This window comes from Barbatula barbatula (genome assembly GCF_947034865.1).
Source record: "Barbatula barbatula genome assembly, chromosome: 3".
NCBI lineage: Eukaryota > Metazoa > Chordata > Actinopteri > Cypriniformes > Nemacheilidae > Barbatula > Barbatula barbatula.
In genome coordinates, this window is record NC_136764.1 from 17250838 (window position 1) to 17395016 (window position 144179).

The 144179-nt window shown below is 38.2% G+C and overlaps 10 protein-coding genes across 14 annotated transcripts; 6 read left to right on the top strand and 4 right to left on the bottom strand.

Annotated features, from left to right (window-relative positions):
* Nucleotides 1-5739: 5739 nt before the first annotated feature.
* olfm3b (olfactomedin 3b) lies at nt 5740-10817 on the top strand (the record flags this gene model as incomplete). The annotated part of the gene is made up of 6 exons (XM_079451624.1): nt 5740-5808; nt 7755-7904; nt 8498-8647; nt 8879-9098; nt 9258-9364; nt 10140-10817. The coding sequence occupies 6 exons, from the start codon at nt 5740-5742 to the stop codon at nt 10815-10817; spliced, it is 1374 nt and encodes a 457-aa protein (XP_079307750.1).
* Nucleotides 10818-17590: 6773 nt separating this feature from the next.
* Nucleotides 17591-20800, top strand: tecrl2b (trans-2,3-enoyl-CoA reductase-like 2b; the record flags this gene model as incomplete). Its single annotated transcript, XM_079452660.1, has 12 exons — nt 17591-17746; nt 17925-17976; nt 18065-18109; nt 18361-18464; nt 18563-18678; nt 18818-18923; nt 19602-19674; nt 19745-19788; nt 19894-19951; nt 20234-20322; nt 20523-20568; nt 20673-20800. The coding sequence occupies 12 exons, from the start codon at nt 17591-17593 to the stop codon at nt 20798-20800; spliced, it is 1017 nt and encodes a 338-aa protein (XP_079308786.1).
* A 688-nt stretch (nt 20801-21488) lies between these two features.
* abca4b (ATP-binding cassette, sub-family A (ABC1), member 4b) lies at nt 21489-52637 on the bottom strand. Of its 2 annotated transcripts, none has more exons than XM_079452662.1 (51): nt 52247-52637; nt 51386-51497; nt 50915-51008; nt 50267-50408; nt 49892-50031; nt 48800-48927; nt 48076-48273; nt 46406-46495; nt 44520-44760; nt 44103-44242; nt 43588-43704; nt 42344-42541; nt 39999-40204; nt 38505-38681; nt 38092-38314; nt 37559-37780; nt 37210-37414; nt 36988-37080; nt 36667-36879; nt 35428-35605; nt 35196-35327; nt 34913-35052; nt 34620-34757; nt 34269-34450; nt 34026-34125; nt 33733-33938; nt 33145-33199; nt 32686-32763; nt 32100-32257; nt 31499-31623; nt 31308-31406; nt 30754-30946; nt 30575-30669; nt 30455-30487; nt 30268-30373; nt 30090-30164; nt 29590-29759; nt 29306-29483; nt 29060-29175; nt 28806-28953; nt 28530-28653; nt 26990-27119; nt 26687-26807; nt 26504-26566; nt 26308-26414; nt 24595-24736; nt 24197-24331; nt 23997-24100; nt 23796-23888; nt 23453-23702; nt 21489-22932 (listed from the first exon to the last, which is right to left on the bottom strand). In XM_079452662.1, the coding sequence occupies exons 2-51, from the start codon at nt 51449-51451 to the stop codon at nt 22801-22803; spliced, it is 6999 nt and encodes a 2332-aa protein (XP_079308788.1). In that variant the 5' UTR covers nt 51452-51497; nt 52247-52637; the 3' UTR covers nt 21489-22800. The 2 variants fall into 2 exon arrangements, with proteins under 2 accessions (XP_079308788.1, XP_079308787.1); XM_079452661.1 differs by having other exon boundaries at nt 51386-51486; nt 52247-52367.
* Nucleotides 52638-53302: 665 nt separating this feature from the next.
* Nucleotides 53303-80078, bottom strand: arhgap29b (Rho GTPase activating protein 29b). Of its 2 annotated transcripts, XM_079453274.1 has the most exons (23): nt 79857-80078; nt 78651-78998; nt 70679-70822; nt 68188-68284; nt 66940-67009; nt 66120-66180; nt 65175-65333; nt 65027-65091; nt 64806-64916; nt 64343-64423; nt 64089-64256; nt 63183-63320; nt 62869-63059; nt 62215-62384; nt 58660-58788; nt 57668-57766; nt 57187-57350; nt 56915-57103; nt 56678-56815; nt 56328-56560; nt 55916-56204; nt 55701-55800; nt 53303-55444 (listed from the first exon to the last, which is right to left on the bottom strand). In XM_079453274.1, the coding sequence occupies exons 2-23, from the start codon at nt 78916-78918 to the stop codon at nt 54468-54470; spliced, it is 4041 nt and encodes a 1346-aa protein (XP_079309400.1). In that variant the 5' UTR covers nt 78919-78998; nt 79857-80078; the 3' UTR covers nt 53303-54467. The 2 variants fall into 2 exon arrangements, with proteins under 2 accessions (XP_079309400.1, XP_079309401.1); XM_079453275.1 differs by lacking the exons at nt 70679-70822; nt 78651-78998; nt 79857-80078 and adding an exon at nt 68935-69302.
* Nucleotides 80079-81247: 1169 nt separating this feature from the next.
* Nucleotides 81248-89695, top strand: abcd3b (ATP-binding cassette, sub-family D (ALD), member 3b). 3 transcript variants are annotated; one of them, XM_079453807.1, is made up of 24 exons: nt 81248-81317; nt 81487-81544; nt 81753-81789; nt 81865-81963; nt 82083-82171; nt 82536-82605; nt 84282-84379; nt 84495-84618; nt 84749-84805; nt 84895-85037; nt 85130-85199; nt 85275-85344; nt 85761-85858; nt 86167-86258; nt 86389-86480; nt 86609-86678; nt 86996-87059; nt 87167-87244; nt 87332-87397; nt 87492-87581; nt 88057-88176; nt 88266-88370; nt 88608-88664; nt 88756-89695. In XM_079453807.1, exons 1-24 carry the CDS (start codon nt 81254-81256, stop codon nt 88831-88833), a joined length of 1989 nt encoding a protein of 662 aa, XP_079309933.1. In that variant the 5' UTR covers nt 81248-81253; the 3' UTR covers nt 88834-89695. The 3 variants fall into 3 exon arrangements, with proteins under 3 accessions (XP_079309933.1, XP_079309934.1, XP_079309935.1); XM_079453808.1 differs by having other exon boundaries at nt 81868-81963; XM_079453809.1 differs by having other exon boundaries at nt 81308-81544.
* Nucleotides 89681-92289, bottom strand: f3b (coagulation factor III, tissue factor b). Its single transcript, XM_079453811.1, has 6 exons — nt 92041-92289; nt 91674-91791; nt 91364-91560; nt 91074-91252; nt 90822-90990; nt 89681-90129 (listed from the first exon to the last, which is right to left on the bottom strand). The coding sequence occupies exons 1-6, from the start codon at nt 92108-92110 to the stop codon at nt 89999-90001; spliced, it is 864 nt and encodes a 287-aa protein (XP_079309937.1). The 5' UTR covers nt 92111-92289; the 3' UTR covers nt 89681-89998.
* A 6766-nt stretch (nt 92290-99055) lies between these two features.
* Nucleotides 99056-109406, bottom strand: cnn3b (calponin 3, acidic b). The gene is made up of 7 exons (XM_079453097.1): nt 109097-109406; nt 103929-104050; nt 103270-103336; nt 103041-103178; nt 102796-102912; nt 102530-102676; nt 99056-102407 (listed from the first exon to the last, which is right to left on the bottom strand). The coding sequence occupies exons 1-7, from the start codon at nt 109151-109153 to the stop codon at nt 102060-102062; spliced, it is 996 nt and encodes a 331-aa protein (XP_079309223.1). The 5' UTR covers nt 109154-109406; the 3' UTR covers nt 99056-102059.
* Nucleotides 109407-114331: 4925 nt separating this feature from the next.
* LOC306891460 (TLC domain-containing protein 4-B) lies at nt 114332-116825 on the top strand (the record flags this gene model as incomplete). The annotated part of the gene is made up of 6 exons (XM_079451720.1): nt 114332-114486; nt 114605-114694; nt 115017-115075; nt 115169-115263; nt 115361-115434; nt 115586-116825. The coding sequence occupies 6 exons, from the start codon at nt 114332-114334 to the stop codon at nt 115902-115904; spliced, it is 792 nt and encodes a 263-aa protein (XP_079307846.1). The 3' UTR covers nt 115905-116825.
* Nucleotides 116826-117072: 247 nt separating this feature from the next.
* hccsa.1 (holocytochrome c synthase a) lies at nt 117073-119829 on the top strand. The gene is made up of 7 exons (XM_079452538.1): nt 117073-117183; nt 117618-117741; nt 117861-118036; nt 118234-118382; nt 118491-118610; nt 118693-118779; nt 118957-119829. The coding sequence occupies exons 1-7, from the start codon at nt 117181-117183 to the stop codon at nt 119147-119149; spliced, it is 852 nt and encodes a 283-aa protein (XP_079308664.1). The 5' UTR covers nt 117073-117180; the 3' UTR covers nt 119150-119829.
* A 50-nt stretch (nt 119830-119879) lies between these two features.
* Nucleotides 119880-122635, top strand: rwdd3 (RWD domain containing 3). The gene is made up of 4 exons (XM_079453736.1): nt 119880-120112; nt 120374-120837; nt 121220-121335; nt 121435-122635. The coding sequence occupies exons 1-4, from the start codon at nt 120028-120030 to the stop codon at nt 121544-121546; spliced, it is 777 nt and encodes a 258-aa protein (XP_079309862.1). The 5' UTR covers nt 119880-120027; the 3' UTR covers nt 121547-122635.
* Nucleotides 122636-144179: the final 21544 nt, after the last annotated feature.

The following is a 144179-nucleotide window of genomic DNA, read 5'->3' on the forward strand; positions in this document are numbered from 1 at the left end:
TTTTAGAAAAAATTCTACTCATGACAACTGTGGTTACTATCAGTATAAAGTCAACATTATGAGGGGAAAAGCAAGAACGTCTTCGTTGATAACGTTAGAATAGGTAATTCTTGCCTGTTGTTTAGGCGGTCCTTGTGAGGCTTGTCATTGTCGCCTTCAGGTAGCATATGGCACAGAGACTTAACGAATCAAGGAAGCAAATCGGACAACCGTGCCTGCGTATTCTAAAGTCTCCGTTTTCGTCCGAAACACAACCCACTGAGTTTTCAAACTAAAACAGAGTAGTGTGAACGCCAGGCATAACCGTAGCTAGAGTTAATGCACTAGTATAATCGTCACCTTAGATGACTTATTTTTGACGGCTTGGGTGGAGCATCTATTAACCCTTTAACTGTCAGTCTGACAGACTTTAACTGGAAATAAAAACTATCGAAACTTCTTGTTCACAGAGACTTTAAATAACTCCATAACAAAACATCATGTCTTCCCTAATCATTTATACAGTGAAACTGGTCAAATGTTCAAGAATTGTGAATTGTGTATAGCAAATGGTTAACCTATTTTAACCATGGGCTACCACAAAGGGAAAATCCTTTAGTCCAAAAAGAAAATGTATTTGAAGTGATCAGTAGCCGACGAATGCCATTCACAGAAAATGGCACCTCTGGCATGATAAGTCTACTGTCCCTGTCATCATTTGTAGTTCTGTAATCACAATACTTAAATGTATACAGGATGATGTGACATCAAAGGTCCTGACAGCTACTTGTGAAAGATTTCCTCCAAATAATGCTAAATACCTTTGTTGCATTATTCATTCCTTTCTTAAACTTCAAAGGTACTTGATCACTTTATAAAAAGCAATCACATTTCAGTCTCCTCAAAGATTTGACTTTAAGAAGTCTCCTTGAGCTTTGAGACACATCTATAAGAGGCATATGTTCTCTGCATACTGTTTTCCAACAACTGCTTCGTAAAACATTATTAAATAATTCAACAAAATTCTGCACCTGGCTTTTTTATACCAAATTCCAATATATAGTAAGAGCTGTGATGCAAAACACCTGTTCAACATTTTGCTTGCAACACCCACAGTGGATTGCTTTAATGTGTGGATTACAAAGCATTACAACTCTAAAGTATTTTGTTGGATGCCAAGGTCGTCAGTTTGGTTCTCCAAGCCCAGCTGTTTTTTATTATTATTTGTTGTTAAAGTAGACGTAACACTCGCAGCTTCTGCCAATCTCATATTAATCTTGAATACCTATACAGTAGTATTGCACAGTTCTCGTAACAAATGATGGACATCTGAAATACATCTTCAGTAATCCTTAAGAATTTACTGTAAGATTGGACTTTGATGTGAAAATATGCCTGTAAATGTGTGCTGCAGATACAGTGCAGATAATTGGAAGGAAGTGGCCATTAAACAGCACATACATTGAATTCAGTAGGTCTACTAAATTTATCAGAGTGAGAGGGCTTATGCCCAGATATTCAAGATATTCAATAATATCTTCAAAGAGTCTTTAGTTTGATCACATTTATAAAAATATAGATTCAGCTGTATGATTATATCCGAAAAAAGGCGAGCCCTGAATGCTTTCGGAGTGGCGAGACTGCAAAAGTAGCACACTATACATCGTCACATTATCCCTGCATAATTATTGATTCACTATAAGTGTGACTTATGTGTCACGATCGTGGAGGAAGAACCCAATTGCAGGCAGCGGTGAAGTGGTTAACAACCGCAAGGCAAGGCAAGGCAAGGCAAGGCAAGGCAAGGCAAGGCAAGGCAAGGCAAGGCAAGGCAAGGCAAGGCAAGGCAAGGCAAGGCAAGGCAAGGCAAGGCAAGGCAAGGGTACAAGGAACCTAACCACGAGCAAGGCAATAAGTACAACAAACTAGGGCTCTTTGAACAACGATCGAGCACAAGACCATAGACATGAGGGCATTAAGTAGGGAAACTAACAAAGGATAATTTACAAGGTACAGGTGTGGGTAATGAAACACACGAGAGGGGCGTGTTTTGTGTGGAGAGACCAGTTAAACTTGGCCTGGCTTCACAGTTCTTTCCTAATGCATTAAATATGAAAGTTCAATGCAAACCAGAATGAAAACAGAAAACAGAAATGAACTGATCAAATATGTGAAGTTAGACGACAGATTTGGCGGAGGAGAATAAAGTAAATGATGAGCAACTGCACATGACAACAAGTGTGTTTATCTGTCCTATGTGAGTCACTTCTCATATTCAGGTCTGGAACTTGTTTAATCATCCTAACACTTCGCTTTTAGTCATGGCTGATATATTTTACAGTAAACTCATTTCACAGGACACAAACTTCTGGCAGAGGACTAATTCCTGTTTGAGCTCCTCCTTCCCCATATCTTAATTTTTGGAGAAAGAAAATCTATTCTGTAGCCCTGTTCAACATTTTTTCATCCTTGAGTCTGCATATTGGTGCAATGGAAAATACTGAAAACAACAAACAGTATGCTAAGCTTTAGCAGCAGTTGTAAAAACGTCTGAAAATGGATTTATAGCTACATATTCCATGAGCACAAAGTCCATTATCTTTGGCTTTCTTGCTGCCTCCATGGTTGATGTGCCAAAGTGTCTAAAATAAATCAGCGAAGCTTATTTGCCTTTATTGAGACAGCTCCTCTCTGCGCAGTGATTGGTGAGATGGTCCAACTCTATAACCTATGTTCATAAAACGTGTGAGTGGGAATGTCTTGAGTCTGCATGTGTATGCTGGGAACACCTTTCATTCTAGCATGAAGGTGCAGTTAAAGGGACAGTTCACCCAAGAGGTAAAATTCTGTCTTCATTTTTTCACCCTCGAGTTTTTTTCAAATCTGTATGAATTTCTTTGTTCTGGCGAACACAGAGAAAGATATCTGGAAGAATGCTTCTTGGCCATAATGGTAGTCAAAAGTGCCCCACACCTGTTTCCTGTTCTACATTTTTCAAAATATCTTCTTTTGAATTCACCACATTTGTTATATCTTCTCATTAAAGTGAAATATATTTCATCTCTTCAGTGATCTAAGATAGGCTGGCGGGCTGCTTTGAGGTTTGACACATAGTGATGTGTGCACGGGGTGGGCACCCTCCCGGCAAGACCAAGGTGACTCTTGCAGTTCTCGTAACAAATGATGGACATCTGAAATACATCTTCAGTAATCCTTAAGAACTTACTGTAAGATTGGACTTTGATAAGAAAATATGCCTGTAAATGTGTGCTGCAGATACAGTGCAGATAATTGGAAGGAAGTGGCCATTAAACAGCACATAAATTGAATTCATTGGTACAAACGCATACCTAACATGACAGACTAACACTGAAGGGATACCCTGCTTATTCAGACATCTGTTTCTGTTCCCAGCTGGTACCATTAGATTTAAATGGAGCGTTTAAAACGAACATAGACATTAAGTTCAAACCCCACTTGTTTTTAATTGTTCAGTCATATCTCTGAATGAGGATTCTAAATAAGTGTCTACTGTACAGAGAAGTAAAAATGGATTTCTCTTTCACAAGAGAACAGATAAGGAGAGGAGCTTACCTCTAAAAGAAGAGCAGACTAACTATGCATGTTGCCAAGCAACTAATTGAGAGTGTGAGCTAGGTGCAATGAAGTTTATGCTCTTTAGATGTGGCTGTTTTAGCAGATGCAGGGATGCTTGTTTATCCGCGGGCCATTTAGATTTTAGGTACATTTTTAAATACAGTACTACCTATAAGGTGGATGTACAGTGTAAGAGAAAGTATCTACACTCACTTAAAGGATTATTAAGAACACCTGTTCAATTTCTCATCAATGCAATTATCTAATCAACCAATCCCATGGGAGTTGCTTCAATGCATTTAGGGGTGTGGTCCTGGTCAAGACAATCTCCTGAACTCCAAACTGAATGTCAGAATGGGAAAGAACGGTGATTTAAGCAATTTTGAGCGTGGCATGGTTGTTGGTGCCAGACGGGCTGGTTTGAGTATTTCACAATCTGTTCAGTTACTGGGATTTTCACGCACAACGATTTCTAGGGTTTACAAAGAATGGTGTGAAAAGGGAAAAACATCCAGTATGCGGCAGTCCTGTGGGCGAAAATGCCTTGTTGATGCTAGAGGTCAGAGGAGAATGGGCAGACTGATTCAAGCTGATAGTAGAGCAACTTTGACTGAAATATCCACTCGTTACAACCGAGGTATGCAGCAAAGCATTTGTGAAGTCACAACACGCACAACCTTGAGACGGATGGGCTACAACAGCAGAAGACCCCACCGGGTACCACTCTTCTCCACTACAAATAGGAAAAAGAGGCTACAATTTGCACAAGCTCAACAAAATTGGACAGTTGAAGACTCGAAAAATGTTGCCTGCTCTGATGAGTCTCGATTTCTGTTGAGACATTCAGATGGTAGAGTCAGAATTTGCCGAAAACAGAATGAGAACATGGATCCATCATGCCTTGTTACCACTGTGCAGGCTGGTGGTGGTGTAATGTGGGGGATGTTTTCTTGGCACACTTTAGGCCCCTTAGTCCCAATTGGGCATCGTTTAAATGCCACGGCCTACCTGAGCATTATTTCTGACCATGTCCATCCCTTTATGATCACCATGTACCCATCCTCTGATTGCTACTTCCAGCAGGATAATGTACCAAGTCACAAAGCTCGAATCATTTCAAATTGGTTTCTTGAACATGACAATGAGTACACTGTACCAAAATGGCCCCCACAGTCACCAGATCTCAACCCAATAGAGCATCTGGGATGTGGTTATTCTTAATACTTTTTAAATCATATTTTTCTACACTGGCTGGCATAATACTACATGTAATTAATCAAGTAAAATTGCTATAGAGTGTTTCAGTGGTTAGACCTCTGCAAGGAATCAGTAACGGTTGAGTATTTTAAGTTAATACAATTAATATACAATAAAGTATAAATGCAAATTAACATTAATATAAATAAAATAAATAAAAACCCTACACCGACCGGAAGTTAACTTTAGGCGTGCGTCAGATACCCTCTAAACTTTTTGCATAGAATTTTATAGTTTTATTTAACACTGCATATAGGAATTTATATGATATTGACATGTGTTTTGACTTGTATAACCTAATACGTTTTGCTTATAGTAAATATGTTTTCTTGTACAGCCGCTTTGTTACAATTTAAGTTAGATAGATAATGATGACTTGACTTGACTTACATAGCACCATGTCAACTTTTCACAAGGCACTTCATATCAATGTGAAAATAATACATTGACCATATAAGAACATCATGCAGTTTGCAATGATATATTTGCGATTATCATTATATAACAGCCTAAACTCTTTCTAGAATCTCGTTAATTAAGTTATAAGGTGTTATCTAAGTGGTTTTGTGAGCATGTACAGTATGGCTGCATTACAATGAGGTTATGCTTCGTCTTTCTCCTTTATATGTTTGAGATATTCTGGTGTTTCTAACCCGGAGTTGTTTTTTATATCAATCTTGAAAGACCCTTTGCAGAATCCGATGCAACTGATGTAATATCCGCTCAGCGCGAGTCGCCGCAGACCTCCCTGCTCGAGCTCAAACTTTTGTGCGCCCGGAGCGGAGATGACAGCGCTCGCACTTCTGGCGTCTGTATCGCTGGTGTATGATCGCAGGATTTTGTCGGGAAGTTGAATGTGAAGAAGAAAAACTGTGATAGAGACGCAGAGGGAGACTTGGAGGCAGAATGCGGCTGCTGCTCGTGGTGCTGAAACCGCTGTGTTTACTCGCGCTCTTCGGCTCGTGCCCGTCCGCGGTGAGTGCTGCTGGACCCTTCACGGATTTTACATTCAAACTCCGGTGATGCGGCTGATGAAAACTGTATGCACTGTGATTATCATTTATCTTACAGCCTGTGCTTGATATATTTTAGTGACAACGTAGTGAGAAAAATGAGGTGAGGAATAGAAAAGGTAATGACAATTGTATTTAGATCTGAAGAAATGTAGACCATGGACAGACTGTCTTCTTAGATGCTTGCAAAGTGATAAAACATCTTTTTATTTCAGGATTTCAGCATTTTTAGCACAGATAACACTGGTTCTGTTATAGTGTACCATCAATTGCAGAAAAGCTACTGTATATAAGATTCTGAAAAAGATTTTCCGTCATCTCTCATGACTGTGTTGACATGAATTGTGAAACCAATGTTTGTTTTATTTTGATAGCCGATTAACTAGGCAACTGTATGTTCGAAGTCAGTGAAGGATTTTGAGAGGTAAAAGATAAATTACTACGATAGTTGTAGTGAAACTATGGTTATAGAATTGTAATCTGCCAAACAATGGTTAAATAGACTTAAATAATAAAGCAATTTTTCTGCTAGTTTGTACAGAAAATGATGGAAGCTGCATGGCTATGGTCAGGTCATGTGTAATCTGTAACTGAAAATTAAAAAGGTCTCTCGTGCAGTGATAATAAACCCAGCTGCAGGTCTTATTCGAGGAGCAGGATCCCTCTGCTCATATCTCATAATGAAAGTGAATAGCTGGAAGAGCCCATCCAACTTGGATATGTTACAATTTGCTGAAATTGCAGTTGGTTGCAGCAGCATCAGGAAATGTGTCAGAGTGTGTGTAAAAGGACTTTTTCCAGCCTGCCTGCAAAAGGCAAGTCCTCTGTCTACCTTTCATAGACCACTGGGAGAGAAATGTGGGTGTTTACAAAGTTCTGTCATTGTTGCAGAGAATGGGGGGGGGTGAATGCGTAGCATTCTCACAAATGTGTATATTTGTCATAGTCACTTTTGGTTGCTGGTGAGTAAAAGTATGCTTAAATTGGTTTCAGTATATGATTCAACTGATTAACTAAAGATCACGTGAACTACACAGAAGCTGCATTTGTTATCTTTCCCCATGTAGTCGTTTTTTCAAGATCAGTATCTTCACTGACCTTAAAGGAACAGTTCCCCCAAAAATTAAGATTCTGTCTTCATTTACTCACCCTCAAGTTATTCCAAATCTGTATACATGTCTTTGTTCTGGTGAACCCAGAGAAAGATATTCGGAAGAATGCTTTTAACTGATCAGTTCTTGGCCACCGTTGACTACAATAGTAGGAAAATGTTTAAATAAATGTCTTTGTTCTGTAGAACAAAAAAGAAGATATTTTTGTATTGTAGTTCAGAGGCACTTTTGACTACCATTGTAATTTTTGTTTGGTTTTAAGCATTCTTTCAAATATCTTTCTCTGTGTTCATCAAAACCAAGAATGTATACAGATTTGGAAGAACTCAAGGGTTGAGTAAATGATGATAGAGGGTTTCTTTTTTTGAGGTGAACTGTCCTTTTAAGGTCAGTGGTTGAGATGACCTCAATAAAATGCCAGGATATGAGAATTAATTTACACAACAATATTGTTTCTGTTGAGGTAAAGTAAACGGATATTTATATTCTTTGCTCTGCACAATAAAAAATGTGTTTTTGGAAATCCATTAAAAAAAAGAACGAAGAAAAATCTCTCTCATTGCAATGATAATACTGGCAGTGAAAAGAATTTCTTTCCTGCCGTGTAAGGTTATATTTATTGTAGACCGTGTTGCTTGCAGCATGCTTGCAGCATTAAAATCTGATTATGTCACATTATGTGGGCCATTAAAAGTCATCGCCTTATGTCATTTAGAGTTTTCTTATTTATTCTGTTTGTAAAGAGAAAAATAACACTGATAAACCTCACATGTGCATGTGCTCTGTTTGTGTACAGACCATCCGGCCAAAGGAAGGCTGGCAGGTGTACAGTTCAGCACAGGATCCTGATGGTCGCTGCATCTGTACGGTGGTGGCACCAGAACAGAGCCTGTGTTCCAGAGATGCCAAAAGCAGACAGCTCCGCCAGTTATTGGAGAAGGTGCATGTGCACCACGCTCACACATGCACACTGTGTCTATAAACACCCAAAAGCCGATTTATTCTGAGATCTCGTTCGGATGACAAAAACGATAGTGTGTTGAAAGCATTATGCTAGAACGTCACAATTTTCATCTGTTAAGAATGTCACTGGCTTTTCTGCGGCTGACTGATGAGAAGCATAAAGATGATGATAATGCAAAAAGCCCAGGAGGGTGTCTTTGGTTCCTGTGCTTTATGACTAACACTCAGTGATCATTATTGGCCCATGAGACAGCTCTGTGTCCTTTGTTTGGTGGATGACAGTGAATTGTTGTAAGAGGTAATTGGGATATTTAATGCATATGAAGATGAAAGACCTGTAAGCTGTCACATTTTGTGTTACAATTTTCAGACGTTTCAGCTGTGGTACTTTCTGCCTTCAAAGTTGTCTTCATTGGAATTATGGAAATGTAGAAATCCTCCGAGACGTTCTGCCAAGGCTGATTTACACCAGTTAGAAATATAATTCAAATATATTGCAACTCCCCTTTGCAGTTCAAGGAATGATTCATGGAACCTAACTTAATTTTGGCCCCTCTTCCTCTTTCTAAGATTCAGAACATGTCGCAATCAATAGAAGTTCTGAACCTGCGGACCCAAAGGGACTTCCAGTATGTCATGAAAATGGAGAGCCAGATAAAAGGACTCCGATCAAAGATCAGACAAATCGAGTCAAACCGAAGAGCATTATTGACTAAAAACTTTCAGGTGAGCTACCATTAAAATCATTCCTCCGAGAAAATCATTCTTCTTCTCTTATGTGAACAGCACGGCTTGAGAAGCCACATTCCTGTCCATACTATGAAAAAATCAAGAATGAAATCTGGCTTGAAAGATTTCTATCATTAGCCATCAGTTTTAATGATCACAAATCACAATTTCAACATTCCAGGAAGTGTAAAACTACTTCATAAGATTTAGCTTTCTCTGTTTTGCCAGGAGCTGCAGGGTCGGATGAATGACCTTCAACCTCTGATTCCAGTATTGGATCAGTATAAGACCGACACCACACTGATTTCCCAGCTCAAAGAGGAGATCAGGAATCTGTCTCTGGTGCTGACTGCCATTCAGGAGGAGATAGGAGCATATGATTATGAAGAACTTCATCAGCAGGTTCTGGGCTTAGAGGGAAGACTAAGGAACTGTATGAACAAACTCAGTGAGTTTCAATGTTTTTTACCACTCAGACAGTAATGATGGTAAATCCCCTGAGGTTGATAATGTTTTATATACTTTATATATATGAATATTTAAATACCAGTTATGTGAGAATTTGCATTTGGTTTTATCAACATTATTAATTTTTCTGTTGTGTCAGCCTGTGGTAAGCTGATGAAAATCACAGGGCCTATTACAGTAAAGACATCAGGTACAAGGTTTGGAGCGTGGATGACAGACCCTCAGGCTTTACCTAACAACAACAAAGTAAGCTGTCTTTATGCATGTGAAATCTACATGTATAGTCTTATATAAAGTATATAAGTATATAAATCTCCATATGCATTTCAACGGAGTCTTTAAAAAAAGAGGTATTTATGAGCTAAACAAACCAGATTTATTCAAATACAAACATAAAAATAAACAAATCGCCAGCTACAAGACTTTTTATATTGGAACTGTGAATGACACAAACAACATTAACAGTTCAGTACAAAGAAACTCATTTTAAGTTTAAAGATACATTTGATTATTATGTTTATTGCAAAATTTTAAGCGGTGCTGCAATTTTCTCTGATTGGTTGATCTCTTCAAAATGTAAATGTGATAAAAACTGACTTGGCTTCTACTAAGCATATACCATCACTTAAAAATCTAGGTTGGTCAATCTGTTAACAGGATAGTTCAAACAAAACATTTATTAATTCTTTAATCATTTCCTCACCCACATGTCATTTCAAACCTCTTTGACTTTCTCTCTTCTGCAGAACACAAAAGAAGATATTTTGTAAACAAACAACACTGGCCCGAGTTGACTTCCATTGTATGAACACAAAACCACTGAGCCATTTCTCGAAACATTTTCTTTTGTGTGTCACAGAAGAAAGAGTTATATACAGGTTTTGAATGAGATGCGGGTGAATGTATAATGGCAGGCTTTTTAGGAGTGTGAACTTACCGCTTATGGCTCACACAGTGGCAGAAAACGTTTTTTGTTCTAAAACGTTCACACATTTTAAATGTTATGCATCTTGTTTTACAGGTTTGGTATATGGACAGCTATACAAACAATAAGATTGTCCGTGAGTACAAATCGATTAGTGACTTCGTATCTGGGGTTGAGTCCAGAACCTACAATCTTCCTTTTCACTGGGCGGGCACAAACCACGTGGTTTACAATGGTTCCCTTTACTACAACAAATACCAGAGCAACATTATTGTCAGGTACAGCTTTGAAAGTGGTCGGGTCATGACCCAGCGAGCGCTAGAGTTTGCCGGCTTCCACAATGTCTACCCATACACCTGGGGTGGATTCTCTGACATTGACCTGATGGCTGATGAGCTTGGCTTATGGGCTATTTATGCCACCAATCAGAACGCAGGAAACATAGTGATCGGCCAAATAGATCCTTTGACCATCCAAATCCTGAACTCTTGGAACACTGAATATTCCAAACGCAATGCGGGTGAATCCTTCATGATCTGTGGAACGCTGTACATCACCAATTCCCATCTGACCGGGGCTAAAGTATACTACTCGTATTCCACCAAAACCTCCACTTATGAGTATGTGGACATCCCCATCCATAACCAGTACTTTCATATGTCCATGCTGGATTACAATGCCAGGGATCGGGCACTTTATGGCTGGAATAATGGCCACCAGGTGCTGTTCAATGTCACGCTGTTTCACATTATTAAAACTGATGATGAATCCTGAAGGATGTGCCCTTAGGTGAATAACACTGTTCTGTTTCTGTGTTGCTGCTGTGTAATGAGATTTATACTGTATGTTTTTATCGAAAACTGAGTATCATATTCCGGAGATGCTTTAAGGTTAGTTTTTATTGTTTTACTTGAGTTCAAAGCATTGCTCCATTTGTGATCTAACCAGGGACTCAAAACAAGGACGATATGGAATCTTTCTTGTGCTATTTAAATGTCTTGTGAGTTGAGTGTGTAATGTTCCGTGCTTGACAATGATGTACAGCTGTAATACTTGATCATCAAAGAATGTAACACTGGAAACATAACATTAAGAACAGTCTGCATTGATCTATGAGACTGTGTCGTTTAGTTTTAACATGCTTGTTTTGAGTAATTAATAACATATTTTTTCTGATATACAGTATTTTTTGAATTATGTTTGAAGCATATTAAATATCTGAATTAGGGCTGTCAAATGATTAATCACTTTTCTAAATCGAGAAAAAAGTTTGTGTTTGCATACAATAATTTATGTCTGTGTACTGTGTTTGTAAACATATACACATACAAAATATATAGGTAATATTTACATGTATTGATTTATTAATATTTACCAAAAATAATTTAAATTATATATAAATGTCAATGTTTTATATAAATACAATATTAACATACACAGTACACAGACATATAATGTATGTAAACAACACAACCCTTGATTCTGGATGCGATTTATCACGATTAATAGTTTGACAGCTATGAATGCTACAAACAAATCAGTTATAACTGATTTTGCAATATGTATATAAATTTGATCTAAATGAATTTTATGAAATATAAATAATATAAATAAAATTGTAATTATATTAAGTAATTTAAATGAATGAAAATTATTAATTCACGAATAAACTTTCTCTGTTATATTAGAATGCCCAGTTATGCAGTCCAATCTGTGGTCTCTCTGATCAAAAATGCCACCCAGTTATATTCGCTTTACCACATTTTCTGGTTTTGTTCATGTTTTATAGTTTCTGCTTTTGAAAAAAAATCTTTCTATAATTTTCTGAAGCTTTCGAGTCAATACTTTTTTCCATTATTTCCAGATAAACACATTCATATTTTCCTGCATTAATGAATTACCTCCGAGCATGCGAATAGAAGACTATTAATTCAGTGACAAAAAAATGTAACAAAGGCTGACTGCGGTCTGTTTTTCCTCATCTATCCCTTTTCAATGGTAGTGTTAATGAATAGTCGCACATTTACACAAGACAGCTAATTATGCTGCAGTTTTCCAAACACTTCATATTCAAAGTCAGTTGTTTGTCAGTCAATGGTCTATTAATATTTCTAATTGTTAATATAACAAGGTTTGTTAAAGTCATTATTCTGTCTTTAGCACGTCACATTTCACATCATTTTTGCTGATTCAGAAACGACCAAAATGAAAAAGCTGAAGTCAACAACAATAATAATTTACAATATGCTACTTTAAAGTGTTACATCATCATCCTCTTTTATCAGAATCGTTAATAGCGGTTTTCATATGTGAATAACATTTAATCCAGATGTACTCTTAAAATATCCCAAAAATGTATGAAGCACAGCGAGAGAAAAAATATTCAGCATTTGTTTAGAAATACATTAAAATGTATAGCAATAGTACTGTATCACTGCGTTAATGGGATGTTTATGTATTCATATTCACGTTTGCTTCTTACTTTTTAAAATATTCTTTAATTCTTTAATAATTTTACTTTTTTCATTTTATTTAATCAGGGACAATGCACATTAATAACACATACAATATGTAAAATGCACCATATTTAGTCAACACTAGCTTATGTTCATCCGTAGTACTTTATATAAAGCAAATGTCCTGGCAATCATTTGCGTATTCTGATCTTTTCACACGTCAAATTTAAGTGTCTGTGACAGACATTCCAATCATTTAAGAAAAGAATGAAGGAGGATGGTCTCCTTGTAATTTGTCATCTGTGACCTGGCTATGGTTAGCCTGATGCTCTGGGGTGTCACACTGTTGACTGGGATGCCCACGGCTGCACGTTTGACTGACAGATCCTGGGCAGATGAGTTGGACACACTGTCACCCCTTATCAAGGCTAAGGCAGGTGCTGACTGAGACAGGCCAAGCACAGCATCTGAGGCCAACAGTAAAATTAACTTTTCACCACCCTTCTCAGCAGGCAGCCAAATATTCAGACTTTGAAAAAAAGAACCGAGCCAAAACGATAAAGAGAAATGGAGTCAAAATGTGAATAAATGGATTTTCTGTGACCCAGCGTCAGGACTGTTGGTGTTTCATGCATCTCAGTCTGCTTTGGTTGTCTGGTGTCAGTTTGAATGGGTTTGAATACATTGGACATGCTGAATGATACCGTCACATCGCTCAAGATGTGCACTTGTTAGCTTTGACCTGCATTTGAATTAATATCACTGAAGTCTGAAACACAATGAGATTTGTTTTACTGTCTCTTGATGGTTAATGGTTTATTACAGGTTTTGAGTTTTCACTGCATGATTTTTATGAGCCCTTTGAAACCTTTTATACATCACTCTGAAATACTTGATTCTGATTGGTCAAACAATCTGTGGTACTACAGATGCTCTAGTGAGATCGTTGTGCTAATGTCATGTATAATTTTAAAATAAAATAATATTAATTTGTTTATTTACTTCGTGACTTTACTTTAGTGATATCGGTCAGTTTTTATGTGTAATGTATACAGCTCCAAAATCCAGCGTTATTTTTAACACAGCGTTGGGTCAAACAGGGGACAAACCCAACTGTTGGGTTATACTTAATGCTGAGTTGTTTTAACCCATTGTTGAGTCAAATATAGTCATTTTCTGGTTTTAGTTCGATGTCTGGGTTTGTTCCTTGTGACCCAATGCTGAGCTAAAAATAACATAACATAAGCATTACATGATAATTTAAAGAACCCTTAATTTAGCTTTTTCTGTGCACATATCAATATATTTCTAGGCAATATAGACATGTTGATATTTGTTGTAGTTTCATATTCTGAGGATGGTGTGACTTCTATGACTTTTTTTAAACAAAATAATTAAACTGTCAGATACAATTTGCTAAATTTGCTAAATTTAGATTTTTACATTACCGTAAAGCGGAATCAATAAACTTTCCCTTTGATGTATGGTTTGTTAAGATAAATAATATTTGGCTGAGATACAACTATCTTTAAAGTTGTCCTTTAGAGATGCTTTAGCAGGCCGTTGCTGAGATGAAATTGATTTAATTTAACACTCTCTGTTGGCTTACCTCTGTAATGATGTTGTGCACAGTTGATGAACCCAAAAGCAGAAATTCTAAGCTTTACATACCAAACTTTCCCAAAGAGTCAGCAGCGAGCAATGTTTTGAGTCACACTTAAATAAGGGTCAATTCTCTCTATTAACAAACCATTAAATTTGACTTTTCCCCAATAAACTCTTAATTTGTTGCTTATTAATAGTTATTAAGGTAGTTGTTAGGTTATGGTATTGGGGTAAGATTAGATATGTAGAGTATGGTCATAATAAACAGCCAATAATAGGCATGCTAATTACAACTTGTTAATTTGTGAGAATTGCCCCCTATACTGAAGTATTACAAAAAATGTATAATTCTGACCTATACAATGTTTTGTTGGCTATTGCCAAAAATCTTCCTTTGCTACTTAGGACTGGTTTTCGGGTCACAAATACATAAATTCAGTATTATTGTAAATGTTTTTCTATCCAAAATTCCATTTGACTAATTGAACCTTTCCCTTCTGGCTACACCAATATGAAGCTGACCAAAATCATTCTAAGCATATCTGACTGTTTTCATTCCCTTTGGCCATGGAAATGAGGGTCAGTGAAAAGAAACGCTGTTTAAATCTCGTATATCAGCTTTCAGAAGCATCTGCAATTTGTCTGCACTCTAAATGCAAAATAGCTGGACAAAGATCTCCAGAGGGAAAAAAATGTCTGATGGGTGCTTTTGACAATGACCCTGAGGCAGGTCCAGTTAGATTAGGATATCAAAATAATATCCGTTTGTTTCCTTTGTAGCCTGTAATTTATTTATTTACTTTCATTAAAATCTTAGGTGGTAAGCTAAGATGTTTTAAAACAGATTTTTGACAGACTTTTGGATGTGATCATCATGTAAATTAAACATGTAATTACTGAAATGCTGTTTATAAACCCAAATAACAACTTTATAAAGTCTATCCTTCTGTACGTTAATGCTACTGTTAATATGAATCATGTAAACAAATTATATTGTGAATTATCACTGTGTGCCACATCAGAGAAACATAATGGCATTGTTATGTAAAGAAGTGGATCTCAACTTTTGACTCTAAGGAGCCCTGACGCAACAATATTCGAAGGCTTGGACCACTCACAAATTTTTCCCGATAAAATATATTGAAACTTGGTATAGTTGAAAACAGGCACATTCGTTGTAAAAAAACATTACGAATCTTGTTTCAAAATTCTTTAAGCTTATTAAATGGTTGTTTTTGTTGTTTTTGTTTAATAATTTGAGAAAATGTTGTAAAAAGAGAGGGTCTGCTGCCTCCTAGTGGCTGAAGACTGCATTACATGATTAGTTCAAAGCTGCACAAGGGTCATCATCAGAATTCTCTCTCTCTCTTTTCTTTGTAAGGCACAAAACTATGACTGTCTAAAAGAAAGACAAAAACTAAATTTACAAATAATTTAGGAAAGTATCATGACGTTGCCCTTGAACTGAACCCATTACTCAGCGTAATTGAGCCAAGACATCCAATTCCTACAGCATGATTATATCTCTGCTTCCAGAAACTTTGGTTAGCGGGTCCCCTTTAATTACCAGTTTTCCATCCTCAGCACCTTTTGATGTATGTCTGATTCCCTGGCTAATTATCCATCTTATTGATCGCAGGAGGAAACTGCCTATTTATTCCCAATAGAGAAGAGCAGTTACTTTCCCATTCGACATATTTTGTGGTCTGATAACATCTCATTCTACAAAGACGAGGACAGATATGAACAGTTATGGTCAGTGCAGATAATATGGACGGACTGAATGAAAACATTGATTCTTTCAGTGGCTGGGACACCATTGAGTGGCATTATCTTTACCTGGAGGACTTGAGAAGACATAGATCCATTAATAGAGTTGCCTATTTTGAGGTAAATCATTTCATACAGTTTTTTATGTAAACTATCACATTTATTTATTTTGGTTGTATTTGTAAACTAGAAGATATACTTGGAATACTTTATTACTTCACTTTGAAGTATATCTTTAGAAAAAGAAGTATATAAAAAGTAGACTGAAAGTATTATTTTGTGTAGTGGTATCACACAAACTTCTTTATTTGTAAGGGTGTGTTAGGTAGGATGTTAAGTAGCGATTGTTTTTATGACAGGAATGTTGTCCCGGGATCCGCAAGGATGTTGATTGATTGGAACACATTGTACATGGCTTAAACACGCACGCATCGACCTTGAGATATACAGTACAGTATCTTCTACAGCTAGATCTGAGAAAAAACAATTAGCATAAAGCTATACACAATCCTATACACTTAAATGTTTAAGTTTACATATAATAATCTATAAACGGTAAACTGTAAGCTCATATAAAGATGACTTTCAGTATAGAAACTACTAACCAAGTAGTTTACTATCATAATATTTCAAAGTATTAAACAGGATCAGCATACATGCACTGTACCTCTTTTGTCGCTGGGCTGGTATACCCTATTCTGTACCTTTACAGGAATACAAAACATGATGGAATGTTGGGTACGTTATTGAAAGTTGGAAACTCGATGTGTACTTTAAAGGTATACTTTAATAAACCAAAAAGTGGGCCAATTTAGTTCAAATTGGAAATAGTACATTTGAAAATTTAGTACAAGTATACTAGTACATTGACATTCAAATATTTCACTAAATTTCTCACTTGAGGTGTACTTTTTAAAAATGGTGGCCCAATTCCTAACCTATAGGAAACCTTTAAAATCAGTGCGAAGTTATACTTCGAAAAAGATTATGATGAACCCAGCCCAAAGCCTAACAATAACAAAACCTTTATCATGACATTCGGTTGATAGAATGTTGTTTCAGGATCATCAAGTATGTTGATCTGGGAACATGACCAACTTAGCAAGGTCGCCCACTGTGTTTTGTTTCGCCTGTTGATGCACATGAATCACACACACTTCTCTTTTAAAGCTGATAATCAAGACTTGAATGTGAATGAAATGATAGTTGACAGTGTTAAGGAGTTTCAGAAGTCTGTGCAGCAGGGTGCAGAGGAGCTGATGAAGTGCCCATCAGTGTCAGATATAAATTTAGACCAGCATACAACTCAGAATCCAAGACATGCCCCTCATGTCTTTTCAAGGGTGTGTGCCCATGTCAATGTCAGCTATATTTTCCCTGTGCAGAAGCAGCTTATCATCTACCAGGGCCTGTTGTTCTGGAAATATTAAATTAGTGCATCCTGAATGTTTGACAGTGTTTTACACATACAGTATAAATCTAGACTGACCTGGTCTGAAAGCCAAAAATGTTGGAACCTGAGAGAGATTATGTAACTATGTCAACAAGATCCTCTGGCTGTGATACTAAACTGGATATGCTCATGAGGTCATCATGAACATGCCATCTCTTACCACGTGGGTGAGAGGGTCTGATCGCCTTACTGCCCCCTGGCATCAGCGCACCAGCCACCACAATCAGGGCTATACACCTATAGCCCACAGAAGGCATCATGCAATGGATTTAAGAGATCTTTTCACCGTAGCCCAGTTCATAAAGGCCAGATGTCAACATGGCCTGAAAGCAAGTACCACGAAGGATAAGAATTATGTTTTTTTCGAGGTGGAGATTGTGGATCCCAAGAGCAAAGTGCAGCTCTGCTACCTGGATAAGGTGCGTAAGTCTGCCAAATGCAGAAAATGTGTTTGCACTGGGCCACAAATGTTTAAAGTCTGTAAAGATTATATTTGCATATACTTTTACACTGAGCGGACGGGGGATTTTGGAAGACTATCGTATCCGGATGATTAAGTGATTTTAATCTGAGTACAATTCTCAAACTCTGTCCCAGGTAGAACCCAATGCCACCATTGCAGATATTAAGACGCTGTTGCACAAAATTTGTAAGTGATTTTCATTGTACATCAGGATTTTTAAATTGCATGCCACTATTCAACCTGTTCACATTTTGTCATTGTTAAATATCTGCAGACCCCAAGTTTTATCCATCAAGGCAAGCACTGAAGCTGCACCCTGGTAAACAAGTTTTGCTGCAATCTTATGTATTTACAACAGTGTAGCCAGTAAATGTATTGATTTAATCTTTAAGGGTCAAAGGGTAAAATACTAATTACTTCTTAAAATACTGAAGTCTAATACAGTAGTCAGATGTTGTTACAAACTTAGATCTACAACAGCTGTTGGCCATATGTGTGTGCAACTGCCAACACTAGACAAAGCAATAATGCAGCATTTATGTAATTCTTTTATGTTTAAAACGTTTTTAGAGGGAAAAGCCCTCAGCGATGATGACGTGCTGGAAGACCTACCAGTCGGTACAACTACAACAATGTTCTTTCAGGATCTTGGCCCACAGTTAGGGTGGACTATGGTAAAGCAAGTCATCTGATACACAAGCTTAGTTTATACAGATATACATTCAAATAGTGTGACATAATACAATTAACAACATTATTTTTTTAACTGTAGGTTTTTCTGGCAGAGTGTCTTGGGCCACTTTTTGTTTATCTGTTGTTCTACTTTCGGCTTCCGTACATCTACGGCCCCGAGGACGACTACACACGAAGTCCATTCAAAGTTGTCAAGTGAGTATAAAGTGAATATGAGCTGAATGTGTCGAAGAGAATATTTAACACATTTATCAAATAAATCACGTTTGGAAGCATGTTGCAAAGCTTTGGCAAGCTATTGACCGGCGGTGTATATTTGACTCTGCTGATACAGACTAGCGTGCTGGTGCCACACTCTTCATTACATTAAGAAACTTGTGGAAACTATTTTCATCCATCGGTTTTCAGGCGGGACTTTACCTTTACGCACTATCATGCAGGTATGTTTATCTCATGTTTCTAACATTTCTCAATCTGAATTGATGGATTTGTTCAGTATATTGTATGTCTAAACTGAGACCACAATAACATGCCCTAGGGGTTTCTTGTCAAGATATTTCCTTTCTTGGCACATTAAAAAGGTGTTTATGACCTTAGCACAAATTCCATGATGTCACTATGTGAAGAGAGGTGTGGTGGGAGGGGTTGTGGTATTTGGCTGCTTGCCATAAAGCTTGGTATTGGTATAATATTTCCTAGTATATCATTTAACAATCCAGAAAGCATACGGTTTGGCCATATGGAGCAGTCATACAAAATACTGCCCGCACATGTGAACGTGATAATGATTTACATTACACATGCAAAAGACTTAAAGACATAATTCACTCAAAAATCTGTCGTCATTCACTCTTTTGTCACAAACTTTGTCATTTAATTTGGAAAATGAGACGAAATATTTACTAGAAGACTCTGTCCTATAGCCGCAAATACAAAAAGTCGTATAAACCTTAATGTCCTTGTTTGATCACAGAGAAAGCGCAGAAAGCTGGCTCAAAGACAGACAATTTCGCCTGACAGCTAAATTGTTCGTTTTTGGATGAACATTCCTTTAAGAAAAGGGAAGAATTACTCTAGGCATGTAACATTAGCTTACAGTATGCTTTATCACACTTTAGATTTGTCTATACTACTGGGGGTTTGCAGCATGGCAGGCCTATTATATCAACCATCCGCTTTACACCCCAGCAAGTAAGTGTTCATTATCCTTTTACAGAAAATATGATGGTTTGTGTTCCACTTTTAACAATTGTTTTGTCAGCCTACGGAAAACTTCAAATCTACTCTGCACTGGCAATGTTTCTGGTAGGTTTACTGTAATTCTGCATCTTCTAAGTAATAAGATGTAAAACCATGTAATTCGGGCCAGTTTTTGTGTCATCTATTTGTTTGCATTCTCGTGTCATACAGGTCTGTGAGTGTGGAAACTTCTCTGTTCACCTGGTTCTGAGTCAAATCTGCTGTATTGGTGAGTTTTAATCTGATTCTGTCTGCGCGAGGGCGTATTAGTGTGATTATTTGTATGAAAAAGGTTTGATTTTTGGATGCTTTGTTTCTTTGATAAAGCACTGTGGGGTGGGGTGTGGCTGGCTTGTGATGGCAAATGATCTTTATTCAATTAAAACCTGGCTCAGAGAACGAGAAATCGCCTGACAGCTAAATTATTATTTTTGTAGTTTTGGGAGCAGTATTTAACCGTATTACTATTTTCATTCATGCGTAACTTCACATTATTCTCACACACTGACAGGGTCCAGGCCTACAGAAATCCCTTATCCCACGAGGAATCCTCTCACTTGCCTATTTTTCTTCGTATCCTGCCCAAATTACACATATGAGGTTTGTCAAGTTTACAAAATAACCTGTTTCTTGTCAAAAACAACAGTATTGTTAACATTTAGACAGCTGGGGTTGTGTTCACACCTCTAGAGTGCTTCTCCCAGCATGGGAAAGTTTTTGGAAGACGCTGCTAGTAATAGTCCTGTGGAATGTTTTGGCTGTTGTGTCTTCAATAACAGACAACCTGCATTTATTTCCAGGTGGGATCGTGGCTTAGCTTCACAGTCATGACACAATGTGTTCCAGGTACACAGTGTTCCATCACACGCAGTAATCTCTGAAAATACATTTATTTTTGTAAGAGTATTCCCCAGCCTGATAACAATAATCAATCTTTTGCATCTGCACAGTTGGAGTTTTCGCATTTTTGGGTTTTGTTCAGATGACTATGTGGGCTCGAGCGAAGCATAAAACCTACATCCAAGAGTTTGAAGACTATCCTGTACTGAGATCAGCCATCATTCCACTGTTCCTCTAGAACGCTTTGACGGAGGATTAACACATATGCACTTTGAAACAAGGCATAAAACAAATTTTCTCTAACAAGCCCGGGGGATTTTTATAGAAACTCTTCATTTCGTGTACCTACTGATCTGTCAAATGGTTCTAACTAGTACATTACAGATTTTCTCAATCCATTTTTTTATATTTCGTACAGGACATGCTTTCAAAATACTTAACTATTCCATCTTAGCACTGTTATATTTTTAATCAAACCTTTTTTGTCTTCATATATACATTTCTGAAATCACTACAAACATTTTGAGCAACCCACCGCTGTGAAAGTGAGGGGTTACTTGTAACATTTTGATTACATTTGGTTTTCACGTGTGTTAGCTCAAAGGAATTCAGCACTTCATTATTAAGTCAAATAAAATATTGTTGAGAATGATAACTTAGTTCTAGGATATGTGTAAAATGGATTGAGAAAAACTATCTGAGAGGATACTGAGAAAAGACTAAAGTTGTAAGGCAAGATTGGGGAAGACAGAGAGTTGTTACTTAGTAACTTGTTAATATACAGGTTAGTAAGTTAGTTTTTGATAAGTCTTAATGAAATACATAGCTTGCAATCTTCAGCAACAGAGAATCTTAACATGAAAGTCTGGAGTCTAAGCTGTAACACGATACTGAACATTATAAGACCATTAAAATGAACAATACATGCCATACAGCAAATCATTGTTTTATTTAAGCTAATTTTTGTATTACAGTACATTTTTAACATGTGTGCTTGTAGTATGTAAAATGTAATTTTTACTTATATCTTGCTTTGAATTTTTCGAAAATGTCAGTGTTTTCAAAACCATTAAAACACCTTTAAACATTTGTGGTAAAACCATTTAAATACATTTTTATTTACATGGTGTTTTTAGTTATTAAAATTAATTTGTTGCGTTACAGCATGTTATTGCTCTGAAAGTGACTTTATGATTGTTATGCTTCAGTTACTCATAAAGTCTGACTTTAAGACACTAACTGTGTCTGCTTTGAAAGTGATGGATCAATGGTTTAATGGTCGGGGGGGATGAAAAACTACTTCAACCACACGCTGCCCTTCTGGAGAAAAGTGTATCAGTCAACTGATCTCGACAAAAAGTAACATAAGAAATTATGATGTAATTTAAGCATAAGCACAGATACTTTTCTGAGACATTCTGACTTTTCTGTCATTTGATGCATTACTTATTACAAAAAAATACTATGAAAATAATATTTACTGAGTTAGAAATATTAATATTAGAGATGCACCGATAGAAGATTTTCAGAGTGATATCTGCCAATGCACAGAGTTTGGTGGTTATTTTAACTTGCATTAACAAAATTATGATGATGAAATTTATATTTCTTAAGTTTTTGAATTAATATTGAACATCGTGATGTTTCTTAAAAGTTTGTAAATGCAGTGCACAAATTCACTGGATTTTTCAGTCGTCTTAAATTTAACAGGATATGTCGGCCCTGATCATCAGTTTTTGATTCCATCAGTTTTATTGACCGATACCGATTATCGGAGCATCTCTTTGTACTGAACTGGAAATTCTATTGTACCGAGTTTCAGCAAGTGTACATACAATGGTAAATATGTAAATACTCAGGCACGTAGACAAACTTTGATTAAATTTTTACAATGAAAAATGTGTACAACAAAAACGGTAATGCTGATATTTACAGAAGTATAAACACATTTCTTAGGTCGGGGAAATCTCAAAGCAAATCTGTATGGAAATCTTATACATAAAAAATTGCACCTAAAGTGTAACATTTTTACAAGCTGTTTCAAGAAAACCAAAGATCAATTGAAACGAACTGCATAAATTCCCCAATATCCTTTAATGTTGTGTTAATGAGCAATTTATTTTAGCAGATTAAGAATTTTGCTTTGTAAACAACTTTAAAAACATAAGCTTTTCAAACAAAACAGTAAAATACGATGTCAGCATCACTTTATTTCAGTCTTTTATTCATCGTCTGGTCTTATTTTATGTTTCGGCTCACAACTTTTCTTAGGGGTGAGATCTTTTTATCGCGTTTTGACCCTGTTGGTCGGTGGTGAGGGGGGGAAATATCTTCCTCGCCTGACTGCTGCTTGGCAAAATTCACAAACACCTGTAAGGCAGCACAAACAGATCAGCAGTTAATATCTCTCTTTCGGTAATAAATGCAACCACAAATATTAAAATTGTTTCTTGATTAGGACAAATAGTTTAAATAGTTTCATGTTACACGACATCCTTGGGACCCATCATATGGGCACACGGCTACTCATATCACTGTGATGCTGACGCAGATCTACATCTTGTTTCACCCAGACGATACCATTGTAGCAGCTCGCATAACAGCCTGCCCAGAAGACATATCAGCTTGGATGAAAGAGCATCACCTCCAGCTGAACTCTGCCAAGACAGAACTACTCGTGTTTCCGGCACATCCCACGGTGCAACACAATCTCACCATCCAACTTGGCAATACCACAATCACTCCTTCCAAAACAGCCAGGAACCTCGGAGTCATATTTGATGAACAGCTGTCCTTCAATGATCACATTGCTTATTGCTCCCTGATCTCTTTGTAAGTCGCTTTGGATAAAAGCTTCTGCTAAATGACTAAATGTAAAATGTAAATGTACCTGGTCTAATGTAGTCTGAGAGACAGAATAATCTTCAATATTCAGCTTCTCTTTGTTGGCCATAACTAGCTGGAAGACTCGTGCCAGCGAGGAAGTGGCGATTTCGTATTGTAAAGTGTTGTAGTGTTTCTCCCGCTGTACACATCCTGGGAAGCTGCTTTCCATGAAGGACTCGGCAGGGAGCAAGTCAGGAGACACACCTGCTTTTGCAGCCTTGATCTTCATGGTGACCACATAGCCACCACCAAACCTGTCCACAGGCACAGCAAAATATGTCAGTAATAGTGTTAGCAAGAACAGGCTGGTATGGGATTAAAACTACCGGAGAACATACTGTACTCACTTGTATTTAAGGTGCTGGATTGTGCCCAGACATTTAAATGTGCCATTGACCATGATGGCCAATCGAGTGCAAAGAGCCTCGCACTCTTCCATGCTGGGAATGAGAAGAAAGTGACGAAAACCGGTTTTGAATCATAAATATGTTTGAGGTCACTGACTACACTAGAATGGTTATATAATCAAACATCAGGGCTTCTCTTGCCTGTGAGATGTCAAAACGACTGCTCTCCCATCACGGATGATACTCAGAATGGCAGTCCACAGAAACCGACGAGAGTGAGGGTCCATTCCTGTAGTGGGCTCATCCTGTATATGACGGTATACGTTGGTGAATTAGACCCATGTATTTAAATCTTTTCTTAATTTTAACGCCTATGAGGAAAATAATGAGATGACACATACCAGGAGCACTATAGGAGGACAGCCAATCATGGCAATAGCGGCCGAGAGTTTTCTCTTGTTTCCACCACTGTAAGTTCCAGCACATTGGCCTGCATATTCAGACAAACCCAGCTTCTGAATACCCCACTCTGCCACCTACAGAAAACATGCAATCATACATTCATACATAGGGAAAATAACACTTGTGCCATTTTAGACCTGATTTTCCTCCATGAAACAAAAGACAGTGAGAATACTTACACTGCTTTGTTCAATTCGATGAAATTGTATGGTGACCAGAACCTCAATATAGTATCACTAAAGTACAGTATATAACACTATATAAAGTTCATTTTGGTTTGTTACTCACAAAAAAACTTTAGCACACGAGTTATATGGACTAATGAAATGAGACTCACTCTGCCGATCTCAGACTCTGGGATCCCACGGAGGCGAGCGTAGAGGTACAGGTGCTCACTCCCCGTCAGCAGCTCATCTATGGCATCAAACTGAGGGCAGTAACCCATGTTCTGATGCACATCCAGGATGCTACTGAGAATACTGGGGAGAAGCACAGCTCATTTTGTGTTTATACCCAACATAAAGGATGGTGCGAAGGGTTAAAGGTGCCGTTTAACATATTTAACATATTTCAAGTCTATTGTTCAACGCTGTCCCTCTTCTCACAAAACAACAAGTCCCTCCTTCCGAAACGCTCTGATTGGTAAAGCTGACCCAGTCTGTCGTAATTGGCTTTCGTTTAGAGTGTGTGTCGGAAGATGTCCCACCCATAATATATCAGCGAGCTTCCACTTCTCGGGTGGTTGTGATTGGTCCGTCCCACTTTCAGTGCACGTGTATTCATAAGCTTTGACTTTAAGAAATAAACAGTAACAATGGCATCAACTTCACTTCATCAGTTAAAAACATGGGGATCGATCAAAGTGTAACAGAGGTCTGCTAGTGCAAGTGTAAACGTCAATCTTTTTAGAGATCGCAATCTGTTTCCTACTATGGCGAGGGAAATGACACTAATAACAGAAACATTAGTTTTCAATATCAGGGCATTACACAGAACAGCTTTCACAGCTGATGTTAAAGTCATGGAAGCTGCTATTTGACCGTTGGCTATCCGAATGTGTGTAGCTGAATAATTTTTACCAGCTGTAGGATTGTGATGAAAGTAGTTTAGCACGTAGCTCAGTCAAGTGTTTTGAGTTTGAGCTTTATCATTTATGCTCTTACAGCAACATTATACACTAACTAAAGTTTGAAAATTGGCAAAGCGGAGAACGGCACCTTTAAGAATAATTTGAGCCAGTGCTGTTTATTTGCACATATCTGTGTTGCACAGTATTAACACCATATTCAATAAAACATCATGTTTTAAAGGTGATAATAGCACAGTGTTAATAGTAGCTATAGACAAATATAGCTTCGTCTAGAGTTTTCTAAATAACAGGGCTGTGCAATATATAAAAATTATCAGAATATCCCACATGTGCATATTGCAATATGCATATCGCGATGGTTTGCGAAAAATGAGCTATTTAATTCTTCGAAAAATGATATACAGTATCTATCTGGCACGCGGATGTTAGTTGGGATATGCGTGCGTGCGCATTATAGCGTGCACGTGCTCTGATGCAAGTCAATCAACAATCGCCGTCGCAAGGCGAAATTTGTTTAATTTATTTTTGTTTGTTTACAAAATGTCAGATTTGTTTAATGCAACAGTAAAACATGGCTGTTCAATTTCAAAAGTCATTGAGGTGATGCTTTCCTTTTCCTAAAATAATGTGAAATATATGTTGGTTATATAATCTATTTTAATACAATTTAAATTGATTTTAGAAAAAGAAATATCGTATCCCGTATTAAATATCGCATTATTTAACATGCTATCGCATATCGCATTTTTCCTCAATATCGCACAGCCCTACTAAATCACATGCTCTAATATAAGATGGCATGTAACTAACATAATATCTATAATGACAACATTTTAGCACGGTTATCACAGGGTTAAACTGTAGTGTGAGTGTTTAGTAAATAAGATTTTTGCATTGAAAATGCTGAAGTGTAAAAAAATTATAATGATGCAACTCTTAAAAAAAATTCCATAACTTTACCTGAAACCAGCTACAGATGCCTCCCCTGAGGTCACATCTGTGTCTCCGGTCAGCATTTTAAAGGTTGTGGTTTTACCTGCACCGTTTACACCAAGAAGCCCAAAGCACTACAAGAAACATTTGCTAATTGTCAAAATTAGTGATTCATTTAAAGTTTGACAAAATGTTTCACAAAGGACTACAAAATAGAACAGACCTCTCCAGAAGGAACTCCCACACAGATTCGGTTCACCGCTGGTCTTTTTCTGCCCCTGTATGTCTAGGAAAAAGCAATAAACTTTAGAATGTTTATAACTTTTTATAATTTAAATCTGAATTACTTTACAACACATTCCCCAAAGAGATTTTGATCTTGATGCGGTTTTGCTCAGTGACTTACTTTTGACAAGTCTCGGATCAGAAGAATGTCATTTTTGTTTCCGCCTTTGTAAATGCGCTCTCTCTCCTGAGCTACATCATCATCTTCATCTTTAACAGGAGCCCTCACAGAATCAGACGGCCTTCACAAATAATGCAGAATGTCACATGTAGTTTTATGTAGTGAACACAAAGTAATATTAAAGCAGGTACTAACTCTTTGTTCAACATTTCATTTGAAAATGTCCGAGTACAAATATTAAAAAGGTAAGCAAACCCTATAAATGTTTTTTTAGAATATTAGTCATGTTTTTTTTCTCCTTACCAGTAATCAAGGAAAAATTTGTACTGGATGAGCAGATTAATGATGGAATACACAAAACCTTCCGCAGCCATGCAGACCAGGTTCTTTCCTACAAAGTCCCATCTGAATGGATCCATTGAAAACTCCTCACCTGTGACACAAAAGAGAAAAGTCTGAACACCATCTTACTGTACTTTTTACCCCTACAGTAGCCATGCATCATGAGAAAGCATCTGTTCTTTGAAAGACACATTTTAAACCTTATCACTTCACCTCATGAATATTAAAAAAGGGGTTACCTCGACCTAGTAGTGTTATACGTGGTGATACTGAAAAACAGTACTGAAACTTTTATGCTAATAAAGGCACACTAGAAGAAAGCCTCTTAAAGTTCCCCTTGACTCTCAGACTGCATCAAACCCCACATGGCTCATGGATTACTACAGATTAATGCGAATAAAATGTAATACATTTAAAGAAATTTTGTCTTTGTACAAGACTTTTAAAATGATGTACTGTAATCGGTTGTCAGTGACGCAAGCATCAGACTTTAAAGTCCCAGAGAAATACAAATTACAATGCATATTTTTACCTGAAATATTGCAGCATTTATTGTAAATAGTTTATCAATGTGGGTCATTCTCTTTTTAAAATGTGTGCCCTTATAATCTTTAGTTGAAATCTGAAAATGCACTTCCTTCCTGTAATAACTATCCATCTTAAATGGCGTGTGTTAGACGGCTTGGGTATCCGTTAACTCCTTGTCTTAAACTGTCAAGTCTGCTGCCAGTATAGGTCTGCATTCCTGCGGGACCCGATACGGATTCTTGTGGCGCGGGATACATTTTTTCCGATAAAGACGGTAGCGGTTGGAAACTCTGGTACTATGGCCGGGAGCAGGTCTTCGAATGGGTGCCCACTCCCGACATCCTTCTAACTGACCACATCCTTCTGATTTGAGGACTGTGTTATGCATGTGCTGCACGCGTGAACCAGTTCTAACTCCGTTTTAAGTTTATTTTGCACGCATCAGACCCCAGACAGAGCAGGCAGGTTGCCGAGTGCCCCTCAGAGAAGAGGGAGAAAGTGTTCATGTGTAGTGGTGACGGTCATCAGGGCATTTCTTGCATGGATGTTAAATAGTTTGGGTTAAGAAAAGTGATTTCATTTTGCTCAAGCTAGCTATAAGCCAACAGGTTTTGTTTATTCATTTTTGCTTATAGTTTGAGTGAAAGAATTTCTATGTGAGATATGGAAACGTGATCTGAAATAAGGAAAATCATTGTAAGCAGATAGCGGGTGAACACAGAGTGAATTTTCAGTGGGAGCGGGTGGGTGCAGAAGAAGATTTAGCAGGAATGGGACGAAAAAAGTCCCGCGCAGACCTCAAGCTGCATGTTCCATTTCGAAATGCAACGGGTGTTTTTATACATCAAATCGCAGAGAAAGACAAAAGCCACGGCCACAATTTTTCTCATTAGAAATTCCATTTCACTCGAAAATGCATCAAAATACAGAAGTAAAAACGATCGCAACTTCTGGACTTTAAAGACAGACTCACCAAAACGGGCGTAGACATCAGTCACAGCCTGATTCATGGCCATATCAATGAGACCTCGGCCGAGACAGAAGTGAGGAAAGACCAGCAACACCTTCTTCAGCACCGCATTAAACATCAGCAAAGACTGAATTTAAAGGACAAAAAGCCAATTTTAACACAAGGAACATGGATTTTAAATAAAACAATGTATCTTCTGTATGTACTTTTAAAGGCATCATTAAGCAAAACAATCATTTTGTGTGAGAATTATGAAAAGAGGAGTGATTGTGACTTTACCCTATTGTTCTCAAAGAGTTCTAAGATGAAGGTGATGGCACTGCTGTTGATACCGATAAACAGGTTAATGCAGGAGAGCGACACGTATGCTGTGCTGGGGATACTGAAGATGTAAGACATGGGGTACATCATAGGCGTCACCGACCACCTACATACAACATAAACAGAAATCACTATTTGGCCGGCCTTTTTAATGTAGTCCAATATAGCACATAATATGTAGCTCATAAAGAGTATATAATCCATAGACTTACCCATAGAGACCTAGTAAAGCAATCAGTGCTGGGAGATTGGTGGGCGATGTGTAGCATTTTTTGTCAAAAGCCAGAAAAATACCCACAACCAGCGCCGTGCTGACAGAGTAGTTTATCTGACACAAATAAATGCAATATGAGAGATATGAGCTTTCAAGCAGCAATCCAAAAATTATTTCCACAATTGACTAATCAGAGACATAAAACAGAACCAATGCTGTAACACACAATGTTGATCAATCTCACCATGTCCCAGAAAAAGTTGGCAAGCCAGTAGACCAGAGGACTGACTCCGCTGACAAACTGCAGATGTTTGGCCTTGGTGACGCGTTCCTGAATGAGGTAGAGAACAAAGCTGGCTGGAATGAAGGACATGGCAAAGATGACGCAGATGGCCACCACTGCATCCACTGATGTGGTCAGACTGTGGAAAAGTCAAAGCTTTACCATCCAAAACAGATTCTTAAACTCTCTCAAAGTTTTGAATGAGGCTGATTGACTGAAACAGTCCGTAAAGTGATATCACTTACACAGTGACCTCTGAGAGCTGCTCTTTCGTGAGGTTGAGCGGGTGGTTGATGGTAGTAATGCCGTACTCTGACGGATTGACGTGAGGTGGCAAATTTGCTCGCAGAATAGCATTGTTAGCCACATTTAGGAACGAGACCATGGCGTGCCAACCTTTGTTGTTATACCACACCTGTACCATGTTGAAAAAGAGAACATAATCAAGTCTTCACCAGATAGAGACAAACAACTTAACCTACATACAGTTTATTTCAAACAATACTCAAACAATAAATGTATTTCAATAGTTTTGAAATACAACAATTTATATATCGATCAACACTTTAAAAAGTATTTGGATTACCAATATCATTTCTGTCATCATTTCAGATCATTTCTAATCAAATTTGTAAAAATTCATATATATGCAATAGAATTTTAACTGTGACTGAGTTCAGTTCAAAAAGTATGTCGACACTGTATTTTTACATACACGTAGAGTAGTTGGATTAGCATACAGTACCTTAACATTGTACTCGCTCTCCATGTAGCGCAGGAAAGTTCCTATTTCTTGCATGGCTAACTTCGAATTGCGACCCTAAACATAAGAAATCACTCATACTCAATGCTTTGTGTGTTTAATGTTGTAAAATGCCTCATAATTTGATACATATTCTAATTGAGCAAACAGAATAACTTACCCCTGAAATATTCAGCATACGTCCAAGCTGGGAAAGAACGTTCTGGATCTCCTCAGGGTCCACATCAAGAATCGGCAGTTGCCCCCCAACTGAGAGTCCACCATACCTGCGAAAGATAAATTGAATACAGAACTACTTCAAAATCCTGCAGCAAGATTGTGATGTGTGGGTATTTGACTAACTTTACCTTTGTTCATTCACCCAATATTTGCTCTTCAAGCTGCATATGATGAAAAACAGCAGTCACTATCAAACGTTACATGAACATAACATTTTCCAACGCATTTTAACTTCTTTATCGCCTCACCTGGTCTTGATGAGACTGGGGTAAGTCTTCACCAAGTAGTCAGAGATGTTTCTATATGTCAGGTCAAGCAAGATACCTCCTGTCGGCTCTTTTCTCTATGACACAAACATACATATTACATTTCAAGGTTTCACAGCATAAATACCTTTTAATAATCACTATTTCAAAATCCAGATGACCTGGCGTGGTGGCAGTCCACCAGCTCCAGCCGGACACACTGGCAGCATGGTGAGCTTTGAATCTGTGCTACACTGACAGGATGGGGAGGGGTTTCTCACGTTCCACACGGGACTCAATAAGATGTTGCTGACCTCAGGAGATACTGGAGGCGCTTCCCAATCTGAGCTTGTGTTCAGACAGGTAAAGAGGTCCCTGTGCACATAGTACATTATATAAATATATACAGTACATATGAAATACGCAGGTAGTGTGACAGTGTAGACAGAATGCGTCACCGAGCAGTGATTTTTGTTTGTATATCAACAGCCACTTCTCAGAATGCTGAGTCTCTCTTTGGGATTACAGGTGTTGCAGTTACTTGATTCGTTTTGAAGTTAATGACATTATGTGCATGTTATTTGTCATTGCTTAACATTTTCTATGAAGCAAACAAATGGGATTTATTCCCAGATCTTGCGCCCCTTCAAAGTGGACAATGATAAAAGTATAAATTTGTGTTCATTGGCTAGAAATATAACATTTATTTTCCTTTCTAAGAATAAAACTAACTCACCCCAATGGCTGATTCACCATACAGCGTGTTCCCATGCCAGGGTCTTTCAACAACGTCTGTACAAAGTACTTCATCTTTGGATGAGATGGCTGCTCATTACTGAGATGCAGAAGAACAGAAAAAAAAAATGCATGACATCTCCAAAAAGACTGATTGTTTTATAAGGGGCTCGTTTGTGTGTGAGTTTTCACCTGATGAATGTAAACTGGGCTCCATACATCCATGGAGAGACAGTCAAGCTTGGATATTCTCCAAATGGTGGAACAATCATGGTGAAGATTAAAGCGATCAGCACAAAGCTGGCTGGCAAAACAATCTACAAACAACAGCAACAAAAAAACATTGTATTAAAGCCTCCAACAGAATTTCGAGCATTAAGACCCACAATTTATCCTATCCTAACAAACCATACAGCAATAGAAAATGTATTCAGCTTTCAGGTGATGTACAGTATACATCTCAGTTTCGAAAAATTTACCCATAAGACTGTTTTGGTGGTCCATGGTCACATATTTGTTAGTGTTAGTTAATGCCAATACAATCCTTCATGTGACTTCACTGTGTAGCTAATGTTTTCAACTCTTATTTTTTTTTAATGTGCAAGTAAATGCTGAGATTAACATGAACTAATATTAATAAATTCTAAAGTATAGTTTATTGTTAGTTACTAAACACAACCTTACTGTAAAGTGGAACCAATATAAGTAGCACAACCTGTTAAAAGTCCATGTTTTAAAGACACTCAAAGTACTACTTGCTACAGAAGATAACAGAAGTGACTCAGACACCTACCTGTGCAAGGAAATCTTTGTGGCTACGTGTGGCGTGATGAAATCTCTTGACCAGCAGGGCTTGAAACTGCTGTAGAACCAAACTAAATCCTTTAACCTGCCTGGATGCTTTACCGCCACAGTTGTCCGACTCTGCAGGGTTTCCCATATCATTCGCTTCTGCAAACCAGGGTGCATAAGGAGGGTACATTTTAATAACTTCAAGAATAGCAAAAGTATATCAAAACTGTTATTTTGGATCCCAGACTGCAGTTTTGATAGATAAACCATTGATAACTGGCCAGCTCGAAATGCAAAACCAGCAAGCCTGCATTAGTTGAGGAACTTCACCACTATTTTAACCAGGAACCAGTTGCAACCTATCAGGCTAGTCCTTTAACAATCTAGAACTAACCAGCAAACATTAGGCTGGATCAGGTAGGTGTTTCATCGGGATGCAAAGCCGCTGCTGTGAAGAGTGATCTTGAAATGCTTTATCTCTGCTTAAAGCAAAGCACCTCATCTTAATTTGAGCCTGAAAGCGGGACTTTCCAATAATGTCGTAGAATGAGCCTTAAGCAAAGCTGAGCTCTGAAATCTTAATTCACCTTCTGGGCCATTATTAGTGGCTGCACTGTGCCCCAAGACACCATTGCCATTTTTCCTCTGTTGTAGCATCCATTGCTCTGAGGGGGCAGGGGATAACACAATCAAACAAGAAGTCACAGACCTCAGAAAAGTGCGTCTGCTTTAAGAATGATAAAGGGTGCGTTTTAAGATCATTTACAGTAGCATCATTCGGGATTCCTTCAAATGTAGGTTTAATAAAACACTTGACAGAAAACATTTAGCATTAAAATCATTCATTGGATCTTATTGTAGACTGTGTGTGGTTATCTGTTAAATTTAACTTGTTATTCCAAGTTTCCTATGTGAACTGTAAACATGTTTTATGAATATTATATTTTACATATGTAGATATTTTTTTCAATTCTGGCCCAGTGTTGAAAAACATTGTTGTTGTGCCGATGATGGTATATCAGAGTTATAATGGCTTTTTTATTTACCTGGTGTGACAGAACTGTTAGCTGCCTCTCCATCTGCTGTAACCTTCAGAAAAATCTAGATATAGAATTTCATATATCATTAGAGAGCACAGATTTCTACATACAGCATACGCATAACATTGTCACTGTCAGGTGAAAACCTTGATTTTTCTTTTTTTTTCCAGGATTTTAATCTTCTTTCATAAATCATAACAATCGGTCATCCTTCATGTTTGTTTGTGGGATTTGCAAATGTTCAACCATTTGAAGAGTGTGTTAAAAAGAGTGTGTTAAAGTTCAAGTGTGTATTTTTTTCAATTGAAAGAAATGCGATATAATATACTGTACATAACTATGTCTTCAGAGGTGTATAAATACCTTACATAATGAATAGTTATGTTTTTATTACCTTCAAATGTGTTATTTTTATCGGCATACAAATTCGTATTACGCAAAGAAGCGAAAACGTGACGACTGCTTAGTTCTGTGTCAGAGTCAGTGTTTTAAAGACACATTTTACACCTAACAGGATCTATATGCTTAGAACAAATATCTACAAAAAACAATATCACGGTAACAAGCAAAATACAGCTTCAAATGTCATCCAACCTCCTCTAGTGAGGTGTCAGATATTCCAAAGCTACTGAGGCCCATGTCACCCAGTGTTTCCTCCAGTTCTCGGAACAGGCTGGCGTAAGCACGATGTTTAAAACCTTTATTTGGCAGCAGGTAGGTCATCTCTTGACCAATCATTTCTATTAGCTTCGCCTCGGGTACATGGTGATGAATCAGGGTAGTGATGCTATCCACGTTCCCTTTGCAGAGAGATGGAAAAAAACAGGGATCAACTGAGAGACTATTACAGTACATTACTGATTATATAAGTGTTTGAGTAGACTGACCGTCCAGAACTCTCTCAGGCTGCGTTGTCTGACTCTCCCCTTTATATTTAGTGCAGGTGGAGCATGTGCAGGAACACTCGGATGCACAGTCACACTCATTCTGATGAGCACAGTCAAAAAAACTCATCATGAACATAATCAAGGGTATTGATATGAGATTGCTAAGGACACAAGTGTGCCAAAGTTTAATACCTAGGTTTAGAGTAACTAGCCTACTGTGAGAGATCTTGACCAGAGCATCACCTCTTTCTTGCGCTTGTCGTTCATACGACGCACCACTGTGAGGTAGAAACCCACTCCAAAGCAGTTCTTCAGGAAGAGAGGAGAGCCACTGCAGTGCAGTTTACCTTTAGAGATGATAGCGATTCTGTCACTCAGCAGGTCTGCCTCGTCCATGTGATGAGTGGACAGTATTACAGTGCGTCCTGTAAAATGTAAGAGTGTGTGTAAGAGATCATAGAGACTTTCATGTTTTTAGAATAAGGAGAGTTCAACAGTTTGGGTTGTTGTCAAGACAAATTGAATTATGAAAAGCTATGTTGTGAGCATTAATGTAAGCCTGTAATGTGCACTTTAGCCAGAAGGTGGCGGCACCTGTACGGTACTTGAGCAGCAGGTCCCATATCGAGCGTCTAGAATAGGGGTCCACTCCTGAAGTAGGCTCATCCAAGATGACGACTTTAGAGCTGCCCACAAAAGCCATAGCCACTGAAAGCTTCCTCTGCATACCCCCTAAACAGAGAGTCAAAGCTCAAATATCATTGTTTTTGTGCTATACCTTTTTTGCTGGAAGAAACTACTTTTTACCTATGAGAAGTTTAATGTATACCCTTAACCCAGATCAGCTATCAATAAGGCCTTTGTTCTACGTTCACATTCAGACCCACCGGAAAGATTCTGTGCCTCCTCATCTCTTTTATGAGGCAATCCCAGATCCACCAACATGTCCTCGACCTCCCGTTCCGCTTCCCTGCGACTCCGACCCTTCAGCATAGAGTAGAAGAGAATATGCTCCTCTACGGTCAGACTGATGTGGGTGTTGGATCCAATACATCAATTAGGAATAGAACATACATGTTTGATCAACGTGAATTCTTACAGCAATCGTATTGAGTAACGAATCATTATACAGTGTGTCATTATGTCGGTTTGTGCAGAAAACAGACTCACTGGTTAAAAAGAATGTTGTACTGGGGGCACATGCCCAGCGATTGTCTAATGGCGTCCATTTCTGTGCGAATGTCTCTGCCATATATGTAAGCAGTTCCAGAGGTGGGCGGGAACAATCCAGTCATTATGGACCTGATGTGAGATATGTTAAAAAGCATCTATTATGTTAGAGATTTAATGGCAGTTTTGTTTGCATGTCATTGACATCTATGTAGAAAACCAAAGGACGCACAAGGTTGTGGTCTTCCCTGCCCCATTGTGACCCAGGAAAGAAGTAATCTGGCTCTCATAGAAGTTCATGTTGAGACAATCCACTGCAGGCCTTGAAGATTTAGAATAGACTTTTACCAAGTCCTGCACTGACACTCCTGCTAACAACCCGTCTGGCTCTGACTCAAAGAATGGATTCCCTGTGGGGACAAGACCCATACAGACACTCAATCAAACAAGCCTGAATGTCAGTATTCATAACAGGTCAGATGCACAGCAATGGTTTGTAAATTGAAACAATTTGAAAAATCAGCAATGCATTCCTTTCCAAGGTTGTGTCTTAAAGCGATAGGTCACCCAAAAATGAAGATTCTTCAGTCTTCAATTACTCCCCCTTAAGTTTTTCCAAACCTGTAAAAATGTATTTGTTCTGTTGAACACGGAGAAAGATAGAGATAAGTGTTAGCAATTTTCAGTTCTGGGACATCATTTACCACCATAGTATGAAAAATGTAAATGGTACCATAAAACTGTTTGCTTTCCTAAAGTCTTCAAAATATCGTTTTTTGTTTTCAACAGAACAAAAATATATACAATATTCTTTTCTAATATGGTAGTCGATGTCCTGGAAATTTCAGTTACTAACATTGTTCCAAATATCTTTCAACAGAACAAATAACTTTATACAGGTTTGGAACAACTTGAGGAAGGGTGGGGCAGAAAGAAGTGGTTCCTGATAAATTCATACATTTGAAATACGGCTGGAATGACAAAACTTTACTTTAGAATTGACTGAACTTTACTTAAGAATTTACCGAAAGCAGTCACATAAACAACAAAGAAATTACCTAACATACGACAAAGCATACATAAGTATTAATAATTTAAGGTAATTGTGCTAATTTAAGCCCTGATTCGCAGAATTCGTTTTTCCCTAAATATGCATAGCTAAACTAGGTTAAAAGGATTGTTTACCCAGAAACTGAAATTATTATCATTTCCTGCCTCCCGTTTAATTACAATGACATTTCTTTCTTCTACAGAACACTAAAGAAGATTTTTTGAAGAATGTTGGTAAACAAACAACAACGGACTCCATTGACTTCCATTGTATGGACACAAAACCACTGACAGATTTCCTAAAATATCTTATTTTGTGTTCCACAGAAGAAAGAGTCATAAATGACATGAGAGTGAAGAAGCAACTACAGAATTAGTTTTTTATGGGTGAGCTGTCAAAACAATTAACACAGATTCTTACCAGTCTGCACAGGCTGTGTCTCCTCCTGCTCAATCTCTCCCTCATCCTGCATCTTTAACTGCTCCTCGCGCTCCCTCTCCTTCCTCTCTCTTTTCTCCCTGTGCTTGCATTGCTTACTGGTGGAACCGTTGCATTCTCTCGGCTCTGGTGAACTACCAACATACTCCATGTGTTCCTGCTTCTCCATGTAATCTACAAGAGGTTCCTCAGGCCCTACAGAGAAACATTGTGAAAAGGTGTGTTCTCAAAATGAATGTAACGTACCATGTAGTAAACCCAGAAATAAAGACAGATGCCTATAGAATGTAAGGTTACGCAAACCTGGATCAGGCTTCTCTGATGGTGGGGGTGTCAGCTTTAGCCAGTACGAGGGCTGCAGCGGGAAGTAAAATGGCCGACCAATGCCATACTGGCCTGAAATGCAAGTAATATGATATGAATAAATAATATTATACTTTTGCATTCAAACGTATGTTCTCTATTAGTTATTAAACACTTAAAACATATTTAACACACAAATACAGTATAATGAAAGAACCTGACCTGGAAAAACATTGTCGAGATACCAAGCCAAGACACCATAGAGAACTGAATCTAACAGCATCATGCGTATAGAGGTAAAAAAGGAGTACTCGTCGCCATCGAGTGGGCTTGTGCCAATATTGTCCCACTGCAGACCCAGGCCTTGCTCCTCATAGCGGGACAGATACTCTGTGCCAAAGCCAAAAGCCACTGGAGACAGCAAGCTCTAGAACGCAATATGCAGACATGTAAGATTCTAAGGACTTTTATATTCTGACAACTTAAAGACATTGACTGAACTCTGAGGGTTTATACTGCCTTTTGACAAAAAACAGGTTTGGTGAGTTCAAAAACCAAAGGTAGAACTCACCACGGCTAACTTCATGTCTTTGGTAATGCGGTCCTGCCAGGCAAAGCAGAAAATGTGAGGCAGGTAAAGAGTAAAGTAAATGATGCCACTGCAAGCCGCAGCCAGGTTGGCTTTGTTGAAGAACACGCTCATGAGAAAACACTGCATGATAGTGGCCACAGTGAATGTGAGGAGGAACAGGAAGAGGATGATGGGATTGCTGTAATTCAGCACTTTTCCAGCCTGAGGAGAATAACCAACATTACTGACCTATCTGGATAGATACAGCTGTTCTTTGGTGTTATGAAAAGTCATGATGTTGTTGTAGTCATGTTGTAGCAACTTAGGAAAATGTTTCTATCGATTTCCTTTTAAGCTGGTTTAGCTCTATTAGCAAGAACTACAATATTGGGTCAAAGTAAGCATTGGACTTAGTCAGAAAAAGCAAGACAGAATAGTAACAACATACACCCAGGTGTCACAATAAAACAATCCTGATAAAGACTGACATCAATAATAAACAAGTTTTCAAAGTAAGCACATTTTCTCCTCACCATGATAATTCCAGTGAGCAGAACAGTGCTGATGGCCATCATGAGGAAACTGTCAATGAACCAGGTGTACCAGATGACTCCATTAGATACGCCCATAGCTTTTAAAGTCTCCTTCAGTCTCATCTCCTTCTCCAGCACAATACTCTTCACCACCATAGACACAGAATAGATCCAGGCCAGCACCATGAAGATGGGGAAACAGCGGTTTAGGGTGAGCATAAACCTTGATCAAACAAACCAAACATGTTCCATTAAACACTGGGATAGTTTTTTCATTGCATTCACACACAAAATCAGAATATAGCGTAATTGTGAAACTGAACTGAATAAGGAAGGATTTTTGTCTTTAGCAGGTGCCGTTATCGGAGGTAATTTTAGTTCTTATTTGCCGTTTAAATTTCATCATCACTCACATGTCATCCACATAGCAGGGGTAGGGCATCTGCTGCAGGTAAACACCTGATGGCCAGTCATGACCTGTCTGTAACTTGAGGATACCATGTTCAATCATATCCTGCAGGTAAGCAAAACCTCCCCAGATGTAGCGAAGGTCCTCCACAGGGTCTGCCCTGGGACCAGGGTCCCAGTATCTGAGAGGAAAACAAAGGCAAGCTTATTACAAGTTCGTAGGTTTAATCAATGACTTGTTTAATAGCTTAGCCGAGGAATCATTTGCAGACACCACTTGTTTTAACTGTGAACAAAGTTAAGACACCACTCAAGTTTTGAGTATTTTTACATGTATTGTGGTCATTCCATTTAGGTGTCTGCTGAATTTGAACATCAGAACATCAGAAATGATAAAGTTATCCAACAGCAATGTGAGAGACAATGAAAGAGGTTTATTCCGTGTTCATTTTTTAACTGATCCCAAAATACATGTAAAATAGGCCTATTCGTTTTATTTTGTTTATGAACTTTATTTGAGAATAAATACTGAATATTTTAGTTATTTTCACTAATGTTTTGTAATAAAGGCAAATAAACTATATTTTCATAGAACTTGTGAGAAATGTTGTCTCTAGTTCACAGAATGAAACAAAATTGACCATTTTACTTAAACCCATGGCTATAAATTGTAAAATCAGAAAACTCTCTCTTAATTTTTTCCGCAACTTTATTTTGTAACCAAATGAAATTTTCACCTACAAAAGTGGGATTTAAGGGTTCATATATTTTTGGGCTCCACTGCACTTTATTTACTCTGCTTTGGTAAAATTTTCATAGTGTTACACTTAAATGATATACATCAACATTGATCCATAAATCACGATTTGTACTTTAATTAACACTGTTTGTTTAGGCTGGCTGCGCATTGTATTATGCCCACATAATGACAACACAATGAACCCACAGGCCCACAGTGTCATTCAATCTCTGACTTTTTGTCTCAATACACTGAGATCTGACCTGTCTTACACCTGCAGGCATGTTTAGTGTTCACCATAGTGCAAATGACCGGTGTCACTTTTCACACAAATGAAGAACTCTGTCTCGTATGGCACAATAACAATAGTTAGTTGGGTCACAACAAACAATTATAAGAACTTATTTCAGTCTCGTCTTACACAATCAAATGTGATATGAAATATGTATCTCAACATGTACTGTAAAAGGCTGAGATGAAAGCCTAAATCTAATGTTTCTTTAAAGTTCCTCGGCCCTGAGCACAATGGAGAAGAAATCAGATTAAACATAATAAATAGTTTTCAACTGTCCCTCTATTCCATTGAGATACTTTTTAAATTATGCTGCACCATGATCCAGCATAAATGTCTGATGGGCGAGAGGTTAATTCAGCTCTATATTCAACCTTACATTATTACATTATTTAAGACTTCATGAACTTATTAGTTGAGGTAAACAATGACTCAGCAATGATGCCACTCATGGATGCTGTGATTCACCTGTCTTTGATTTTATTGGTACGTTCCACTGCATCAATGTCCATTCGGATCTTGAACTTGACGTGACGCGGCAGGTCTGTGGTCCAGGGGTACATGTCCATGAAGACCAGGCCCGCCCAGAACTTATTCTCCCCCAGCAGGTGGAGAGCTTGATGTGTCATCAGGTTTTCATCCATGTGACCCACAAACTTATCCAGGCTTATACACTGATGAGATAAAGGGATAGTGTCAGTGTGAGGAAATAAGACACAATATAGAACATGTATGTGTATACAGGTAAGGCTTGTGAGAGTCAAATTCAAAGGTGCTGTGTGATTTTTTGGAGGATCTATTGACAGAAACGCAATATAATAAACATAACTATGTTTACAGAGGTGTATAAAACCATTATGTAGATAATGAAGCGTTATGTTTTTATTAGATTTAGAATGAGTTATTTCTATCTACATACACAGCGGTCCACTTGCATGAAATTCGTCATGTTGTTTCTACAGTAGCACAAAACTGACAAAATGCTCTATAGAAGCCTGTTTCATAAATATCTTTTATCCTTTGGCAAAGAAGTGAAAACGTGACGACATCTTTGTCCTGTGAGAGCCACCATAGTGCTTTGAAAGGGATGGGGGGATGGAGCTGAATGCAATTCGAACCTCACCGCTTCATGCTAAAATCTCCACATTATTATATTAACTTATTATTATTACTGTGTTATATGATTTTATTCAAATCTTTAAACTATTAATATGCATAATAGAAACAGTGATACATGCCTTGGCAAACCCCCATTGGTATGTGCATTTGTGCCACTGTCTCCATACAGTGGGCCTCTCATTCTCGAAGCTCTCCACTTACATGGGAAAATAACAGAGCCTATGTTGGCCCTTCACTAGAGATCGTCCGGACAATAGCTGAGTGAACACGCCACCACACTACAGCTGAGAGGCCTCCATGTGGACCATATCTAAGTCATTCACAATACTGTATAATGCCACCAGAGGTCTGAATACACAAGTGAATTGAAAGACTCAATGGGACCCCCCATAGAACTAATATGTTCTCTTGGGGCACTACTACACATGTTCTTCACAGGCAATACATTTGAGATCATCTCAACAAAACCACCAAAATAAGCAAAGTCTTTAACCGACAGAAATATTTCTTTATAAGGGTGCAGCACTTCACAATAACATCTAAAGTTTCAGTCAGTCTTAGTGGTGACAACTATAGCTAATAGGCTCTGATCCAGACAAAGGGGGGGCTGCGCCGCTCTATGATAGCCCTCTCCCACCATCACCATTCCACTCTAATCAATTTGCGGGAAGAGGCCTCCGGCTTTCGAAAAGGTCCAGGCGGTGAGGTAAAACCGTACCAGAGAGAAGCTAAGCGATTTGCCCCCTCATTCGTCAATGAACACCCCTGCCGCAAAAACAACACAGCGCTGGCAAAGGGTGTCTCTCCCACCCACTCCCCTCTTAATCACAATCATACAAAAGAGGGGCCTGCATGCTGTTGACAGCTTGCTTTTTCTTTTCCCTTTCACCCAACTGGCCCAGTGGGCTCTGTATAGCCGTGCTAAGTGGTCATTCTCGTGGTGATGTGCTGAGAGCCATCAGCACTCTGCAGAATTAAAACTGTAGTGCTCAGAGCTAAAGAGTCTCTTTCTGTGGAGTGTGGAACAGACCAGTGCTGGTTTGAGGAGATACTTTATACTAGTGGTGGAGTGGCCATCTGGTCCAGGCGTTTTCCCAGTGGGCCGCTAACGTATGTGGCCGGAACGAAGGGTTGGGCCGCTCATACGCATGTATTATAAATGCGAATGCAGAAGACACGTATGCATGCCTCCCGGTCCATACTGGAACAAAACTTAAACAGGAAATTTAGCATAGCAGAATCATGTACACTGATGTGTCATTAAAACATTATGATGTTCATCAGACGTAAACACAAGCGGCATCCAAAATCGCATACTGTGACACTGCGTATACTGATTTAAATGAAGTACCTACCTATCAACCTTAAAAACAGTACATTCTATATGGTATGAGTGGGAGTAGTATTTCTGACATACTGCATCCACCATGCTTTATTGTCATGTGACCCATATGCTCTTTGACCTATTAACAACACCCTGTACATAGGAAGTGTTAAAAACCTAATTAAGTCAGGAGAAATACATTTGATGGGACATTTATAAGAACACTTACTTTGCTATTTTTATTGACATTTACATTAATACACCATCCGGGATTTCTGGTTTTTGCATTCTGAGGTTCTGGACATAATATTGATTTTCATCCAATATATAGTATGGACGGAGGCAGTTTCGGAAGCAGGGATGGTCTCACCTCACTGTACTGGTTGATCGTTCGAATGGTTTCGTCAATGAGCCTGAAGACATCTCTCCAGTCAAAGTTATTCATGTTTATATATCTGTGCTCCTCTGGCCCATTGTGGAGGAAAGAAAGGATGTCCTTTGTCGTGAAATCTGTGTCTTTGAGACGCCTGTCCAGGAAGTCCATCACTGTGGGGTTTCTGAATGTGTCCTGCAGTGGGGATGAAAAGGAGCATGCGCATTTTGGTAATAAAAATGAACCCCATATTTTGCTGCACTGGAAAATATTAACAGAATCTTGCAAAATTTGTGAAAACTTTCTTCTAAATAACTAGTTTGGTGATTGCAGTAACTCTAGTGAAGTCACATAATAATGCTACAGCATACAGTAGTTATGTTTACATTATAATTATTACATTGCCTGTACAGTAAAGGAAGAGAACTCTGCAGAAAAATGAAATATCAAAAAATGACTTTCCTTCAAGTCATATGACAAGCTAGGACATGCGTTTTGATGAGGTTTGGGAACTTTTTGACTCCTGCCATAGACAGCAACGCAACTGAATTTAAAAGCGCAGAATGGCAGTTGCGTTGCTGTCTATGGGCGGGAGTCAGAAAGTTCCCAAACCTCATCAAAACTATCTTCATTTGCATTGAGAAAGTGAACGGATGTGCTAGGCTTGTCCAACGACTTGAGGGTGAGAAATTCATGGCAGAATTTTGCAGCTGAGTTCCCTTCTAAAAGACATTTTCTGTTCCAGCATGAGATCCTCACAGAAATGTTCTTGGGTTTGGTGACGAAGAATATAGCTCTGCATAAAACCCAATCCTGACCCCGTTAAGCCCCTTTAGAATGAATTGGAACTCCGGGCCTCATTACCCATCATGAGTGTTTGACCTCATTGATGTTGATACTGTTGAATTAAACTGTTAAACAAAAACATACGGGTGTGGTGTTTGTTGTCATGCCATACAATACATTCTAATAGTACACAATTGTATAATCACGTAACTAAATACAAAAAACTTTCATCATATTTTGCTAATCTAACATCTGACAAAGACGATTTGCAGAATAATCTCGGATAAATTCCATATCGTGTGAATATATAATCCCACGCAATCACAAGGTAAACTAAAGAGAACAATAAACAATGTATTCAGGAGATTGTTGAACTTGTAACAAAAGTAACAAAAAAAAGTCAGGAGGTGTGTGTATGCGCGTGTGTGTCTGAGACATAAAGAAACCGGTTTTACCCGTATCATGTTCATCTGGACGCTGTTCTGAAAGAAATCCCAGAGCTGGGGTCCTACTTCTTCCCAGGCCCTCCCCATCTTCAGCAATCTTTCCAGCTCCTCAAACGTAGTGTTGGCCTAGAGAACACAAAAACAAGCACAATGCATGTGTTACTGAATGCAAAATATTTTGTTAAACAAGAATTGGGGCCATAGGTCCGTCCATGCAATAATATTTAAATAAGAGATCATAAGAGTTATTGGTAAGACTTTACAATAAAGTCCCATTTGTTACCATTAGCTAACATGAACTAACAATGCTATCTCTTTATGCCGGATGATTTAACATTTGAAATAATTTGAAACAAGAAATACAGAAACGTCATTGCTGAAGGTCACAGCTATTTCAAGCATTTGTGTTATTTATTTTCTTAAACTGTAACTGGAATGTCCGCACATGGACTGGCTGTATTATTACATTATCAAAGGTTACATTTACTGTGCATGTGTTTAAGTGATAGGATATTTTTTCTTACACTCTTCATTATTTTTCTGACAGCAGGGGAGTCTGGCGTGTATAAGATCTTTCCCATCAGGAGAGGTTTCACTGAATTCCACACGATTTTCGTAATAGGGTTTGACTCCAGGTTCTGCATCAGTGCATTACAGAATGGGGCTGTGGTTGACAGAGTGACAAGTTAGAGAATGTGTGTGTACATGACCAAGAAGGGATATGTTTGCTTCACCAAGTTTTCTTGTGGACGTAACATAATATCACATTCTTAGAAGTAGATATGTCCAATACACGACAAAACCATGTAAACTGAACATATGCCTTCTGGTCTCTGTAATTACAACATATTTCAAATGCGCACCTCACATGCCAGATATTACAAATAACAGGTCACCTAATACTGTATGACTCAGGAGAGATGGATTGAAAGCGCTCTTACTTGCAGTCTTGTCATAGTTGTAGCTGCCGTGTCCCCTGGAGCTGTTGATGCCTAAGAAAGCTTTGTAGTTGTTGTCCTCATACCAGTTAAAAGAGAAGACCCGGGTGCCTTCACCCTCAGGGTAACCACAGAACAGATCTGACACAGTGGACATCAACTGGCTGAAGGAAGAGGGGCCTCCTGGTTGGAGGATGGAGGACATCACCTGCATCAAGTCTTTGGAACTCTGCCTCTCTGCAAGCTGTGAAAGTGGTTTTAGTAAGAATTTATGGCGTATGAATAAGAAAGACCAAAAGCACACAAACCATTCATTTAATTTAAATTCATGCCACAATTTATGTCAAATTTCATTTGGCTTTGGTAGAGTACTGATACTTCTATGATGAGTTTTAGCAAGGTAGTGAGTTATATTTGCTACAGGAATGCTTAGCATAAAGATAACATTTTGGGAACCTGAAACTTTATTTAAGTTCAGTTGAGTTTAATTTCATTATATTTATACAGTGCTTTTTACAATGTTGCATTGTTTCAAAGCAGCTTTACAGGAAAAACACAGAAAATGTAGAATACAATATAGTCATGCTATTGTAGAAAGAGTAATACCATTCTAATAGAGCAATGTTAATGGATTTTACAGAACCCTAAACTAATCTAATATCAGCAGTCTCACATTGAGCAAGCCAACACGCCACAATGGCGAAGAACCAAAACTCCAATGACGAACAAATGGAGAAAAAACCTTGGAAGAAACCAGTCTCAGCCGGGAGGGCCAGTTCTCCTCTGATGCATTACAGCTGCACTCAGGAATTTATGATTAAAACATTTAGAGTTTTAAATCAACAAGGAGACCTTACTTGTAGTGAAACTTAGTCACAATTGTTCTGCAGCAGTCAACTAAAAATAAAACCTATACATTATTTATAGAGCAAAACTAATTCAATACAAATATCTTCCCTCCAGTAAATGTGTGTTTGATCCACTGCTGTGTACAGGATTGGAGAGTGAAATCATATATTCAGCATACGTTTCTCAAGAGAGAGCTTAACCACGAAAACAATATAAAGTAGAGTATTTAAAAACATATTCTCATCTGACGTTATCTTTAATGTTTACACTGGGTTGAGGGACATTAATCACACAGAATTCCTGGGTGGTGCAGATATCCTCTCACAGATGAAGAGATAGATTTTTCCAGATGTTACACTTATATTCATCTCTGGAGGCTAGCACTACTCTTTATCAATACATGAGGCCAGCAGGCTATCACACGAACATGAGATCCAGCACTTTTTAACAGATCATGAACTCCAATGCACACCGCAAATACCACAGTACGTAAAACCAGGTCAAGATAACTAGGAGAAAACATTATGATTTCCACGGAGGCTTTTAGTATGAAGAATGAGTCATTGCTCGACTGCGGAGGGCTTAACAAATAATTTCCTCCCGAATTCCCCATTGATACATACACACATACAGACCCACACACACTCAGGGGAGATGGATGTAGTGACGGTTGATAGCAATTGTTGGCCAGGATTTCTGTCACCCAATCAGGGAAAGAATTCGGTTCCACCTACAGGATGTAGGCTCAGTGGAATGTCCTTTCAACAGAGATGTGATCGCATGCATGCATTTATTTACATTTATTGCGGAGTTGGTCATATAAGCACTTTTCACCTCATACGCATACACAAAATGAGATATTTGTGACTTGTTCAACCTCAAATGTACAATTATAATCACACTAGGATGTAACACACGCTTTCCGGGAATCTCTCCTTGAGATTAAGCTGAAGAGTGAAAGGGAAGCGAAAAGTTTCCTGGATGCTAAAATAAGGCTCTAGAATGAAGGAGAAGAACTGAACGCTGTCAGGCATTATTACCTCCTGAAGCTTGTCAGATACTGCTGAAAGAACTCGTCCCCAGAAGTGCAGGTCTATCCCAGCTGAGTGTCTATCCAGCACCATGGGCAACTAAACCAAAATGAAGACAAATAGACAGATACACTTACTAACAATAACAAATGTATATCTAATTTATCGTACATTTTAATTATATTATCTAACAATTTCCCTACGGGAATTTTTAAAATATTTAAAAATGTTCTTGCATTTTAATTGTTTTAAGGTCAATGATTCTTTGCAGAGGTCTACTGGAAGTTAAGTTTGGGCCACATAACGCTCATGTTGTTGCCGCTGAAACCGTCTAATCAATGCACTGAGTCAGAAACTTGTGTTTAAAAACCAACATCATCATGAGAGAAAGCAAATCTGCTGTTTGCAAGTGCATTGCAGTTTAAACCACATGAGAGTGTATCCCATTTAATCTGATTAGTTAAAAAGGCCACGTAGTGTGTCATCAGGTTAACACTACAGTACCATCTGCTTCTACCTAACCCAGAGTGAAGCACTCAAAGCAGAAGACAAAAGAAACAGACAGGTGAACAATATATAGAGTCATATTGTTGTCCTCCTGACATCTAACAACAGATAAGTAGGCCTGGCTCAATATTCTGATTCCTAGTACAGTGTGCACGACCTGCTAACATGTGCTGTGTGTCAATAACACATATTACTCTGTGACCCACTGCGCTGGGTTATTTATAGAGCCCAGGTTTAAGTCACTTTTAACCATGGGTAAAGCAATGTTCTATATTTGGATGTTATTTCCAATATTAGGAACTGTGAGAAATCATGAAAAGAAGTGTCTGCTAAATGCCTAAATGTAAACGTTTGAGTTATTTTATATATTAGCAATTGCTAACCCTAAGTATAGGATCTATTAACAGAAACCCAATATAACTCAATATAATATACATAACTATGTGTTCAGAGGTGTTTTAAGACATATGAAGTGTTATGTTTTTACTACCTTAGAATGAGCTATTTCTATCTACATACAGTACACCGCACGTTTCATAAATCTCCTTCGACAAAGAAGCAAAAATGTGACGACATCTTAGTCATGTGTTATCCACCATAGTGCTTTGAAAGGGAGTGAGCCACAAACTTACCACTAGATCATATAAACTTCATACATTGGACCTTTTAACCAGTCCAGTTCTCAATTATCAATAGAGGGTATGGATGTGTCGTCACTTTACCACGTAAACACAACGCTAGCACGCCAGAGTGCGCGCCCCTGAGGGGGCAAAACACTCAGCAAAATGACTCTTGCAATATCAGGAAACACAATTCTGCGCAACATTTCAGAGTTCAGGAAGACCTGATTTATTTTTAAGTCGTGGAGAGGTCGTAAAGATCACTATTGAGTCCAGCGGCTTGTAATTTCAGCAAATAATGGCATGTTTTAGTCCCGGTTTCTTTGTTTCTCCTATTCTCCTCAGCCATTTTGCTGGGTGTTTTGCCACCCAGGGGGACGTGTCCTGACATGTTCACGTGGAAACTGATTATTAAGACCAGTTGAACCTGAATGTGACAACATAAAGTCATGTTCCATTACTTTCAACAGGGAGGGATTTGTGAAATCCCAAATCAAATCAGTTGTCAAACATGGTCAGATTGTATCATCATCACACAGTGTTATGACTGACCAGCTTAAAGAGCTTAAAGAAGTCTATGTTGGCGTAAAGCACGTCCTCAATGTCCTGTAGCCTTTGCTGGGAAAGAGCACACATGGCGTTCCGGACCCCGTACAGCCCTCTGCGGCTGGGGAAGATGATGAATCGCTCTAGAAGAGCCTGGCTGCAGGCGATGTCCTTTAGAGTCAGATCTGGGACTCCATATGCAAACTGGACACACAGCAGAAAGAGCCAAATCAGAATAAAACCACAACCTTCTGAATATGTGCATGCATGAACATCCTTAAATGTATAGATTCCTGACTCTTCAGACCTTGAAATTACTAAAAGGAATGTTGTACTATTGTATTCAAGAGCCAGGATTATGGATCTGTATACATTATAATAAATGGTGTTGCAGAAACTCAGATATCGGATCAAAGCAGCCCACTTAAGAGCCTCAGATTGATGATTCTGTTGAGGCAATGTCTATAAATTACATATGTGAAGGAGGCCAACATGAAAACAAAAGACTTGCGTCACTAAGACAGTGACATAAAACCTCAGGAAGGGTTTTTAGAGCCAGTGAGTGCCAAGACAATACCCCGTAAATCCACTACATTTTGCTGTATCTTTGAAAACATCAAGTTTGCACACTTTTGGCTAGAAAAAAAAAATCACATTTCTAAAAACAAATTCCTCAAAACAGAAGCAGGTTATCTGTTTTTAGTAAAGCAGAAGTATTACTCGGGCTTACTTGCTCCACCCGCACTTCTGCATTCGTAAGATCATCTACAACAGCCTGTGAAAGTCCAGCGTCCCTCAGCAGGAATGATGTCAGAAGCTCATCGTCCTTGAGGATGTGCTCAACCTTTAGCCCTTTACCTAAAGGAGAAGAGGGAAAGAAATTGAATGATTTGAGATTTGGAGAATTATTCTTGGATGTATTTATTCTTAAACTATACAAACCATATCTCCGAAAGGTTTGAAAAAATACAATCGTCCCTATGACCTATATACACAGGATATAAAACAAATACATTCCACAACTTCTTGAATGAAGCGCTCTTAACAGCAGGCATCTGCTGAACAACATGTGTAGGGCTTTGACATGTATTCACGGTAAGAATGACAAAGTGGCTCACAGGAACACTTGAGTACTGAATTCCTTTCTGACAGGACGTGTCAATCAACAGAAAATACTGAAAGGTCACAGCGTGCAAGTCATGTGTACAGAAAGTGCTGACATTTTCATCTCTAATTTGCTCAAGCTGCTACTGGTACAAATCAAATATTTTATTAAACTAAAATCATAAAACTAAATAGTATAAGGCAATAAAAGATGACAGTGATTATTTAGAGTAAAGCATTTTTCTGTAGTCTTTGTTTGTCTTGGAACAACATTTTTCAAGATTTGGCCTATGGCTGAAGTTAAAGAGAAATGAAAGAATTTTATTCCAAATTGAACTGGTTCCCCGATCGCAAGATTCCATACTATTCTTCTGCAGAAGAATGAAAATCAAATCAGTTTTTACCAGCCTATCCCATAATTTTCATAAAAGATGTTATTACAGTACCAACAAAATATGTCGATCAAGGAAAACGCATCCTGTTTGGCAAAATAACCAGATAAAAAACCCCTCACAGGAACTCTGGATTGCACTCACTTTCCGAGTCAGTCGTCGACCCATTTAAAGGAACAGGAAATGGAAACAGGTATGGAAGTATAAGAGAGGAAATGCCCACTCTCTCCATCCATCATTCAGATCCATTAAAAGAGATCTCATCAAGTTATTCTGAGGGAAGGGTTAGTGGGTCAGAGAGCAGAAAAATATTCCGCCGTACACACCTGCCACCAGTTCAGGATTGGTGCGCAGTGTCTCCATGAAGTTGCTCATGATAGAGACTTCTTGCCATAGACGACCTAGCTGATGGAACTCTGTGTCATTGAACAGGAGCTCCTGAGAGTCTGCGTAGAAGCGTGCCAGTCTGAGAATGCAGATAAGGGACATGCAGCTTTATGTATGATTAACAACTTCACCTCATTTTTGGATGTAGCACTCCAAAGTAATACCAAATAAAATAACAATTTGAGTGGAGAGATATTAAACCTCTTGAAAAACAGCAATGATCTAAACATTATTCTTCATAATTGAAATGTGTCAGAGCTAAATCTTTCAGATATTACGATTCTATAGGCTTTTCTGAATAGCGTTTGACTCACATAGAGTTATGGTAGTTGGAAACAACCCCAGCCGACTCTCCTCGAGTTTGGTGACGAAAACAAGGGTTATTGGCATTGCAGAAAATACCTTGGATCCAAGGGAGGATTCCTGTAGAGGGCATAGCCTTGCTCGGAAAATGACCTGCATTTACAAACAAGATGAGCAAGTTCTTCAACAGAAAGAAAGACGTTAATAGATTATTTACAACTGGTGAAATGACTGGAACTGTCAAATTGTTTTAACATTCTCATTTAAAGTAGATCTGTTAGCCAAGAATTATATCACACGAGCAAGAGTTATATTATAATGAAATGTAATTCTGACACTATATGGACACAAAAATATTCTCCTATGAGAACATTCTGACAATGTTGCAAACTTTACATTAAAACATGCTGGGTTGTTTGAACTTATAATTATATAAAATGTGGAAAAACGCAAAACTATTGGTTTAAATCAATCAAGAAACTGTCCATATTTGACCCAACCATGGGCTGGAACAACCCATCATTACCTTATAGGGGAAGAATCAAGGTAGGACAAGTGAACAGATACAAAACTGTACCAAATATAAGCACTCTAGAGACACGGCTTGTGGACCGGAAATGCTATATTATTACACTAAACTAAAAATATCAAATTCTTACATTCATGTTGGCGATACAAGGGATTGGCTCCACGTAGCCACACTAGTCCAATGAATAAAATGATAGGCCACAGAATCTCTACCAGGAAGCGAACCTGTTCACGTACGAAAAGAGAAACAAAGAAAAAGTCAGACCTAATGTTTTTTTTTGACAATGGGTATATCAGCAATGGCTTTGCTGTTCGGATGTTAAACAAATAATATTAGTAAAATGTATTGTTACTTATAATCATATTTTAAAGAATTAATTTAAAAAAACGTATTGTAACAAACAGGCCTACTCTGGAATTTCACAAGACCTTTTATTATGGTGTTGTGTGCCATGTGAGTGTTGTGCCTGAGCTTGAACTGAATTTCTGAGGTTTGTGTCACGTGATATAAACAGGGCACTCAAAATAGATGCTGCGTTGAGGCTTTGGAAAGTACAGCTTATGATGATTGTTTTGTATCTCAGTGAATGGGCTAATTGTACCTTTTGTCTCTTGCGGAGTGTCCAGTTCTTCCAGAGGAGCAGACGGATCTGGCTGCTTGTGTTCATCGCTCCAGAACTTCACCCTTTGTTGGATCACCAAACTGTGATGAACCTGAAACCGCACACACCAAAACTAACAACCACATACTGTCAAAGGCAAAACTGCTTTACTGTATTTTTAGTGATTAGACATGGGCTGGAACGATGTGATCATGCGTTTCTAGCACTATTAGAGCTTTACATATGAGCCCATGTCTATTTAATCATATAGCCTATGCTTTAAAAAGGAACTCTGATATAAAAAAGTCAATTTCAAACGTAGAAACTTTGAGTTCGTCATGTATAATTAAGTCACACATGTTTAAAGGAAAATTTAGGCCTAGCACTAAACCACTGAGCTATTTCCAGTCTACTGGAGGGACACAAAGCTCCAAGGTACAGACGTGAGCTGTTATTATGTCTGTAAGGCATCTAATTTTCCGCCATAATCTTTTTACACAAATACTAATTAAAGCTCTTTGAATTCAGGTTGACATACAAATGTTAAATCTTACAAAACCTAACACAGACAGACAGACATAAACACTATATTGTGTACAGTGTGTTCATTAAGGTTAGACACAATACATAAGTGGTATAATAGAATGACTAACAACCACATTATATGCTATATCTACAATCACAGCTGTTTTAATTTACTAGTAGTACAGCTTCAAAACTTTACTGAAACAATCTGAGAGCTATAAACTGTACTTTTGACAGCAAACGTGCATTACTGTATGAACAAAGACAAATTTAAACTAAGTCATGACTAAAAGAGAAGAATATCAGTATATCAGTTATAACTTAGTTATGACTTACCTCAGTGCTGAAAAGGTTCGAATTCCTCAACATTTACATGAAAAACTAAATATATTGCAGTCCATGATATTCATGGAAACACAACAGCCAAACTTGCTGCTTCAGACAAACTCGAGCGATTGAACTAATCTGATTGTGTTAATCCGCAGGGTTTACATAGCCCTTAGCGAAGCCTTTCATTTTAAAGACTGTTACTGACCTCCTCATGCACATGTGCAGGACTGACAAGGCATTGTGGTATATTGATGGCATGTTGTGTTTAAGTTAAACTTAAACGTTAAAGGTTTGTGTTGCATCTTACATTTATATCTTATTTGTGCATCCGTGTGCAGGATGAGTCAGAGCTGAGAAGTTCAGCGTTGAGGCTCAGGTGACGTGACTAATAAGGGATGAGGAGAGACAGTCTGTCATTGAAGCAAACAGAGACATACATGTAGGGCGTGAGGACAAGCCAGAACAGCCTCTGCGACAGCGACAAGAAATATATTGTAGACTTTCCTACAATACAACAGCACATCAACCTTGACATGAGTCATTGTATTTACATTCAGCAATTATAATTATTACTATAACTATTGCTAACACAAAGTTACAGATGTTTGGAAACAACTGAATCTTAAAGTGATCGAGCAAATTTACTCACCCTCTTGTCTTTTCAAAGTTCAAACCTGTATGACTTTCTTCCGTAGACACAAAAGATATTTTGAAGAATGTTGGTAACCAAAAGGTGCCGACACCCATTTACTTCTATTGTATGGACACAAAACCAATGCAAGTGAGTGCCGGTTAACAATATTCTTCAAAATATCTTCTTTTGTGTTCTGTCGAAGAAAGTCAAACAGGTTTGAAATTACACAAGGATGAGAAAATAATAGCAGAACCTTTGGGTGAACAATTCATTTGATGACACACGAATTACATCAACATGTAAAAAAACATTAAAGAACCGTAGCGTAAATGCTTAATAATATCCTGCCAATGACCCTCATAGTGACAACATTCTCTTCACAAAACCTGTGAAATATCTGTGAAATGTAAACTGACAGACAAAAATCTGACAATAATAGTTTTAACTAAATATTTAATTTGCAAACATGTTGCATGTATTCAGGATTTGTTTGTGTTGACAGATGTGTATGGCAGCTGGTGTAGAAAATGTAAACATTAGCAGATGCAGTTGCTCCGCCTAAAACATGCACGAGCATCACTGCGTTTCCAGGAACCAAACTATACAACAGATAATATACCTGGCAGCAACTATTACATCAACAGTGGCATAGCATTCGAAGTATGTTAAAAATTCAGGTCACAAATTTGACTTTTAGGCTTCGCAAGTACATCACAATAAGCATGATGGCATGACATTACAGACAAAACTACACATATTTCATTTCAAACAAAGAATATTTTACCTGTAACTTTATGAATAACACATTAATATAACTTTTTATGTTTTGATATAGCAGTGTCTCTCTTGATAACCTCTGAATGGTTCATAAAATGTTATCACAGTGAAAAGGACAAAAGTAATGGCCGTAATACCCCAAATAAATCACAAAACAGAACACTATGAATAAGTGAATGTCACAAATGTTTCGGACCTCTGCTGCTTTTGCTGGCTCACACAGTAGCATAAAGTGATGGTTCACCCAAAAATAAAAATTCTGAAATTATTTATTCGCCCTCATGTAATTCCAAACCTGTTTGACCGTCGTTCTTCCCCAGAACACAAAAGATATTTTGAATAATGTTGTTAACCGGAACCCATTCACTTGCATTCACTTGTCTTTTGTGTTCTGCAGGAGAAAGAAATTCATACAGGTTTAAAATGACAAGAGGGCAAGTAAATAATGACACAATGAAAATTGGGTGAACTATCACTTTGACAGGACAAGAGACAACTATTTATCCAGAAAACACCCACAAAGACATTTTGCGTGCATTTCATCTCTCTCTTAATATTTTGCCCTTTCTCAAAGGGATAAAAAACAATTACATATATACATTATGGCACAACGAAGACAGTTTACATACAAATACATACATATTATAAAATAAGGTGTTGATAGGTCCGCTAGTCTTAACAATGCTATTAAAATGACCGAAATGACCATAAAAAGTATCAATTCAGTCATTTAATAAGCATAATATATTGTACCAAGCATGACAAAGACTGACCCACAGGCCAAAAGGCCAGATAAGAGATATGTCCAGCTCTGATTTAAACAAAGTGAGCCTCTCTAAGCTCCATCTCCTGCACACGGCGGCTGCGTCTCTGATAGAGGGGTTTGGCCTCCGTGGGACTGAGCTCTTCTGCGCTGGAGCTTGGAGACTGAGCGGGAGAGTGCGTGGTGGGGCTTAGCGATTCACTTTCTGACAGTCCTTCCTCCGGTCCTTTTGATACAGAACCTACTGACATTGTCAGTGTTGTAATGCTCGGCTTGGCAGCTTTTGTAGCTGTGGTGATCAATGATGTGGGTGTGGTAGGGGGTGTGGACAGTGTCGTGGCAATCGTCGCCACAGTTGCGGTGACCGCTGTTGTTACTATGGTAATGGCTGTTGTATATATTACTCCTGCGGTAGTGGTCGATGCATTCATATCAGTTTTCGCCACAGATTCGAAAGACCTGAATTGGCTTCCTGGTTTATAGAACGTTCCAGGGGGGGGTTTTAAAGTCCGTGGTGCTCTGAAAGATATTGGAGCTGTGCTGGACTGGCCAGCACCAGATATATAAGTACTGCTGTGGGGTGTCACACTCACGCTGCCCGCTGTTCCCAAAACAGTCTCAGAGGATGACTTTGCTGAGTCCGTCACATCAGAGGACGGAAGGTTGGCCACAATCATTGCAGTTCTGGGCGTCACATCATAATGCTTGTATTGTTTGTCCCAGGTCCTTCTTAGCATCTGAGTGTCTATGAAGGTGTTCCTGTAATAGCTCGAAAGTCGTGGTGTTGAAGGCTTTTCTGGTTCGGTGGTCTCCTGAATGGAAGCGGGAGGATGTTCTTGCTCAGCTGTGTTGCGGCTGTTACGCTCATTAAGCAGTCGGTCCACGGGCATGCTGATGGGTCGGGACACCTGCTTAGACCTTGCGGGACGCATCTGCACGGCTCGGGTGCTGGCACTGGGTCGGCTAAAGACAGATGTGGTCTTCTGTGCCTCCACTGGACCAACCCCGTTGATGTCTGAACCGACACATGCTGGAGATAAAAAACACTATTTATACAAGTATCTATTATTGCCATAATTAGTATTACTTTAATTTGAATCTGAATGACTAGTTACGATTACATATTAGCAGGATTTAAGAAAATTAAAGCAAGCAATTACATTTTAAGATAATATTACAAAGGCAAACATTCTTTTTCTGGAGTGTCTGCACAGCCTCATGTTTAAATACCTAATGTACATACGGTCAATTTTGATTTCACAGTGCCCAGACACACTCATACTAACCAGACGTCTGTGCTCTATCTGCCCCTGTCTTCATTTCCTTCACTTCCGCCAACAACTGTGAGGTAATGACAGATGAGTGTCTCTTGAAGACTTTAGCGCTCTAAATAAAAAATACAAAGAAAGCACATTTTGAAAAAGTTTGTACCACAAAAAGGCCAAAAAAAGCCAGATGATGCTCAATGTGTCACAGCTTCCATCTTCTATTCCCCTCTCACCTCTTTGATATCCATGAGAGAACGTGAGTTGCGACTGAGTTTCGGTTCTTTGTCAAAAGGAACATTTGGGGCTGTTGGGTTGGTGGGAGACATGGGGCAGAGGGGAACATCAAAGATCATACGTTGATGACTGATGAGCAGTTCTACCATGCGGGCCTGATGGGGGTAGTCAACCAGAGAGGACAGGGACACTTCTGCCTCTAGCTGTCTAGGCTTGATGAGCGTGGGACCGAAAATGATACCGAGGTTACTAGCAGTCATCTTGTTCTCCTCGGCTTGCTCGGATACTCTGTAGAACAATGTACAGCAAAGAAAATGAAATTCTCAGACACTGAACAGATTGAAGGTTTATTTTGTATTCTGTGCATGACACCGCCTTTTTGTTTATGTAAATGTTGGAGTGGTTATGTACCTGTTCAGGTGGGCGATTAGGAACTGCAGGGTTCTGTAGTGGGCTGCAGGAAGCTGGCGAAGGAGGTCTCGGATTTTAAAGATGACTCTTTTGAGCTCAACGCTGAGGCACAACTGCTCTCCTGATGATTTACTTTTAGCTGAACCAGGCTCGTCCGCCAAGACATTTTGAGTCTCTTTCGCTAGCCCGATGACTTCATTATAATACCGATACAGAATCAACGGCTCAGGCAACTGAAAGACAAAGAAAAACTTTGATGATTGCTGATTTGCAAAGTAGGAAGTTTCATAACTAAAAAAATGTTTCATATCCCATACAAAACTGGGAAAGGTTATTTTGTCCAACCACACCTGTCTCAGGTAAAGCTTGAGCACATTGCTTATGTCATGCGGGTGGAGATCAGAAAGCTCCACCAAATCCTTTCCATTCTCGAAGGCCTGGCACAGCTTTTCCACACGAGACTTCGCCCCATTCACACGATAAATGCCCTTGAAATGCATCGAAAGTAGGTGTTACGCAAAAGATGACTCAGAAAATGAAACCTTTTCATTTCTTCTTCCAGAAACATTTCAATTATGCCTGTTTACCTTAACATTCAGGGCACGACTCTCGATTTCCGAGGTGCATTTTTTGATGATGAAAGGTATGCCATCAGCACTGTTCTTAGCTACCTGAGCGAAGTCAATCCCAAACAAGTGCAGTCGTCCCTGGAGCTTTTTATGACCACACTGAATAGCGAGAGTCTCCAGGCATTTCTTATGACAGGCCAAGGAACACTATGTAATAAGAAATCATGACAATGACAAGCTATTCTACTTAACATTAAAGTGAACAGAATCAAAGTGGGTGTTGAAGATACCTCCTCGCATTCAGCCCCGTGAAACACCACCAGGCTGTCACACTCTCTGCATTTGGAGGGTGCCCGCAGTTTCCTCAACTTGTGGGTGTGAGCGGCTTTTGACATCTGAGCGTTTCGGAAAGGTCCAGGAGAACTGGCTGTTACCATCACCATCTCAGCTAGTCCTGGGAGGGGCAAACGTCATTAGTTTCCAAACTTCAATTTAACTAATCTCCAAAACACAGTGGGTTCTTTTAAGTAGGTAGTGAACTATAATTGAAGCCGTTGCTATTATTGTTATAAAACGTTTCATTGTGAGGTAAACAGTGAAACAGGAACTGTTGACTGTGGCCAGTATCAACACTCTGCCTATCTGTGCATAACAAGCAAAAACATGGATGTGAAGAAACTCAGCACTTATGTATTACAGTAAAACTGTAACTACAAACTTTTGTGAACACACCAACCCAAACAAACACACGCTTCATAGTGTACTACCAACCATTATCTAATGAGGAAGGTGGTTCTCTCTCATCCAGGTCATCCGCAGAAGACATGGTACCAGTTGAGGGAGTTCTGGGAAGCCTGCGTTTGAAATCCCCTGCAAGAACAAACACAGTCTCATTTCTGTTCTGCACAGGACTTCTCTTATTCTCTACTTCTCCACCCAGCGCCAATGACAACTAGATCAAACTACAGCTTACAAACTTTACTCTTTAAAGAGTCATTTTTTCAGTGTATAAAAAAAATGGTAACTTAAACAGGGTTCAACAGTTCAGGGTCGGATTATGAAAGGGGCACATTTTAACATTTCAATCATTTGTTGATTGATGTTTTTACGAGGTGAGGTTTTGCATGTTGTTTTGTAGATCCTGATATTAAATATATGAACAAGCATTTATACATTTATACTCTTAACCACCGGTAAACAAACGTTTCACACTTGCCGAAGCAGGGTTTGCATCGCTTTTGCAGGGTTAACCCTGCATTGCGGTGTTAAACGTGTGCAGTCTGAAACGAAGCGGGAGCAGAATTATATGACCAGACGCTTATCAACGGACACCCAATCAAATCTGTACAGCTTTTTTTTTATCTGAGTAAGTAACGTCTTAGGAGGCTTAAAACAGCCAAAAATGGATGCGGAACAACAAGCTATTTGGTTATTTAAAGGGACCACTATTTTTATTCAGTCAGTTTGATGCTGCAGTTTTTATCCAATTATTAATGTTGATTCCGCAAATATGCAAATAAGAATGTTAACCCCTGGTAAATTATAAGCAGCGTGAAACACATAACCCAGGATTCTGTTTACTTGGGGTTAAGAATAACCTGGGGTAAACGATTTCAAGTATGAAAAGCCCAATGAGTACAGTGTTAAAAAAGAAAGAGTAACTGACTTTGACACAAAATATATTGCTAAAATATAGCTTATTACTTTTGGTATCCAACATGCATAAGCAGCACACTGTTATAAAATGAAGTTGGAGAATGTACCTGGACTGGCAGTGGGGGAGTCCATTGAGCGTGACTCACTGCTTCCTCCAGCGCTTTCTGAGTCACTGCACATCCCTCCACCAGCACTGCTTGAGCTCCAGACCCGCTGAGAGCCCTGCATCCTTACCGCTGCAACACATAAAGCATTCACAATCACTATTGGTGTATGACAGCAGCAATGCTTAAACAGTCTACCCGAAAATGTAAATTCTTTAATCTTATATTCACCCTTATATTGTTCAGAAACATATGACCAACACAAAAGAAGACACTTTGAAAAACCACTTCAGATGTTTCGGAATTTGCATTTCACTAAATGAGTTATACAAAGATTTTTGAAAATAAAGAGTGAAGGATGACAGAATGAATATTATTGGGTGAACTTTCCCTTTATGAATATACTACATGGAGTGTCTGTGACTCGAGAAACCAGACCATATATATGGTTTTACACTACATATGACTTGACAAAACAAAACAAACTAAATGTCCACACACGGATATATAGATTGTTTCATTGGACGCGCGCCTGACCCCCAGTAAACTACCAATTTGTGTTTGGCTAGTGTCTATAATATAACTATTTATGTATTATTTAATTTATGTTAATATATTATTATTTTACTCTATCATAATTGTATTATGGTACAATGACGTCTAAAGGTTGAGCTTGGTATCAGAGTCTAAATTCTAAATATTGGAGAGACAAGTTTAGCCAAGAAACGGTTCTTCTTGGTTTCTTTTGATTGTTATCAGAAATAACCTAGAGGCATTCATTTGTTTGTGAATGTGTACCAGAAGTTAAGTTGGGGGGGTCACAAAAGTGCACATGTGTTATGATGAAACAGTCTATAACTGCTTCAATTTTATTCAACAAAATATCTCTTCACAGCATTTCTTAAACCTAAAAAAGGGCGTTGAGTATTGTCTTCAACACTGCTCTCATAACTGAATTTGTAACTGAATTCAAAAGAGTCAAATTTAAAAGCAATTACATTCAGGCGTACCATTTATTTAAAAGCGTCTAAGTATACAACCCGATTTCCGGAAAAGTTGGGACGATTTTTAAATTTTAATAAAACTAAAACTAAACGGAATTTTAAATTACATGAGCCAATATTTTATTCACAATAGAACATAGATAACATAGAAAATGTTTAAACACTTTTATCCACTAAATTAGCTCATTTAAAATATAATGCCTGCTACAGGTCTCAAAAAAGTTGGGACGGGGGCATGTTTACCATGGTGTAGCATCTACTTTTCTATTCAAAACAGTTTGAAGACGTCTGGGCATTGAGGCTATGAGTTGCTGGAGTTTTGGTGTTGGTATTTGGTCCCATTCTTGCCTTATATAGGCTTCCAACTGCTGAAGAGTTCATGGTCGTCTTTGACGTATTTATTGTTTAATGATGCGGCAAATGTTCTGGTGAAAGGCAGGCAAAATTCAGTACCCGGATACTTCGACAACGAAGCCATGCTGTTGTAATAGCTGCAGTATGTGGTTTTGCATTGTCCTGCTGAAGGCCTTCCCTGCAATAGATGTCGTTTGGAGGGAAGCATATGTTGCTCTAAAACTTTTATATACCTTTCAGCATTCACAGAGCCTTCCAAAACATGCATGCTGCCCATACCGTATGCACTTATGCACCCCCATACCATCAGAGATGCTGGCTTTTGAACTGAACGCTGATAACACACTGGAAGGTCTCCCTCCTCTTTAGCCCGGAGGACACATGGCGTCCGTGATTTCCAACAAGAATGTCAAATTTGGACTCGTCTGATCATAGAACACTCTTCCACTTTAAAATGGTCCATTTTAAATGAGCCTTGGCCCACAGGACACGACGGTGCTTCTGGACCATGTTCACAGATGGCTTCCTTTTGCGTGATAGAGCTTTAGTTGGCATCTGCTGATGGCACGGCAGATTGTGTTTACCGACAGTGGTTTCTGGGGGTATTCCTGGGCCCATTTAGTAATGTAATTGACACAATCATGCCGATGAGTGATGCAGTGTCGTCTGAGGGCCCGAAGACCATGGGCATCCTATAAAGGTCTCCGGCCTTGTCCCTTACCACAGAGATTTTTCCAGATTCTCTGAATCTTTTGTTGGTCTTATTCACTGTAGATGATGAGATTTGCAAAGCCTTTGCAATTTGACGTTGAGGAACATTGTTTTTAAAGTATTCCACAATCTTTTTACGCACGCAGTCTATCACAGATTGGAGAGCCTCTGCCAATCTCTACTTTTGAGAGACTCTCTAAGACATCCCTTTATAGCTAATCATGCTACAAAACTGATATCAATAAACTTAATTAGTCCCTAGATGTTCTCCCAGCTGAATCTTCCCAAAACTGCTTGCTTTTTTAGCCATTTGTTGCCCACGTCCCAACATTTTTGAGACCTGTAACAGGCATTACATTTTAAATTAGCTAATTTAGTGTGTAAAAGTGTAAAATGTCTCAGTTTAAACATTCGCTATGTTATCTATGTTCTATTGTGAATAACATATTTGCTGATGTGATTTGAAATTCCTTTAATTTTAATTTTATTAAAATGTAAAGAACGTCCCAACTTTTCTGGAATTCGGGTTGAAAAAGGCATAAAATCAAATGTCTATGAGTTCACAGTTCATATCTAGGCCATGATTTTAATTGAGTCTGGATGCTGATGTTAATATGAGCGGGGGATATGATCCAGCAGACTAATCACATCAATTTATCAGGGGTTTTTGTGGTCGCTGAGGGCCGATCTGGGTTTTGGGCATGAATCCTGACTGCTGGAAGTCTTTGTCCAGATACTCCACAGCCAGCCCTGGCCAGATGTTGAAAACCTACAGCAGATGCATCAGGCCTAAAACTAAAAGGATGCCAGAGCTTGCCAAAACAAAATGTGCCTTGAAATGCAAAACATCTCAATATCCTGTTTTTATTTGAGCAAAGAAAAAGTTTGGAATTTTAGAGCCTAAGAAATGCTAATAAAGTTTCTTTCTCAGCTTAATGTCCAAGGACAACTGGAAGTGTGCCAGTTGTATGCTGGCTTCCCAAAGAATGTAAACACTGACACTGTCAACAATGCTTCTAATCTCAGTGACAGCAGGTCATGACTGAAGGGCCCTTGAGCAAGGCACCTTACCCCTGATTGCTCTGCAGTAATGTGCAACTGTATAAAAAAACTACTTGTAAGTCGCTTTGGATAAAAGCGTCTTCCAAATGAATAACTGTAAATGTAAATGGCAGGCATTTTTGCCAGTCCATTTGAAGCCGCTAGTGGTTAACTTGGCTACTTAACACATCACACAGAATCAATAAGAAAGTATGATTAGTCAGTGAAGCTCAAAGAACTAAGAATACTACAGAATCTTTATCGCCGGTGGAACCTGTTTTCACAGACAGTCACATAACGCAGGTAAAATTACAGCTTTCATTTCTCTGGAGCTAGTATGATGTTATGTGTGTTGCTCAATGGGCATTATGCCAGAGAACCACCCATTCCGTTGCAGGGTTCAAATGTATAAACTTTTAGTTCGATCACAAATCTTGGGTATACCTACCTATGTCTACACTGCTATTAGAGCGCCTTTCTCCGATCTTGGTCTTGGAGGGCGGTGCAGTCCCCTCAACCTCATCAGCGCTGTGATTATCTCCAGAAGTGACTGAGCCTTGTGACAGGTTCCCGTGGGAAGAGTGGGTGCTGCTAGCAGACCTCTTATGAAGGAACATTCTGAAAAAGATAAACACAAAAATACCAGGGCTGTCAATCAATCCAAATAATGAAACAATGTGTTGAAACATCTGAATACTATTCACATAGTGAAATAAGAAAATTGTTTTCAAAATTTGAAATGCTCTAGATAAACATGGCTGGCTGTTTTTAGGATTTTGTGAAATATGTTTCTTGTTTTCTGAAATGCACTTAAGTTTAATACAATTCAGTTTTGAACAGATGTGACATTGGTAAGCCTGTGTTTAATGCACAACAGGACTGGATAGAACTTGCCAATATCTGTACAGGTGCATGTGCATGCAGTCGGTGTGATTCAGAGGTCAAGCTTTAAGCGAAGTTTACACAAGACAGCGATTACAGAAACTCCTGGATAAACAATGGCATCGTTTCATTCAACATTCTTCCTGAGGAAGATGCAAACAATACACGCCCCACTCAGGCCCGCACGGAAACCAGAGCTCTGCGGCGAGTGCAGACTAACCCAGTTTTGGAGGGAGCGGTGATGTCCTGAGACAGAGACTCCAGCCACACACGCTCTTTGGGCAGACTGCACACAAACTCGGAATAACGCTGGCCTGGCTCATACATTTTGGCTTGTTCGCACAGAGCTTGATAGTTAACCGGCAGAGGCACAGTCTGAGTCTGCTGCATCTGGAACCAGTTCACCGTCACCTACAGTCAGTTCAGAAGAGAAGTCAGTGTACTACAATAAAAACATTTGCTTTTAAAGAGAGGTTGTGGCATACTAATACTAATAGTAAATATATTACTGCTGTCAGGGGGAGTGATACACACCGCTTTAAGGGTCAGATCACATTGGAAGACCAGCTTCCGGATCTGAGCGAGAATCTCACTCTTGGCGTTGGAGAGTCCGACCTTTTTTGCCTCGAGATCGGCCACACTGGCTTTATACTGCTCATGTGCTTCCTCTGCCTGGAGTCACCACAAAAACATAGATTGTGAGCCAAACATAACAATAAAACAGAACCAGTGCTTTCATCGGATGTTCTAGTTAGTGTGTAATTTATGTGCACCAAAAATAATGACCAAATAGGTTTCCAAATTGACATGTCAAACTATGTTTAAAAAATGTTTAGATAGTTCACCAAAAAATGAACTCGTCATTTGAAACCTGTATGAATCTTCTGCAGAACACAAAAGAAGATATTTTGAAGAATGTTGCAGGTACTGTTCGGTAACCAACTTCAGGTTTGAAATGACAAAATTATCATTTTTGGGCAAACTATCATTTTAACGGAGACTGCGATGATTAAAACTGGACAGCATTGGAACTTTAAACCAATTATATACAGCAGCTTTTAAAGACTAAAAGTAATCCTCACAACGGTGTTAAACATCAGGTACCTTCACAATTAGAGTTATGTAATGTAGTTATATATCACGACAACCATACCATTTGTATGCTTTATGATAGTAGATACAGCATCAGACTGTTAGAGCAGAATTATTATTCAAAATGTAGGTGTAAATGAATGAACCAGATGTTAAGTATGTTGTACAGAGGTTGTACTGTAAACTAATTCCCAGAAACCATTTCTGTGTTTCTCGTCACAACTTAGATGCCCAGTAAATCAGTTCAATAAACACAAGGGCGTGTGTGTTCGTGCAGTCTGTGATGGTGGTGGAATTAAACGTAGACAGTAAAATTCTTTATAGTGTGGTTCTACATTTGTGTAGTACCCTCTGTAGGGCCTCTTCCTCCACCCTTCGTTTCTTCTCCAGAGTTCTGCCTCCTGTGGCCAGCTGCTCCTCCTCAGTGCGGCTGGTGGAGCTGCGGGCTTTCTCGTACTCCTCCCTCTTCTGCAGCTTCAGCAGACAGGCTTTCTTAACAGCGTTCTCAGCCTCACACTGAACACACATACGCATTATTCAATGTTAACATTCTGAAGAAACGCAAACAATGAAATTAAGAGAATTTAAATTATCATTAGTACCATCTTCTTCAGCTCTCTTTGCCATTGTTCTTTAATCTCTTTCCTCTGCTTGTCCAGGTCATTTTTACGGGCCAGCAGTGGCTGTGGGAATTATGGGAGGCACGATTATTTTATAAGGAGTTGATTGTGCTTGAGGTCTTTACACAAAGTCCATAACTAACACTCATGAAGCGCCAAATAAAAGTAAAAACTGGATGTGGAAAGTAAATAATTATATAATAACTTACCTAGTTGGAATGTATCAATATTATGAACTGCACAATATTACAAAATAATAATAAATTAATTGAATAAATAAACAATAGTCTGGCCCATGCAGATATAAATTACATGCATAATTAAAAAAACAAATCACTAAAAGTTATATTTACATTTATTTTATTGTAATTTTAGGTCAAGTTAACGTGGATGGAAATAGATAATTGTATTTATGATTTTGACCTGAATCTCTTTATAATGTTACCTGAATGAATTTGTTAGTTTGTAGAGCCGCAGCTGTTTGCAGCAGAAGCTGATTGTACTCAAACTCATTTTTGAAGGCAGATACATAAATATCCTGGAAGGGCATGTAGTCCTTTACAATAAATACAAATCATTTCATTAGAATGTTGATTAGAGCACCGACCGAACAAGAAAAACAAAGTAAATACCATGTTTAAATCAAACTAATGTACTTAAAAGTACCTGTTGACTTGCAACTGCCTTTGCGGAATCTGCCATCTTGGCAAAGCTTTTGGCACATTCCATGTCTGTAAAACACCAAAGTAATGTTCAATATAAAGCGGAGTAGCAATTCAGAGCAAGAAGGAATAAGCATTATGAACAGACTAACCCAGGCTGAGGCGTTTCTCTACCCAGGCCAGGACATCTTTGGTGTATTTGGACCAGGCCTTAGCATAGAGTAAAGCAGACTCTACTCCTCGGTCATTTCTGAGCAGAAGCAGGTCCACCTGTTCCACAGGGGACAATTCTGGAGAGGACAAAGCCGGATCTGGACACACAAACACAAACCCCCTTGATACACAAATACAAAAACATACACAGACCTTCCACATCTCTTAAAAAGAGCTGTTCAAAATGAGGTACCCTTTGAACAAGATGACGTTTATGGTTCTGTCATTTAAACTCACTATAAAATCCACTATACAATTTTGCACTTTATAGGCCAAAAGTTACAAGGCAAATTTAGCATGTCAGCTTTATTAAAGGCAGTGAGACTGGTGGAAGACTGCTTGTAATATTACTATGCTCCATCGCCATGGCACAAATGACAAACAAAAATACCTTTCTAAAAGTGACACTAACGGCACTAATGTGAGATCATCTCATAAAAGCTGTGCTAAACCTTCACCAAATGCACTGAGACGCACCCTTTTGATTCCCCCCACACACACACATATATAAACAACGCCCAGCTGCGCTCCATCTGAATCCAGGCACCCCGCCTAAAAAGCCACATGTGGTTCCTATTCCAAACACAAACGTAAAAAAAGCTAAAGAATGTCAACCATTTGGCAAAAAAGAAGAATGTGAGGCTATATGAAAAATATCACGAATGTAAAACAGGGTGTATTGAGCCCAGCATTGGAGCATGACCTATGTCAGAACTGTTTATCTGTGTATCTGGTAGAATAACTAATTTCATGTGTGGTCCATTAAAACTAGGACAACTTTTGTTGATATTTGTATTTCAGGGGGAGCGTGCAAACCTTCAACGGCACGAGTCTGAATTCTGAGTTTTACAATGAAAACTAGATGAAAGAAAAAAGAGGTTTACCTGCCAGATAATTTCTCTCCTGATGGCATCCTCCCAAATCATCAGAGAGGTTTTCAGAAGACTAGAGGAGATAAAGAGAAATGCTTCATTTGATAAGTTTGACTACAGAGGCCAGGAATAAGATCTGTGGTTGTTTTCATTTGACAACAGTCGACAAAAGCCTTAAACACCTTCCTCTTTTAATAAGAGAGGCAGGTTTCATCTTTTACAAAACAATCATCTGAGCCTTAAAGGTACAGTTTCTTGCAAAATTTTAAAATCTTTTATTATTATCATGTTGTTCCAGACACATGAAGGAATTTATCTGTGGATCACAAATAGAGTATTTTGAAAATCCATTATTGTTTCAAATGGTGGGTTTAATTTACACAAAAATTAGTTTAGCCCAATAAATGATTAGAAAAAAACATTGTTTTGATATCTAACCATAAGATGTTTGGGTATTGCGGTTAAACGAAGATTTAATTTGTAAAATGACAAATAAAACTGCTGTACTAAAAAAGAACAAATGTGAATATTCCCCCCATATTTTGCTGGATGTTGAGACAGATTATACATGTTCAGGTTTGGGAACCCTGGTTTAAAGGAGTAGTTCACTTAAAAATTTGCCCCATTTCACTTTTTAAAGTGAACTACTTCTTTAAACCACATCTGTACAACCACTTTAAGATCACCGCACAGTCATTTAGTATATAACGGCAAAAAATTTTGGGTACATTGATTCTTTAAAGAATGTTTAAATATAGGTATTTAATTATAAGCTCCCTATCGCTTTATTCACTCCATAGACACTAAAAAAATGGAGGTGATGATGACTTACATGACTTATGGTCTGGGGAAACCCCAACCTGCAGCCGCTGTCCACATCTCCCATAAGGAAGTCAGACACTCTGAAATGGGAATGATAGACACATTAGTCAATGCACTGCATACAAATATTTTGGCCTTTACTTTTCTCTATGAAGGTAAATCGTTAGCAAAACTTGAGAGCATGTAGATTTTAATTGGTAACTTTGAAGTAAGTATTTGTACTTGTTTAAACTTGAAGTTGAATGTTGAAATACTGTTTTCAATTTAAGCGAAACCATCACACTTATGTATACTATCATGTATAACTATTCCATGAATTGTACTATCTTGCATAGATAACATTTCTTAATGTATTTGAATAACATCACTCTGTATACAATCGACATTCCGTTGTGTACTATGGTTTGTTTTAAAATATAATGCCAGGCTGACTACAATGCCATCATAAACAGTATTGGGGTTGTGGGTTTAACTGGAAGTTATTTTCTCATGGACGCTTTGGATTTTTTACAGATGATCTTAAAATATTGAATCAATATTTAGTGTACATGCCTATTTGTAGTTGCAATTCAAATCCGAATCTAGGAAAACGTGTAAATATGTGCAATGCATTTGTATCTGACAATGTATTTTGTAAATGCCAGTTTACACATTTGTGACTATTTTTTGCAAACTTCAAATTCAGAAGACAGATTTGTGAGTTTTGTCCAAGAGTGCAAATCTCAACATTCAACTTCAGTTTTTTGAAGTTTTCACAACTTTACAAGTTCACCAATTAAAATCTACATACTCTCAAGTTTTGCTACTGATTTATTTAATATTTCTTATTTCTCTTAGTTTTCATGATTATTTTATGAAAGAAAAATAAAGATAAGTCAACCAAAAAATGAAAATTAAGACAAAGTAAATTACAGTACATTAATTTTTAATGTTACATCGTGGCACAAGGGGTAAGACAGTCAGTAAGGACAGAGATAGTTTACCCAAAAATACAATATGTTTTTCTACTTTGGTAGTGAATGATGAATCAGAACAGAAAAATGCTAACATTCTTCCAAATATCTTTGTGTTCAACAAAGAAATTTATATAGGTTTGGAAAAACTTGAGGGTGACTCTTGTAAATTATGTCAATTTTCATTTTTCGGTAAACTAACCTTTTAAAACACATGGCTGATGTGTAACAGAAACAAAAAGTGCCTAATCTGAGCGTAAATATACCGATAGAGAGGGCTCCAAAAAAAGATAAAAAGTACTCACACATTGCCGAACGTGAACGCCAAATTGTCAATGGTTGTGTATATCTCGCCAAAAATGATATCTTTGTTGTCTTTATTGACTTCTTTGACTTTCAAGCCTGTGAAAAGTAATAAACCCCAAAATTACAATTTGTCCACTGATTTGATTTGGAAAATAACAATTATTAGACGATGAGCCACAATTCTTCTGCCCACTATTTATTGGCAATATGGCTTTGAAAACTACTACAAACACCATAGCCGTCAAGGGCCGCTTTGAAGTGAGCTTTTAAATCAAACTATTTCAGATTGTTTTCAAAGTTTAACGCAACATCAATGAATTCACTTATTTGCAGGAGATTAGAGACCTGAACCTGTTTAAAGAAAAGGAACTAGGTATTCTTCCTTATTTCACATCTAATGCTGGCGTGTGCCAAGTTTATGATTCCCCAGAAACAACATATCGCAAATACTAAAACATTCAAATATCTTCATTATTTACATTGTTTCAAGCAGTATGCCAATGCTATTTTAGCTTCTTGCGTTTTGAACACTTAGACAAGAAGTTGACAGCTTTTTGACCTTAAATCTTCAAGCAAAATACAAATCTTTTCAATAGGAAATGGAGAAAAGATATGACAGGCAGCAAGTAAAGGCTCAGAGAGGCTACGAAACTTGCATTAACCAAGCACTTCCTGTCTGCTAGCTGTGCCTCCCCTTTACAGGAAACCCTCAGAAAAATTCAGAGGACAACTTTCGCCCAACTTACCAGCAGTTTTAACTCGCACCTTAGTTTAGGTCCCATCATATCCAGGTTTGATACGGTAAAGCACAGAACACAGCTAAAGCGGAGACAAAATTATCCTGACACTAATGCCACAGCCCAGTTTAGAATGATTCAATGAAGCTTGACTTCCACTTTTTCCTGACAAACTGGGCCAAAAAAACAATATCTGCTGTAGTTTCCAGTTCTGCAGTTTTTTGGATGGATGACACGGAAAACACAGTGGCTGTCGGCAATTGTGGGAATCCCCACCCTCAACTGCCACTCAAGCTCGCAGCTATAACGGAGGACATAAGCAAAGGAGAAGAGAGCGTGAGAGGTGCGTGGCTCCTCGTGCAAGCCTCTCTGCTTCTGAATACAGGCGGCCCCTGCAATGGAATGGAACGCTGACTTCTTCCTCAGGACATCCTGCAGTTCCACAACAATGCTTCCACTTCTGCCCCCATCCCAGCTCAACTATGAGAACGGCTACAGTCAGCCAGAAACCAGTTCTCTCAAAGAAAACCCCTCGAAAGTAAAACTGAAATAAAACCGTGATGTAAAGAGAAATTATTGTTTTTGAACTAAAACACTGATGATATATATCGAGTTGCGGCTCATTTTGATAAAAAATAAAAGCTTGTTCCAAAACTTGATTATAATTTTCATCCCTACCAAAGAATGTCAAAATGTACAGGTTGTCCTGAATGTCAACAAAAACATACATGCATATTTTTTCAACCAAACACCAAAAGTTGAAGAGATGTTCTCTCCAAAAATATGTGCGTTTATCACTATCAGGGTGCGATGCGTCATAAGGCAGGATAAAATACCCGAGATAACAGAGACTCCTTCAAATGAGAAGCAGAGAAAATACAGGCAGTCAAATGCCACTAACTTGTTCTAGACATGGGCGGGGGAAGAAAGAATTTCAATAACTTGAGACATTTTACACTTTTATTGATGTGCCCTTGAGAGATTCTTTGGCAAAACTATGCAGAATAAAAAAAGAGACCTCATGGACTCTGATCAACGGTGAAAAAATGTGCATCTGATTTCCTGAAGCTCCATCTAGAGAAGGCAGGCTGACATGAAATCAAAAGTGAGTTTGTGTGGGGGAGCTTTTGTGCTGGAATGTGGGTATTTCAGGTAACTTGAAGCACTCAGGTTGAGCAGGTATCAAAGGCATGTTTATCTTAACAGTCATAAAAAGGCAAATGCCTCAAGAATGCTGTTAAAGATTACACAAACAGCATCCTCCCTTTGATAGAAACAGTAAAAAGGGTCATTGGCCCTCTAGTGGCACAAGCTAATACTAAGTAGTAATTTCAACCAACATACTTTTCAAAACACACACTTTTGAAATCCACAGAGAATTATGCGGACAATTAATAAAAGCCACATTAGTTATCTCTACATGACAAAAAAATAATCAGTTTTTGGTCTGGACTGCAAGCACACTTAAGCACATTTGAAAAATATTGCGCTCTAGCCAAAAGTAATATTTTGTACAAACAAAAGTGTTTATCTGCATTTAGGAAACTGTGCAAGTAGAGCTAGGTTTTGAGAACTGTCTACTTCCCCTCAACTTCAGCCTGGTGTTGACTCAATGTTTGTGATCAACTACTAAAACAGAACTGCAAGTGTCAAACCAAGTGAAACCAATGGTACTTTATTAACAGCCAGCAATGCTCTTTTGCTGCAAATCTTTAGTTTTAAAAAGTGGGTGGGGCTAAAAGAGAACGCTCACCTTTGACTTTGGCAATAACTGTGCCTGCGGCGCCGAGAATTTCAGCAGAGTTTAGCGCCTGGTGCTTGCCGATGATGGCTTTCAATACGCGGACCAGCTCGCCGAGTCGCTCGTCGACCACGTGCTGCAAGCACTCTTGATTTTCTGTGGGTGACAAAACAGACAGAGACCACAATCACGTCAGCTTGGCTACCTCAACATGTTCAGCTGTAAAACAATGTGGGTGCATCAACAATGTAGTCGGCATTAAAACTAAATACACTTTAAAAGCTGAGTCAGTTGCCCGAAAACACTGAATAACTTCACTCATGACACTTCCTCATCTGAGGCACACACGTAACCGTGTCTCTGTTTTTGGCACCATTAGTGTGATCGTGCAAGCCTTTGCGGTTAGAAAGGATAAGCAGATTATAGAGGACACTATGTGGCAGAGATGCAGACAGAGATGCTCTGCGAGTATGAGAGAGATGGCAGGTAACAAGATAATACACGTACAGAGACAAACATGCCAACAGAAATGCATGGGTATTCAGACATGGTTTCATTTTTGTTAGTAAGGTGAGCTGTACATTGAGAATGCGGCACAGAGCTCCATTGCTGCTGACTAAGAGCACTGGATTACTGCTCTTGTGGAAAAGGGGATCAGGGAGATTTGACTTATCTCCTGTTTTAAAATATGTAAAAAAATGTGAGAAGTTGCTAGCATTAACCAAATGTTTTTGGGAAGTAGCAAGTGTATGTGTGACACTAGTTCTTGTATTTTGAAATAGCGGAAGTGTGTTAAAAACTGTAAAGGCCTGTTGACACGAAGGTCCTGTTTATACCTGGTTTTAAGATGCGTTTTGATCAATCGGATCACAAGTGGATGAAAGACACATGCCTATTTACACCTGGTGTTTTAATCCATCACCTTTGTCCACTTCTGTCCTGAATTTTCAAGGGGAGGATTTATGGGCGGCGAAATTTTCAGATATTTCGATCAATGGACTACATCATCACATGCAATGTACACATTACGAAAGCGACCGGCAAAAAACATACAGAGACCAGCGTTTTTATTTCTGCTTGAAGTGTGTTACAAATTTGTAATAAGAAAACATTGTGCTTGATACGTTTTTCCTTTTTAAACCAAACATTAAAGTGTTCAGCTGGCAAAGTTTTTCGTGTCTGTAGACGGAGAGTAAGTGGTCTTTTGTGCCTGTTCGAACACATTCGTCTACACCACGAACACAATCCGGTAGAATGCGTTTACCTCTGGAAGTGGTCGACATAGGACGAGCTCAAAACTTTTCACACCCCGACTACACCTGTATTTTGCGTCGTCCACTTGTGATCCGAGCAACCGAAACGCATCATAAAACAAGGTGTAAACAGGCTCTAAGTCACCAGTAATTAAATCACACCTAAACAACAAAATGACCAAAGGAATGTTTGCATGAAGCTTAAGTGGATAGGGCATGTACTGACTGTGCCGTGTGTACCAGAGACGACTTCACATCTACTGTAACTGGATGTCGTGAACCGTTTTGGGGTTTTTGATAGTAACAAGAGCATCTGTTTTTTATCCTCACCTCGTACCATCCCTGTGCACATCATATCACAGGGATGAGGCAGAAGCGTTATGTAAGCACCATATAGAAGGTATGTGTGTCTGTGTGTATGGGGACACAAAGAAAAGATACAATTTCCACTGGAAAACAAAAAGTTGTAATTTGTTCAGCTGATAGTTAAGCAAAATCCAGGCTCTTGTCATGAAGACTAAATTACTGCCATGACCTTTTGATTGCCCTTCAAGCTAATGTGATCAAGCATGTATATGCAATTCTTTCACCCTCAACATTTTGAGTATCATAAAAATTTTAATATGCTGTTTATCCAGACTAATTTACTGTAGATTTACATCAGTGAATCGTCCTAGCATTAACCTTGTATGGTGTTTAGTCTGTGCCTCCCATTTCAAATTTTATCAAAAGAAAAATGCTAAAATAATTTTTTCAAACTCATCGGCCTTCGCTTATTCTCTGTGAAGAACATATAGCAGGACACATTTTCAATGGCAGCACACTGTACTACCCCTACACATTTATCTTACCATACAGGATGTTAGGTCCACTGGACCCAGGGCTTACAAAATTGTGTAAATTATAGGTTCTGCGTAACTTCAATGTGTCCTCTTCATGTCTGGGCCTCCTTTTAGTAAGTTTGTGTGTGTTTCTTTGTGCGTTTGTGTGAGAGAGAGAGTCTGAGTGTGTTTGTGAGTTTTCTGTTTCTGCCCCTGCTGATGCCGCTAAACAACGTGGAGCAAATAAATTCATAAATGTAATCTAACAAAGGTACAGGGCAAATATTTAAAAAATCTATGGTGTTTAGATTGCATGTAATTGGGTGAAGTAAACATCTATTAATAATTTTAACAAAGTGTTTGATTGTGTTGAATTAAAAACCCAAAACTGCAGCGGATCCACTAGACCCACCAACACTGGCTGAGTAAACAAACATATGGGTTAATAGATGTTAATAGATGATCTATGGTTGGATATACAGCCAACACGGTTGGATTGCTTAAAAGTGAATATGAACTTGTTTTCTTTGCAATATTTAAGGTCTGAAAGAAAAATACAAAGCAACTTTTCTATTATTTTGACATTATTCTCCAGTTTTCATTTTCTGCAAACAAACGCATTTGGAAACAAAAATTGCATTAGAAAATAGACATTTAGTTATTGTGGTTCACAGAATGAAACAAAAAATTGCCATTTTACCTAAACACATCTAAATAGTAAATTCAGAAAAACTGAAAATAATTTTGAAATCGTCTCTTAATTTTTTTCATAGCTCTATAATTAATATTGCCAAAAAGCTGAACAATATTGGTGTATACGTAGACTGAGGGACAAAGAATCTGTAGAATTGTATGAATGACAGGCATTTAAATTCTGCAGAAATCTTCTAATCTGAGTCCTGAAGGAGCAGATTATGTGCATGCCTACATCCGTGTTTCCTTCCCACTTGTTTAACCTGCTGCAAGGATTTCTCATAAGACAAATCCTAAAATCATGCATTACGTTCACGAAAACACAACAACACAATGACCTGTTCCTCCACCTGGATAGCCAGGTGCAGGTCTTCTCCACGGCAAGATTAGGAGATTCCAGTGTGATAAATGGACAGGAGGCCTTAGCCTCAGGCATAGTCAGTGATCTCTCTTCTCTTTGACTTTGAAGTGTCCCTCACCGAGAACACAGACAAAAGGCCACCATCACAATGCCCAATCCCTGTTGTAGGTCTTCCACTCTGTGCCCTTCTAATTACTGGTGAGAGGTCAAGTCCCAACTAACAGGTCATAGAGGGAAACCTTGCTCCGATTACACTTTAACTGTTTATATGGTCCACTGTTTTAAAATCAAAGACCTAGTAAACTTTATAATGGTGTAGTCCAGTCATGTCCGAGGAAGCTTTTCATCACCTGGTGTTTGATTTGAAGCCCCGTGTGGCCCAAAATGTAAAAAGCAAACGGAATGTTGCATCCGCCCAATGGGGGCCCAGCACACAGGGGACTATGTTATGTGTCAGAGCTGATTGGGGTCCCAGGACATCTTCATGCCGGCATAGCAACCAGTGGTCTCCAAACCCTCTTTTGCTCTGTTATGAATAATGCATCGATCTGGGCCCCCAAACACTTCAGTGCTGTCAAAACAATGGGATTTAAAAAGTATGCATGAAAATTGCTCACGGGAACTGAGGGTCATTGTTTCGATGGGGAAAATGGAAGAGAGGCAAACACGCATTGTTCGGGACGAGCCCCCTGCTGATGGCCCTCGGTCCAGGGTCCATTTCACTTCGAGAGCTCCAGCAGCGAGTCTCTCTCCCTCCCACGCTCAGCGTGCGTGCTGGCCCAGCCACGCTTCACGCTCAGTCTCTTCATGTTTCACTAGTACTCTTCACCCGCCCCTCTGTCTCTGATCAGAGCTGTTTAACATAATATCACCCAACTGCCAACAAGCCTCGCACAGCAGTGTGAGAATGAAGCACAATAAGGTTCTCTATCCTGCGTTTCTCTCATTTTGTCAACTTAGTTTTCATTTCGGAACTGGTGTTATCATTTGACACAAATAGTGCTTTTACAGATCCAAGCTGATTATATCGATGGTGATGGGTTTGTTTTTAAACTGAAATTGCTAGTCTCCTCATCTTACAAAGATTGAGTGCAGCAAGCAAAATTCAATTACAACATACTAAACTAAAGGGACTTATCTGACCAAATCTTTACACTCAAGCATCTTTTTTATTAAGCAGGCCTTCAAAGACACAAAACTACTATAAGGTTTCCATTTACATTTCTATGTTAATTTCTGACTTCAGTTCAGTATATTGAGCAAATACATTTTATAACTATGTCAAACTAAAAACATAGTCAATTAAATAGATTGTAAAGACTGCTATAGTCGGAAAATAAAATGTCAGTCTTTTCCTGACACAGGGTTGTGTTATTTCCAGCATATGTTCCAAATGTTTCCCAGAAAACTAGCGAGTTAACACAATGTCATCATGCACTTCAAAGCATTACGCACAGCTGCTGGCATTTCTTCCGTTGCTAACAACAGGTAATCAATAGGCACGTCTCGACCTGCCTTAGTTGCACTTTTCCCAAAGCGACAGACGAGATTAGCAACTCCGTTGCGATTCATCAGTGAGAAAACGCCACTGGGTTTGACGCTGTGCCTGTAGGTCTTCCTCAAACCATGCCACTTCTGATTTATGGAAACAGAAAGACCTTTCTGTGAAGTGCAGGAAAATAACAGAAACTGGTGTGTCCCGCTAACATATTAGAGGAAATCAAAATACCACAAACACCACTTTAGATGGGTAAATCACATATGAAAAGTTTTATTTCAGTTCATTCACATAGTTCATGAGCTAAACCAAAATAAACCCTATCAAGATGCATTAAGTTGACGTGCACCCTGAAAAACACACCACACCCATTGATGGTCCTGCACTCTTGCTAGATTTTCATGGGCCAACTGGAACATCACCATGACCAATCTGCTGAACTGTGGCTGTAAATCCACACCCCAGGAAATGCTACCCAACCGCAGGCCCACACAAAAACATCCCTCACCTTCAGTGGGAAAGTTACTGCCCAACAAATCTCTCTCCTCCACTTCACAAGCGCAGCGAGCCATTATATGGCCTACCACGGGGGCTTTGGCAATAGTGCCACCCGCAACACTTTGTGAAGCAATCTCGTTACACGAGGGTGGGATGTCTTTTTTTCACTTTTTCAATTTGGAGGGTTTTGTCCACATCCCCAGATTAACACCACTAGCACATGCTGAAGGGGCCTCCACCCCAGGACCTCCAACAGGCTGGTGTATTCAAGAAAATGATTTCTAGGTCCAGCTATGAGAAAACAAATCTGGCATCTTTAATTTTTATATCTAAACAACCCCACATTTGCTTCACATTTATCGGGACCCCCTTACAGTAGCCGTTTTTAACAAAGTCTTAGAAATGTGAAAGAGCTGAACTTCTTTTAAACTAGTTCTATGTGGACTCAGATCCTTCAGAGTTCCCACGCTTCAGGATAGAGAGAGTCTTAAAAAAATCCAACCCTTTCATTATAGAACGAGATATTTTAAAATATCTCACAATAAATCAGCAAATAAAAGTAAAAAGAAAAAACCTGGTAAATTCTAGATATTTTACACCTAGTTTGGGACTTAAATTGAGATAAAAGGCTAAACATGTTGGAATTGTGTTTTGATAACTTTTCAATTCAGTTGGATTACTTCAGCTAATTTATATGCATGACAAACTTTTCTTCAAACTCAAAAGCTATGACACTCTTCCTCTCAACAGAATATCACATTCTTGAGTAACCCACATGATGATGAGTGTGAACATGCCACAATATATTTACTCATTCTGGATGCGATTTTCCCCTAACACAGGGGGAATTATTTGATATTTGGACCTTCCAGTAAAAACACCCCACCCTTCTGAATATCCAACTGTCACGGGAGTTCAACGTTAAAAAAGTTATTTTGGATTCAAAGAAAATCACACTAGGCTTAGCTCTTAGATGCGTTTTAATAAAAGAAACAAAACGTAATTTTTTTCCCATGATGTGTGAGGCATCTACCAGTTTTAAAAAAATAAACAACTTTGCACTTAACACTTCACATACTAGCACTTCCGCGACTGTCAGCATAGGGTCAAATAATCGTGCCAGTGTGAAAATGCCTTTGAAAACCCTTCAAAATTTCAACAGGGAAGAGTCATTTTTCATGTGTCACGCACCTAACAACAGTCAATCGAAGGCGCCATAGCAACAAGTGAACATTTGTTCTGGAGGAATGCGGGGTATGCAGGAGGAGGGGGCATCATGGCAGAGAGGAGGAATCACAGACCAGAAGAGTTTTGTCAGACAGATCAAAGTGATGAGCCATGCTTGCAATAAGCAAAAACACTAACTACAGCAACAACAAAAAACACAGAAAGAAAAGATGGTCTGATAAACAACTTAATCTTTGTGAAGTTAGCAACAATAGCTTCAACCAGGCATTCAGCATTTCCCTAGCTAACTTGTAGACACCAGTGTGAAATAAAAGCAAGTGACACAGCAGAGAGTATGGAGAGCTGTGATGATCCATCTATGAGCAGACAGGATGAATCCATAAATTTAGAGGGTCAGTGAGCATCTCCTCCACTAAGAGGCAACAGGGCAGTAAGAGAGTAGAGAGGTCGAAAGCATTTGCTTGTGGGAAGTGTCACCAAACAAGAGTCGGCTTGACAGAGGAAGAATCTCGTTGATCAATACTTAACCACACAGTCAACTGATTGAAAACAGCTAGAATTCATTTTGTTGGGACTCCAGCATTGACTGAAACAAAGGGAAACTGAATGATTTGTTTAAACCAAAACTGAATGATTTTGTTTTTCACTCGATTTGTTTTGTTGGTATTTGTGTAAATGCATTTTGCCTGCATTCTAACAAAAAAAAAAACGGCTTTACTGGCAATCCCCATTTTAGGTTAAATGTTTTTCCAAAGATACATAGAATATGAGGGGGAGCACAACCATCACTAAATCCTATATTCCTTGGTATGGGATATTTGAGCTATTCTTAAATAGGGGTAAATAATACCACAAACAACAATTGGTCTGTTACTATCGGCCTTTTTTCTTTCACTGGGTGTTGAAAATCAACACAGCAAGCAATTGCTTTTCTAAAACGGAAAGTCTAACAGGAACACAACCTTCTAGTTGTTACAGACAGTGCATAACAAGAGCGTAAACAAGCACCTGGAAGACAGAAGAACATATAGACACAGTCCTATCTATTCTGGTTCTAGCATAGGGAGGCAAATATCAGAGATGCCTTGTGCAGCAGAAAAGAAACACTCTCAGCAAGATGGCCAGGAGTTTACCCATGGCACCCTGACAGACGTGGCACTCCTCAAGTGATGAGAAGGAGGAACACTAACACATCATACAAGCACAAGTCTGCATTTGCGTGGGCTGAGACAGTTAACCCACATGCACGCTTAGTAGAAGCTGACACAAACAAGTGTTACCACTTCAACCACAGCAATAAAAAATTTCAACAAAGTTATATTTGTTAAAGATTTATCTAACACGAACAGACAACAACGATGAACAATATGTTTAAATAGCATGTAATACAAATCCAGCTGTTCACCGATTCATGTAAGTCCTTGTGCAGTTACTGATATTAACTGATAACTGTTTATTAAAAAAAGTTAACATTAACTTAGATTGAATAAATGCTAAAAGTATTGTTCCTTGTAAGTTTATGATACTGACCCAATTAACTAATGTTAACAAACAGAACCTTATCAAAAGTGTTACCACTACAACTGTTATGCACAAAAGATGCACTTGAGCCTGGCAGGCAGCATTTCAAAGAGCAAGCTTACACTTACAACGCTACTACAAAGAATCCCACCTCTGGACTGAAAAGCCTCCTTAAGGCTCAGCAGCACGTCAGAAAACTTGCGGACATCATTGACCAGCTGCATGATGTAGTCAGGGTCTCCTCCGGGTGGGGTGATGGGATTGTCCATGCCCATAGCGCTGAGAGGGTTCGTCTTAGAGCTCCGGCCCATATCTGTTGTTTTGTTAGAGCCGATAGCCAAAGGCACAACGTTGGGGTGGGACAGACGAGCACCGCTTGTCAAGCGCTTATTCCCACTGTTGCTGCCCTGTCGAAACATTCCAACAACCACTTCTGCAGTTACTGAGCCACCTCAGCCGCAGATCCATGCACCGTCCTGCCAGTGGTGAGCTGGGAGCACTGTGGGAGAAAAATGTAATTATCATTAAAGCAACTAAAGCCATTCACATCAGCTGCCGAATGGAGAGTCAAACGCAACGCTTATGTTCTTTCCGATGGGCAAATCTAAAGTTAAAGACCTGCAGTGGTAAGCAAAGGCTGTGCATCTGTGTTTTGTCATTTGCTTAATAACATATTGCCTATAAATTCATCAGCATCTATTGGAGAAGTGTCCTATTTCGCTATTCTAAGCAATGAAGCTTTAATAATATTTGTCTTACTAAGAAGCCCAATTAAGTCAGTGCTCTCTTTCAAACTATGCGATCTCACGACCTTTGACGTTACCTCAAACTACGTGAGTAACGTGACCCACCAATCACATGAAACCTCATTGACTGTTTTCTGTATTTACGTGCCTGCTTTTGTCAATATGTGACGCCTTTCTAGTGTGGAACGTGACGGATGCACTGATCTTTATCGTTTAACAGCTTGACACCTGTCACTCATAACTGGCAATGTCTTGAGTGGACATCTTAATGGACACAAATTACACAAAGTATTACTACAAATATAATTTGTGTCCGAACTAAACAATGACTTGAATTCGTCTCCAACGCAAAGCATTAATACACCATTACGCAGTATTATTAATATTCGTATAAAATTCAGTTTTTGTGGTTATCTCGTCACCGGTTTGACGGCCCTATGAAGTACGTGATATTATTACAAACTCGTTCATCGTAAAACGTGAAGTTCCTTCGTCAGTTCATAGCGGCTTTACATTTTAGCGCTGTTAGCCAACCAATTTCCCTGTTCACGCGCATTAAAATATTAAGGGCTAATTAATGTATACCGAACATCCCAAAGCGTAACACTTACTTGAATATCTCATAAGAAACGCCATATTGCAGAGTTCCGAAGACGGGTCTTGTGTAAATCCATGAAGTATGCTCGAGCGATACGGCGGCAGATCGACAAACAATCCACATTAAAACGAGCGAGAAACTTACTGAGGGATTGACTCAAAATTTGCTCACGTGACCACGCAGCCAACTTCCTATTGGCTGACGGAGTCCGGCAGCGCAATCCGCTAGTTTCCTCTAGGGATGGGCGATACCAATTTTTTTCTTTCCGATCCGATACCAAGTACTTTCAAGACAAGTATCGTCGATATCGATACCGATACCGATACTAGAATGAAATGTTTTTATGTGAGGGATTTTATAGAGTTTTTTGATAGCCATCATCATTCATATTAAATAAAACTGCAATGGACATTTTTTTTACATTTATTAAAAAATACTGAACATTATTAATTAAATAAACAAAGATAACACTGTAGGCTATATAACAAATTCACGTCACACAGACTTTTTTCTACCCTTTATGTTTTTGAGATGAAACAAGTAAATGTTGACATTCTCCTCTTCATGGGTTAGATTATGATTATGATCTCCAGATTATGCTTCTTTTTCTTTCAGTCATGACCGCAGCCATGCACTCTTTAACTTCGCGTCACACGTGCTTGCTTGCCTTAAACAGAGTGAGCGAACAGAACACTGTCTTGACAAGCGGAGATACAACGGAAGAAGTAGTTCCCATTGCAGTTCCTATTTAAGTAAATATTTCAAGAATATATGGCGTACTACTGTTATTAAAGTATCACAAAATCACAACAAAAAAAAACAGATAGGATCGATACTTCTAATTGAGAATCGATCTTTTTGATACAACGCTAGTATCGAAAGTATCGATACTTTAGGATCGATCCGCCCATCCCTAGTTTCCTCGTCAACATCGCATGTGATCTCTTGGAAGAACTAAAAACGGCGAAGTACAGCACGATAACGAAATTAGTCATTGTGATCATTTTAGATCGGTTTGGCTTAAATCGGGGTGATACGCGAGTCTTAACGTCAACAGTAACGTTACATTTTGGCTCCACTTTAAAGCTGGTTATTATTATGGGTGTACTGTTGTAAATCATTGGATCGCGAAGTGAGTCTGGCAAGTGGATCTCACTACATCACCGAGGATGCGGACTTGGATTCATAACTGGAAAAACATGTGCTAAAGCTCATTTTTAAAAAGTAATAAACATTAAGATTCATTTTCAAGATTTGCAAGACTGTTGTTAAAATCATAAGAATAGAAAACATTACTACAAAAAATAAAAATCGCACTGACATATTAGTTTGATGTAAACTGTTCGCACCTTGGGAGAATGGCGTGACTTTGACGACCCCTTGTGGTTGTTAGTGGCAGTGCGTGTGCGTATGTATGTACACATCCGGCAGTACATGTGCGTATGTACACATCCGTGTGTCATACTGCGCGAAGGTATGTGCGATTATGTATGCTTACATGAGTACCTATAGGTCTTTACTACGAGCGTGACGTTTAAAACAAACGTAGCGAGGCTTTCTTTGCCTGTCGTCGCTTCCTGGGTTTACTGCGAACATGGCGGCTGTTAGTAAATATCTGACAGCCGGCAATTCCTCCATCGCAGGTGCTCTGCTGTTCGCGGTGTACGTTTTGAAACAACGGCTGTCCTCGGACACGATTCGGTAAGATCGTCTTATGTCTGTCATGCTGTTTATTTCTTCGGGGTTGAATGTAACACCTTCGACATTGAGACATCATTGACATGGGGCGCAGGGCTGGTGGGCTTTTCATTTATGCAAATGGTGAAGTGCTAAATCTGCTACATTGAAACTCAAGACGCATCAGATGCTTACTGATTTCTTATTCTCGTTCCCTCTGTCCCATTCTCAGAGAAAATGGGACATCCAAACCACTCTTTGACAATGATGTAAGTATTCTGTTAAATATTAAGTGTCAGTATAAGTTTATGAGTGTAAACTGAAAAATTCAATGACATTTTCAGAAGGATGGGAAAACAGACAAGGCTGCTGTGGACAAGGTGTTCTTCCGCCGCATATTTCATATCATGAAAATCCTGGTGCCACAGACCTTTTGCAAAGAAGTAAGTACTTTGTCAGTTGTTATGTATTTACTTTCATTTTGCACATGATCAAGGTAAACAAAATGTTGTTATGACTGCTATTGATAAATGTGTGTATTGCTGGCTGTTTGTATTTACAGTCAGGATATTTGCTGCTGATTGCATTCATGCTCATGGCTCGGACCTACTGTGATGTCTGGATGATCCATAATGGGACCATGATTGAGAGGTACAGTATGCAAGATCATCAATTCTTAATAATAGACACAAAAACGCATAAACGTTTTAACCTCTTTTTGTTTGGTGATCTCACATTGCTTCTTTTTTTTGGCTTGTGTTTGTATATATAAATGAAACATATTTAACATATCTTAAATCAATCATGATCATAAATGTTTAAATAAGAGGCATGTCCTCTATCCCAAACTAACATTTTTAGTCCAGTGCAGAGGACTGAGAGTTGTGCAATTTCTACTTCTGGGGGCCGGTGCCAGTAAAACATGCTTGATCACTTCGATGTCGTCCGGCCTGTTTTTCTTGTGCCGTATACTGACTGCAAGGACATATTGACTGTTTTTGTTTGTGGATTGCAGTGCCATTATTGGACGGTCGACAAGCGCTTTCAAAAGATTCTTGGTCAACTTTATCGCAGTCATGCCTTTTGTGAGTGGATATAACTATAGTTTCTTTGTCTAATGGTATTAGTCTGTCGAATAATATATTTCATCCCCAGAAAGATACAGTGGCTAAAATATATATTGAACACGTCACTATTTTTCTCAGTTAATATATTTCTCAAGGTGCCGTTGACATGAAATTTTCACCAGATGTCATTAACATCCCAAATAATCCATACATACAAGAAAACCAAACAAATCAGTTCACAAATTAAGTTATATGTAATAAAAATAGAATGACACAGGGGAAAGTATAGAACACGCTTACTGAAATGTATTTTATACTTCGTACAAAAGCCTTTGTTGGTAATGTCAGTTTCAAGAGACTTCCTGTATGGAGAAATTAGTTGCATGCATTGCTCAGGTGTGATTTTGGCCCATTCTTCCACACTAACAGTCTTCAAAACTTGAAGGTTCTGTGGGCCTCTTCTATGAACTCTGCTTAGTTCTTTCCATAGATTCAAGTCAATTGATTGGCTGGCCCATTCTAGCAGCTTTATTCTTTTCTTTGAAACCAATTGAGAGTTTCCTAGGCTGTGTGTTTGGGAACATTGTCTTGCGGAAATGTCCACCCTCATTTCATCTTCATCATACTGGTAGATGGCAGCAGATTTTTATTAAGTATGTCTCTGTACATTTGTTTGCTAGTGCCATATGCTGATAAACACCCACCCACACCATGATTTTCCCACCTCCAAACTTCACTGGTGGTATTGTGCAGTGCCATTCTACCTCCAAACATGGTGTCTATTACGGCATCCAAAGAGTTCAATTTTGGTCTCATCTGACCAGACTATATTCTCCCGGTATTTCACAGGCTTGTCTAAATGTTGTGCAGCAAACTTTAAAATATATTTTAGCATTTAAAAGATGTTTTTTTCTTCAGCAATGGAGTCTTGTATGGTGAGCATGCATACAGGCCACTGCGGTTGAGTGCGTTACTTATTGTACTCCACAAGTGGTCCTTGGCTCTTGGACCACTCTTCTGATCATCTTTTTACTCATTCAGAAATCTTGCGAGGAGCACCTGGTCGTGGTTGGTTTATGGTGAAATTATGTTCTTTCCACTTCCGGATTATGGCCCCACAGTGCTCACTGGAACATTCAGAAGTTTAGAAATACTTCTATAACCAATGCCATCAGTATGTTTTGCAACATTAAGGTTGCGAAGGTCTTGAGAGCGCTCTTTGCTTTTACCCGTTACGGGATGGCACCTTGGTAATGAGACACCTTTTTATATTGATTTGATTTGATTTGATTCAATTTATTGTCATTACACACATACAAGTACAGTGCAACGAAATTTATTATATATGTCATCAGTTGGGGCTGAACCAGCTGATGTTCATTTCCATTGACAAGGGGGAGGATATATTTCTAATTACTGATAGATTTCAACTGGTGTCTTTGCTTTCCATGCCTTTTTGCACCTCCCGTTCTTCATGTGTTCAATTCTTTTTCCTTGTCTCATTGTTATGTTATTGTTATTGTATACAAAACTTAATTTATGAACTTATTTGTTTTGTTTTCTTTGTATGCATTGATGCAACATTTTATTTCAACAGCACCTTGAGAAATATATTTACTGAGAACTAGGGCGACGTGTTCAATACCTATTTTATATAAACTACACATTTTCATGGTTTGTTTGTGTTTTGACAGATATCACTAGTAAACAACTTCTTAAAGCTGGGACTCAATGAGCTGAAGCTTTGCTACAGAGTCAGACTTACCCATCACCTTTACAATGAATACTTGACGTAAATTACATTTAGATTATTTGCTCATTTGTGCTTCAATTCAGCCACATGTTTCTGTTTTGTTTTTTTAAGCTAATCCTTTTATAGCATGTTTTAATACCTTGTCTAACAATAGGGGGTTCACATACTACCAAATTGGCAATCTGGACAACCGCATTTCCAACCCTGACCAGCTGATAACTCAGGATGTGGAGAAATTTTGTAACAGTGTGGTAGATCTTTATTCCAACATCAGCAAGGTAATTCTGTTATAGATCAACACATACTGTACATGTTATCTCAAACTTTTAAAAAAAATGAGAACAATTGTACAGGTGTTCTACCACTTGTTAGTGTGAGAATCCTCCTTTGTTTTCTCTTTTACCGCAGCCTTTACTAGACATATTGATCTACGTCTTCAAACTGAACACATCCATCGGTGCTCTTGTAAGTGTCTCCTTTTAAAGAACTCCGTAACTGTTGCAAAGAACAATTTCAGATATCAAAAACTGCAGTTATTGTCTGCTTCTCTCCAGGGACCGGCGAGTTTGTTGGGCTATCTGGTTTTGTCCAGTTTGTTCCTGACAAGACTACGCAGGCCGATCGGTAAGATGACGGTAACCGAGCAGAGGTATGAGGGGGAGTACAGATACATTAACTCTCGCCTCATCACTAACAGGTATTTATGAGTCTCTTTCTTGTGTCTATTTGCCTGTGTTCTTGAATTATTTCAGAAGAAATCGTAAAATATTTTGTATGTTTCTTTTTCAGTGAAGAGATTGCATTCTACAATGGGAACCGGAGAGAAAAGCAAACCATTTATGCAATCTTCCAGAAACTGGTAAAAATATTTTCATAATAATTTATTCACGTGCTTTATGAGTGATGCTTTTAATGTGACTTTGATGTATTGTAGGTTGACCACTTGAGTCGTTTCATACACTTCCGTTTCTCAATGGGAGTCATAGACAGCATCATAGCCAAATGTGAGTAGAAGGCCTGCTAGATGGCAGCAGAATCCACATAAAACATTGCTTGGGTATACATTCTAGTTTAAAATGTAGTACTGTGTTATGATGCCTTCCTTATGATGCATTAGACAGCTGCAGCTCATATAGAACGCTGCTGCCAGGATTCTGACTAGAACCAGAAAATCTGAGCATATTACACCAGTCCTCAGGTCCTTACACTGGCTTCCAGTAACTTTTAGGATTAATTTTAAAGTACTCTTACAAGTTTATAAATCGCTAAATGGCCTAGGACCTAAATACATTGCAGGTATGCTCACTGAATATAACATCACTAGGATCACTGTGCGATGTCCGAATGTACTGCACTGTATTTCATGTATAATCATTTTATTCTTAGCTTTTTTAATTCACTTTTTCTGATGGCTCTCCAGACATAGCAATGGGGATGGGTTATCTGGTTATTAGCCGGCCATTCCTGGATGTCACAAATGAGCGGCATTGTAACAGCACGTATTCTGAGCGACTTGAGGTGAGAAATGACTGTAATTCAAGTATTGCCTGATTTTTTTAGGAACATGCCTATGATGCACTAAAATGACATTGAAATGCGGCCTCTATAGGTAGATCATTAGTTTTTGGAACAGGGTTTTTAAAGCAATATCTTATAATTACATTTATCTTAACAGGAAATCACAATTTTATCCCACATACTTAGATACAGCAGAGGTTTACATTGCAAATTCTGTTTGAGAGAGCAAACCGATAATGTTTGATATGCATATGTTACTCTTTGATCTAAAATAAGTGTTTACATGTACTGTTGTTTTTATGGTGAAGGATTACTACCAGAGTGGGCGGATGTTGATGAGTTTGGCACAGGCCCTGGGAAGGATCGCCCTGGCAGGCAGAGAGATGTCCAGATTGTCCGGGTGAGTGTTTTGCACACTTTGCTTGTTCTCATGCCATCTACTTCACCTCATTGGCTCCTTTGTTGTCTGTCTTTCATCTGCCTGAGCACATATGTTTCTTTGGGGGTCTGACACTGAATCCATTTATTAGGTTTACTGCACGAATCACCGAAATTCAGGAAGTTCTCAAAGATCTGAATTCAGGAAGATATGAACGGACCATGGTCTCGGCGCGAGCAAAAGGTTTGGACCAGCATGCATTACGTGTTTTATTGTTTTGTAAATGTTTTTATGCTTTAAGAGATGGTGTTTTAAATTTGTCTTTAAATTGATGGTATCATGCAGTTTTGATTTCTGCTTTGGTTTCACAGATAGGACAGTAGAGAACGTCCCTCTTATCCCTGGGAGAGGAGAAATCCTCATATCTGACAACATTATAAAGTAAGTTACCTAATTAAATAAAAGGACCTTCTAGGTAGGCAGTCTCCGGGCAATAATGAAGCTAGTGTTCTCAAGGCAATGGTGTTTAAGAAAATGCATGATGGTTGGGGCAAGTTGTCAGATGTGGGGTTTTTTTTCACAATGCTTTTTCCACTAATAAATAAACCAACGCTTGTTGTACAAAGTATGATAACTATCTCATTTGGTTTTACAGGAAGCAATGCTGAATACATAAATGTATAAATTAAAGACTATATGCCTCACCCAGAGTATATCATTCATATTCAATAGGTTATGCTGTATACTTTCATCCACAGGTTTGAACACATACCTTTAGCAACGCCCAATGGAGACATTCTCATCCGTGATTTATCTTTTGAGGTAAATGTTTCCATAAGTGAACTATACTATTCTAAACTTGTCAGTCAAATCTGAATGAAGCCTAGATTGTCTTTGGTTCTTCCATCTTTTCTTTCATCCTTTCCTAGGTGTCATCAGGGACAAATGTGTTGGTTTGTGGTCCAAACGGCTGTGGAAAGAGTTCACTCTTCAGAGTACTAGGAGGGGTTAGCATTGTTATTTAGTAGATCTGTGTGACCTTTGGCAGCCTCTGTGCTTTTCGTTCATTTACAGTGTTTTTTGCTTAAACACAGCTGTGGCCTCTGTATGGAGGACGCCTCACAAAACCAGAGAGAGGAAAGCTGTTCTATGTTCCTCAGGTTTGGTTTACTTTCACTATAAAATCTTGAAGTATTTCCAGACGTGTGAATGAGAACATGTTCTGATGTGTTTTATTTGTGTATTTTCCTTCAGAGGCCATACATGACCCTGGGTTCTCTTCGAGATCAGGTGATTTATCCAGACACACATGAAGACCAAATGAAGAAAGGAACCTCTGATAAGGTATTTCTACTTGGAGCTGTTTATCAGAAGCTGGAAACTCCACAATTTCAATGTCGAATATGATGTTACTCACACACAAACATGAAATAATGAGTGACTGAAATGCTTCAGCAAAGCATTTTATAATAGGCTTGTAAAACACATTTAAAATGAGCTTTTCTATTGACAATTTAACACATGCAAAACAAAAGCTAGCACTGCATACCATTCTCCCATTTGGTTGCTAGTAAACTTTCTTGTCAAACATCTGTAAAGCAAATGTTTGCATGGCGGTGAATTCCTTTATACAACATGTCAGGCAATTTAATTCTGTAATGGGAATATTCACATTGGATTGAATGCAGCATGAACAACCACAACAATTTAATTAAAAACATGTTTTTTTAGGAATAAAACATTAAATATGTTTGTGAAAGGTGCATCCGTGCATACAAAAGTATTATGTATATATATATAATGCAACTGGTCAAAACAGGTGCTGAGAGAGAACCTGGACAATGTCCAGCTGGGACATATTTTAGACAGAGAAGGCAGCTGGGAAAGTGTGCAAGACTGGATGGATGTTCTCAGTGGAGGAGAGAAGCAGAGGATGGCTGTAAGCTCTGAACCTTGACAACCTGACACATTGACGTATTTAGGTTAGTGTTGATCTTAACAAGAGTTTGTATTTATTTAATTCTACAGATGGCTCGTTTGTTTTACCACAAGCCACAGTTTGCAATTCTGGATGAATGCACCAGTGCTGTGAGCGTTGATGTGGAGGACTTCATCTACAGCCACTGCCGGAAGGTAACCAGGCTTTAATTCTTCTCAATGAATTCAGAAACATAAGTATTGAGGAACAATTGCAAGCAAATACAAACTGGATTATAATATGCTGTACGGTAGGGACTCAACAGATGGTCACCAGTTCTATTTTATTTGTCAAAAGTGAGAATGTAATCTCTGCTTCTATGGGAGTTTAATGAATAAACTGCTCTATATGTTCTCTGAGCTTCGCTGGATTCTTCTTTTGCATCTGTTTAGGTTGGCATCACGCTGTTCACAGTCTCACATAGGAAATCACTATGGAAACACCACGAGGTACAACTTTGCCTTTTATCATATGCTTTCTACAATTTATCACAATCTTTAAGTAATGTACAAAAAAACTGCTTATTTCTATGTTTTCCAGTATTACTTGCACATGGATGGCAGAGGCAACTACGAGTTTAAACTAATAACAAAGGAAACGGTGGAGTTTGGCTCATAATAATGATCATGTAAATTGTTACTGAATTTAATTGGGTTTTCTATCAAAATGTTTTTAGGAATTAGGCCCATTTCGTTACTAGATGTTTGGACCTGAAGCAATATCATGCTGTACTCCTTAAGATTCTTAACCCTATATATAATACATTGTGTAAAAATACAACTTTTCTTCATTTGAGGGAAAGGATTGTAATTCTGATAAAATATCTCTCAGGGAGATGTTCAAGTATCAAATTATCTGAAAAGATATTTATATAAAGCCAAGATTGGGTTTGATATCTTTTTAAGAATCAAGCATTTGTAATGTAAAAGTAGTGCTTTGATTGGTACTCGATTTGAAGACACGAACTAGAATATTTAAATGACTGGAAAATGTTGTTTCTTTTATTTGAAATGGTCCATAACATATACGGCTGTGTGCCACTTGTATAGTTATCTATGTGGAGGCTGTCTTTGCTTATGTCATGCAAATTCAATTGGGATATAAATAAGCCTGTAAACTAAATATTTATATTTGTGCACGGTGCCTTACAAAAGCAGATCAGTCCTCAGATAAACAAATGAGCAAAATGTACATGTGTGAAATCTGTATTTAAAGCACACCAAATGACATGTACTGTACATACAGTGTGCATAACTGTTTGCATTCAGTCCAAGTTTGAGCTTTGTGCACAAAGTTATCCACAAGGGTGAGCTACTGAGATAGGCTACTGTAAGTAGAATGCTTGACTTTTGCTTTGCTGTACTTGCAAGAAATACCTCTGTTGCACAATAGGAGTAAACTCCCAACCCCAAGGATTTTTATTTTACCAAACAACCAAAAAGGAAGCAGTACAATACCCTGAATAAAGTATCCATCACAAGTATGATCATTTATTTGCTGTAGCTAGTAAATACCAGTGAAATAATTTATATATATTACAACATTAAATATTTGTCTCTATACATATAAAAACCTCTTTAGAGCAGCTAATTAAAAAAATAAATATTCTAAACATTCATGATCCAAAAATGGTCCCATATGTGCATCATGTAGTGTTTCACAGAAACCAGTCTTAACATTTTGGACACCCAAATGTCCATCCCAGCATAATAAGGATTAATACAGCCAGCTGTATGTCCCATTCTGAGGTCAATCAGTATATTATATTCCTCTATGATAGAGTCTACACCACTGTGATTTCCTTAGCAGGCGATCTTTTTGCATGCTTGCAGCACAGCACTATCAAAACAATAGATGCAATCACGAAAAGCAGTATTATGAGAGCTGCTCCTCCAATGACCATCAACCCATATTCTGAAAAAAGAGAAAAAATATGTCATTATTACAAAACAGTTTATAACTCGTATATAAATGATAAATGATCCTTAAGTGAAAGCTTAGCAGTGGGGTGGACATCATGCAGTGTGTTATTTTATAAACTCAGCTTTTATATGATTAGTTCTAGGGTTTGTGCTAGTTTCTTCAAACTATTGCGAGTTTGAGAAATCCAGGTACAGACACAGACGTTCCCACACATCTAAATGGAGTCACATTTCAGCACAGCTGTGGTTTCCCGGTCATCATCTGACTAATGTCATCTCTCCTACCACTGTTCACTAACCCCGATCTGGCCTCTTTACACATAACAACCATCCCGTTTCCATAACACTGCCGTTCTAGATGACCAAGTCTCGTTTAAAAACATTTTTAGAAAGGCTAGATTACACTACATTTTCAAATCAAGATGCTGAAAAGTAAAATACTAAGTTTCACACAGTTTTTTTTGTTAGTATGAGATACTCTTATGAGATTTTCTGTGAAATCGACTCCCCCACAACCTGCAGACTGGCTCTGATGCATGAAAGCTAGCATTGTCACACCCCAACTAAATTCAGTCCCCTGCCTCTTGTGTTTTCTGACTGCAGGAATAAAGTTAGTCCTACTACACAGGTAATAGTTGGAAGACAAAAGGAAAATTCTGAAGAAAGTATCGATCTGTGACTTGCCTTCAAGCGGAGTCTTGTGCTCCTGTGGGGAGCACTTGGGTAGGCTCCACTCGCCAACTCTCTTGTCTCCTTTACGGGACGGAATGTATGCCGCCACGCTAAAGCAGTAACTCTGATTTTCATCCAGATTACTAAATTCCACTTTATTTTCATCCACAATTAGGGGTTTCTGTAAACAAATAAAGCAAATTGAGGACTGGAATTTTCCAGGAGACGTATGGCGTACATTCTTCAATAGTATAGTATACTCACTTGTCCTGTGCTTCCAGCTTTGTTGTACAAAATCTTGTACTTGAGATTTTTCTTAAAGATTTCACGGATGTTCTGAGGTTTGCCATCTTTGACCAAAGCTGTGACTGGGTTTTGTATGATGAGCATAATCTTCTTCTCTTCATTCACCATCAACTTGAAATCAGGTCTTCCTATCAAAGCTATACAGGATGAAATAAATGTTAGAGCAGTTTGTTTCAACAGGGAAAACAGTTTGTTTTGCTTGAGACAACACCATACTCATTGTCAAGAATGTAGCGTACAACACTCACTGTCGTTATATGGACAGAAGGGCTTTGATCTGGTAAAAGGAAGCTCCTCGTGATCAGTTGTCATGCCGGGTAAGGGGTCTGAAAGCACCTCAGCAGTATAAACCCCCTTTACATCTCCTTTAAATTCATTGGTCAGGTCACATTCGGTTTCGGTGCTTCTAATGCAGTGAAGGTTTCTCTGTCTGTTCTTGCCAACTCTGTAGTCAAAATGAGAGATGTTGATTCAATTTACAATCAAAATCAAGCATTTTAACGTTAATGACTTCATGTCAATGATCATTTATACGAAATATATTCAAGTAAGTATTACCTGAAAAATTCAACGGTATACGTGTAGTTTGCAGGTTTAGGCCCCCATGTTAAAATTGTTTTGAAATTGTAAGATAACCAGGACACATCTGTTGCTTTAGGAAACGCGTCCACTGCAACTGATGGTGAATAGGACAGACGACAGTCATATTAATACAGTAAGTATTACAATTAAATTCAAGTGCTTTTTCTACAAATATACACATTTCAAGTAACAATTATTGTTAAACTAGGCCACACTGTACCACACAAAATAAACCCGAATTGTCTGTAGTACATGAATACAGCGGGCGAGTGGTTAACTTATACACTATAAAATTATCACGTTGGTTTCCAACATGTTTTCTTATCTAAAGCCAAACTCTTACCTGGGGATCCTTTAACGAACGTAAGACAGGCAAGGAAAAGTGCACCAAACATAGTGAGCTTGCTTTCCATCGTTAATAATCAAATTAAAGTATAAAACTCCCAATGAATGCTCCTCTCAAATCGACGTTCATGAACGGCAGTGGGCTTTATTTATAAAGAGCGTGGCTGCGCGTGCAGACGCCGTGAGTCACCGTCACTAGCTCCCCCCCCCTTTCTTGACTGTGGGATTTTGTCACTGGCTGGGCATCTCTCGAACCGCGCGCCTTCTTACCATATATGGATATCCGGGTACCGGTTTAATGCCTATGATCGAAAAATCCAAGCACGTACTCCCATCAAGCATGGAGAGACGCTTTGGTACAGTCATCATTTGTGTTGTTTTGTCTACATTTATACGGTAGAACGATTTTGTTTTAACAGCTATACACCTAGGATCTAAAATAAACTTTACATTTACATGGTGGTGCATATTATGCAAATCACAATGCAGCACTGCAGCCTCGATTTAGGAAGCTTTTTTGATAAGTCAAAAGTTCCACTCTTGTGTCATCTTGAGGGAATCGTTTACGCAGATGATGTAATTGTGGCAAATTAAAATAAATTTACTATGACTAGTATGGCTCACATATCTGTTCTTGCTCGTGTCTCTTTTTTTAATTTGCCATAACATTTAACCTAATATTGAGATATTTTCCAACTTGAGTGAACAAATAGCCATTTATTTCAATGTAAATTAATAAAACGGTGATTGTGGAAGCCTGCCAAACTAAACAATGAAAGAATTGCTGTGAAAAACAATAGTTTCAACCTTGCCATGAACATTTTTAAGAAAGGTTTTTACTACACTAACTACACAGATTTTAACTTTTGGTGGGTTAAATGCCCATGTGATGTCTCTATTTTAGATTTTAAAGCATTTTTAGTGCATGATTTTTCATAGTCAGGTAAGTGTCATTTTCAAGATTGTCGCATCCATAACGGTCCACATTCCTCATAAACGGCCACATGAATTTTAAATAAAGTCACTATTTTATGGTCTATGAAGAGGCATCCTTTCTCCATTTGTTAGGTAGTGGGTTTTTTTTCTCTGGTTTGTGGATTTTAATCCAAAAGTTTCTACAAGGTTTGTAAAATACAAACAAATGGCTAATAAATACTTCTCTAAGTGTTTGTCAAATCTATAGTGCAAAATGTCACATCCATAACGTTGAAATTGGCCAGATGGCCTATCCGTTCAGGGCAGTGATTTCGGACTGCACAGACTGTGAGAACAATATTCATGCCTACATACTGCCACAAACATGATTTATTTTGTCTTTAATGCTGAATGTCTGGTAGTTGCAATGATGTTTCTCTGAAACCTTTAACTGTTAGCAGCTAATACTCTTGATGGAAATATTGGTTGCTCTTATGTAACGTAAAACAGTTGTGAAGCTACACTTAAACATTTAGCAATTTAGAGTGAATAATAAACAATATAAAATAAAGGAATAATTAAGCAAACATCATAAAACTGACAAAAAATCTCTATGCATCAGGACTGACTGTTTAGAGGAAAAAAAGCTGTTGTTGGCCATTAATAGCCTGCTGTGAATTAAAACATTTTAAGAGCTCATTGTAGTAATGATTATGGTATTTTTACTGTCAACTGTTAGACTTAACAAAAACAGTCATTTTTTATTCTGTTCTGAGTTTATGTGACCTGAATTAAAATATTTAAAGTATAAGTCACAGTGTCAATTTATTAATAGATAAACACTTGACATACTTAAAACATTTGGATTCATTTAGAAATTTGCTTCCTGTAGCTGTTTAAGTGTGAACTGTGAAGTCCGGGCATTTTTATGGTCTGACGTGTAACATGACATGACAGGTTTGATAGTCACGCCCTAGTGAGATTACGACAGTCTGTGAACATGACGAAGGACTTAATATTGTGTCTAGAAGTATCACAAACTTATTTCAAAGTTTGAAATGGTAGTCATCTGCTGTTTGGTGTAAACATGGTTAACAGGACGTTGGTTGGTTTTTATTGGGGTTTACAAGACTGACATCAGACTTCAGATAATCGCAACACAATGTGTGTCAAGATGTGGTACATTGGCATTTCCCCTTCTTAGCGGACAGTTGTTGTCGTCATCATCACAAGTTTAGTAAACTTTTATAAATGTGAATGTGTTACAGATGATACAGATGAAGGTTAATGCCATGCTTCATTTTTAAATGAAAATCTCGTTATTATGTAGTTGGTATAGCAAATGTCTGTTCATTCAGTACTTAAAGGGAATTTGGACAATTTGGTCATGCTGACAAATTAGTTCAATGTAAATCTCAAATATAATCATTGTTGATTAGGTAATGTCAAAATGTTCCTCTAAGCCTTTATTAATAGTTTGTTCATGCAACATGAGTCTAGGTGAAGTCATAAATGATTTTAATTCACAAATCATCGCAATAGAACAGATTTAAAGAAATTGTTTCGCCAGAATGATGCAACAGATGATTCTAAAACAAACACAATGGAAATTGCAGTTCCTTTTAATGTGGTGGATCACATTTTCATAAAATTCAAGTAATGAGGAACTAGAGAGCAAAAAATTGACAAAATATAGTTGTGAAATAATAAGTGATATATGGTCAATGATTGATTGGCCTCCTGACAAACTTATGGGCCTCATATAAACCACATGTTGTGAGAATAAGCACATTAGCAAAGATATTTTGTATTTCTGTTTATACCTTGTATATTTAATTGTTGTGTCTTCTTGTAGCATTCCTGTCACAGATTTTTTGTATAAGCACACAAGTATACAGTAAACAGTACTTTTTTATTAGAAAAAATGATTCCACAATAATACAATACTAAGATACATTTTTTACGAAGATAATTTTTTTTACCGATTTGGAGTCCTGGCTGATGGTCCTGTCCTCTTCCATTCTGTCACAAATATGCGCATACAATTTAATTTGTCATTATAAATTAACACAATAAAAGGAATCTCATGTATGGTTCTGTATCTGACGCTTACCTTTAATTTAAGCTACTCAAGCTATTAAGTTAATATGATCGTGATGCGAAATCCGCAATGTTCACCAAAAGTGATCAGCTAAAAACTGTTGCTGACATAAGAATATCACATTAAATTACACACTGAAAAATACATGTACATGTTCCAGGGCTTTTAGATCCACCCTAATGGATCAATTCTGATTCCTAAGAAGTACAGTGTTACTATAATGTATGCTTAAGGAAGAATTTAAGGAATTCAAACCAATCCCAAATTAACTTTAGCACTCCAGCATCATGACCACAAATAGCTACCACTCACAATTTCGTCACAATCTATTTTATCCTAATACTGTGCTAAAATACTAAAGCCACTTTAAAGAGGTCGTCATACCCACAGTTAGCCTAAAGCTATGTGACCAATACCTAAAACGTACTGGAAGAAAATATCATGGGAGATGAGAATAAACAACAGCCAACTCCAAGATTTCACAAATGAGTCTTTCATTCCATAAAATGCTCTTGATATTTAAATGTTTTAATCTTAACAACTAAATGTGTAAACACGAATACAGTATATAACTAACAAAGATGTCTGTGTTGCAACTGTGAAGGGCATATGAAAGTTCAGACCTCTTTGTTGACCTCTCACATTTTAGGTCATAGCTTTTGTTTCCATCTATGTGATTCTCTGACTAATGCATTACTTGCTAAGTTTTTGTGTCTGATACATGTTTCAGAACTGTGGTAATAACAAGTCAAATTCTGACTTAATGCTATTTTTAAGAACTTTTCAACTCGTAAAGTTCCTCTTTTTCCACTAGTGTCTTGTTGCCTGCTGACACAGGTCAAATATTCAATTCTCATCCTTAACAGATAAATAACAAGATCCTGATTTAAATTGTATTATTTAATGCTATGACTGAGTTGGATAGTGTTACTCTCACATGAGAACTCCTCATCAGGAGACACACCTGCTATAACACCCCCGCTGCTGAGGAATTTAACTTTGGAGAGGGGAAATTACTACACACTAGTCCACTCAACTTTCAAAATCCCAGATGTATCCCAGACTCCAACAAGTCTCCAACTTATCCAATATAAACACACGCAGCTAGATGAGAATGAGGATTAGATCTAAAACAAAAAGTTACGATATCCATTCCTGAATGTAAAACAGTCTGCATATTATAGGTAACCAATGAGAGTTCAAGATTACAGGAAACTTAACATTGAGCAATAGTTCAAATTCAGAGACACTGAGTAGCTATCTATCCTATCCTGTCTCCAGGATATTGGTGATCATACCTGTCAACAGTGCCGGCCTGATATCTACAATGTGTCTTTCCTCTACAGGGAGATAGTCTGCTAAATTATGTGTAGGTGTGAAAATCAGCTTGGACAATATGGCATTATTCTGGCTCAGGATGCTGTAATGTGATGAATTTGTATGATATGTCTACAACTGCAGAAAATTGGCTGATTTAAAGGAAAACATATATATATAAACAATAGACTGGTTTTAGTTAGTCCTCCAGGCTGGTGAGTTTGGTCTGTTGGCTGGTTTTGGAGGGGTCTTGAGAATTTTCAACTGGCCTTCCGACCAACCCACCTTAGGACCACCATGGCTGGCTGGATGAATAAAACTACTGTAGACCAGCTTTACCAGCCTTACAATCGGTGTAAAGCATTTAAGACCAGCAAACAAGCTTAAGAAGGTCTACATTATTTTTCTCAGCAAGAATATGAGTTAAATAGAAAGAATTGAGTGTGTGTGTGGTTAACCTAATGCTACAGTACGCTTTATCTTTCGACAGGCTTGTTATGATTGATTCTCCATTTAAACAAATGTGATTAAATTTTTTTGCTACATTTATGTATGGCATACAAATTAAACTACACAATTTTTAAGTCATTTAGCTACTGATCTCCTGATAAAATAGATATCTGTATGTGAACAGATGACTAACTAAAAATAGTTGATGTAGTTATCGACAACCAGCCTGCCAGTAATTTCAGCTGCACACCCTTCATGATTAATAATCACAGTGTGTGGTACCAAGAAGAAAAACGAAAAAGTAACGAAAAGGTTTGTTTACCATATACACATAAAGTGAGCCTTTTTTAGATAGCCCAATGAAAACATCTATCTTACCCAGCCTAATGAAAGACATCTATCTTACCCAGACCTTATAAAGACATAAAAACTCCCTCTCCAACGATTCCCATGCTCTCCATCCATCACACCCCCTGCAGACTGCAAATGGTTTCCATTTCACTATTGCTATGATGCGTGTAGCCTACTCAAGGGACTGGTCTTTTAATAGGGATATGTAGAGAATTTTTTTCCATTTCATCTCTGAACCTGCTAACTGTTCTCAGGGTGGTTAGGCAAGAAAGGGAGTCACCGAGGAAAGTAGATGATAAACAGAAAAACACACTTTAATGGTGCTGCTTCTACATTGCTCTGAATTCCCCCCTGGCTGCTCAAGCTTGGCTCTGTGACAGATACTGCAGAGCTCTGGTCTCCATCACCAGAAGATGCATGAAACTCCCCAGTGTACCAAACTAAAACCACTTATTCACTGATGATGAGATACATGAGTATACCACAGCATTTCTTTGTGACCCCAGGTGCATGACTGCTAACACATATTTTATCACATATAAAGAGTGTGGTTAAAAGTGAAGATGTAGTGAAATATAGTTTGCACATTCTTTTAAATTGCTAAATGGATGTGACTAGTACACAGCATGTTTTACAATAAAATGGACTGTAGAGGTTTCTCAGAATTTAGTGTGCTGTATAAACTAATTCATAAAAAAACATTCCATAGCAATTATTCAAAATGAAAACATGTGATCGAACTTGTAAATGTTTTAACATTTCAGCACTTCTACTAGGTTAACAAGAGAATTAGGCTAATAAAACAAGATTATGATTTACGTTCTCTGATTCAGTTTACAATTGAACCATGCCTGATACTGTGCAGAGCAGACCCATTTGCTGTGTTTTTTCAACTAGCAAGTGATGAAGTCCCATTTTGCCTGGAGGGTTTGTGACTGCACAGCCTCACAGATATCAGCATTCTGGTTTTGCAGATAAGTAAAATGTTATTAGTGGCTTCTGCTTCGCTTTCTTGCTCAGCTGAAAATCAAATTGAGAACAAAACATGATTTTCATTTTTCAGCTTTGTGTAGTTCGTTCTTTCATTTTGCTATATCATATATATCATGTATATGTATATATATATATATATATATATATATATATATACACATATACATAATGCGCCACCTCCTGGTTGTTATGCACATGTCCATTAGTAAAAAAAAATATTTATAATAAACAAACAGCTGATAATGTAGTGTTTTACAGAGAGTACATTCAGAACTTAGTATTCACAGCTTAGAGCTTTTGTTCACAAGAGCAGAGGTGTCTGGATTTGCCTGTTGTAAGCTCCTGTGAGTACTGCACCAGAAAGATCAGAAGAGTCTGCAGGTGTCTCTGAAACGGCTATGGTTCGAGCTGCTATCATATATAATCAAAGTGGATATGGGAATATAAAGCTAAATATAATTAATATTAACAATTTATAAATGTACCTGTCTTTCAGCTTCAATTAGCACATATGTATCTCAGTCAGCAAAGGTTTCTTGAGAAACAAGACTGCAGCCCACTTTTCCCTGATGCTTCACTGAGCTGATCTGTTCCTCAGAACCGCATGCATTGCCTGCGGTGACAGTAAGAGTTTCCACATGGAAACTTGGATAAAATGGAGACAGCTCTGTATTTGCAGTTTGCTATGAGGTGTTCATGCCTCAGTCTTACCTACAATGTTGACATGATATTTCCTTACGTAGCTACAGATGTGCTCTCTGTGATTCCACCCTCATTTTAAGTTGATGAGAAACATCATGAGAAATAACAAAATCTTCTTTATAATAATCTATATAAATCCAATACAACTGCCCATCTCAACATGAACAAAAAAGACTGCAAATTTCAATCTACCACATTTATTACATAACATTAACAAACTACAAATTAACAAAGTCAAAGTATGATTAGGGCTGTTACAATGCCATTATTGACCGTAACTGTTAAACCAATATTGTTTTTTCCTCAAATAAAATGTGATCAATAGATATCACAATAATATCTGATATTGTGTCAGTCTTGTGATGTTTTCATTTAGTTCCTATTCTACGAGTAATAAGCAGAAAACTTAGTCATATCTGCCCAAAGACCTTAAATTCAATAATAAGGAGAAAGAAGACATACAAAGAGAGAAAGGGGCTCAGATTGACACACATTTTCCAGTCTAGGTCCCCCGACAGCAGTAGCATAAAGCTGAAATTCTCCTTGAGCCACAAGTGGAAAGTTTTCATCAGGAGGTAAAAAACTAATTCAGCCGCTTTTACTTGAAGCCCGGCCTGCTGTGATGTATTCACACACTGTGTAAAGACTCATTGAGATGACTTAAGAATGGTTGGCGAATGTACAGTTCTGCTTTTGTAATTGAAGAGGAGCAGCTAATGCCACAGGCATTCCACTTTTTCAGTTTGAGAGTTACTAGTGCATTCACGGACGTTCTAGAGGTTTCTGATGCAAAATAAAAAACAAACGTTTGATGCGATTAGCAGATACTTGCGGAGTTGCCTTACATAAAGTCTGAACTTCTGTCTTAAAGTGAACGTTTACCCAAATAAAAAGTTAATGTACTCATACCCGTCATTATGAATCTCGTCTTCAACATTACTTCTAAATTGTAAAAATGAGATGTCAGGCGGAATAGGTTTATAATGTTTGGACAACCCAAAGCTTTTACTTTTATTAGAAGAAAAAGCAGCATTAGGTGTTTTTATCCAAGTCTAACATTTATAGGCGAAATTGAATTATATAAATTTGTCTTTGTCTGTATTCTTTATTTCATTCTTGTAGGTATTAAAAGTTATGTGTTTCTAAACCATCACAGAATTAAAGATTTTTAATATTACCAGGAAGATCAGATAGAAACCTGTATTTTCTTCATAAGGATCATTTCCCTGCATCTTGTGACGGAGTGTACCAGCCAGATAAAAAGAAACAGACAGAACATCTCAAGAAAAAAAAATATACTTTACATTTTGGAAAACATTACACACAGCAAGGAAATCCACCAAGAAACTCTTTGCATAACAGGTATAGGTTTGCAATCTGTTTATGGAGTCACATGAGATACAAAGAGAACGTTGCTAGGGGAGACCTGTGCCATTCTATCAGACTGTCTAATTGAATGCCGCATTATCAGAGCCAAATTCCTCAGGCACACAAAGCAGGGATTATTCACCACCAGTATGTTTACGGGAGGAGGAGGGGGTCTAACTCAAAGAGACTTGGCGCTTTTCTCACGAACCCATTAGACTGACGAGTCCTTGTCCTCTAGGCTTCACTACTGCTGTGAGATCATACAGCCGTGGTTAGGCATTCTCAATCACAGAACGAAGTTTTCCTTTACACATGGCACCATTCAGACTCACTCATACCCCTTTGTTAAGAAGTAAGGGTTCCTCGTTTCAGGGATGGCTCAGAGATGGATCTTTCATCAGAAAGTGGCAGAAAGAAAACGTAAAGACAAAAGTAAAAGCGGCTTTACATTTACATTTAGTCATTAAGCAGACGCTTTTATCCAAAGCGAATTACCAGAGTTCGGGGAGCAATAAGCGATATGTCGTACAAAGAGCAATAGTACAATAGGTGCTAATACAAAGTTACTAGTTTCAACAAAAGCGAGACCAATACCTGTTGAGAGAAGAGTGTTAGTGTACTTTTTTTCATTTGTCTGTCAAGTATTCGCCGAAGAGGTGTGTTTTAAGTAGTGCTTTAAAACATGATTTGCCCAGAACACCACCCAAATTGATTGAAAATGTTAAAACTTTATTTATAAAAAAAGAGCCGTTTAACAGGACAGGGGTGTCGATTGAGCATTTTTGGCAATAAATACAAGATGGGTAAGAGGGGGCAGGGAACAGGAGTTTGGAGGTGTGAACAAGGACATATGGCACAATTTAGCAATGCATTGCTTTGTCAAATGATTTAAAAGCAAGAAGTAAAGATATACATAAAATACTTTTTACACAATGCTCAGATGCTTAAATCAGCCTTTGAACCGTACGGTCTTTCTGGATGTCTGCTCCCTCCCTACGTGCACTGTAGGCAGTATGGCAATTTATTAAATGCTGTATACAGAGTTCAAAAGCGGCGAGAGTCCCATGCTTAAAGGGATACTTCACCCAAAACTTTAAATTCTGTCATCTTTTACTCACCTTCGAGATGTTCACAATCTGTATACATTTCTTTGATCTGGTGAATATGAAGAAAGATGTTTGGAAGAATGCTTGTAACCAAACAGACCTCCCCCCATTGACCACCATAGTATATATTAGTTATAGTTATTTTTTTATTTGTGTTCAACAGAACAAAACACTTATAAACATTTTGAAGAATTTAGGGAATTTGAAAGTTCTGGGGCACCTTTGACTACCATTGTATTTCTTCCTACTATGGTAGTAAATGGGGGGGGGGAATCTGTCAGTTTATAAGCATTCTCGCAAATATCTTTCAGAACAAAGAAATTTATAGAGATTTGGAAAAATTCGAAGATGAGGAAATTATGACAGAATTTTCATTTTTGTGTGAAGTATACATCAGATTCAAAGCACCATGCTCAATGGAGACATACAAAGGGTAGGGATACAGATTGGGCTCGAGATGTCATGATTGACATTTGATAAATACATGCCCTGTTTCACAAACCCACCTCAACTTTTTAAAAAGTTCTTTAAAAAAATTACTCTATTCTCAAGCTACCTAAAAAAATATTGTGTAACCCAATAGTGGAATGATTATAAAGGAAAGGTTCCTGTTTAAACATCTGTTTCTGTTTTGTCATTTCAAAAACTAGCAGCAAGGGGGAAAAGCCTCACTCTGTTGATGCAAGGATCCAAAAAATATTCCTCTCCAGCAGTTTAATAATCAATGCCGTGGTCGTAATGACCTCTGTATTCATCATGGTAATCTGCCTGGTAGTCATCTTGATATTCCCCTTGGAATTCGGCCTGGTAGTCACTGTCGCTGATCTCCGAGCCGTTGGTACCGGTGCCCTGACTTCCGTTGCTGTGGACGGAGGGCTCGGTGGGTGAGGCGCAGTATTTGGGGTCGTACACTTGCCTGCCAAGCCCGTATACACTCATGCCCTTCTGAGACGCCACCTTGTTAGTGCCCATTTGCAGTGAGATGGTAGAGTTGTCCACAGGCTGTAATGCTACTTTCTGGTCAAAGATATCCCTCCTTGTGCCGGGAGCTGCCATGCCGGCCTGAAGGAAGGAAAAAGGTCAATGTTAAAGACATTTAGAAAATGTGTAAAGTGAATGACATTACTTTAACGAATTCCATCTAGAATCATTCTGGATTGCCTTTACAAGATCGTAATATTGACCTGGCTTGCTCCCTTATTGGTGCCCATCTGCAGGCTGATCGTGGTTTGGTCAAAGGGTTTGTCTGTTTGAGTCTTCGGATCATATAGATGTCTTCTGGTGCCGTAAGCAGTCATCCCAGCCTGGCTAGCGCATTTGTTTGTCCCCATCTAACCATTGAGAAAATTAGGATAAGAATAGTTTGAATAACCAGAGAGTTTACAGGCCAGACCTTGCTGAAAGCCATCCCAAAATTCTAAACTAATGTGAATGAAGAAGAGCTATCTACCTGTAGGCCAATCACACACTGACCAGCCTTCATTTTCTCTTCATCAAAGTGGCGCGACTGCTTGTCCGCATACTTCACACCAATGTCCACCTTAGTGTCCATTCCTTTGGTTTTCGCCTTTTGAATAACCAAATGAAACACACAGTATTTAAACAAGAACAAAGATGGTCCCCAAACGTTTGTTTGAATAAGTCAATAAATCCTTTCTTTATCATATCCTTTCCATATCTTGGCACTAAACTTACCATGCTGGCTAGGGCAAGGAGTGTGGTCTGGACCTGAGTCAGGTTCCCATTCTCGAACAGATCGTTGGCCTCAAAGATGTCATTGGGCTTCAGACCGTAAGTGAGAATGGCTTTGATAAAGTTGCCCAGGTTCTCAAGCTTTAGTGAACAGAACAGAAAAAATGCTGTTAAATTAATCCAACAATAAAAAGGAAATCGACTGAAAAGGCACCAAGAGATTCTCACTCACCTTGTGCCAGTTAAGTTTGGATTGGTTGATTTTCTTTATGGAGCCTGGTTGAAGTTTATTAATGAGTCTATGAGACAACATTCATATTCCGTAAGAACTCAACTTTTGCCTTGCTGCAAAGAAAACTAATATACTCTAGCAAGTTTCCTTAAAGGAACAGTTCACACAAAAAAGACAATTCTGTCATCATCAAATCACCCTTAAGTTGTTTCAAATCTGTATAAAGGACTTTGTTCTGATGAACAAAGAGAAAGATATCTCGAAAATTGTAGTTTTCCCCTCCGTGGTAGTCAATGATGTCCCAGAACTGAAAATTGCGAACATTGTTACAAATCTCTTTCTCGGTGTTCATCAGAACAAAGTAATTCATACAGATTTGGAACAATTTGAGATTGGGTAAATGATCACAGAGTTGTCTTTTTGGGTGAAGTATACCTTTAAGGGCGACAGTAATCAAAAGAAGGTGTGAAAGCCAGATATGTGGTTAAAATAAGAGCAAAACCAACTTTTAATTTGTGCAATTTAAGCAAAAAATAGGACAGGTTATTATTCCGAGCTAAACAAACACTCAGCCTAACAGTTCTGTGCTCTATAGAGTTCTATCTAAACACACATAATGATTTCCATCACGCTCTATGTACATAACAACGAAGACTCACTCGCACAGTATGACTCCATCTTTCAGACCCAGCTGAAAGTTTTCTCCAATCGACATGGAAGTAACATCCTCGATCCAGTACCTCAGCTCTTGCTCCTTCTGTGGGTCATACTTCTGAGCGATCTACAGACCCAAAAAAAAATTTTTTTTTATGTTAAAACACTTTTTGATAAACCTGCTGAATATGCAGCCAGAGAGATCTTGAAGTCATTTGCAGGCTGATGTCCGTGAAGTGTAAATACGGTGGTTGTAGTGAAAAGTCTGCTCGTTTGCCTTACTTTTTAAATGTACTTATTTCTTTGCTCATGCATTTCTGTTTTTAAAGGAGTCATATGACACGGCTAAAACGAATATTATTGTTTGTTTTAGATGTAATGCAATGTGTATACACAATTTAAGGTTAAAAATGCTGTATTTTCATGTTTGTACTCCACTTTTTGCCCCGCTTCTCTGAAACACGCTGATTTTTCATGAAAAGAGAGGTGTGCTATGATTGGCCAGTTAACCAGTGCCTAGTGATTGGTCGAATACTGCAAACTTACCATATTCGGAACATCAGGTTCCAAAGCAATTGTACTGACAGGTGATAAAATGTCATCGGTACTTCCTTATATCAATTCGATCACGAATCTGATTCGGAAAATTCAGATGATCAAGCCGATACATAAACTTTGCTGGCGCAACTTGAGCATGTAAAGGATTGTTAAGGTTTTATTACATAACATAATTTTAAATAGTAAAAAACTATAGCTAACCATTTTACCTTTTATATACGACATTATAAAAACTATAAACAAACAACCATATACATCATACAGAGTTTGTGTGAGAAAGAAACAAGCTCACATTACAGCAGGGAATGGTAACATGATAAATAACGTGCACGCTTTGGCCCTTCTTGATCAACCAGTGTTAAGCAATGTCTCAGCGCTACTCAAAAAAGACAATAAACCCCATTATAAACACTACATTTGTTGCCTCTAGTTGGAACATAAGTACTGATTATTAGGACTTATGTCGTCTTGTTTTCACGTTGCGCACACGCATTTGCAGATCACACAAAGTGAGCTACAAACACACGACAAACTCAACTCGTGTTCGTCTGTAATTGTACAAAGAAAATATACATTCAGGCTAAAAATCTGAAACACCAGACCCTCCTTGCGGAGTTGTAATGGTTTTTAATGGTCTGAGCGAGCATTTGCTTTAGATAGAATGTATCTTTTGTCTGACACTTTAATTTTGGCAATTTTACGTGTCTAATACATGCATGGGCAACTTATAACACACCAAAGACACAGAAAAACATGTATTCATATGACCCCTTTAAGGTTGTTGTCCTATCTCTGGCTAGCTTGCGCAGGACTGGTGCCAAGAGGACTGAGAAGGACAGGAAATGGCAGATGTTTTGTCCCATGTGTAAACTCTTGTTTAGGCGCACTTCCAAATTCTGTTTCAGCAGTTAAACCAATTCAGGTCTTTGTATGCATAAACATTTTTATTGTCATGCTGCGACTCTTAACAACCTACAACAGGTATGAACTCGAAATTAAGTGTAACTTAAAAATCATTTGTAAAACAAATTTCATAGACAGCAGTTAAAAAATCAGATATGAACTGAACATCTGAGTAAAGATGTGACGCGTTAAAAAACAATTCTGTAACTGTGCACTCTTTGAAATGTATATAAATGTGGCATATCCTTAAACAGTTAATTCAAGGCACTTGACATCTTCTCAAAAGAATATCTGACTTTTCAAACAATTCAATAACACAACTTTGTCTGGACATTTAACAAATACTATGAGTAGTGCAGTTCATCATTGTGAATTTTTTCTAAATCACACTGAAATTACACTGAGGCTGTGGTTTTATAAAGCATAGTTTAACAATCTTGACACTCATGGGTTATTCTGTTCTCAAAGGTTTACCTATTGTCCATAAACAAAAATCAATCTTTCTATGGAGGAAATTCAACCCTTTTCCTGTATACTATTGAACTCACATCTTCTCCGGCTGTGTGTCAGCATTAGGATAGTAGGAAGTGAGTCTGTAAAACACGCAGACAGCTGAGCTGTACATGTGACACCATGAGTACAGCCATTGCCTGTCAAGGTCTCAGAGTTAATGCGAGTGCATGACAGCAGAATTTTAATGTGTATTATAAAAATGCTATTGTTGTATAGTGTACCTTAAGCACACACAAAGACGAAAACTTTTAATTTATCACAGAAAGACTTGGGTAATTTTCCATGGTTAACATTGTGGACATCGTTCACCAAGAGAGCCTAAAAACAAGGACAAAAAGCACTCATTAGAGTGGCACATAGGTGAGGAAAAAACATGTACCTGCCCTCTTCAGACATCAACATGCCTTCACTCCAGAGACAGTAGAAAACAACATCCAGTAACCTCAAGGGGCAAGACAGTGTCTGAGTACTAAACAACAACACAAACTAGATCTTTCAAGTTAAAAAACTAGACTACAATTCATTTTCCTTTGAGTAATGTAAACAAATTTTCTCAATCACACAGCTTGTGATGAATATATTGTATCTTTTCCCCCCTTATCTTGTTGTATAATGTATAATATATAATATATATATATATATATATATTATATGTATATGTATATATGAAAAAGAAGCCTAGGAGCCAATGTTGTTTTTCTAGCTGAAATTTTCAAAAAGTGTATGATGTCTAGTTTTTAAAAAATCTGTTCGGTTTTAAATGTCTTGTTTTGTATTCCAGCCATAAGCCGTTCCTTTTCGTTTCACTTCTACTACTTGACAAAGTACAGTGAGAAGCACTGCAACCGTAAACAAACTCACCTAAAAAACAAAGGTTCATTCCACTAGCTCTTACCTTTAAAAGCCGCTCTGATATAAAAGGCCAACAATAAGGGGAGGCCCAAAACAGGGTTCAAATACCACACACAGCAGTTAAAGGCAAATGAGAGGAGCCCCCAAAATTCCTGTCTAACATTTCCTCAGACTGTTATCTCAGGGAGTTATTTACCACATAGAAACTACCACATTCACATACTAGTCTCTTCACATACTGCTTGCTTGCCATACAATAGAGCTTGTGTTCCTGAAAAGAGTGCATTTAAGGGAAAGGGGTAAAAATAAGCAGGAGTGTATTGATTTATTGTTTGACTTTCAGACAGAGACTCTCACTGCTGCTCGGCCCAGAGCGACCCGTGAACTTCCTGTACCCATAGAAAACAGGGAGAACATCTGTGTTTGGCCCAGTGAGAATGACATGTTGGAGTTTGGCTGCCTCGTGCACAAATCCCATCATGTGGGGCGTAAAAGACTGAAGAGGATGAGAAATGGAACACTTACAGAAAGTACTTGAGGAATTAAGCCAGACCTATGAGGCAGCTGCACTGACTGAAATACATTTGCTGGAAGGAAGAACTCTTATAAAGATCATATAATACAAAAGAAGCACAGGTGCTCCTGCTGAGTAATCTATCTAAGGTCTGCATAACAACTGCTTTACATGATAATTACCAGATAACGGCCATTTCCAAAACTCGATGCACAAGAATTTCTACTGCTGTTGCAGTGCAAAAACGTGCATATGAATCATTGCTCTTTGGAATCATTCGTTCGAAAATACGTTTGCACTGACCACATCATTTTAAAGTTTGCTTTTCAAGGTTTACACTTCTTGAATTACATGTAAAAAGTGTATTTAACTCAAATCAATAAGTCCATGAATTTGGTTAGCGGCAGCAATTCATATGCAAAGAATCCAGATAAATCAATCTATCAAATGTATCAGGGACTCCGTTTGGCACTCCAAACATTATTCCTACTGTAAATGCTTGCACAGCTCCATTCCAGTGCTAATAAAAGTCAATTTGGGGTAAGTCCTTACATTTCTGCAGATGGCACAGGGACCAGGACAACGTTGCCCTACTGTGTTTTATACGGTTTGCCCACCCTCTCACTCATTCTACGCAAACACACCCCAACACATACATAAGATACGTCATACATTCGGAAAATTGCTTAATAAATGTGAAACGGCCGTTTACAGACACACAGGAGATGTGTTTTAAGTGTGATCTTTAATGTAACAAATGTGAATGAGGCCTAAGCCCAATGGTTAAGGTTTTGGCTACTATCGCACACGTTGCATGTTCAAACTCAGGTGAGTGAGGGGTAATTCGTGCCCTTTGGCAAAGCAATTAATCCCAGGTGCACCAGCTGGACTGTCATTGGTGTAGGTCACTTCTGTAAGAACAAATGCTAGCTAGTGTACAGCCATCCACTAGGCGATTTATTTGGGATCTACTACTTAGTTTTCAGATTTTTATTTTTGTGCAATCTCTGCAATGTCTGATGCGGATTTATGAACATCACTGGATGCTGACACAGGATGAGACAAACAGCGGTCCTAAAAGAATACACAACATCCCCAGACACTGCAGGGGGGTTTTGACCATCTTATGTCGTAAACACTTAAACTGTTTTTTGAAAACTATGAAAATATTATAAAGATCTTTCAAGAAAAACGCTGAAAAGATATCAAGCTTGACCAAAGTTTCCAAAAACATTAAAGAAGTTATACCAATAAACCAACAAAATCTTTATTATATAAAAAACTGCCTCTTAATTATAGTACAACGTCCATCATTTTTTATGATTTTCGACTCTGTATGATATCTGCGACCTCGTTCCTTTCTCTCACACTGGAGCTCCACCCAGAATTCAACAAAAGAGGACCACGGACAGCTTGCAGGCAAGCTTTGCAAACCACAAATGACGGAAAAAAAAACATATATTCTGTTCAAATGTGTCCAGTTGTGTATCATATCTTACAAAGCATTACCTCGGACCCGGCACGAGAAACAGACACGTCGCTCGCGTAAAAAGGTTCATTCATTGATAATTATGTTACGCAACCTGAAAAACGACTGTTTTTTATTTGCAAAGTATAAAGAATGTGGGGATTTTACAAAAGGCATTACAACAGAGCGTGCTTCTGTACTCTCGAAGAAAATAAACAAGACATCGCGATCAGTACAAAGGCATACACAGCGTTTTGCTATACAACAGCTTGATTTAAAGATCCGATAGAAGTGTCCTGATAACGTTACTAAGCCGCTTGAAAACGTGTTCCGTGCTAATAAACATCTGAATCTCAGATTCTTACCTTACTTCTCACTTCTGCAGATAAACCATATGCAGGGCCCTTGTTGAACTGACTCATCTTCTCTTATATCGCCTCGATTCACACCAAAGAGTTGATCTGAAGTCTCAATTCCTTACTTTTTAGGAAAGATGTTTTGCACGATCCAAGGACACAAGAAATCGTCGAGTTTGGGCAAGTTCAATTTGACTGCCACTTGCCCCTGATGCACTGATGCACTAGACTCTCTCCGTTCGGCAGAGCAATTAAAAAGTAGCAGAAGCAAACGCTCCGAGTGCCGTTCAAATCCTACTATGATGAAAACACGGCTTGTGAATATTAATAAGATTGCGTGACGTTACTCGCTGTGCCCACTTGATTGGCTGAGGTAATGTAAGGTATGAATATTGAGTAGTTTGCGCGCTTGACGCTACAATGTTACCAAGCAACGTCGGATGCCTAATTGAATATTCACTAGCTAGTCCTTCGCCATGGTATGATTCGTAATATTTGCATATAGTTGACACAGACACGTCTTACGGTACGGATCCAACTCTTTGGAGATTTGAGAGAATAAATAAAGTAATACTGATGATTAAATAACTGTCAACTATGAATCTTATGTATATAAAGTATGATATTTTAATGGGAACACATTATAGCTTTTGCAGTTGAATGTATTGTCACTGACTGATCTTGTGCTAATCAGTGTTGCCAACTTAGCAATTTTGTTGCTAGATTTAGCAATTTTTCAGACTACCCTAGCAACTTTTTTTTCATAAAGCACCTAGCAACAAATTTAGCATTTGTTTTTATTTATTTGGCAACTTTTAGCAACTTTTGGAAAGTGACTCTAATCCAAAAAACACATGAAATGGCAAGGGCGTGGTGAGCTGGTAAGGGCATCACAACTTCCAATAGGAAAATTCAACTGCAGTAGCCACCGTTCAACCAGAAAAGGGCAGCACTCAGACGTTTTTACCTTTTTACAGCATATATTGTAGAATTAAAACACTTTATACCCAAATGTCAAAAAAATTACTTGAATAAATGAACAGCATTAATAAAGCCCAAGTCTTACAGATCATTCAATTAAAAAAGTTGTTTTAGGGTATATCAACTACCACAGTGCTTTAATTGTTCAGTTAACGTGTAGTTTCAATGGTAAATTAGAAAATAGCCTACACAAACTGTAATTGTTCAAAAGTGTTTAACTGTTCAATGTCAATGTTGTATTTAAAATGAAAAAAATCTTATCATGAATAAGTGTTGTTTGTATTACTTTTACAAATGCTATGTGTGTGTGTATGTATGTATGTATGTATATATATATAATATAAACAATAATATCTACGTATTACTTATAATGGCGTAGTTTTGTGTTGCGATTACGCAATGACGTCATAGCGCAATGACGTCACAACGTCATTTAGCAACTTTTAGCAACAAAGCGATCTGCCTTTAGCAACTTCCCCTGAAAAATAGTTGGCAACACTGGTGCTAATGCTTTCCAGTTAAAAAAGGACCCGAAATGTCATGACCGTGACATCCTTGAGACGCCATGAAATGAAAGTTCTGTCATCCTTTACTCACCCCCAAGTTGTTCCAAATCTGTATACGTGTCTTTGTTCTTCTGATGAACACAGAGAAAGATATTTGGAAGAATGCTTAAAACCAGACATATTTTGCCCTGATGACTAGCATGGTAGACAAATTACAATGGTAGTCAAAAGTGGCCGAGAACTGCTGTCTTACATTCTTCAAAATGTCTTCTTTTGTGTTCAACAGAACAAAAAGAGATAAAGTAATTTTTCATACTATGGGTGGCAAGAACTGTTCAGTTATAACAATCTTCCAAATATCTTTCTCTGTCTTAATCAGAAGAAAGACATTTATACAAATTTGGAACAACTCGAAGGTGAGTAAATGATGACAAAATATTCATTTTTGGATGACGTATCCCTTAAACATCAACTCAGCCGACTGTAACTGACTGTTTCTTTTCTACTCTTCCTATTCTTAAAAAAACATAGCTTTGTGTACTGTTGTAGGCTATATTACACCAGTTTTTACTGCACTTGTGCGTTTTGTTGTTCTTATGTTGTTCCAATTTCTTCTATTGTTTACCTCATTTGTAAGTCGCTTTGGATAAAAGCATCTGCTAAATGACTTAAGGTACATGTAAATTTCCAAATTGGGACATGTCACTAGAAAGACATCCAGATCAACATATTTCTGTCAATCCAGATGACATATTTCTGGAGGAGTGTTTAGTGCCTTTCTCACTTTTTTTCAACTGGTATTTTCAGCATTCATGCCAAGTCGTGCAGTGCTATAATGAATGTTATCATCAAATTTTCCTGGCACACATACACATTCTGAAAGATGTCATATCGTTACAGTAGCCCCTTTGATTTAGCAACAAAACAAAAATATAACATCAAGCCTCTAGACATGGAATTAATTAAAGGCAAGCAAAAACCTGTTTCCTAATGATATAGTAAAGTTTGCGTTTAACCCATCACTATAGTGATGAAACAAAGAAAATGCCGGAAACAATGTGTGTTTCCCATTCAAAAGATTGTACAAGTCCAAGACCCATTTCCACTACAAAAAAGGGGACTTGTGAACTGATTGGATGTTTATTATTTTCCTTTGCGCCTAGAACTGTCTAATAAATCAACAGCTTCATAAACCAATTAATATTTTATTCAGGTGTGAGAAGAAATGTTGGTCTGCCAAAGAATTTCCCTATCTCCCTGTGTCTCCAGTCATTCTGTCTGGAGTTTTCACGTCATTGTCAGTGTCTACAGCAGGCAAATGGTCTACAGTGTCCTGTTATGTAACCCAGAACATATTGCACTTTCTGCAGGAGATGAGTCTCTAGAGCATTTACACATAAAGACATTCTTGGTATGATTAACACACAGTAATATGGTTAACAAAAAACAATGTAAACAATAATAAAGGCAAAGCTTTTTTAAAAACTGTAAAGTCTACAGACAACTGTCATACTGACTAACAAAACCTAAAAAAATGACAAGGTGCAGCTTAAAGGGATACCTCACCCAAAAATGAAAACTCTGTCATCATTTACTTACCTTTGAGTTGTTCCAAATCTGTATACATTACTTTGTTCTGCTGAACACAGAGAAAGATATTTGGGAGAATGCTTAAAACCAGAAAGATTTTGCCCCCCATTGACTCCCATAGTAGGAGAAAATACAATGGTAGTCAAAAGTGCCGCAGAACTGTTTGCTGTCTGTATACATTCTTCAAAATGTCTTAAAAGGAACAAAAAAAAAATCCCAATAAAATAATTTTTCCTACTATGGGAGTCAATGGGGGGGGGGCAAGATCTGTTTGGTTATAAGCATTCGTCCTAATATCTTTCTCTGTGTTCATCAGATCAAAGAAGTGTATACAGATTTGGAACAACTCGAAGATGAGTTGCATACATGATTACAGAATTTGTCATCAGAAAATAGTTCCTTTAATGTACACTAAGATGTGACATATTTTAATTTTCACATACAACGAGCAGCACGTTTCAGGCATGAACGGTTCATCAAACAAGAATGTTTTGTTGTTTCATCCGTGAGGCACAACATGAACACAGACTCAACAACAACAGTGCTTAATAGGGGGTGGGATATTATTACCTGAAGCTACTGGACAGAACTTTAACAGCTTTTTAAATTTGGCATTCCCCTTTGGCAAAATGATGCATTCCTCTGGCATCAGAGCTCCATTACTGCTCTAAATACTAGAAGACCCCACGTGAGAGTTTATATAAGGTTAGGGTTTATTTTGTTTGCTCTGGCTAATATTTGGGATAGGATTAACAGTCAGGAATTTGAAAACAAGTACTTGCCCTTGCAAAGTTTAGCTATAGTGTCACTGTTTGAAAGAAGTCTTTCCCATGCAACTCTCATGCAACATTTTTTTCCACTTAAAGACTAAAGTTCATTTGTTACCAAAGAGAAAAACAACTTGGATTAAAAAGCAACATAACTGTTTGTTCATACTTGGATATCTCACACCCTCTAGTGGTTCATCTCTGCAATAGTGCTAATTTAGAATTCAAAGATATAAAATGACATTGGACAGCTGCATAGGAGAGAAAGCACACTGTGTGAATATGAAGAGTGGAGAGAGGGTTTAAACTATCATTAAAAATCACTTAGTGCCCAATGCATGCCTAACTAAACATCTGAGCTTTATAGATTTCTTGTACTCTCATTATTTCTGTATTCATTTCTTGAATTCGTCCGTGTTCATGCGTTCTCTCCATGGACCGTTCAACATTGCTCTTTCAAAATGGACAGGGTAAGCCTACTTACAGTAAGTGTGATATTTGACTGTATTTTGTGGTTTACTGAGCATGCAGTAATTTCAGTCACCAACGCTTGGGATATCTTTCTATTAGTTTTGTTAAGAAATAACAGTATTTGTTGCAAGGTTTGTTAAAAATTACTTTGAATGTATCATATTCAAAGTACAATATATAGACTGCATGTGGTAGCTCTTCTTTGTTTGACTGATAAGCAGTGATAATTACTGATGGAGTTAAATTCATATGTGACAAGGTCATAACGGCTTGACATCCAACCAAGATATCAAATACTAAACACATTGAAGCTTGATTCCTTTTTCAAGGGTATGATGGCAAAGTAGAGGAGTGGTCTTGTCCCAATGGAGCAGGGCAATGCTACATTGATCACACCTATTGTTTTCTGCTGATTCACTTCGTATATGATATCCATTCTGTAGAAATGTTTAGTTACTCATAGTATTTACCATATGTAAATGCTCTCGACAGGTATTTGCTCTGCATCGCAAAGAGTTTGCATATGCACCACAAATCCACTAAATCTTCTGTTACTTATTCAACACGGATGCATTACAGCCTGCACAAGCCACGCGTGCTGCTATAAATCACAGATAAAGCAATCCGAGACGTGTTGAAGTCGGCTGACCTCTGGATGGCTGTGCTGCTGTGTCAGCACATATGCAAATGGATTGGTTTACGGGGCGATTTGGCAGTAGAGAGCTACTGCGGCAACACGGGTGATGACTGGGGCTTTTGTGCTTGCAAATGGTCTGAAGTGAGAAACACTTGATTTTGTTGAAGAGTGCTACAGAGCAGGGATGTGATGATGTGCTAAGGTAAAATAAGGACCATTTAAATGGAAAGACTTAATTTTTTGTTTCCGTGTATCTTTCCATCTCTCTTTTTTTCTTCAGGGCTCAGTAGGCATGGAGCCTCTCAGCCTGCAGGTGCTGGTGGTTGTAACGGGGAGCTTTCTTGGGTTCCAGTGGATGTTCCACAGAGGTAGCCCTGGGCTATCTCAGCACTTCTGCAAAGGCTTCCTTAGGCTCAGCCTCACTCAAAGTACAGAATGGAACTCCAGGTGCCAGTCTCTTCTTTTAAAAGCACACATTTTTAGTTATGCAACAGTGGTTCTTAAAGATCTTTATTGATGTGCCTGTGAACGAGTCAATATAGCCATGTTTTCTCTGTTTTTTAAGGGCTGTCTCCACAGTCCACGCCATGGTTGTGGGACTGTTCTGTCTCTACATATATATATTTGATGAACCTATCCAGAAAGACCCGGTCTGGTGAGGATTTAAAGATGCATTCCATTATAGATGGTCCAGAACAACTTGAACTCCTTAAGAGTATAAATGAAGTTTACACTTGAAGTCAAAGATTCAACATCACTGTCAGAACATTAACATTTTACTTCATTTTATTTTATTTTTGCAGTCACATTTAGAAGTGATAATAGCACAAAAAGGGCAGAAAATGTTCTTTTCAGTTTTATTATATATTTGATTATATTTTAACTATTTGAAATCAGTTATGTCTAGAAACGGTGAACAATTCCAAAGCTGTGATATACAGTGCACGTCTTCTCTAACTAAAAATTGTTTATAACAGGGGAGATGCCACACTGGTCAAATTAAATGTGGCCGTTACGACAGGTTACCTCCTCTCAGGTGAGAGCAGAGATTTTAAACCTTTTCCCAGACATTTTGACTGAATTCTGTCCATATTAATAGTTATCACCACAGATGTTTTTGCTGTTTCAGATCTTTTGCTCATGTTTACTTTGTGGGAGTCAATTGGAGAGAAATATTTTGTCTTACACCACCTTGCTGCTCTTTATGCATACTACTATGTACTAGTGAGTCCGAAAATGAGTTTTGTATTTAGTAAGTATGATTCACATATACTTAAAGATTTTGAAGAGGATTTTGTGGTGTTTTTATTTTCTTGTTTAGAGTCAAGGGATATTGCCTTACTTTGCTAACTTCCGCCTGCTCTCAGAATTCTCTACTCCCTTTGTGAACCAGCGGTAAGGATATGCAAAACATCTATAGCATGTAAAAGCATACAATCCTGCTAAAATGCTTCTAAATTTCTATGTTGACCAAGGCTGGTTTATATAGGCTGTGTTACCAGAGAAAATGAAATTGTGTAATGTAATTCTTTTGTATGTTTTGCAGTTGGTTTTTTCATACGTTAGGTTATCCCAAACTTTCCAAACCATGTCTACTTAACGGGGTTGCTATGGCATCTATGTTCTTCTTTGTGAGGATTGCAGTCATTCCCGCGTACTACAGCCATATGTACTCTGTCTTCGGCACAGAAGACTTTTACCGGCTACATAAGGGGGCCCGCTGTGCCTGGGTTATTTCCAGTGTGTCACTGGACATCATGAACATCATGTGGATGCGCAGAATCATCCGGGGATGTCTGAAAGTCCTTCGTTCTGCCTGGTTGAGAAACGCAGGAACTGAGATGGAAAGTAAAAAAACAGACTGACGTGAAGAGACAGATGGAAATTCAAATACATCAGTGCACAAACTTTCCATTCTTTATAATATTCATCCTGCTGCTGCCGCAGCTGTCAAATATCTTAAGTCTTATGTTCTGTAATTCAGTAAATTCAGTGACATCCTTATCCGTAAGTATACAGGTACTTTACTTCAATAGTTTCTTTAGTTTTATTCTTCAAATATGGGCTTTCTACTGGAATTATATCAAAGACACACATAGTGTGTCAGTTGTATGGAATCAGGTGATTAAGAGGCATGAAACTGACTATATGTACTACAATCAGGACTATGGTTGTGGTTGCACTAAATATTATGAAGCTGCTATTAAGATCAACCAACTTGCCTTTATGAATGCAGTCGACAAAGCAACAGCACATCTTCTATTCCAGTAAGATGCACACTGTGTTTGGAGCCCATGATACACAACTTTTCAACATTGTTAACCAGTACTGAGTGCAATAGTTGATAAATACAGGGATGTCAAAAATATAATGGCCCCTATAACGTTTGTAAAAATATGGTTTACATGTATGGGTAAACTATGCTGGGTGTTCTCAGAAGTGTAAAAGGTCAGTGTACTCAAGAAACCACGCACGTTCATTTTAAATATACTATGTATGGAGAAAATAATGTATGTCTTGAATGGAGGTTACACAATGGTAGGCTATATGTTTCTTGAAATATAACTAAGCAGCCATGTATAAACCACTTGCTTGTAGAATGTTGTTGGATGGTTGAAAATAATGACAATGTTTATAATAGCCTATAAGCTTCAATAAGATTTCAGGTATTTATCACTATTTACATAATCTTATGTACTATGGAGCAATTCATGATGTCAATCAATACGTTGCCTTTGTTCCTTAAAACCCTGGCGTTAAAATAAACAATTCATACAAATATTGTTAAAATAGACCTATTCGAGTTCTCTGTGGTGTAAAAATATATGTTTTCCCACTTGGTGCTGCTGTCTTTCTGTTATCATATAACATTTGACATTTAGAACCAATACATTTTGTTTGCACTCACGTGGTGACTCCTGTTTTGTAAATGCAATAATTAAACGATCAAGTACTATATTTATGAATGATTACAATGAATACATAATAATACAATGAATACAATATAAATAGGGAAGACTATAACTCTCCAGTGCTCTAGGGGCAGACTACTTGAGCGCACCACACACGGAGCGTGATGTAAGACCCAGAGCATTATGGGATATGAGGCATGTAACTGCTCGACATTGACAGTAGAGGTGGATGGTAAGTGTTTACCTTTGATTAATTAAATGTCGTTTAATCTTTGACCAACAATCTCTGGCACATGTAGCGTGTGGATACAGACAAAAAAACACAATAACTTGATAATTTCTGACTCTATATGTACAGACATTCGTGCTTGTATGAGTGGAGACGTGCGACACATGTTTTTATTGCTTTAAATAAACACTCTTTTCTTGTAAATAATGCAGAACTTAACGAGACCATTTTACTGGGGATCATCTTTAAAGGAAGACACAATGTTGTCATATTTTTAATTGATTCTGACAGTGGTTAAGTTAAGTTTAAGACATTAACAGCAATGTTTATGACATGCATTTTCAAGAGACCATTTTATTTAATGCATAATAATAACTATTGTGTATGTCAACGATAACATGTAAATAAAAATGCAATTCCTCTTTTTGTATGGCAAGCTTTTGGGAGACACTATGTCCAGCCCCACGGGTACCATCAAGGCAGAAGGCATCATGGTAAATGACTTTGGCAATGCACCGCATCAGGGCTGTCCCATGCATCAAGATCCAGATGTAAAACAAAGTGAGACTTCATCGCTTCAGTAACTGAGATAATCATTTATTTAGCTTGGAAGATTGGTTAACACTTGATTCTGATCAGTAATGTAAAGATGTGCATCTTGTCATTTCCATCTGCAACAGATGCTTCTCCATCAGAATGTCCAATGCATCAGGTGTCTACATCTGCCGATGATCAGCTGAAGAAGGCACCAGATGTACCAGCACATCAGGACAGGGCTTATGAATTTGTAGAGTGTCCTATGAGAGCTGCCAGTGGAGTCAAACAAACTATAACAGACATTAATCCAGCAAATATGGTATGTGTTACCCTTTAAAGGGATTATGTATTTTTGTATGATTGTAATAGCTTCAGTGACCATTCAGTTTTATTGTGCTGTGAAAATGAGTTTCAAAACATCTCTTTCCTGTCCAGTTTTCCTGTCTCTTTCCACCAGTGGTGAGAAGAAACTCATTCATGTGTAGGCTAACACAACATCTGTACTGTTCTGTGTAGATGCCGCCACCTAACCAGCAACCTTCACTCGGTCAGCCGTTTCCCTTGTCTGTTGCAAGAGAGGAATCCAACATTCCTCGCGCTGGATCTGAGCAGAATTGGGTTTATCCTTCGGAGCAGATTTTCTGGAATGCTATGCTGAGAAAAGGGTATGTTTGTCTTGCGTTCTGCTCTGTCTGTTAGACACGATTGATGATTAGGAACAAAATACTATCATGAACTGTAATGGTTACTCATGACTCTTATATTCTCAACAGATGGCACTGGAACAAAGATGACATCAACCAGAAGGACATGAAAGACATAATTAAGATTCACAACCAGAATAATGAACAAGCATGGCAGGAAATCCTGAGATGGGAGAGACTTCATTCCAAGTAAGTTATGTGCCAAATACAACTATGTCTTCGGATGCCGTTTATTAGATCATTTATGATTTTATGCTGTTGTTCTTCACAGAGAGTGCCCGTGTGGACCTGCTCTTTTAAGGTTTGGTGGCAAAGCAAAAGACTTTTCACCCAGAGCCAGGTTTCGCCGCTGGATGGGGTTAGTGATGCTATACTTCAAATGTGTAATTTCTGTTCTACTTAAAGCACTTGAATGAATCCTAAACAATAATGACATTCTGGTTCTCCCAAAATTTGCCAGAATAAAGCTAGAATATCATGAGATTTATACAAAATTATGTCATACATAAGGTCTTTTTTGTCTTTTGTTTCGTAGGCATGATCTACCATTTGACAGGCATGACTGGATTGTTGATAGGTGCGGAAAAGAGGTCAGATATGTAATAGACTACTATGATGGTGGCCAGGTGCCCAAGCACACCATCCTAGATGTGCGTCCCGCCTTTGATTCCTTAGGGGCTGTTTGGGACCGTATGAAAGTGGCCTGGTGGCGTTGGACCTCAACATGAATATGAATCTTTTATGATCTGTAGGATATTTATTGCTAAATATACAGTTCAGTACATGAAAGCCTTTTTTTGGTGAAAAACGGACCGACGACCTCATGTCACATACTTGATTATTATGTGCATATGCTCAAGACCTCTTTTGATGACGTTAGCTAGGCAGGTCATAGATGAATAATGCATTGAACTATCTGTTGAATAAAATGGTAGCAAACATGTACAGAAGCATTTTTACCAGGCCATTCAAACGTGTGAACAGTCAATATGATCTCTAACTTCTGTTAGATTGTAAAAGATCCACAGTGTTAACAATCCACAGTGATAGTTTGATTTATTGTTAGGAGCCTTGGTTTTCAATTTTGTCCCTGCTGTATTTAAAAATAAATGTAAATAATGTCAATTAAAATAATCTGTCGGGTTTTCTTAATTTACTGCATTTTCTTTAATATTATATATTTTTTACTACTTAGTTTTTCGCTAATATTATAACATTGTGGCTGTTATGGCTTTACAATTTTAACCACAACAATCTAATCAATAACACTAGTAATTCTGCTAGTCTCCAAAACCGGTTCAGCTCTACGTTTTGAGGTTTACATTTTATTTTACTATACTTTTCCTTGTTGAGCTGTCTAGTTGATTTACACATTTCTATGCAATAAACTTATACATCAGTTCTTATTAATTATGTATTTATTCTGATTTAACTGAATTACACGCAGGCGGAACAGTTGTTTTGTAACAGTTTTTCTAGCCGGTAATGTATTTTGTCGTACACAAACAAATCTGCCATATGTTTACCTCTCTTATCATATTTCTGTCGAGTCTTAAAAATACATAAAGTGAACATAAACATCGCGTTTTTTACATGGGATACAGAAATGTCAACGGAGGCGCTCGATGAAATCGCGGTTTTATCAGCCATCTACTGCGAACAGGATGAATTCCAGCTTCTCGTCGAGTCTGGTGAGTTTCATATTTTAGTTTATTTTAGACACAGTTACAATGGTATTAGTAAAAGCTGTTATGGTTATTCTGTCTATAGTAAATTGAAATAACCGGAGAAGTCTGAGCTTATTAAACCGATTTGTTCATTTTGACTGCTATTTGTTAGCCAAAGGGAATCAGGATTCTGTCGTTTAGTTTGCATTATAAGGCAGAGCATGTTGAATATTTTTATAATTTTATTTTAATCTTATGTCGTGTCAAAACTTTGCTTTAATGCAGCTGAGACCGGACTTGTGTACCGCATAAATACACTGGCAGAGAGAAACAACGAGAAAAGTCAACTGAGTCTTATTTTCCACATCCCTCCCGACTACCCCAACAATCCTCCAGATATCAGTATCAGCTCCAGACATCTCTCGAGGATACAGTGCCATGACCTGAGGAACAGTTTACTGGACACAGCCCGGTCACTTCCAGCAGAGCCAATGGTCCATGACTTAATACTGTGGCTTCAGGAAAACTTTTCTGACTTAATCAACACAGCAAACTGTCATTCAGCTGAGATCAGATCAGAAATTAAAGACGAATCCTGGATGGCTTTACTTCATTTAGATCACATGAGATCCAAAGCAAAATACATTAAACTTATTGAAAAATGGACCTCGGATTTGTGTCTCACTGGTAGACTCTTTATAGGCAAGCTGATATTGATTCTGCTGCAAGGGACAAAGGAAAACATTAAGGTATGACCATGCATTGATATTAAAAAATAGAGATTATTTGTATTCAAGATGCAAGATATATATATTCATTTAGCATATTAGATAGATTCAAAGTGATTTCTTCCCCTGGATCAAACCCATGACTTAGTTTCTAGTACAAAGCCCTCCAGTTGACCATCAGAAAAACAATTATTACTAAATTACTACTACTTGGGTTCCTTGCATAATTTTTTTTCATGTATCCCGATTGCAAGTTTTATTGCTATTTTTCTCAAAACACATTTGTTGAATATGATTTAGCCAGAGTTTGTATTGTTTTGGTTCCACAGCACTTGCAGATGTTTCACTTGTGCACGCATACTTAAGATATACAAGAATCCATACTAAATCCAATTCTCTGTAGGAATACATCCACCTTCAGAGGACTGTGAAAGTTGATGTTGATTCATCTGGGAAACGCTGTAAAGAGAAAATGATGAGTGTCCTTTGTGAGATTCCACAATCAGAGGAGTACATATTGTAATGCCCAGGATGCTTTTTCAACTTTTACATCGAAACTTTTTATGATTTATCACATTACAAATACTCCATTGAGCATTGTGTCTTTTCTTTTTTCAGGATGTCAACATTTGAAGTGAAAGACATTTTATCCCTCGATGAACTCAAAAGGGAATTTGATCTTGTCGGTTTAACTGAGCTTTACAACCAGTATGTGTCCTCACTGATCTAACAGGGAACATCAGACCTATAAAGCAAACTCTACCCTGTGTATGTGTTGTTTGACTAAACATCTGTCTACAGCTTTGATGGAATTCCATATTTGTTTTCTCCAGATGCTTGTAAGGTATACATTTTGATGTACAGTCAATGAAACTATGATATTGTATGGCTTAATATAAGTTTCAGGTCTAACATAAACAGCCCCTTTGAAGAGAACGGGAAATATGCACATGTTGTATGAAAATCTGATTTATAGTGAGAGAAACTATTCTGTGTTAATCTCTAAACTGAATGTTTAATAGGACATTTTTAATATTACTTTGTATACATGTTGTAGACCTCCAGATTATTACTTTAATTTGAGTTCACAGTATATATTAATTTAATAATCAACAGTTTAAAATGCAGTGGTAGAAAAATGAATATATACCACCAAAGTGTTTTAAAACTGTATTTAGCCAACCTTAGTTAGGATAGATGTACTGCTGGCATTACCATGTGCAATGACAGAGTTTAAGCTCTAGGGGGCAAACACAAGCTATAGTTACAGCGTCAGTTCATTTAAAGGCATAGTTCACCTAAAAATAAAATTTCTGTCATGAATTACTCAACATCAACTTATTCAAAATCTGTTTACATTTCTTTGTTGTGTTAGCAACTGATATTTCTGGGGCACCATTGACTTCAATAAAAGGTGCCCCAGAACTTTTAGTTTTCCTAAATTCTTCAAAATGTCTTCTTTTGTGTTCAACAGAACAAAAAAATACAAAAGGCCTAATTATTTTCTATAGTTATTTCTACTATGGTAGTCAAAGGTGCCCCAGAAATATTAGTTGCTAACATTCTTCCAAATATCTTTCTTGGGGTTCAACCAAACAAAGATATTTACACAGGTTTGGAACAACTTGAGGATGAACCATCCCTGGCAAAATCATCAATCTTATCTCCTCCTTAATATAAGAACAAGCGCAAGGTTTCCCTCATTACTTAATGTTTAGAATAGCACTGAATATATAGTTTCTTTCTTTCATCCACTTTGAAGGAGTGTGGTTGGTGTGAAGATGTTCTTTAAATAAAACTTATAAATTGAATCTGGCACACTCGCTGTTCTAAATGGTTGGTTTTGTACGTCAAACTAATTAAAACCCCTAATTTAATTTATACAGTTACTTTGTCAGGTTAGTAAGCATGCAGAGTTTCGGTTCTTAAATCAACTTTAAGAAGACTATTTTTAGTTCCGCGTTTCATACACCCACATCCACATGCTATATGTGTGCGTGATGGTCTGTCATCTTATGTTTTGCGTATTGTACTGACATCTACTGCCTGACGGGTATAGGAGCATTTGTCATGAAATTACTTTTTTAATGTAATTAACAAGGCTTAATGAAAATCACCTTCTCGCCCTTTACAATGATCCACTCTGAACTATAAATTCACCTTGCCTGACCTTTTCCCTGACATGTTCTTACAAAACAACACTGCTTGTTAAATGTCATCCAGTCAGTGGCATTTACTTGTATAAAACAGGGCTTTGATCCACAAGAGAAGCACACTTTTCTACCTTCCCTAGGCCCGGAGGCCAAGCTCAGCGACCCTGTGCACCTGTCACCTGTTGAATATTTTAATTATGGCCAATTAAAACGAACAAAGTGCCGGTTGAACTTAAAACCTATTGGCCGAATGACATTCTAATTGCGTAAATTACAACTTTTATTCCTTGCTTTCCCTGTGCTCGCTTAAAGCACCCATTTGGAATTCTGTCCAGCTGCTTTCGATTGGCCAAATCAATGCAGAGGCACGACTGAGACAGACCGTCACAGCCCGCTGTGTTCAACTCTATCCACCTGAATGCATTCTGACCTCTGACCTGTTGAGGCCCTCGGCAGCATGATCTGAACTCAACCGGACCATAAGACCATACAGTTTGAATAAAGAGAAAGACAAATAAATAAATAGATGCTGCTTAATAATAATTGATTGTGGTGCGTCATGTCGACTCTCATGGATCATTATTTTGACTCGTGTTAATGCTCTGATGCCATCTGGTTGCAGGGGTGCACATCTGTCTTTACCAGGCATTAGTTTTGGGTTTATCATTATTGAGCTCATATTCCCAATTATCATAATAGCTAAGATGCACTGGCTTGTTTGCACGCACAGACACACTCCGGAATAATGTGTCGCGTGAATGCAAGCCCCGTTTTTAATTAAACTGGAGTACCCTGGATGTTTTTAGGTGAGCGATAAATCCGCTGTTAATTAAGTTAACAAAAAAGAAAGAAGGGTCTTGGCTTTAGTGCGAACACATGGGGAGGCTAAACATGGTGATTTGGGAAATAGCTTTTATATCTTCAACTGTTATTGTCTTGAGTTGGGTTAAGACTTCTGGGTAAATATTTAAAGTGTGTCTCTATTTTACTTTTACCCGTTTGTGCAATTGCTTTAGACAGCTCTGACATAACTCCAGGATAATAGATGGGAAAATATGAAAAATGAGACAATAAGATTGTGTTGTAAAAATAATGTTTGCTGTGAACTTGCATGAGGTGTGGATGAACAGCAGAGGGTGATGTTGTGCTATTGAGCACACACACGTGGACGCAAATCAAATGTGATTTTTTTGGGTATTCCTCAATGTAACAAACATGTAACCCAAAGACAGAAAGTTAGGGGGAACAATAGAAAAAGGAGCATACAAACTGTGGTGAGGTTCTGACCACCATTCAAGATACAATTGCAAAATGTGTAGATGTCAGGTTATCTCATTTTAGGCCCCTCCTTCTTTCCCATCTGCCCACCGTCTCAGTTGTTGTCATTTACAGCTAACCTTCTCAAATCCAGTGACGTGTGTGGAAATCACAGTTATCTGACAAGCCATGCAGTGGAGAGCCACAGATGGTTCCCAAGCAAATGTCCCTAATGGCACAGCTACTGTATGTCCGCATATAGAGAATTACATTTATTCTTTAAATCTCTCCATCTAGAGGATCTGACAGGTGTAATGTCATATGTGTCAGTTTCCGGTGAAATCTATTCAGTTCTTGTTGATGTATGTTTGTTGTGTTTAATCTTGCCCCTTATCCCGTTCATGCATGAATTTATGGTAACCTCAGTCAAGATTTGAACATTAGTGAGATTTTCTACATAAAATCACTGTACATAATGTAAAGAACATACTTCGAAAATATAACTTTGATATTTTTGAATGAGTAAGGCCATGTCAAAGATTGAATTCATAGTGAAATTAAACCTTTGTTGCTTATTATATCATGACCTCAGCCTGGTTCACACACAGGGTCACATATTTATTTTAGATATCCGTGTGAGTGGACAGTATGTGTTTTGTTTTTATGTGAAGAGATACTGTAGCTGTCCACTGTATAGGTGAAAGGGTGTATTTAGTTGAAAGCTCTCTCCTTGAGGATTTTACATATTCACAGCGACCAAAATACGGTAATTCAAGGACACATTGAAGATCAAAATGCATATTTCGGCCAATAACTCTTCAGGACACCTCTGTTGTTGAATCTGCAAATTTTGCCAACTGTTTCACAGTTATAAAGTCATACACCTGATCTCAAGCAGGCAGATGTAAAAAGTTTTGTCCACGTGATCGCTTTTGTTAGTCAAGAATGCACTAACCTGCAAACTTTGTAAACCAGTGTGGTAGTTTGGCAGTGCAGCTTTTAGTTCTAAGTCATTGCTGATTTCCAGTGCTTTCCAGTTTGTCTGCAATAGCGTAGGACTACGGGTGAATGGACTTTTGGTGGTCTGTGAGGATATTCTGTTATCCTGCTTCTAACGCTGATGAGAATCTGGATGCTCTGCTGGACAGTGCAGATGGTCAGATCTGACGCCTGTGGCTCTCCACACGTATGCTGGGTGAATATTGCCATTACTGTGGAGGTCAAAGCCAGGATGGTCTCCCGAGGAGGCCCTGGTCATAAAGTCAATTACAGTGCAATTGGGACCGAGATAATTTTACCTCCGGCACACTCTGCAAGGCTTACACTCGATCACATGAAGAGAGAGTTTTTTGCTTTATATTTAGTGCCTACTATTTCTGTATGCGTATATCTCGAGAGAGGTTTCCCTTTATTTCTGTGAGGGCCCATAAGCAGCTCGCTGCGCTTAAGAGCTCAGAGAGTTGCGGTCGGTGCACTCAAGAGCGTGGTTGCTGCAGCCTGTGAGCCGCGATAACTGCACGCGACCTTCTCACCACAATCTGATGAGATCCGTCGTTGTGTATCCCAAACATCATTCCAAACAAAGCGCAGAAGGGCTGTTTCCTCCGCTGCCCCTCTTGGGTCAGCATACACATGTCACAATAACACATCATTAAATTAGACAGGAAAAATGAGCCTTAGTTTAGCAGTGCAGCATTTTGTAAACTGCTGTTTGTTAGATCTGCATGGTGTGCGGGGGATGGTGTGAACATTTTCCTTCTGCCAAGTGCAAATAGGCAGTTTTGTCCGATATTTGCTGTTGGCAGGGTGTAAACAAAAAGCCAGTCCGCGCTCTGCAAGTTGTTAGGGGTGACGCCGGAAGTTTGTAGTTTTGTAAAATGTCATTCTCAGGCATGGAAACAATTGGGGGGAAATTATGCTGGCAGCGGCTGACTCATCGTGCTGGAAAACAAGTGAGAAAACATATTTGCCAATGCCCTTGAAGATGACGATGTGAGCTGCCTAATTGCTGGGAAGAGGATAATTGAGCCACCTGCCAGCTTAATGGCACATTTTCACATGTGTCACCTCCTCACTTTGAAATGCTCAGATACGCACAAATTTGTCAGCATGCTGAAATTGCATAGCAGGCAGAACTTAAATAACCACGTATTTCGATCAGAAACAATTACTTTTCGTTTCTGTGCCAGGGTCAGTGTCGGAATGTAGCAACTTTGATTTGTATCCATCTGGCAGAAGAAGTCTGTGGGCTGAATTTAGTGCACCACGGAACTCCGATGGGCCATGCGCCACACATGAAAAACATAAAAAAACCTCCGTAATAATCACTGCTTTAGTTTTGTCATATAAGATTAAGTTGCTTTTTTGGCTTTTGCACTATTATATTAAATATAAAATTTCACTCAACAATATAAAGATGAAGCCACATTCAACAGATAAATTAGGTTTCTATCGTCATGACGTCAGTGTAACAATGACATGTGAAAAGCGCTCCCTGTTTCATTTTTTTTATTTCACAAAAGTGAAGTTCGAAATCTTGTGTTGGTTGTATTCGGTTGTAGACTGAAACAGGAAGTGCTTCAAGACCACTGTTTACATTTTGCAAACTGGTCTATACTACCATACCTGTATAAGGTCTATTTTTGAACATTTGTGATGTAATATTTAAATTTGAAGTATATACAGTAGCCTACAAAATGTAAAGACAGAAAAGTTCCAGACAAAATCTCTGTTGTCAGAGTTACTTTACTTCTTAAATATACAAAAAACTTAATAATTCTATGAAACACAAAGACATTTCCCTTCCCCCATCCTTTTCTAGGAATAAGAAATACGTTTTTTTGTGTGTCCTCAAGTAAAAATTAAGGGACAACAAACTGTTGACTTTTTGAATAAGTCCGTGCCTGTAGAGACATATAATATATGAAATGCAAATAGCAAACGAAGGTGACTCACTAAAAGTTAATTTCACAGGTGGCAAATTTTAAAAACACACATTTTCTGCCAGAACCTCATATGAAATATTCTCTTATAGCTTCAGGCTTTTATTTGCTAGGCTTTCTGGATGCGCTTACTATAATTTCATTATGGAATATGACTGTAATTATGGCAACAATGCAATGACTGAGAGACCTGGCAGCTGTTTATTATTACTGGCCCTTTACGGACAGGCCTGAAATGCAACACGTTGAATGACAGCAACACAAATGCTGTATACACGATGCAAATGTGCTTTTCTCATTACTCATAATGAGTTGGACCTTATGACCTGAGCATCATTTGAATACTGAATATCCCACAACAGACTGCAGTGTCCATTAATGCCTAAGTCTCTGGCTCATACTGTACGTGACAGAGCACATGTAGATTTGAATAACAGATTATCTAAGTGAGGAACAGATGATGCTCTTTCACTTTGTCATGTGCTCAGGAGTTTTTTGTCCGTCTGGGAGAGACGAGTTTGAATGTGAAAACAGGTAGCACAGACGTCTGGAGGCGTTAACCACATGTTTGACTAAAGCGCTGATGCATACCTAAATTTTAATCATCATTTACAAACAGCCCCCTAGATTTAATTCCATTTATAAAAAAGAGAACACTAAGTGATTGACGGGTTTATTCAAGGAAGCTATAAACGAGGTAAGTTATGCTTACCATTATCTCACATAAGACTTTTTGTTCACATGATGTGGAGCAAAATGCCTTTTTGTTGGATTTACAGTTTTGAATTGCTTATTTCATTTTTTAGAACAAGGAAGGAGACCAACACAGGGATGAAAGATTGCTTTCTGTCTGGGATATAAACTGAGCCAGTTGTGAAATTTAGAACAATCCAGTTAAAGCATTATTTTGTGAAATGGAAAAATAATTAATAAGCTTAAGGCCCAACTTACTTAATGGATTAATAGTAAGTGCAATAATGACAGCATTTTGTTTTCGGCGAACTATCCTTTTAAAGGTCCAGTGTATGAAATAGCAGACAGGTTGCGAATTGCAACCAACGGCTCACTCCAAGTCCCCCCCTTCCTTTCAAAGCACTATGGCAGCTTACAGAGAACTAAGATGTCGACAAGTTTCCGCTTCTTTGGCGAAGGAGATAGCGTATGTACAATAACTTGCTCTGTAGAGCAGTTTGTCCCTTCAGGGCTACTTTAGAAAAAACATGGAGAAATCCATATAATGGGACCCACAGTGTATGTACATAGTTACACATTGGACCTTTAAGTCAACTAAAAGCTGGGTGCTTTAGGGTTAATGGAGCAACCTGTGTGGAGTGGTGGATGTCTCACGACTGACAATCCAGACACCAGAGTTTGAGGTTCTGGTGTGAAATAAGGATGACTTATAAAGCGAAGTATTACTGAGCAAAGCACTTAACCTCAGGTTCCTCTAAAGGGACTGTGCCTACAATTAGTGTACTGCAAGTTACTTCACATGAAAGAGTCAAATAAACGACAATTAAGTATTTCGCTCTGACCAAGCTATAACTGTAAACAGCCTTGCTCTCTGACTTTTCTTTAAAAGCCACTATTGCGACAGTACATGCTTCCTTTCAGCATCAATTTGTGGTCGGTTGAGTCAACTTTGTTGAAAGCATGTTTTGCTTTGGCTACTATGAAAAGCTCAAGGACTGGATTTGTTTGGTCTCTGGCAATACTTGTTTAAGGCACAGAGACTATTTTTTCTATTTTAAATATTTTTCTATTCCTCTCATTTTCCAATTTATGAACTATTAAAATGTCTTCAGATGAGTGCATGCATGAGAAGGCGAGCTCAGCTTTAGAGCTGCTTAACATGTTGTATCATCTTTCATTAGGTAGTGAAAGTTAGCTGAGTTAATCGGCTGAGCTGACCCTTAAATCATGTCACTACTGTAACAGTCACACCTCAATAAGGAGAAATAATCGCTGTATGTGGTAAATATTTTTGCCTTGTTGTATGCATCCATATTTGGCATAGACCGCCCTCTTAATTAGACAGAAATGGCCGCGGCTCATGCGCATATGGCACAGTTTAAGATGTTTAACAAATTCATGTCAGTTTCAACATATTTTGTGATATAATAGCGGTATGATATAATAGCCATTGTTTATGGTGGTGTGACGAACCGCATCTGTCTCAGTACAGGGAGCCGGGACAATGAAGAACACACGCCGTCTCCTTGGGGTACATACACATTTTTATTCGATCATTCTTTCTCTCTGCCTCCTTGTCTTATGTGAGCTTTACAGTCAAAGTGAGACCCGCCGTAATTATTTCAGTCCATCACGGGCCTGTTATAGCTGATCTTTTTTATAGGCTTAATATAATTTACAGGCTTTAAAGCACACCCACAGGTGGCATATGTTAGAACTTGACTGTTGCAATCAAGCAGCGTGACATGTTGTGATTTAACAAGCTGTGGGAGGCTTGCGGGGCAAAGAGACCGAGATGGAGAAAGAAATAAAAATGGATGTGAAAAATGGTGAGAAACAGGTGCTGTCAACTGCCTTTGAGGAGCCGTTTGTCGTACGCGCCATTGTTGCAACCGTCTTTGTAAACACTTAGATTACCTGTCGGCACCGACACACAGCGTACTCTAATTTCTTCTTTATTTCATGTGTGCTTTCATCTTAATTGCATGTGTGTGTGTGTGTTTTATGGTCATTGCTTTGGAGTAGGGGGACAGGCTCATGTCTACCCCAGTGACTTTTTGGCAAGGTGGGGCTTTTTTGGAAAGTCTACTTGGGTCTAGACACATTCCTTGGAGTTTTGAAATAAAAAAAAGATTTTTCATCATTTGCAGGCCAGGAAAAAGATAGGATTTACTGAACACTATAGTGAGGCATATTTTCACACTATGGGATAAGTTGTCACTCTGGATACCTGCTGTTTATTGACACTGATTTGAGGGAAAATACCTGAAGTGAATCTGAAGCAAAAAAAGTTGCTTTCACCACATGACTTTCAAATATCTTTTCTGCAACATTTTAGACAAATTAATGAAAATACCCTTGTCATCTTTTGGGTAAATTGAACCTTTATTAAAATGCCTTGTCTTAATGAATGCCATTGTTGCTTACCCAACAACATTTACACAAAAATTATAATCCTCAAGTCACTTTTGACCAAGAAATGTTATGTTTTTTTACTAGAATCATAAGAAACATGCATATGCGGACTATGCAGACAAGTCACACTTTAAACATGATTAAACCAAAATAGTTCTCACTTTACAGAATGGTATGAAACTTGTGGCACTTGCTTTGTGTACACAATAATGGTTGTGATTTGAAAAGAATAAATGGTCCTCGAAAAGTCAAAACTTTAGTCTTGAAAGCCATAGGAAATTACTAGGAATTAAAAAAATAGTATAAGGATAATATCCAATGAAATTAATTTTTGTTCAAATGATTGCATAAATAGGCTAGTACATGAAACCTTTACATTTTATAAAGAAAAAATATTAATGAATAAATATATTAAACTGATTTGAAGAAAAGTGAAAGTGAAGTGTTCAGTCACTTTTGATCGAGAGGAAGCCTAAAGCATTCACATAAGAACCTATTACTAGACACGGATTTGTAAGATATAGATGTATTGCTAGATAAACGCTAATTTAAAATATTTTTGTCCATACACTGTTCTAGAGAAAGAGAAGGTCAATGTCACCTGGCATATATACCGCAGTCAGTTCTTTGACATTATGTACCGCTGTGCTGAACTGCCTTGGTCTGATGATGACCAAGTGAGCAATAGAAGCCATAGACTGCACAGAATGAAAGCATGTGTATGCCCAGGTGTCAGCTATGGTAAAGAGACCTTGAGCTCTTTGAGCCATCTAACTCTAAAGTGTCGCACTTGGTGTGCGCTCTCTCTAGTCAGTCCAGACAAACATATTGATTGAGAGTGGTGTGTTTGGGAGAGAAAGATCATTAGATAAGGCTTTCAGGAGAGCGTAGAGTTGGAGAGCTCTTTTTCCCTGCCAGTTTAGCCTCTCTGTAAACTCGCTGCTAGCAATAGCGTCGATACGAGTCAAAACAGTTGATTGTGACAAGACTGTGGAAATGTAGTACCATTGAGAGTCATGTGGTCAATAAAATCCGATCGATACGGTACAGAAAGGGGTCTTACGGCAGACTTTGCTTTTATATTCCCAATTTTACAGCCAACATGCTAAGGGCATCTTTTTTTTTAAAGCAGCGCCGCTCTTGTCGTTGCCAATTTTTTTATTTGCTCATCTGACTCACAGAGAGGGGTCGTTTGATTGGCATCCACATTCAGCCCGAGGAGCTGTTAGACATTCGCAGAGATCCATTCTGAATGAGAGACAACTAGGAAACTGTCAACTTGAAAATACAAATTGAAAGAAGAAAACATATTGTCTGCTTCTTGTGAGGCTCCTAACTAGAGAGAGAGATAGAGAGAGAAAGAGAGATGACTGGCATTTGATAGGCCATGACAACAAAAGACACCAGCCACATTCTCTAGAGTTCAGACAAAGGCCATTGGGTCTTGAACTCTTTTTGCACCAGTCGTTTATTGTCCTGCACGCTCATTTGCGAAATAAATGAATGAGCTCCAGGACTGCATGTACACACTGCATATTTAACACCAATATGATAATTTGCCAGTCCAACAGCAAAAAAAAAAGAAAGAGAAAAAACTATTATTCATTTTATGATTTGCACTCTCTTCATTCTAGACTGGACGAGCTAATAATTCAGGATTTGACTTAGCCTGCAAATCACATTTCCATGGATTGTCAAAGTGGATTTAGGGGAGCGCCACAGTCGCAGTCTCTGTGAATTCCAAATAGGCTCTTTCAAGCCCAACACGAAAATCCTACAAGCAAGTGAGGGATATGTTTATGTTCTTACATAATTCTGCAGACAAGAGAGGCATGATCTCACACATAATGCTTTTTAAAATAGATAAGACTCACATGCAGTGTGGATGAAAACCATTCATACCTTAATGTCGCTCACGCTTGATGTGTTTCTAAGGCTCCATTCACACTGTCAATTTTTAGATTGACAACCGTATTTACTTACAGGTGAGTCTCGAAATGTGCTGTTCACACAGCAGCTTAAAGTTGCAGTTTGTAAACTGTTTGTATGAACGTGCATCTGAATTCACGCCAGTATTCTATCTGCACACGACGCCTGTAACCATATTGACACGAAGTAAATATTGCAATGACTTAACGGCGTACAAAGTAGACGCATAACACTTGCCATCGGGCAAAGGTGACTTTACAAGGGGATTCGCATGTTCAAAGTTTATTTTAATCTGCAAAATTATTTAAAATAAAATTAGTGATGGGAATCGCACGTTTTCCCAAACCAACCAAGTCCTTGCGATCTTGCAAGAGTAAACTTTTATAACTGGAAAGGCGCTGCCGCCATCTACTGGTGATCAATTACACTGAAACAACTCCTTTTCTAAGTTAATGTACAGGCAGCCGGTTGTTATCGGAGAAATAAGCCCTGACAGTGTGATCTTGTATCACACTAAAGGGGTTTATTTCCCGATCACAGCCGGCTGCTTGTACATTATACCACTTATTACACGGCAACTTGCCACATGAGAAAAAATCTGGACATGATATGTGAATGTGAAATATTTTTTAGCAAATTTTTACCGCATGCAGACCTTCTGCAAGGAAAAGCCGTTTACTTTTGGTTTTAAGGTAAGAAACGATGTAAAAACTATGTCACGAACAGGCAATTTGGTTTAATCATTTGTAAATATGATGTCATATATGTTTTTAAAGATATATTTGTATTTAATTTGTCAAAAAAACCTGTCAAAATGATTTTTGAGTGACACGCAGCAGGGCTTCTCCGTAAATGTGAGAGTGAAGTGAAAGTGACCCATACAATGAAAAGTGACTTCTGCCTTTAACCCATCCAGTGAGTAGTGAACACACACACTGCAAGTCGTGAACACACGTAGGCCTACACCCGGAGCAGTCCGATCTATGAATTGGAATGCTCCAATTCTGCTCCAATTCTACGTAAATACGGCTGTGAGTTCGGTTATAGAATGCAGTTGTCACACCCGTAAATAACTGAACTGTGTGTGAACACAACCGTATTAAGGAGTCAAATACACGTGATCAAAGAAAGGACTAGTTAAAAATCATGATAGAAAATAATTAGTAAACAATGACTTTATATACATCCTTGAATTGGATTGAGAAGATCTGTTGCACATCTTCGATTGGACCCCCACCCTAGCGCCCCTCTGAGAAAAGCTCTTTTCCCATGAAGGAGAATGTGTATCACACCAATGCACTCCATGGACTTCCTCTCCTGCCAGTTTCACTTTCACAGCTCCTGAGGAGCCCATCAGCCTCTTGCTGAGACTTAAGACCCCTTAGCTAGTGTGACTTCACTTTGATCTGAGGCGAAGCTCGACTTGCTGTTCTGTTTCTCAGTGTCTCCATCCCAAAAGATTTACAGTGTATTTGTTATGAGGATCCTGTGATTGGACTCTGGCACCCTAAAGGAATAATTCTCCCATAAATCTCCACCTGTATGTTGTTATTTTTGCCTGCAACACCAGTGATGTATAAAGTACCTAAAAGCCATACTTGAGTAAAAGTACAAATATCTTGTCAGAAAATTACTTTGGTGGAAGTGAAAGAAACCTTTTAGAAAACGACTTAGACATTTTAGTAAAAGTCTGAAAGTAAAAGATAAATATTGTACTTAATTATCAAAAGTACATTTTATAGTAAATGTACTTAACTATTTAAAGTAAAGTTGAAGCAAACGCAGTTAATCAAAATGTTTTTTTAGCAAAAATATAAAAAATGTATCGGAGTAAAAGTATACATTTTGTTCAGGAAAAGTAGAGGAGTAAAAGTAAAAGTCTACAGAAATATAAAGACTCAAGTAAAGTACATGATACTCCCAAAAAAAAAGTAGTGTACTTAAGTATTTTTACTTCATTACATTACAACACTGTGCAACACACACACACAAAATGTCAAATTGTTTCATGCAGGCTGTCAAGCACTATGTAAAAGATCTTTTTCTGCTGAAAATTGCATTAAAAAACCTGCTGACAAAAACCCTATTTTTTTAGTGTTCTACAAATATCTGTCCATGTCTGGTGCTAGACAGTTAAGGTTGTGAAGGGAGTAAAAGGAAGTTAGCACACTAAACCTTGTATCCAATACAGTGAGAAATAAAGAAAGCGAAGGCCAAAGTGTAATATTACCAGAATCCACCCAGCATAAAACCATCTGCCTCCCTGGACTCGCCTGTCAAAGCCATCACGCAGCAGTGTGCATGTACTACCTGCTCTGTAACGTGCTGTGGCGTTTCTAAGCCGGCTGATGCATTTTGCACAGTGCATCTGAGAGGTAATAATGACATTAAAGTCATCGGGGAGCCGATCTATTTCAGCAGGCTGGGCAGCCTCCACTGTCATCTCCTATTTTCTGCCCAATTGACGGCAGAATCTCCAGGACTGGTTTCTATTTCGGGACGCTGTCACTCCTGTCTGCAGGAGACAGTTATGACCTAAACCGAAGCAATAGTGAGACTGTGACTGACTCTAGACCAGCACGAGGGAACTGATCTGAGGATCAACGGGACAATGAGCTCTCCGAGAGACAGAATAAAGATGAGTCCTATTCTCCCACAGACGCTGAATACTGATAGAAATCATTTATCTACCTGAGGCGCTTTTCCTCTCAGTTTTTGTTTGGATGAGGGGATAAAAATTAAGCGTAAAAAAAGGATTTATACCGAGTTACACCCTCGAGTTGTTCCAAATCTGTATGAATGTCTTTGTTCTGATAAACACAGAGAAAGATATTTTGAGAAATGCTTGTAGACAAACTACCGTATAAGAAAAATTTAAACCGTAATCAAAAGTGCCTCAGAACCAGGTGCGCCCCCAGAAAATTTTAATAGGGGTGACCACTAGGAGGCTACAGCAAAATCTTGGGGTGGCACCAAAAACAAACAAAAAATTCAGTGTAATATGTTAAACTTGTTTACGTTTGTTTCTGGTTAATGTAACAATATGAATTTAAAGCTGCACTCCGTAACCTTATTTGGTAAAAAAATTTCCTAAGAATATTTTTCACGTGTGAAGATGCAGCCGGTGGCAGATCGTTTGTAGCCTCTTCTTACAGCAGCTGGAATGTAATTAATACAGTAGACTACTGTATGGCATAAATACCCGTTAACGTTTGTCGTCTCTCCAAAAAGTGAAGAATAGATGCTCTCCTGAGTCTTGTGATCGAATCAGTCAGTCCTGCTTCTTGCACTTGCACTGACTGAGCAGTCAAAGACCGACACAATAGGAGAGGAGGAGGGGCAGTGAAGCAGCTACTCTGCTGGCGCCAATCAATAAAAATGTTTTAAAATAATTTGTTAATAATTCAAATTAATAGCACCCACTGCAAAATCACACTAGGGGTGGCCATGGGGTAACCAGAGTTTATACAGTGGTGGCCGTGGCCACCCCTGGCCACCCCTTGGGGCGCCCCTGCTCAGAACTGTTTGCTTTCCAAAATTTCAGCACATTGAAAAAAATACGATCTCACGTTGTGTCAATCACATTTACACACTGCCTCCGATATTTTCGTCCGTCATAAAGAAATTCGAACTGGGTTAAATTTTCTGCGTTTCTCGCATCCGTAACAAGCATTTTGAGAGGCGTTTTGACAATTCAGAGATACCGTACAAACTAGCAGCAAATACGAAAAAACGCATACGAAAAGACCTTTAGATGGAAAAATGCATTCTGACATCGAGAAAAATACACATTACATTTGAATAATTCTTTAAAGAATTTGAACCTACAAGTATAACAACCAGGTTTTATGGATCCTTATTTAGTAAGCAGTGATTTGATTAAAAAAGTGCATTTGAATGCGTGAATTCACTGTCGTTTTAAAAAAAAATGCCTCAAAGGAATTGATTTTGCTGAAAGGGAACTTTTACTGTGATTTCACAGGGAGACATTTAATGCATTTTGACAAGTAATGTTAGAAAATTCAACCTCAATGCTGACAGATGCTCCCTGGAAATTTAAAATAATTGTCTCAGGAACATTTCTACATAACACTTTACTCAATTCCCAATGACAAGCTGTTCTCAAATTATTGAAGTTTTTGTCTTCCCATTACCTTGGGACTTCTTTAAAGGTTCAAGCAGTTAAAGAGAGAGAGAGAGAGAATAGCATTTTGAGGGTCAACCTACATAAAGTGGCGAGTGGAAAATAGGAAGCGACGTGCACCTGCGGTATACCTGTGGGGCTTCAGCTTAGATCAGTGTCTCAGCGGCATGAGCTCTTTGACCTTTCCAGTGCTTTTGGAGAATGTACTGGGCTTCTGTCAATGTCACTCAACAGTAATTTTTTTCCTGCTTTTCATGACACACAGTGGCACTCGTGATACTTTTCATTCTTGTTATTCATTTTATGCATTAGTCCAGTGCAACTTACAGTTCATTCAGGTTTTTTTATGTATTTCCTTTGCAATCAAACGCATCACGGTGAAACATACTGTCACCATTCCATTGTTAGTGAGAGCTGAATATGAACACTATTGGAGGACTTGCATGTCACACGTAGTAAGGCCGGTGTCTGAATTTGAAATTTCAGCCTCAAGCTTAAATGTGGGTGGTCACTGCGAATTTCCGTCCACGTCTGTAAATCTCAGTTTTTAAATGTTTTAAAAAATCATTTTTTAAATGTGCATTCCAAGTAATATCAATCAAACTGCAGTTGGTTTGTTTTGATTTCAGCCATAAAAAAACAACAACTTACAAACACAAAAAAACACAACAACATAATAAAAAACATGATTTCTGAAAAACATAAAAAACGGAGATATCTCATTTTGGAACCAAACTCTTGTATACCACCTGGGTATATCAACTGGGGAGAGCTATTATATAGCCAGCTGAACAGCTATCTTATGACACTCTGCTATCTGCTGCCTAAACACAACAGCAGAGAGAGACTGCAACAGATAGTATTCTATTTGAAAAAAAGATTTTGTAAACACAAATAGACATGATGCGGCAAATTATGAATATCTCAGGCATTTTACATTGAATATCCCCAAAAAATCACCTAGCGAAATCATATACATTCAATCATTTCACAATAGGACACCCCAGCAGCTGCTATAGTTATAAGAATGTGTTTTTTACAGACAAATTCTTCCATTCAAAACATGATAAAAATGAGAAAGAAATTAAAAAACGATACACTTAGGAATCAATTCTGTTATTGAACTCTTAAAAACTCATTTGGAAAATCACTTAACCTTTTCTCTTTCATTTTTCTTACCTTCCTTTGCAAACCTCTTGACTTCAATTAAACACGATTAAGGAAGAGAAAGGAAAGAAGAGAAGGTAGATAACATTCTTTAATTGCTATCTCTCTTGTGTAATTATTCATATCAGACAAAGCATTATGATTTTGAAATGCTCCCCCATGACTGTGTATCCACTTCAGCCCTTTGTGATTGACACAAGCAGATCTGCACAATGCTTTTTATACATGAGGTATTAACTGAATGCCAGGTCACAGCATCATTGCTTTAATCATCACAACTTTCTGAGGTTTTCAGTAACATTCTTTTCCTCGTCAGTGCTGGTAGATTTTTATCAGGTGGTAATTTGTTGAGTTAAGGAAATCGTTCGTCTCCATCGGACATGAATAAAATCCTTAGTCAGATTGGTCAGCTGGTCATGTAACTTTTAAGTGGTGCTGTAATTGTATTAGGCTAGGATGCAATGCTGCAAACAAGTTCATTTAACTTTAAAGGGGTCATATTGTGCAAAAACATGTTTTCTGTCTTTGGTGTGTTATAAGTGTCATAAGCCTATTCATGTATTCGACACGTAAAATTGCCTGATGTTTCAAATATGGTAAGAGGCGTTACATTTCCGTCACAGGCTTGCATTATTCGACCAATAACTACACACTGGTTAACTGGCCAATCATAGCACACCTCGCTTTTCAGAACGATGAGCTTTGTTTCAGAAATCTGCACATTTCAGAGAGATGGGGCAAAGAGGAGATACAATCATGCAAGCTATGTGGAAAATACTTTTTTTTTTTACTTTAAATCGTGTGACTCCTTTAGGCTTAGTTTATTTAAATGAAAAAGATTAATTTAATGACTTAAAAAGAATGTCGATAGCCATTAATCCTTAAAGAGTTGAAACGCTTAAAACCCTGATAGATCAGTCTACTGTACAATGTCTTTGTTTTATCTAAAAATACCAGCCTTATATTTTTACTACATTTTATTTGTCAAAACACATTTAAAATGTTATATTGTTTATATTTTTACTGTAAACTACACTGCAGCATTTTACTTTACAGATTTTTTAAATATTTTTTCACATCTTTTATTATTTTAAAAAATGTTAAATTACAGAAAAAGACTGCAAACTTGGCAACTGGCCAAGTTTGCACATAACATGTAATTTTATGTGAAAAAAAGAATTACGGTGCCAGCTGCTGATTTAAGTGTGCATAGACTATTGACATTAGCTGTCAAAGTTGCAATGCAATAGGTGAGTTAATGCGGTTATTAAAGTTACGGTGCAGTATAAGAGTTAATAATAGGTTGCAGTCGAGAAGATGAGTTAATGCAGTTAATTAGGTTACAGTGCAGTAGATTAGTTAATGCAGTTATTGAGGTTACAGTGCAATAGATGAGTAGATGCAGTTAATAGAGTTACAGTGCAGTAGATAAGTTAATGCAGTTATTGAGGTTACAGTGCAGAGTTTAATAATGAAACAGCTCTGGGAAAAAAGCTGTTTCTTAGTCTGCTGGTTCTTGTCCGGAGGCACCGGAAGCGCCTACCGGAAGGCAGGAGAGTAAACAGTCTATGAGCGGGGTGAGAGGAGTCCTTGAGAATGCTGCGAGCTCGACGCAGACAGCGTTTCTTTTGGATGTCCTCAATGGGAGAAAGTGTAGTCCCTGTGATGCGCTGGGCTGTTTTCACCACCCGCTGCAGTGCCTTGCGCAACAGAACAGATCCCGTACCAGACTGTGACACAGTTGGTCAGGATGCTCACCAGGATAGTTGAAGACAGTTGGTTCTTCTTCAGTGTCCTCAGAAAGAAGAGACGCTGGTGAGCCTTCTTGACCAGGCATGAGGTGTTGGTGGTCCAGGACAGGACAGGTCCTCCGAAATATGAGTCCCCAGGAACTTAAAACTGGAAACATGTTCAACAGAAATCCCATTGATGTGGATGGGGTCGTGTGTGCCTCCTTTCGCCTTCCTGAAGTCCACGATGATCTCCTTTGTCTTGGCGGTGTTAAGTAGCAGGTTGTTGTCTGAGCACCATGTGGCCAGGTGCCGGACCTCCTCCCTGTATGCAGTCTCATCGTTGTTGCTGATGAGACCAATCACCGTTGTATCGTCTGCAAACTTGATGAAGGAGTTAGATCCGTTCACAGGCCTGCAGTCGAGTGTGAAAAGGGAGTAGAGAAAGGGGCTCAGTACGCAGCCATGTGGTACACCAGTGTTGAGGGTGGTGGTGGTGGAGCAGATGTGGCCTAACCTAACAAGCTGAGGCCTGTTCGTCAGGAAGTCCATAATCCAATTGCAGGTAGAGTTGTTAATGCCTAGGTCTCCAAGTTTGACGATTAGCTTGGAAGGGATGACGGTATTGAAAGCAGAGCTGAAGTCTACAAACAACATGCGTGCGTAAGTGTCCTTATTGTCCAGATGTGTGAGCACAGAGTGCAGCGCCATGGACACTGCATCATCCGTGCTCCTATTGTACAATAGTTCCTTGACATATGTATTTAATATTTTTAGCATTTTTATTTTTTGAGCGTATTATAGACCTGATGGACAATGTTTATATGATTGTGATGAGCGATTGAGATATTGTTTTTTTTAAATATGCAGTAAATTATGTTTTTTTTGTAAATTGGTAAATCTGGTTTACTTCAATAAAAAGAGGTTTTGCTGTCCTTACTATTACTCGTCCTTTTTGCAATCAGCTGAGTATTTACAGAAATACTATTTAAAGCAACGAAAGTACTGCCAATAATGAGAATTTTAAACATTGATGAATTGATGAATTTACATTACACTGGTGTTGAGGTTAAAAGAGGAGTGTTCATTTTTAACACTGTATTTGTATGCTAACACCAGTGTAGTGCAAAAATGACATTGAATAGTGTTGAGTTGGTTTAACATTTAACAACACTTTGGTGTTAAAGTTACATTAATTGGGTGTAAAAAAGTTAACACTATCAAAAGTGTAACATATTCACCCCATAGTGTGGAGGCATATATACACTTTTTCTGTGTTAAATGTGACACTGTGGGTGTTCCTTTTACACTGGCGATTTTGCTGTGTAAACTTGACAATCAATTTATTGAACATATCCAAAGAAGTATTTATGGAATGATGGCAGGTATTCTTGAAGTATCTGATATTTCAAATAAAAGCAAAACATTTAAATTATTTTTACTTAAGGATGTTTAGGTAGGCCTAATATTTAGTTTGTGTAAAATCCTTTGTTCTTTTAATTGACAGCCTTGTTTAAAAAGGTCTACAAACGAAAACAAGCTTTCTTGTAGCTTAGTGGTAAGAGTATGGCACTAGCAATGCCAATGTCATGGGTTCGATCGCAGGGATTGCACATACTCAGAAACAAATGTAATATTATGCAATGTTTGGATACAAGTGTCTGCCAAATGCATAAATCTTTAACTCAGGGCAAACCCCATTTCAATATGTACCATTGTTTAGCTTCAGCAATGCTTCATGAAGATTCTGAATGTTTTGCGGCTTCGACAGATATGAGGACAGCATACACTCAATCCAAACAAATAATAGATTCCAATATTCTCAAGGCTTTTCTATATTATTGCACAAAATCTTGAGTTTGATCAATTCCGCTTTTTACAAAATTCTCAATCATACATTCACAAGATTTCTAAACAGATGTGTTTTCTGTTTTGACTATTGATATGGGTTTGTATATCACATGGCTTCATTGTTCCCAGAATCAGATTCTGAATAGTTATTTGCTGACTTCCTGCCCCCTATTCGAAATGTAAAATTTTCTGTGCAATATGATATGCTTCAAACCCATCACTTATAGGCAGGAATATTGGTTGACTTTACTGTATAAAGGCCAAAGAATGACTTTAGAAACAGAATTCACTGTTTTGTACAGTGGACTCGATATCTCGGCCCACAAATCCAAGTGCTTAAAGCTCTTTAAAACCAAATATAATTTTCTAAATACTTAGAGATCAAAATAGTTGCAGATCCTTCAGTTCCTGCGTACAAAAATTAAAAACATTTATGTGTGTGGGGGTGCATGTGTGGGAGTGGGTGTGTACGAGTGTGAAAGGCTGCACACAGAGCCATTGAATGTGCTCATTATGGTCCTGGCTAGAGTGGCTCTCCTCCTTCTGCTCCGCTCAAGCCAAGAACACAGTGACCTCATTCCTCAGCCTGCCCAACCTCCCTGCTAATGACTGCAACTCGGCATTCTGGGAGAGAGTGGACCATTGCCTTGCACTCGTCACTACCATGTCATCAGCTTTTAATGAGTCGTTTCTGCTCTGTTAGGAGAAATTACACCATTCCTCCCTGACACCTCTCCGGGGGTCCATGTGAGAACTTGACTAACTGGGATAAACAGCTGTCAAGCGAATCTTCTTTCATTTATGCAACACTTGAGGACTCTGAGGTCCAATTTTGAGTTTGGGTTAGAAATTATTAGCGCACGACAATTTGGGTCTGAATCGGTAATAAAGGTCCTGTTTGTATGTGTTTTCAATAAGTAATATAATATGATATATGTAAAATAATAGAATATATGTGATAGGCTAATATAATATATTGGTAACCTGATGTTTTAGACTTTTCATATCATTCATGGACTTTCTAATTATCCTCCATAGCCAGATTGTTGTGTGAAACACAAGTCCTTGACCATGAAGTCGGTTTGTGCTATTTGTGAAACTATGATGTCTGTCTCTGGAAGGTTGGCAATTATCCCATCCCTCAGTGCGTATGATTGCCTCGGTGAGAACCTGAGACTGCCTAGGATTCTGGGGTAAAAAGAGATGAAGCCAGTTGCCATCTGCCCGTATCACTATTTGTAATGAATGGATTGCATTGTAAGTGTTTGCAGTAGGTGCATATCATGCAATTATAATCTAAGTTTGATTGGATGCATATGTATTTTATTGTTTAGATATAACCGGAAGTCACATTCAATAAAATATCAAATTGGGTAAATAGCCATACAAAATCAAACACTGTCAACAATCTGTATTTTCTTAGTTGCTTAGCGTCTTGTACTGTGAATTTAAGAAACGCTTACCCAAGCAAACAAAAAACATTATTAAGAAAACATTATGAAAGTATTAACAGAGCACAAAGGCTCAAACATAAATTAATTCCTAATGCTGGATGCTATTACACCTGTGGTTCTGAGAATCGCTGCCTTGTCAGCATCAGCTGGTGAAATAAACCTCCATGCAAATAGTCACCACTCTATTTAAGAGAAAAACGTTTCTTCTACTATTTGTTTTTACAGTACATCATTATATGACCACAAAGAAGCAAAATATACACCATATTATTGCACTATTACAGCTCATGTCTTGAAATTGGACTCATGAACAACGCTTAAGATTAAATTAAATTTAGATTCATCTACATTCATCTATCAAGTTCTGCTAGAAGAAAAAAATCCAGAATTCCAACAAGTTTATTCCAGCTGTTCCAAGCAAGAACAAATGCTATTATCCTAAAGTACATTGATGTTTTATAAGAGAATTTGAACATTAAAAAGTTTTATGAGTATACATAAACCCCCTCCACGGCATAAAGTACTAAAGCTTCAGATCAGACTTTTCCCTGATTGGCTCCCATGCTTTTGCGAAGAGAAAGCACAGTAACATCCTTGTAGTGGTATAATGAAACACACAGAGTGTATCGTGAGTGTGCTAATCAGTCGGCCACCATATGGATTTTTATTACAGAAACTTTAATTAACATTTAGCTCATCTGGGACTTCATTAGTTCCCAGATGTCTCACTGCATCTCTGCAGACCCCGTGGTGTTCGTGCTGTTGGTTGCAGGTGTTGGGAGTCTCTCATGCTTGCGGCTCTGTAAATGCTTGTAGAAACCTGCGCAAAGATGCAATCACTGTATGTTTTCCCCTTTTACGTCTTCTGCCAGACCAGAGATTTTCAACATGGGGTTAAAATAAGGTGACCAGATTTTTTCAACGAAGACCTGAGACATTTTCGAGTTAAATGGTCAAAATATCATTGAAATCTCATTTGTTATAATCAATCAATTAAAGGTCCAGTGTGTAATTTTTGCCAGGTGATGTATTGATAGAAATTCAATATAATATACATAAATATGTCTTCAGAGGTGTATAAAGAGCTTGCACAATGAAGTGTTACGTTTTTATTACATTAGAATGAGCCATTTCTATCTACATGCACCGCGGGTCCCCTTGCATGTAATTCGCCATGTTCTTTCAACCGTCATAGTGTTTCAAAAGGGAGGGTGGGGCGTTGGAGTGAGCGGTTGGTTGCAAAAAACTGACTGGATCTTTAAAAGAAGCGAAAATACTTTATGTGCAAAAACAAAACAAAATAATGGCTTTAATATATATATATTCTCCTCTGTCTTGTCAGTCTATATAGGCTACGTCCAAATACCCCCACTTGCGGTCTTTGCACTTTACTACTTTAATGATGTATTTCCCGTTTTTGACGCGAGTGATAATGAGTGTCAGCTGCGCGTTGCACGGGTCTCGCATCTTTCACGGAGGAGCTCCGGGAGCATAAAAGGACGAGCGACAGGAGGGTACTACGAGAGATGATGTTTTTATCCTGATTCTGCTAGACCTATCTGCAGCGTTTGACACGGCCAATCACCAGAAACTGCTAGCAACCCTGTCATACTTAGGAATCTCTGGCT

Bases quoted from the DNA above. Each gene is read 5' to 3' on its own strand.
- abca4b (XM_079452662.1), bottom strand. From the start codon at position 51,451: ATGAACACAAGCAGCCAGATCCGTCTGCTCCTCTGGAAGAACTGGACA. The intron at 33,939-34,025 runs GTCAGTCTACTC...CTCTCTGCAAAG, and splicing joins GCCTGAGAGAGTTCTGGACG to GGAACGTGGATAGCATCACT. The intron at 28,954-29,059 runs GTAAGTCTATGG...TGTTGTATGTAG, and splicing joins GCTTTACTAGGTCTCTATGG to GTGGTCGGTGACGCCTATGA.
- arhgap29b (XM_079453274.1), bottom strand. From the start codon at position 78,918: ATGTTTCGACAGGGCAGCAACAGTGGGAATAAGCGCTTGACAAGCGGT. The intron at 58,789-62,214 runs GTAGGTATACCC...TATGTGTTGCAG, and splicing joins TAATAGCAGTGTAGACATAG to CGGTAAGGATGCAGGGCTCT. The intron at 56,816-56,914 runs GTAAACAGGCAT...ATGCATTTCAAG, and splicing joins GTCGTGCCCTGAATGTTAAG to GGCATTTATCGTGTGAATGG.
- abcd3b (XM_079453807.1), top strand. From the start codon at position 81,254: ATGTATGTACACATCCGGCAGTACATGTGCGTATGTACACATCCGTGT. The intron at 86,679-86,995 runs GTAAGTTACCTA...TTTCATCCACAG, and splicing joins ATATCTGACAACATTATAAA to GTTTGAACACATACCTTTAG. The intron at 87,245-87,331 runs GTTAGCATTGTT...GCTTAAACACAG, and splicing joins TCTTCAGAGTACTAGGAGGG to CTGTGGCCTCTGTATGGAGG.
- f3b (XM_079453811.1), bottom strand. From the start codon at position 92,110: ATGGAAAGCAAGCTCACTATGTTTGGTGCACTTTTCCTTGCCTGTCTT. The intron at 91,792-92,040 runs GTAAGAGTTTGG...ATTCACCATCAG, and splicing joins GTTCGTTAAAGGATCCCCAG to TTGCAGTGGACGCGTTTCCT. The intron at 90,991-91,073 runs GTGAGTATACTA...ATTTGTTTACAG, and splicing joins AAGCTGGAAGCACAGGACAA to AAACCCCTAATTGTGGATGA.
- cnn3b (XM_079453097.1), bottom strand. From the start codon at position 109,153: ATGAGTCAGTTCAACAAGGGCCCTGCATATGGTTTATCTGCAGAAGTG. The intron at 102,677-102,795 runs GTAGATAGCTCT...CTCAATGGTTAG, and splicing joins AGTGTGTGATTGGCCTACAG to ATGGGGACAAACAAATGCGC. The intron at 102,408-102,529 runs GTCAATATTACG...TCCTTCCTTCAG, and splicing joins CCAATAAGGGAGCAAGCCAG to GCCGGCATGGCAGCTCCCGG.
- hccsa.1 (XM_079452538.1), top strand. The intron at 118,611-118,692 runs GTAAGTTATGTG...TGTTCTTCACAG, and splicing joins TGGGAGAGACTTCATTCCAA to AGAGTGCCCGTGTGGACCTG. The intron at 118,780-118,956 runs GTTAGTGATGCT...TTTGTTTCGTAG, and splicing joins AGGTTTCGCCGCTGGATGGG to GCATGATCTACCATTTGACA.
- rwdd3 (XM_079453736.1), top strand. From the start codon at position 120,028: ATGTCAACGGAGGCGCTCGATGAAATCGCGGTTTTATCAGCCATCTAC. The intron at 120,113-120,373 runs GTGAGTTTCATA...GCTTTAATGCAG, and splicing joins CCAGCTTCTCGTCGAGTCTG to CTGAGACCGGACTTGTGTAC. The intron at 121,336-121,434 runs GTAATGCCCAGG...TTCTTTTTTCAG, and splicing joins CAATCAGAGGAGTACATATT to GATGTCAACATTTGAAGTGA.